Raw genomic sequence first — 120,202 nt, 5'->3', positions numbered from 1 at the left:
GTCCCCTATCTTGCCGCATCTGTATCTCTACACTGGAACACGAATTATCCCGGTAACTTCCTGGGTGGCCACCCCCTTCTGCTCTCATTATCCACATAGCAGCTGGATGGTTCTCTCCAAAAGTTAAACTGAACCATGTCCCTCTCCTGGTCTAATCCTTCCGATCTCACATAGAATTAAGCCGGGCCCCATGAGGGCTCCCCACCTCCACGGCCTCTTTCCTGCCTCCCCTGCTCCAAGCTCTGGCATCCCCGTCCCTGGAACACTCTTTCCTCAGATATTTACACGGCTTGCTCTCTCATTTCATTCAGAAAAAAATCCGCCTGCATTGATTGTTTAACCATCCATTGATGAAAACAACAATAAACACGCATTATGTCTCCCAGTTTCCGTCAGGAATTCTGCAGCAGTGTGCAGAACGGCTCCGGCCCCAGGTCCCGCACGAGGTGACACCCAAGACGTGGGCCACGCTCGAAGGCCGGGTGAGTCCGGAGGGCGCCTGGAGTGTCCGAAGGGGTTCACGCCCACAGCTGGCGAGTCGGTGCTGGCCACTGGCAGGGGGCCACTGGCAGGAGCGCCTGTCCACACGGGCCTCCCTCGGAGCAGGTGACCCCGGAAGGATGGCACCGGAGCACAGCTGTTCCTCGGACCTCCCCTTGAGAGCCACCCGTGTCCCTCTGCCACACCCCTCTCGGAAGCAGTCTGCCAGTCCCACCACATACAGAGAGAGAGACTGGGCACCCTCTGAAGGGGAGCACGTCGAAGACGTCGCAGGGGTGCGGAAACCACCCCACGGCCCCATCGAGCTCTGTCCTCCCCTCCTCTCTCCTTCTCCTCGGAGCATGGGACACTGCGGGAAACGGTCTGAGATCCTTATCTGCTTGCCGTGTGCTAGGTCAGGAATCTCACTTTCCCGCTGCTGGACTCCAGTAACGTAGAGCAGTGCCTGCCGGGCCACGGGAGCCCAGCAAATGTCTGTGGGTGAGTGAAATACGAAAGTCCCCCTACAGTGGGACCTGTGGGGACACTGTAATCTTGAGAAGATGCGTGCCTGCACGCTCAGTCGCTCAGTCGTGTCTGACTCTCCAATCCCATGGACAGTAGCCCACCAGGCTCCTCTGTCCATGGAATTTTCCAGCAAGAATGCTGGAGCGGGTTGCCATTTCCTCCTCCAGGGGATCTTCCCGACCCAGGGATCAAACCTGCATCTTTTGTGTCTCCTGCATTGGCAGGCAGATTCTTTACCGCTGTGCCACCTGGGACACCTGTTGGGAAGACGGGCTTGCCAGAAAGTTAGGGTTTGGAAAGTCAGTGAGGACAGGGACAGGAGGATCTTGTGGGGGCGGCGGGCAGAAGAACCATCTGGACATGGTGTGTGACGGAAATCAGCGTGAGGGCAAGCAAGATGGCACCGTGGGGGTCTGCAGCCGTGCTGGTGAGGGCCCTCGGGCTCCCCCAGGTCGAGGACGGAGTCCCAGGGGCCAGGCCTGCAGATGGCCAGCCCCAGCTCCCCAGGCCTGGTCTGGAGGCAGGCCCTTGACTGGCTGCAGGCCAGGAGTCTGGACACAGCACAAAAGCTCCACCTGCCTGTCAGCGTCCTCCTGACGGAAGCGTCCACAAGAGACTCAACTTTCAGAGATCGGTTCTCACCCCGGTGACTGATTTGGTCAAAATCCTCGGGGAAAACCCTGAGGGGGCGGTGGGGGGGGGGTCCTGCTTGAGTCACGTGACTCCCTCTCAGCCAATGGACCAAGGCCGAGGGGCTGTATGTGTGATTGACAGCCCTTGCTAGAGCCCCTGGGTTGGAGTCAGGGAGGAGGGGAAGCTGTTCCCTCCACATGGGGAACCAGGTTGGGCTCCGGTTGAGCCCCAGGCCTGGCGGTGCAGCTGGAGGCTCCCCCTCCTCCCCCTGGATGGACAGGACCTCTCTCCCACTGGAGGCCAGAGGCGGCACCCCAGCATTCCTCTGTCCTGACCACAGACTCTGATGCACTGGACTCAGGGGTCCAGTCCCGGCGGCATCTTTGTGTGTCTGTGTGTCTGTGTGAGTCACAGGTGCATTTAATCGTACCCTAGGGCAGCAGCAGTGCTGTGAGTCAACACCACGTCCCGCATTCCCACAACCGAGCCAGACTGACGTCCCACTTAAGTGAAGCTGGTTAGTGATGACCGTGAGCAGACGCAGGCCTGGAAGCTCTCAAGCCTTTATTTCACTTTTTTCCCTCTTTCTCTTTCTTCGGCTGCACTTGACCTTCGCGCAGCGCAGCGTACGGGCTGCTGCTGAGCTCAGGCTCCCGCGGGCTCTGTTGTGCGGTTCCCTCGGGCTTTTCTAGCTGTGGTTCCAGAGCTTTGCTCTGCAGCATGGGCTATGGAACAATCCTTCCCCTGTGTTGGAAGGCAGACTCTTAACCACTGGACCAGCAGGGAAGCCCCAGGCTTTCCTTCTTTTATCAGCACTCCTGATTTTATAAGCTGCTCTGCTGCTGAGTCACTCAGTCGTGTCCGACTTTCTGTGACCCCATGGACTGTAGCCCACCAGGTTCCTCTGTCCCTGGGATTTTCCAGGCAAGACTGCCAGAACAGATCGCCATTTCCTTCTCCAGTGGATCTTCCCGACCCAGGGATCGAACCACAGTCTCCCGCGTCTCCTGCACTGCAGGCTCATTCTTTGCCACGAGCGCAAGGAAGCCCATTAACCCCATTCCCGCCCAGATCTCCTGGTAAGCTTAGATATGGTGATCCAAATATTCTTAATAAGGCTTTGACGCATCCTGGCACAGGCAGGCATCTGCTCAGGCAGCCTCAGCCTGCGGCAGGATCTTTCATGGCAAGCAGCAGGGTCGAGCCCTTCTGCAGCTGCACCCCTCTTGCTGGGGGCGTGGAAGAAGCCCAGGAGGTGAAAGGGGGTGCAGAGCCCAGGAGAGACTCAGCATGGGGAAGACTGAGGCCTGCGGCATGCGAGGGCCTCTGGGCAGAAGCTTGAATGCCGGCAGCCTGGGGAGGCAGTGCTGGGTTGGTAAACAGGCCTCAAGGGTAAGAGGAGCGCTGGCGGCCGCAGGCAGTGCCCATGGGTGAGTGCTCCAGCCCTGGCCACGTTCAAGCTTCCAGCTGTGTGGCGACCAGCCCTGGGCCGGGGAACATGGAGAAATTCTCTTTCTAGGCCCCACAGGAGTCTCTCCAGCACCCCCTCCTGGAGGAGTGCGGTGGGTGGGAGGAGCCAGGCCCCCGGGTGGCTTTGGCCCCTGGTGAATTCCTTCCTCCCTGCACTGACCTGGAGCTGTCGGGGCCACACCAGAGCCAGCGTTGCTGGCGGCCTGTCCCCACGCACCCGTGCAGACTCCAAGCTCTGAGCCACCAGAGGCCACAGATCCTGTGAAGAAGGGACCAGCTCTGGGCCCCTGAGCACATCCCCCAGGCCCTCCTAAGACCACACGGCAGGCTGTGGACCTCAGCCCCAGAACAGAGGGATGTGTGGGTGCGGCTGTAGGCGGGCACAGTAGCCCCCAAGCAATGATTTCCTCACGTTGAGAGAGAAGGGGACAAGACAGAGAGCATGCCAAGCGCTGCAGCCCTCGCCTTACAGCCAGGGTTCCCACAGTGTCTGTGCTGAGCTGGGGCAGGCCGGTCAGAACAGGGATGAGGAAGGCAGAGGACGGGGCCAGGACCCTGCCGGGAGGGACTTGGCCCCTCCCCCTTCCCCCCCTTAGGACATCGCTTAGGTGTGGGGACCACCCTGCTTTGTCCCCACTGGGGGCTTCTGCGGTTGGGTCTGCAGAATCCTCAGTTGCTATTGGAAACGGTGATGTCACTGGCAGTGGGCGGAGCTTCAGTCATCCTTTGAGTTAGGAAGAAGGAAGCGCATGGTGGGGGTTGAGGGGGTTAGGACAAAGAACTGGAATCTTGAGGACTGGAAGGACAGGGTGGTTCTGTCAAGGGGCAGGAGGGGGTGCTGGGCGCCAGGAGGGCACCAGGAGAGGGGAGAGGTGTGGAGGCAGGGTGGGCACAGGGTCTGCATCAGCAAGGCCTCCTCACCTCCGGCCTCCTCCCACCTGCTGCAGACCTGAACCCCTCTGGCATGGCCTCTCCACAGCTGGTTGGGGTTCAGACCCTCAGACTCTCCTGGAAGATGCAGCTCAACATGGGGTGGTCTCTATCATCCCTCCATTCTTCTCAGTTCTCCAGGAGGGAGCCTGAGTCACGTGGCCAGGCAGCCAGGGCCTCGCCCCCATTTTTGAGCCTTCTGCCTCCCGCAGGGGCGCGGCTCAGGACCCCTTCGCAGGCCTTGCTTTCCAGCCGGCAGAGTCAGGCCCCGAAATATCACTGACTGCGGGTGAGGACTCGTGCACGCGCGCGCGCGCACACACACACACACACACACACACACACACACACACACACACACTGGCCCGAACACATTCGGTCCTGTTAAAGGACACAGGCGGCCGCCTGCGCTGACACGGACTCTCCTCACCTCCTCACGCTCGACTCCCTACAGGTGCGAGACAGCCCAGGTCTCACAGTCTCAGCGACCCGTCCACACGCGCGCACACACGCGCACACGCGCGCGCACAAGCGTCCCCCTCTGGCCCGCGCTCTGAAAATCGCTCTCACGAACGCAGGCGCACAATCTGGCGCGGGAGGCGCCCCCGCTCCCGCTCCGCGTCGGGAAGCGGGGGCGGCAGGAGGGGCAGGCGACGCTAGCCGCGCTCGCCGCTCCGCAGTCGCTGCAGCCGCCGCAGCGTCGGGACCGGGACCAGCGAAGCCCGCGGAGGAGCTGCCGCCGCCGTGTCCTCGCGGCGCGAGGCACCCGGAGCGGCAGCGAGTCCCGCTTCAGCACCGCGGACAGCGCCCGCCACCCGGGCCGCGCTCCAGGGACCCCACGCGCTCCGGGGGCTGCCCGGCTGGCCGAAGCCTCGCCGCACGCGTCCCTCTCGCGGGTGTCGCAGAACTAAGGCTCCCGGGGAAGACGCGGCGCCCTCCGTCCGCGGGATCGGGCGCGCGCAGGACGGCCGGGGCTTCCCGCTGGGGATGCGCGGACGGCCCCGTGTTCGCGCCGCCCAGAGCCAGGGCGCTGCCCGGAGCCCATGAGCACCATGCGCCTGCTGACTCTCGCCCTGCTTTTCTCCTGCTCCTTCGCCCGCGCCGCCTGCGACCCCAAGATCGTCAACATCGGCGCGGTGCTGAGCACGCGGAAGCACGAGCAGATGTTCCGCGAGGCTGTGAATCAGGCCAACAAGCGGCACGGCTCCTGGAAGATCCAGCTCAACGCCACCTCCGTCACCCACAAGCCCAACGCCATCCAGATGGCCCTGTCTGTGTGCGAAGACCTCATCTCCAGCCAGGTGCCCGCCCCCCACTCGCCGGGCTCCCGCGGTGCCGGCCCCTCCCCCTCCCCCACCCTTCCCCCCATCCTCCCTGCTTCAGCCTCCTTCCTTGCCGCTGTCCCCGTTTCATCCCATCCTTCCCTCGCCCTCTCGCTCCCCTTGAGAAAGGACCCAGAGGGCTGGTCTCGCCAGCAGCTGAACACCCGGCGTCAGCTCTGTGTCAGCCCCAGACCAATCGCCTGTAACCGGGGCTTGCCCTCACCAGGCATCTAGCTGGTGTGTGTGGGCGTGTGGCTGTCTGTTTGGTCACTGTGTATCTGGGTGGTGGCGGGCATCCCAGGCCGCCCACGAGGCGCTGGCCTGGCCGCACGCAGGACGCAGGGCTTTAAACCGGATGGGGCCCGGGGCCATCTTTATTCCTTCTTGGAGACCGCCATCCCTTCACCCTCCCCCGCCCCCATCCACAGGACTGCCTGACAGGGGAAGTGGCCCGCGTGTTGCAGCAGGGTGCTCTCTACGGTGGGGAATGGGGACAACCTGTGTGGGAGACACCAAGGCTCAGCGGCTGGCAGCACGCGCTCCGGGGGGAGGACACAGCTGGCGATTTTGCCTGCAGAGCTGTCCGCCCCCGGCTCCGCGCCTGCTGCACCCCAATGAGACAGCCCGATCACTGCAATGCAGCCCTTTATGTAAGAGGCGGACCGACCCTGGGCCAAGTGCTGCTCACACACACTCACCCACGGACACTCATGCTCACATGTGCGCACATATTTATCCACGTTTGTGCACAGAGACAAACGCCTAGACTTAAACTAGCACTCACTCATGCATGTTGGCATGGGGTAATCCACCGCACACTCATTAACACAGACGCCCGGCCCCGCGCATCTCCATGGGCACATGCATTCCTGTGCCAGATAAGTGAACACACGCTCAAGCGTGCACACACATGCACACACACAAGCAGACACGCCGGGGCATGCTGTACACACACACACCCAGCACACACTCGTGAGCACGGCATAGCCACACACGCACACACATGCTCGGGCACACACTGAACAGCCATCTCTGAGTGCAGATGGGGTCAGGGAGGGAGAAGGGGCAGGACCCTTTATGGGGAATCCCTCCTCCCACTTACAGTTTTGCTGCCTGTGGGCACCGTTCTCCCAGGGAGTGCCGGGAGCCGCGGCCACAGCAGTAGCTCTCACTCACTGCCGGACGCTGTGGGCCAGGCGTGGGCATGGCAGCCGTCACCCCCACCGTGTGGGGCCAGCACACTCCCACCCATCTGCAGAAGCAGGGGGCCCTGTGGCTCAGACAGGGGAAGGCACAAATGGGACAGACAGGGCCTTCCAATCTGAGGGCAGCTCAGAACTACCGGGCCTTCTGCCCCATCTCCCTGCCTTGGAGGCTGAGCCACTGGTCCAGGCGGGAAGTCGAAGCCTCCTTGAGGATGTGGCCAGTGCCCAAGTCAGCACTGTGTCTGGTTCAAACCAAGCGGGGCTCAGCCTGCTGCTGGAAGACATCAGCAAGAGGCCTGGGCCTCTGGGTGGCTCCTTGTCCAGCTTCTCCCACTAGTTCCTAATTCTCGGTCTGTAATTGTCCCTGCAGGCCTTCTGGAGACACCCTCCATCTCTGGAGCATTAGCCTCTGTCCACCTCTGACACAGGATGGGGGTCAGTGGGGGCTCTGGGGCAGGGCCTCCCCTCCCCCCTCGAGCTGACTGTGTCCCCTGTGCCCGCAGGTCTACGCCATCCTAGTTAGCCACCCACCTACCCCCAACGACCACTTCACACCCACCCCCGTCTCCTACACAGCCGGCTTCTACCGCATCCCCGTCCTGGGGCTGACCACGCGCATGTCCATCTACTCAGACAAGGTGAGCCTGACCGCGATGCCCCCGTTGGCAGACCCAGGGCCGCCAGCAGCTTCCTGCGGAGGGGGTGCGGGGCACAGGCAGAGGGGCTCAGATCACGGGCTTTGGGCCCCAGATGATATATTCAGGCACACTCACAACTCACACCACAATACAGTCTCACAGAGACACACAGACTCACCCACATACACGCACACCGGTACACACTCATAGCACTCACACTCACACAAACTCACAGATGCGAACGTATCTGTACACTCACGCCTGTATACGCACACACTGATGTTCACACGTGCTCACACCATCACCCACTGCACTCTCACATGGAACCACCGTGTTCACTCCCCCACACTCAGGCCCATCACACACTGTGCCAGGCACACACACACACACACAGTGACACACGCCCGCACACACTCAGGCACACAGCCCACTGACAGGTGACAGGTGCCAAAAGCAAGCCCCGGGGAGCAGCAGAGGCCCTGTGGGTCACAGGAGGGACAGACGGGACAGCTTCCCGGACAGCAGAGCAGGGGCCCTTGGAAAAGGGGGTTCTCCAGGAGGAGGAGACGCCTAGAGGGGCGGCGCCACCAGGGACCAGTGAGGGTGTAGTTTCCAGCCCCCCCTAGAGGACGCAGCTGGAACAGGATTGAACTCGGTGCCGGGTGAGCCGGGTGAGCCGAGGAGGCAGCTGGGGGGCTGGTCTGGGGGTTGCGGTCCTCAGGGCTGCCTTGTGGCCCTCGGGCTGGGGGTCTGACCGGAGCCGTCTAATCGTGGAGCAGCAGCTGGGGAAGCAGAGAGGTCCCCGAGTCAGGCTGGCAGGAAGCGCGCCCCCAGAGCAGTGAGGAAGGCGCGCTGGCCCGTACACAGCTCTCCCGCAGCGCCTGCCCCAGCTCTGGGAGGACCAGTCAGCTGGGAGCAAACGCCACCAAGAGGCCGGGAGGGTGGTCGGCCCGCTCCACTTTACCCTTCAGACCTGGGGGGCTTCCTGCGTGCTCAGCCGCTCCGTCGTGTCTGACTCTGCAACCCCGTGGACTGAAGTCTGCCCAGCTCCTCTGTCCATGGGATCCTCCAGGCGAGAACACTGGGGTGGGCCACCTGCAGACAGACTGCGGACTCTGGCTCGGTGTCAGCAGAGAGGCAGAGGGCTGGGCTCTTGGAGCTGGGCTCCAGCTCTCCCCATCTTCTCCAGATTCATCCTGTCCGGAGCCCTGAGCTCTAGCTAACCCGCCTGAATCACAGAGGTCATCTCAGCCAGGCCTGGGGTGTCCAGGGAGGTCAGGGACGACGGCAAAGAGAGAGCAGAGTGAGGGGTCCTCTGGGACGACTGCTGTGGGAGGAGGCTCGCGGAGGCCGGGCACCCTCCTCCTGAGGCTCTGAGAACCACAGCCACAGCAGAGCCTCCCGAGCTGCTCAGAGGCACTTACCCCTCAGCGGTGAGTGGAGGGCTCCCTCCTGCGCCTTCCAGCCTCTGCCTTCCGCACCTCTCTGGGCGCCAGGCCCGAAAAGTGCCTCCTAGGAGGACAGCAGCCGGGCGCCCAGGGAGGCCGGGGAGGGGAGCTCTCTCCCAGGCATGATGCGGACTGTCACAGACTCCCACTCCAGATCCAGACCATGGCCTAGCACGAGGGCACACCTAGCAGCTGGGCCTTAGAGCTCCACCCTGATCCTTCCAAAGCAAACCCCTGACCGTATGTGCCCAGAAGGCAGGCCAGGACAGCCCGGGCCAGAGCCAGCCCGACACCCCAGCCACAATGCCCTGCAGCCGTGCCACCTGCCGGAGGACAGACAGAGGCAAAGGGGCATTCTTGAGCCCAGATGCCAAGGCACGGAGAGGGAGCAGACGAACCCCTGGTTCGGGGTGGTCCCCAGGAGCCCTGCTCCCTGCACAGACCCGGAGACTCCGCGCTGAGGGGGGCGGAGCCTGCTCAGCCCCTCACCCACAGGCGGCACCCTCAGAGCAGGCGGGGCCAGGGTGAGGGTTAGGGCAACACCCCCCAACGAGCCCAAGAGACTGGAGCGTAGCCCCAAGAGGGAGGTTTCCTCAGAAAGACAGTTATACGAATTCCGGACGGACCCGTGGGGGTCTCTGAGATGCTGGGCGTCAGCAAGAACTTTCTGAGCCTGAGTAGCTGAGCTGGGGTGTCTGTGGGGAGGTGGGGGAGTCACCCCAGGAAAAGTTCCACAGACCCCCCGCCCCGTCTCAGTCAGGCGGCTGGTGGGCAAGCCGAGCCTGTTTCTCAGATGAGGTGATGTGGGGTGCGGGAAGGAGTCGGGGAAGCGAGGCCCCCGGGTCTGGGGTCTGTACGTAGCGATTAGGAGCAGAGACCTGGCGGGGTCTCCGGCCGCGCCCTCAGCCCTGCTGTGCCTCGCAGAGCATCCACCTGAGCTTCCTGCGCACCGTGCCGCCCTACTCCCACCAGTCCAGCGTCTGGTTCGAGATGATGCGCGTCTACAGCTGGAACCACGTCATCCTCCTGGTCAGCGACGACCACGAAGGGCGGGCGGCCCAGAAACGCCTGGAGACGCTGCTGGAGGAGCGCGAGTCCAAGGTGAGGCGCGGGCCGGGGCGCGCGCGCAGGAGCAGGAGCGGCGAGCCGCCGCCGTGTCTGTGGCCCGTGTGAACACCCTTCTCTTTCCATCGTGCGTGGTCAGCACCACTCCGTCTGGCGAGCGCCCGCCCCAGCCTGTCCTCGGCTCATTTCACTCGCTTTTGCCATTAGTCGAAATCTCCTTCGTGTCAGTCCCTGCGGGGCGAGGGCAGGACCACCTGGAGCTCCGCAAACACCCCGCCCCCCCCCCCCCCCCCCCGCCCCGCCCCCAGCCCGCTCAGGCCGCGGGCTCGGAACTCATGGGGCGCCACCTCGCCCCAACGCCGCCCCTAGGGTGTCCCTCAGTGCGGTGGCCCCACGCGCCGCGTCCCTTGCGCAAAGGCTCAGTCCCCTCTGCTGTGACCCCTCCCGTGTCCTCTTGCTGGCCTCACTGCGCAGCTGCCGTCTGCCTAGCCGCTGCCCACCCAACCTCACAGAAGCCCTATCCAGGGGTGCCTGCCAGCCCCGCTCCCAGTCTTGGCCCTGCCCCTCTTCGGCCCCTTCTCTCCTTCCCGCCCAGGCTCTGGACCCCTCCTGGGGACCAATTAGGTGCCTGGTTCTAATTGACTGTTCTTGCCCAGCTGACCCCCATCCCTGGGGCGGTGGCAAGACCAGAGTGGTGTTTCTGGGGGTCCAGGTGACCCCCCCATCCCTCCTTGTCCACCCCCACTGCCAGAGGAAGCCCAGGGTCCCGCCTCCACCCAGCCCACAGCCACGGGTGCTCCGCACCCGGGCTGTGCCCCTCCCGGGTTGGGTGGTGGCCAAACCAGGCAGAGAGGCCCAGGCAGGGGAAGGCCCTGGGAGGCAAGACCCAGGGATGGCAGGCGTGTGCGCTGTGTGCAGAGGCGGAGTTGGCTTCAATAAGCTGAGTGCCAACCCAGGTGCCCCAAGGCGCCATAGGGCCTGAAGGGAAGAGCGGGCATCAGCTGGGGGGAAGCAGAGGGCAGACCCAGAGGGCCCTGGGGGTCCTGCTTTAGGGGACGGGCTGAACCTAGGAGGGAGGGCTGGCTCCCAGGGCTGCACCAGGCGAGTGTGTCCCCTCCCTTGGTGGCTGCACATGTGCCCAGTGCATGCTCACACACACGCTCCCTCTCGCAGGCACGTGCGGTTGCTCCCAAGACCATCCACTCACACTCCCGCTGTCCCAGACTCAGGCCCCAGGGGCCCTCCACCCCCCCCCAAGAGGTCCAGCAGGCTCACAAGTGGCGTGTGCCCATGAGCAGGCTCACCCCGAATTCACACTCAGCTGCCTGCACGCACATATGTGCTCAGATGCGCTGACCCTCACCCCGCCCCTGCCGCAGGCTCACTAGGCCAACAAGCGCACGTGGATGCCCGCAGATGCGCCTGTGTCAGGAACGCCCGCCACAGCCGCTCAGTGCCCGCGGGCGGCGGGGCATGCGCCACGCGCCAGCGAGGGCAGAACCCTGGGCCTCCCAGAGGGCAGAAGGGGTGCTGGGGGAGGGACCTGCCCCATGCAGGACTCCCGTGGCCGGGGGGTGCGGCGGGGACCCCATGGCAGGTGCATGGCAGGGTTGGGGGCAGGAGGGGTCCCCAGGGGGTGGGTTTCGCTTGGACGCAGACAGGCCCTCCCTCTCTCCTGAGCTTGACTGTTTCCATGAGCGCAAGTCCACGCAGGCAGGGAGCCTCAGTGGCCCCTGCGCCCCGCACCCCTGCCCCGGCCCCGCCCCGGCCCCAGCCCCGCCCCGGCCTAGGTGTTTGCGAGCTCCAGGTACGTGCCCGTCTGCAGACGTGCCGAGGAGGTGGTGTGATTGCTTTAGCGCCGTCATTTTCAACCGTTTATAATCTTCTTCTGTGTCTGCATATTCTCTCTGTGCACATTATTCATCAGAGTAAAAAAAGGAACTATGACAGCCTCGACCAACTGTCCTATGACCACAAGCGCGGACCCAAGGTATATATGCATGGACGTGCACGCCACCCACGACTAGGGAGCCCCGGCCGGGCGCCTCGGCCACCAGGGCTGCCGTGGGCCCAGCCGCGCCATGCCGCGGCCGAGCAGAGAGGAAGCAGAGCCAGGTCCAGAGCAGGCAGCCTAGGCAGGAGAGGCCGGTGCCGGCCGCCGGGCCCCCGCCCGCAGGCGGCCCGCAGGAGGAGCCGCTCTCTGGGGAGTGCATGTGAATCTCCGGGCCCCCGGGTTTCCTCGCGGAACCCAGGAGGGAGCCCGCCCGCCCGCCTGCAGTCCAGCCCGGGCCGCTCCCGTAGGGCCGGCGGACAGGCCCCGGAGGACCTCCCGAGGTTTTGGAAAAGGCGGCCGTCTCCGCCGTTTCGGATTGCGTTCCAAAACTCTTTCCTGTTTCCTGCCCGCTGCACGCCTCTTTCTGAGTCTCGGTCCACTTCAACTTGCATGCTCAGTGCAAAAGTGAGGCCAGGAATGAGAGGAGGAGAGCGCGGAGTGCAGAGAGCGAGCAGGAGGAGGACGCAGGAAGGCCGGCGCAGCAGGGCAGGCAGCTGGCAGCGCAGGCGGCAGGCGGGCCGCGGCGGCCCTAGGGCGCAGCCTCGGGGATCCTAGAGGCTGCAGCTCGACTCTCGCCCCTGAGGCGCTGTGTCCCCGCCCTGGCCGCCTGCTAACACTCCCGCTCACACTGCAGGCGGAGAAGGTGCTGCAGTTCGACCCGGGGACCAAGAACGTGACGGCCCTGCTGATGGAGGCGCGGGAGCTGGAGGCCCGGGTCATCATCCTCTCCGCCAGGTGAGGCCAGGCTGGGCCGGCCACCCGGCCACCTCGGGGCCAGGCCCAGGGTGCGCCCTGCTGATGCTGGGCTTTGCCTCCCAAACGCCCCCTTCACCGCCCCCACGCACACACAGGGCCTTGGGGATGGCAGAGGGATAAGCCCCTGCCCTTAAGAAGGCAGAGGTGGCCTGGGCGGTAGCAGCTGACCGGGGTTCTGGGAGCTGGTTGGGGAGGGGTCCCGGGGAGGGATGAGGGGCCTGCAGAGAAGGTCCACGGCAGGGAGAGGCCGGGGCCCTGGGGTGGAAGGGTTGGAGCGGCCAGACTAGGCAGCCACGAGAAGGGGACCGGTGAGGGACCTGACCACCTGGCTGCCGCCGCTGGAGGGGCCCGGCCCCACCGTGACCTTGGAGCTGAGCCCCAGCAAAAGCCTCCCTGTGTGCAAATGGCTCGTCCTGCGAAGGGAAGGCCAGGCCACCAGAAATAGGTGACGGAAGCGCCCTGCCCCATGGCACATGGGGGCCTGGGGAGACCTGCCGCACTGTCCGCCTGTCCCAGAAGCTTTGCAGGCTCCAGCAGGGGTGGGGTGCCCCGCCTTCCGTCTGCCCCGGATAGAGCCTGCTCCTTGGGCTGGAAGGCAGTTAGCAAGCACTGATCCCCCACACAGCACACACAGCACACGCACTCACACAAATCCACTGAACGCACATCACACACATGCTATCTGCACGTGTACTGTACACACACATGTGCATGCGACCTGCTTCTCTGTTCTCGTGTACACGTCTGTGCCATATACACGGGACACTCATACACACACAGGCACACAGGCACACACACACACACACTCAGGGACACTCATACACACACAGGCACACAGGCACACACACACACACACACTCAGGGACACTCATACACACACACAGGCACACACCACACACACACAGGGACACTCATACACACACAGGCACACACCACACACACACAGGGACACTCATACACACACAGGCACACAGGCACACAGCCACACACACACACACTCAGGGACACTCATACACACACACAGGCACACACCACACACACACAGGGACACTCATACACACACAGGCACACAGGCACACAGCCACACACTCAGGGACACTCATACACACACAGGCACACTGCCACACACCACACACACACACACACTCAGGGACACTCATACGCACACAGGCACACAGGCACACACACACACACTCAGGGACACTCATACGCACACAGGCACACAGGCACACCACCACACACACACAGGGACACTCATACACATACAGGCACACAGGCACACACACACACACACACACACTCAGGGACACTGATACACACACAGGCACACCACCACACACACACACACACAGGGACACTCATACACACACAGGCACACAGGCACACACACACACACACACTCAGGGACACTCATACACACACAGGCACACAGGCACACACACACACACACACACACACTCAGGGACACTCATACACACACAGGCACACAGGCACACACACACACACACTCAGGGACACTCATACGCACACAGGCACACAGGCACACACACACACACTCAGGGACACTCATACACACACACAGGCACACACACACACACACACACACACACACTCAGGGACACTGATACACACACAGGCACACAGGCACACAGGCACACACACACTCAGGGACACTCATACACACACAGGCACACAGCCACACACACACACACTCAGGGACACTCATACACACACAGGCACACACCACACACACACAGGGACACTCATACACACACAGGCACACAGGCACACACACACACACACTCAGGGACACTCATACGCACACAGGCACACAGGCACACCACCACACACACACTCAGGGACACTGATACACACACACACAGGCACACAGGCACACCGCCACACACACACACACACCACACACACACACACTCAGGGACACTCATACACACACAGGCACACCACCACACACCATACACACACACACTCAGGGACACTCATACGCACACACAGGCACACAGACACACACGCACTCACAGGACACTCATATACACACAGTCACACTGCCACACACCACACACACACACACGCACTCACAGGACACTCATACACACACAGGCACACCACCACACACCACACACACACACACTCAGGGACACTCATACACACACAGGCACACCACCACACACCACACACACAGACACTCAGGGACACTCATACACACACAGGCACACCACCACACACCACACACACACACACTCGCCAGACACTCATGCACACACACAGGCACACAGCCACATACACACACACACTCAGGGACACTCATATACACACAGGCACAACGCCACACACCACACACACACACACTCAGGGACACTCATACACACACACAGGCACACAGACACACACACACAGACACACACGCACTCACAGGACACTCATATACACACAGTCACACCGCCACACACCACACAGACACACACTCAAAGACACTCATACACACACAGGCACACCACCACACACACACACACACGCACTTAACACATGCTCACCTAGACACAAGAGCAGACACACCACACCGGCACACGCCCCACACCAGCACACACGTGCTCACAAACATAGACTTGTGTGCCACACACTACCCAGGGCACAGGCCTCACACACGCACATACACGGCCCGTGGAGGCACAGCGTTCACCGACCACACGCCCACCTCTTGAATCCACTCGTGGCCTCTGGATTCAAGCGGGAAGGAACCCCTGCCCTCACACACAGGCCCCCAGAGCAGAGAGGCCAGAGTCCCACTGCAGGGGACCAGCTGGCCCGGCACAGTCCGCCCCTGGAGCCCAGGGATGCCAGCAGACCCCTGGGCAGGGCCGCTGCCACCCTAGCTCACCCTGTCCCCCACCCGACCCCCCGGCTCCTCCTCACGAAGCCTGTTGAGAGCATTTTGCAGAGCGACTTCATTAATCCAGTCTTAACTTTTGAGCAGTTTTCTCTTGAGCATGTCAGAATCTCTAATTTGTTTCCAAAATGTTTTTTTAAAGTAATCCTCCTGAAGTTGTCTTTACGGGATCAGTTATTTCCATAAAACAGTTTGATGTCGATCAGGCTTTTGTCTGCAACTGCTTTACTGCAGGTATCGATTTACACAGACACAAGCATAGGTGTGTGCTCACCACCAGTCCAACCTCACAGACCTGGATGGTGTCAAGCAGACAGGCCCCTCCACCAGGCTTTGGGGGAGCCGCGCCCCGACACGCACGCACTGGTGCCACCAGCCGTCTTGGCTGGGTGCAGCCTGAAGCACCTCCCTTTGGGGTTGCGTTCTTGTTTAAAGCAAACACTGAACGTTTGCATTTTCCCCTGAGAAAATTGGGGGCTGACTCCTAGGGTCCCTAGGGCTGCCTGGGTTTCCCACATCAGCCGTTGTGAAAATGCTCTCCCAGACCATCTCCCGAACTGCATTGTCTCCCGCTGCCCATGCATCAGAGAAGCAAAGTGTCCATCATGTCTGGAGTCAAGTTCCACCCTGCAGGGAGAGGAGGTGGGAGTGCCATCAGGCCCAGGGTGCTTGTCCTGACCAGGGTGATCCCAGCCCTAGGGGGCGGGGTGCACAGAGGCTCAGCTGTGAGGAAACACAGGAGCTCAGGGCAACGTGTGCCTGCAAGGTGAGGCCTAGGCTCTGTCCTGCCAGGGGCTCTGCCCTGGGTGGTAGGGAGAGCACCCAGGGCTGGGCACCCAGAGATGCTTGTTCAGACTCCAAAAGGGAGAGCAGGTGCCCTCAGCGCCCCAGTGGCTTCTGTTGCAATGCTCAGGGCAGCGCCCTGGCATTTGGTCCCAGCAGCATCCAGAAAGATCCCAGCCTCTCAGTTCACATGCTCAGGCATGGAACCAGAGGGGTGTGGCTTGCCCAGGAAGCTGCAGGAGCACAGGCTCAGGGGTGGATTATCAGACACAGACCCGACCCTCCACTTCCCACCGTGCGCCTTGGCTCCTCAGTCCCTGTCCTGCCAGGGATCCTGTTCTGCCTGCCTCACAGGGAGGTTGTGAGAATTAAATAGAAAGGTGCATGGAAAGCATTCAGAATAGTGTCTGGTGCGGGTGAGCAAGTTACCCGTCAATAATGGGCCGTCACTGTGTCATGCTAACCCTGTCCACAAGAGCAGGGGGCCAGCAAGAGGCCTCCGGCAAGCTCTGGGGGTCTGGGCCCCAACCCCATCACTTCGGGGCTAGTCCTCGGGCCCACGTGCAGTGCTGGCTGGGGGAGGGGCCGGGGTGGGGGCTGCCCCCCATCTCTGCAGTGCCTCCAGGGCTCCCTGCAGACCAGGGGCGGGGGAAGAGGCAGGGGGAGGCCACACTGTGGAGGGGGACCTGGGAGTCGAGCAGCCGCCGCCGGCCGCGGGTGGGGAGAGCTGGAGTCCTGGCCGTCACCCTGCTCTGCCCCACAGCGAGGACGACGCTGCCACCGTGTACCGCGCAGCCGCGATGCTGAACATGACGGGCTCGGGGTACGTGTGGCTGGTGGGGGAGCGCGAGATCTCGGGGAACGCCCTGCGCTACGCCCCGGACGGTGAGTGCTGGGCTCCGGGGTCCCGGTGGGCAGGCGTCCCCCGCGGGCTCTAAGCCAGCCCTTGCCCCAGGCATCATCGGGCTGCAGCTCATCAACGGCAAGAACGAGTCGGCGCACATCAGCGACGCCGTGGGCGTGGTGGCCCAGGCCGTGCACGAGCTGCTCGAGAAAGAGAACATCACCGACCCGCCGCGGGGCTGCGTGGGCAACACCAACATCTGGAAGACCGGGCCGCTCTTCAAGAGGTGGGCGGGCCAGTGGGCGGGGCCGCCCCTCAGGGTGGGCGGGGACGTTCTCTGAGGTGGGCGGGACCGCTCCGTCTGAGGGGGTGGGACGGCTGTTCCAGAATGGGCAGGGCCGTTCTCTGTGGGCGGGGCTGTTCTTCAAGAGGTGGGCGGGGCCACTTTCCGGGGTGGGCGTGTCTGATCCGTCCGAGGCGGGAGGGGCCACTCTTCCAGGTGGGCGGGGTCGCCCTGGGGTGGGCGGGGCCGCTCCGTCTGAGGGCCACCTTTCCGGAACCCGAAAGAGTCGCTCCAGCCCAGCGTGCTGCGCCTACAGACACAGTCTCCTTCCCCACTCCTCTCTGCCCCCACCTGACTCCATCCTCACCTCCATCCGCGCTGTGATAACCATCTGGTCCATTTCCAACACTGACACCATCGCCTCGAATGTCACAGAAGCACGGCTGCCTCCATTGCCCCTGTCCCCACCTTTAAACACTGAAGCCACCGTGAGACCCCACCCCAATCCCCAGGATGACTAACAGCCCTGGGGAGGAGGATCCTGCCTCGGGCGGGCACTGGGAGCTTCCTCAGGCCCAGGAGGTCAGACAAAGATTTTGGGGGTGGCACCCAACCCTGCTTCCCTGGTGACTCAGGTGGTAAAGAATCCGTCGGCAATGCGGGAGACCTGGGTTCGATCCCTGGGTTGGGAAGATCCCCTGCAGGAGGGCATGGCAACCCACTCCAGTATTCTTGCCTGGAGAATCCCCATGGACAGAGGAGTCCGGAGGGCCACAGTCCCTGGGGTCATAAAGAGTTGGACAGGACTGAGTGACTAAGCACATCCGAGTCTGCCGAGAGCCAAGGTTGGCAAGAGACACAGTGGGTGGCCGCAGCAGGACAGGAGTTAACACAGAGAACCCTGGACACCGCGCCACTAGTGTGGGGAGGCCCAGTCGGTCACCAGCACCCACCCCCAATTAGCAGGCGCAGAGTCCTGGCCGCGGTGCCCACAGCAGGAGCACACACAGCTGCAGACACGCAGCATATGTGCACACAGGCACACACGTGTGCATGTAGATTCAGAGAGGCTCACGGGACATCACACCTGTGCCACAGCTACACGCACAGGGCTGCACCCCATACAAAGACCTGGTGTGTGACACATATATGGCCCAGTGGACACGCCACACACACAGGCGTGTGCACACGCAGGAAGATGAGACCTCAACCCAGCCTCCCCCACTCACTGGTGAGCGGGCCACCGCGTCCTCCCTGGGCTTCTGCCACCTCACCTGTAAAGCTGTCAGAATCAAACGTCCCAGCCCACAGGAAGCCCTCACAACAGGGTCCAGAGCCGAGGAGCTGCTTGGCTGGCGTGGCTGTGCCGTCTGTCTGGGCTCGCCCTCCAGGCGGCTCTCAGTGAGAGCAGGGAGTGCATCCCTGATGGCCCAACCACACTGCCCTCTCCAGGGTGCTGATGTCTTCCAAGTACGCAGACGGGGTGACCGGCCGCGTGGAGTTCAATGAGGACGGGGACCGGAAGTTTGCCAACTACAGCATCATGAACCTGCAGAACCGCAAGCTGGTGCAAGTGGGCATCTACAACGGCACGCACGTAGGTGGGGGTCATGAGGGGGTGGGGGCTGGGGCCTTAGGGCCCTGGGGCCGAGACCCCTGCGTGGCCACCTCCATCTCGTACCCCCACCCCCAGGTCATCCCCAACGACAGGAAGATCATCTGGCCGGGCGGGGAGACCGAGAAGCCGCGCGGCTACCAGATGTCCACCAGGCTGAAGGTGGGGCCCCGCCTCCCTGCCCCGGTCTCCGTGCACTGTGGCCTCCATCCTGTGCCGAGGGTGCAGAGGGGACAGTGAGGGCCCTGAAGTGACTAAAGGTCCTGGGACCAGCCCAGCACCCACTGCACACACCTGGCGTGGCGGAGGCGCAGGGAGACGGAGTGGGTGCAGGAGAGGAAGCCCAGCCGCCCGGCCCCTCCTGACCCCATCCCGCTTAAGCCTGGGGCAGCCATGTGGACCAGGGCTCCCCTGGGGACGAGGGGCAGACCGGTGGTCTTTCTGTGGACTTCAGTACTCTGAGTGCTGAGCCCCAGTCCTGGAGATGATGCCCCCACACTCTTCGGCACTCCTCCAGGTGGCCTCAGCCCACCGCCCACCCTTGGCCTTCCTGGCCTCCTGCTGGGACTGGCTCAGACTGTCCTTCTGAGCCGGGTCTCCCTGCGCTGGCCAGCCCCTCTGTGACTCACTGGGCCTCTGGGGGCCCTCCCCTGGGACCTCATCTCTCACAGCTTCTCTTCCACGTCCCAACTCTGCTACGGTCCTTCAGGCTCATCCCAGGATGCCTCCCAAGAGTCCCTCCCAGACTGACCCACACCAGCACCAGGCTGGTGCCCGAGCTCACTAAAGGCAAGGAGCCTCACACCGCACTTCTTGTGGTGCCCCCGGGTCCTCTCTTGACCTCCTCTGCTTTCTGAGCTACCCCACCCCGTGGTCTCTCACTGGGCCTCTTTGTCTGCACCTGCCGGCAGGGCACCAACCCTCTCTACGGGCAGAAGGGATTTCCCCAAGCCAGCGCTCAGGAGAGAGGCCTTGTGTTGAAGAGTCTGAGTGTAAAACAGACAGGACAAATGGCCAGGATGGTCCCCTACGGGCTGCGAGAGCCAGAAGGCCTCTTGGAGCCTTTCGTGTGTCGCTTGTTTTTTTGACACTGAACTGATTATTTTCAACTTAGTTCTCATTGGAGGATAATTGATTTAGTGTTTGTTTCTTCTGTACAGCAAAGTGACTCAAGTATACACACACATAGATCCACTCCTTCTAGGTTCGATCCCCATACGGGTTACTGAGCACAGTTCGCTGTGCTGTGCTCTCTATTTCTCATGTAGTAGTGCATGTCTATGGCAATTCCAATCTCCCGGTTTATCCCTCCTCTGTCTCACTGATTTTTTTTAAAAGCATGAGCATATTACTTGTATAATAGAAATGGTGATGAAAGTTTTAAAGGCAAATAAGCCCCTTCAGGGGCTCCCAGTCCCCTGCCCTTGGGGGAGCTGGTCACCCTGCAGGAGAAGGGGCCTCTCTCACCAACCCCATTCACCTCATAGACTCAACCCCAGCACCATGTCCCCCGGGACCCCTGATCCTGTGCAGTGACTGGCTCAGCTCCTCTGCCTGCGTCTATCCTGCCTACTCTCAGCCTTTAGGGCTCTGAAGGACAGAGAGGAGAGAGTGCCCAGCGTGAGCCCCAAGGAGCCCCTGGATTGAAGAGGCCACGGCAGAGAGGGCAGTGATCGGACAATGACCCCCTGCGGGTGGAGGCTGAGGCCAGGAGAAGCTGGAAGAGCCAACAAGGGCAGTCCCTGCGTGTCCCTAGTCCTGGGCAGGCTCTGAGTGGACATGCCCCTGTCTTCATGGCAGGGGTGGGGGCAGGGGGTAGGCTCTGGGCTGGGACAGGGAGGTCCTCAGCCTCAAGAAGTCAGAGAAGGGGCTCAGGGCAGACTGGACATCTGGCAGGCTCCACTGACCAAGGGACTGTTCTGTAGGCCAGGACCTGAAGGAAAAATGGCCAAGAGAAGGCACGGTGTTCCAGGAGGCCAGTTGCCCTCTGTGCACTGGGCGAAGCCTTGGGGTCTGGCGCCCCTCCTCGGGGCAGCAGGCTGATTGCTGCCTGAAGCAGCATGGTGGGGGGGGGTGGGAAATGTCAGGGATCTGGGGAGGGGGGCTCCAGGGAATTCTGGGTGCTGAGAAGAGGGCAGCGCCCAGGACAGCCCAGGGCTGGTGGTCCAGGCCTTATGTCCCCTCGTTCCCAGATCGTGACGATCCACCAGGAGCCCTTTGTGTATGTCAAGCCTACGCTGAGCGACGGCACGTGCAAGGAGGAGTTCACCGTTAACGGCGACCCGGTCAAGAAGGTGATCTGCACCGGGCCCAATGACACGTCGCCGGGCAGCCGTGAGTGCGGGGCGGGGGCCAGGGGCACTGGCCTCGGGCGGGCAGGGACCACGTGCCGGCGAGCCCCTCGCTGACCGCACCGCGCCCCCGTTCGCCAGCGCGCCACACTGTGCCTCAGTGCTGCTACGGCTTCTGCATCGATCTGCTCATCAAGCTGGCGCGGACCATGAACTTCACTTATGAGGTTCACCTGGTGGCCGACGGCAAGTTCGGCACGCAGGAGCGGGTAGGAGTGGTCCCTAGGAGCCGGCGCAGAACCGGGGCCTGCTCCCTGGAGGGTCTTCGGCGGGCGGGGCCTGAGCCTGGGAGGAGTCTGGAGTGGGTGACCCATGAGATGGGTCGGGGTGGGAGCCTGTCTGGGGAGTGGGGTCCGCGGTGTCCGCGTCCCCACCGGCGGGTCGCCCCACAGGTGAACAACAGCAATAAAAAGGAATGGAACGGGATGATGGGCGAGCTGCTCAGCGGGCAGGCGGACATGATCGTGGCCCCGCTGACCATCAACAACGAGCGCGCGCAGTACATCGAGTTCTCAAAGCCCTTCAAGTACCAGGGCCTGACCATTCTGGTCAAGAAGGTGAGCGAAGGCCAGGCGGGGCGGGGCGGCGTCCCGGGGGGGCGGGGCGGCGTCCCGGGGGGGCGGGGCGGCGTCCCGGGCGGGCGGGGCGGCGTCCCGGGGGGCGGGGCGGCGTCCCGGGGGGGGGGGGGGGGCGTCCCGGGGGGGGGGGGGCGGCGTCCCGGGGGGGCGGGGCGGCGTCCCGGGGGGGCGGGGCGGCGTCCCGGGGGGGCGGGGCGGCGTCCCGGGGGGGCGGGGCGGCGTCCCGGGAGGGCGGGGCGGCGTCCCGGGAGGGCGGGGCGGCGTCCCGGGAGGGCGGGGCGGCGTCCCGGGAGGGCGGGGCGGCGTCCCGGGAGGGCGGGGCGGCGTCCCGGGAGGGCGGGGCGGCGTCCCGGGGGGGCGGGGCGGCGTCCCGGGAGGGCGGGGCGGCCCTGACGGCCTGTGGCCCCGCAGGAGATCCCCCGGAGCACGCTGGACTCGTTCATGCAGCCCTTCCAGAGCACGCTGTGGCTGCTGGTGGGGCTGTCTGTGCACGTGGTGGCCGTGATGCTGTACCTGCTGGACCGCTTCAGGTGAGCGCGGCCCGGGGACCGGACTCCTTTACCCGCGGGCGGGCGGAGTGGGCGAGGGCCGGGGCAGGCTGCCCCTCCCGTCCTCTCCCGCCCGCCCTTTGCGCCCCCGCAGCCCCTTCGGCCGGTTCAAAGTGAACAGCGAGGAGGAGGAGGAGGATGCGCTGACCCTGTCTTCGGCTATGTGGTTCTCCTGGGGCGTCCTGCTCAACTCAGGCATCGGGGAAGGTGAGGCGACGCCAGGCCAGGGCCCCATCCCGCCCCGCCGCCCGCCCCGAGCTGACCGTCCTCTGCCCGCAGGCGCCCCCAGAAGCTTCTCGGCGCGCATCCTGGGCATGGTGTGGGCGGGGTTCGCCATGATCATTGTGGCATCCTACACCGCCAACCTGGCAGCCTTCCTGGTGCTGGACCGGCCGGAAGAGCGCATCACCGGCATCAACGACCCGCGAGTGAGGCCGGGCCCGGCTGGGGGCTGGGGAGGGAGGCGCTCAGGCCCTCCGCTGCGTGGGGCGGGGCGCGGCCGGGGAGCAGCCACGAGCCTGGCTCTCTGACCCCGCAGCTGCGGAATCCCTCGGACAAGTTCATCTACGCGACGGTGAAGCAGAGCTCGGTGGACATCTACTTCCGGCGGCAGGTGGAGCTGAGCACCATGTACCGCCATATGGAGAAGCACAACTACGAGAGCGCCGCGGAGGCCATCCAGGCCGTGCGCGACAAGTGAGGGCGGGGCGGGGCCAGCGAGGGGCGGGGCGGGCGAGGGCGGGGCCATCCAGGCCGTGCGCGACAAGTGAGGGGGCGGGACGGGGCCAGCGAGGGGCGGGGCGGGCGAGGGCGGGGCCATCCAGGCCGTGCGCGACAGGTGAGGGGCGGGGCGGGCGAGGGCGGGGCCATCCAGGCCGTGCGCGACAAGTGAGGGGGCGGGGCGGGGCCAGCGAGGGGCGGGGCGGGAGAGGGCGGGGCCATCCAGGCCGTGCGCGACAAGTGAGGGCGGGGCGGGGCCAGCGAGGGGCGGGGCAGGGCGGGGCCATCCAGGCCGTGCGCGACAGGTGAGGGGCGGGGCGGGGCCAGCGAGGGGCGGGGCGGGAGAGGGCGGGGCCATCCAGGCCGTGCGCGACAAGTGAGGGGCGGGGCCACCCAGGCCGTGCGCGACAAGTGAGGGATGGGGCCAGTGGGGGCGGGGCTGGACCTGTGAGGGGGCGGGGCGGAGCCACCCAGGCCGCGCTCGACGAGTGAGGGCGGGGCGGGCGGGGCGCGAGTGAAGGGAGGGCTGGACCGGCTGGGGGCGTCCACATCCACACTCAGTGTCCCGGCCGTGTGGGAGCCACGGGGAGGGGACAGACGGTGGGTCCCCAGCTGGCAGGAGGAAGGCTCGCGGGGAGCCAGGGCCACGTGGAAGCGTGGCCCCCGTGACCCCGCCCCTGCCCGCAGCAAGCTGCACGCCTTCATCTGGGACTCGGCGGTGCTGGAGTTCGAGGCCTCGCAGAAGTGCGACCTGGTGACCACGGGCGAGCTCTTCTTCCGCTCGGGCTTTGGCATCGGCATGCGCAAGGACAGCCCCTGGAAGCAGAACGTCTCCCTGTCCATCCTCAAGTGAGCTGGCCTCACCCGCCCCCTCCCCGCCCCGCCCCGCCCTGTGAGCCCCTCCCGGGCCCACCCCGCCCTGCCCCGCCCGGGCTCACGCGCCCCGTCCATCCAGGTCCCACGAGAACGGCTTCATGGAAGACCTGGACAAGACGTGGGTTCGGTACCAGGAGTGCGATTCGCGCAGCAACGCCCCTGCTACCCTCACCTTCGAGAATATGGCAGGTGGGCCTCCTCCCCCCCCCCCCCCCCCCGCCCGGTCAAGGCCCCTGCTGAGCCTGGATGGACGCCCCAGGGGGCCGCAGCGGGAGCAGCCACAGCTGAGGCACTGGGTGTCCCCCCCAGGGGTCTTCATGTTGGTGGCTGGGGGCATCGTGGCAGGGATCTTCCTGATCTTCATCGAGATCGCCTATAAACGGCACAAGGACGCCCGGCGGAAGCAGATGCAGCTGGCGTTTGCGGCAGTGAACGTGTGGAGAAAGAACCTGCAGGTAGGGCAGGCCGCCCTCCGAGGCCTGGTGCCCACGGCCCGGCCCGGCCCGGCCCGGCCCTCCTCCATCCCCGCAGGCGGAAGCGCTGGCTCTGGCTCCCAGGAGCCCAAGTGGCGAGGACTGGAGCTGGGAGCCACAGCCGAGGCCGCAGTGCTGGGGGCCGCCTGTGGGTGGCCGCCTCTGCGAAGCTGGGCTCCGAGCGTCCACCTGGCCCCTCTGTCTCCAGAGTCGCCCACCGAGGCCCATTCGGTAGGAAGGCAGACTGAGGCAGGGTAAGACAGGGACCCAGCTGGGTGTAGTGTGTGAGTCCAAGGTGCAGTCCGCCATCCCTCGCCGCCCCACGCCCCTCCAAGGACCCGGTTCCCTGCCACCCTGCTGTGCTCCATGTAACTGCAGTCTGAGCTGGTCCGCCGGTCCTGCTGGGCACCCCAGGCTGCACCCGTGGGGCTTTGCTGGCAGCAGGGGACGGGCTGCCCACAGCCCACCTGGGCCGGGCTGGTGCCCCACGGGCAGCCCCAGGCTGCCCCAGCTCTTCTCTTCCTCTGGGTGCCTCCCCAGAGCCTGTGTCCTGGGAGGAAGCCGGTGTTGCCGAGAGGGAGGGCCGGGGGCCGGGGTCACCGGTGTCCCCACACCTCTCGTCTGCCCACCCTTGCTCTTGGGACCTGGCCGCTGCTCCCAGTGGCAGGCGCAAGGCCCACCTGGCCATCAGACCTGAGGCCAGGGTCCCAGGAGCCGCCTCTGTCTCTCTGTCACTCCAATCCATCTCGCCACCTGCTTTTAGTCCCCTCAGCCCCTTCCTAAATCTCGGTGCGCTTCCTCTGAGGTCAGAGTGGCTGGTGGGGCCTGTGGGGGTGACTCACCCGGTGTTCAGGGGGTTCCTCCTCCTTGGGGCACCGTACACCAGGGGCACCTTGGAGCCAGGGAACCAGGCAGGCCTTCCTGGAAGACAGCCAGCTGAGGACCCCACCCCGCCTCCCTGAACCCAGTCCCAGCACAAGGAAGGTCAGGCCGGAGACCTCCGGCAGCAGCAGAGGCCCCCTGCGAGCGTGGGGCCGGTGGCTGGTCCAACCAGGACAGGGAGGCAGGCAGGAGCGAGGGCCCGCGCAGCCAGCCAGGCGGGGCATCAGCCCCCAGGAGCAGGCGAGGGCAGGTGTGGCCGCCGCCCTCGGCCGTCTAATCACTTGTGCGTGTTCGTTTTAGGATAGAAAGAGTGGTAGAGCAGAGCCCGACCCTAAAAAGAAAGCCACACTTAGGGCTATCACCTCCACCCTGGCCTCCAGCTTCAAGAGACGTAGGTCCTCCAAAGACACGGTAAGGGGAAGAGCGCCCAGTCCCACGTGTCCGACTCTCCCCTCGCCCCCGTGTCTGTGTCCCGTGCGTCAGGCCCGCCCTCGCCATCCCACCGCCCGCCTCGCCCGCGCGGCCCTCCTGCGCTCACCGCTGCCCGCCCGGCACACTAGGGCCTCTCTCGGACTCTGGGCCGCTCTCTCGGCCCTCGCCCGCGGGCCCGCCCGCCGGGTTGTCTTCCCCGTGTGTCTCTGCGTTAGTCTGCCCCCCGTGCCATGACGCCACGCGCCATCTTAAAGCCGTGTCATGTCGTTGGTCAGCCAGCCAGCCTCCCCACTCAGGGCTGTGCCCGCAGCCCCGGGCGCGCAGGGCCACCCCGTCCCGGGCTCCTCAGCCGGCAGGAGGCCACACCACCTCCCTGTCGCGCCCGTCCCTCCGGCTTCTCCCAGGGAGAGGCCCACTGCCCTCGCTCCCTCCCTGCGACGTCCGTGGAGGGGAGCCTGTGACGTCCCACCGTCCATCTGTCTGGCTGCCAGCCCTGCCACCCAGACGCCTGTCTCTCGTGCCTCACCAGAGCCATGCCTGTCGCATCCCCTCCGTGTGGTCTCTGTGTGGGCCGGGGCTGGGGGGCCGGGCCCGGCTCCATCTGGGTGGACGGCTGGGGCCTGGAGTTGGCACAGGCCCCTGGCCACAGGGGCCGTCAGATGGGGAACGGGTGGGACCAGAGGCGGCGGCTCCCACCCCAGGCCGAGCAGGGGCCCTGCGGGAGGCGTGCTGGCAGCACCTGGGGGTCTGAGAACGGGGCGGGGGGGTGGCCCCGAAAGCTGTGGCTGGCAAGCCTTGGGCACCGAGGCTCAGGGCGGGGAGACCCCCATGGAGGGGAGCAGTGCTTCAGCGCTGACCCCCAGCCCCTTCAGAGCCTGAGCCAAGGGTTCCCTGCCTTCCCGCTTGGGCAGCCTGTCTCTGTCCCGGGTGTGTGTGCTTGAACCCCAGGCCTCCAAGACTGGCCTAGCCCTGCTGGGAGCGTCCCCAGGCGAGGAGGGCCCGCCCAGGGCCAGCACAGCCCTCAGCCCATCAGCTTCCCCGCGGTTCAGGGGCAGCTTGTCCTCCTGTCCACAAGGAGCCCCCAGTTCACAGGCAGCATCACCCCAGTCTTACGACCCAGATGGAAGCAGGATTTGTGGCCCCGCCCACAGCGCAAGGGAAGAGGGGCAGGCGCAGCGCAGACAGGGCACAGCGCAGACAGGGCGCAGCGCAGACAGGGCGCAGCGCAGAGCCATCCAAGTCTGGGGTGAGGCCACCACCTGCCCCAAAGGGGCCCGTGAGGCCTGGCTACTCCACTGCTAGGGCTCAGCACAGGCAGAGTGGCTGGACAGGGGCGGCCCGAGGGGCTGAGCACAGGCCTGGAGCCCTGCAGCTCGGGAACTGGGTAGGGCCTTGAGCCAGGGGCCCCGCCGGGGGCTGGGAGGGCCAGCAAGGACCAGTGGTGGGGCAGCCGGGGAGGGGGCGCCCAGCAGACAGAGCTCTGGGGCCAGGCAGGCAAAAGGAGGGGCAGGAGAGTTACGTAGGCAGTGGGCCACTTTCTGAGGGCAACAGAATCCCACCCCCATCCCGGCCCAGAGCCCACTCACAAGCCCCTTAGCTGGCCTGGGCGCAGCTCAGAGACCCTCAGGGTGCCTGTCCCGGGACACGCTCCCAGCAGACTCCTTGCCCGAGCCTCCCCGGGGACCACCCTCCAGGCCAGCTCTGGTGCCACGTGGCATCTGGGGCTGGCCGGCCCTGCAGGGATGACTGGGGACACTGCCAGTTGGGGGCTGGGCAGGGGAGGGCAGCCCAGCCCCCCCACCGTTTCCGGCTGGGCACCTGCTCGGAGGGAGGCCTGGGTGGGGGGCTCTGTCGGGAGGGGTGGGGTCAGTGCGGCCGCTGAGATGCGCTGCCCCGTCCCGTGGCTGGTCTGGGCCAGGGCGGCACTGGGCGCTCAGGGCTGGGTCCCTGGCGGCCGGCGGGGCCAGCGGGTATTGATTGTTGGTTCTTATTTATAGAGCACCGGGGGTGGACGCGGCGCTTTGCAAAACCAAAAAGACACAGTGCTGCCGCGACGCGCTGTTGAGAGGGAGGAGGGCCAGCTGCAGATGTGTGCCCGGCATAGGGACAGCTGAGACGCCCTGCCCGCCCTCCTCTGCCCCCTCCCCCGCAGACAGACAGACAGACGGACGGGACAGCGGCCCGGCCCACGCAGAGTCCCGGAGCACGACGGGGGCGGGGGAGGAGCGCCCCCCAGCCTCCCCCAGGCCGCGCCCGCCTGCCCGCCGGTCGGCCGGCCGGCCGGCCCACCCGTCCCGGCCCCGCGCGTGCCCCTGACGGCCGGGCTAACGGGCGCCTTGTCTGTATTTCTATTTTGCAGCAGTACCATCCCACTGATATCACGGGCCCGCTCAACCTCTCAGATCCCTCGGTCAGCACCGTGGTGTGAGGCGCCCGGAGGCGCCCACCCGCCCCGTTAGCCCGGCCAAGGACACTGAGGGGTCGTGCTGCTCGGGAAGGCCTGAGGGAAGCCCGCCTGCCAGAGACTGCCCACCCCGGGCCTCCCGTCCGTCCGTCCGCCCTGCTGCCGGTGGGCAGCCCCTGCTGGACTGAGGCTCGGACGAGAGCCGCTGAGGACGGGCCAGAGCTGAGCTGGCTGGGCAGGGCCTCAGGGCGCTCCGGCAGAGGCAGGGCCCTGGGGTCTCTGAGCGGCAGGGAGAGCAGTTGACTCGGCCCGGCAGAGGGGCTTGGCGAAGAGACTGGAGCCCCATCCTTCCCGGCCACTCCCAGAGCTACGGTGGGCCTTGGCCCGGGCTGGCTGGGCCACCCCTCCCGCGCCCTCGCACCGCACAGCCTCCACCCCACCCCCCCCCTTCCTGCCTGTACCCCTTCTCCGCTTCACCCCATCCTCTGAGCTGGCCCTGCCCTTCCTGGACTGCAGACCCTGAACTCCACCAGCTGGCAGCGCCTCCCTGGGGCGTGCTCGGGCTCCCCACTGCCTCCCACCTTCTCCGGACCCTGCGAGGGCTGAGCCTTCTCTTTGCCTCCTCCGCCCGCCGCCCAGGGTGGGCTTCGCAGACGCGGGCTCGGGACTAGCCTCAGCCCCGCCGCGTGCAGGCCCGGCCCTTCCGCGTCCGGGCGCGCCTCCCCCGTGCGGCCCAGGCCCTCCAGCCCAGGGCCCCGGGCGCGCGCCGACCCCCCGCCCCGCCCGGTGTGTGCAGTGGTGATGCCAAAAGGAATGTCGCGAAAATTTCGAGCTGAGTCGCTTGTTGACGCCGTCAGGAATGCGGGAGGGGCAAGCGGGTGGGGAGAGGTTCGAGGGCGGCCGCGGCCCCTCAAGCTTGGGCGGCGGTGGCCGCAGGCGAGGCTGTGCCGGGGCCAGGATCCGGCTGCCGCCTCTGCTGGCGGCGGGCGGCGGCGCGGCGGCGGCGGCGGCGGTGGCGAGCGCCGCAGGCAGTGAACGCGGAGCCCAGGGCCAGACAGGCGGCCAGGCTAGCGAGGAAGGAGACGGGCCCGAGAGCATAGACCACGGCCAGATCCTGCGCGGCAAGGGGCCGCGCGCAGTGGCTGAAGGCGGCGTCCGGGAAGGCGGTCAAGGGGCTGAGCGTCAGGCGCCCCGGCGATACGCAAAGCAGCGTCTCGGCCTCTGCGGGACACGGGCGCGGCGTCAGACGGTCGCGGGGGTAGCGGCCCGCCCGGCCCGCCCGCGCCCCCGAGGGCTCACCTGGCGCGTGCCGCGGGTGTCCGCGAAGCCAGGCGCAGAGTGGGCGCAGCGCGCAGCCACAGGTCCAGGGGTTGCCGCGCAGGCGCAGCGTATTGAGAGCTGGCAGGCCAGCCAGGAGCCCGGACGGGAGCGCAGGCAGGTCGTTGTCCTGCAGGCTGAGCGCGCGCAGCAGCGGGAGCGCGCCCAGCGCTGCGGGCTCTAGGCGCGCCAGCCGGTTCTCAGCCAGCGAGAGGGCGCGCAGAGCGCGCAGTGGCGCGAAAGTGCCGGGCAGCAGCCCCTCTAGCTGGTTGGCGCTGAGGTCTAGCTGCTCCAGCGCGCCCAGGCCCCAGAAGGCCCGCGCGTGCACCCAGCGCAGTCCATTCTCGCGCAGGTCCAGGCGGAGCAGCGCGCCGGCATCCACGAAGGCGCCGGGAGGCAGCGCGTGCACGCGGTTGTGGTTCAGCAGCAGCACGCGGACGCGCCGGTTCAAGCCCCCTGGCACGGCGGGCAGCGCGCGCCCCGAGCAGTTGGCCTGGCCCCCCGGCGCGCACACGCAAGCCTCGGGGCAGCCTAGGGCGCCCGGGGTTCCCCAGGAGGCGGCTGCGGCGGGCGCCTGGGTCCAGACTGGCCACGGCAACAGCAGCAGTAGCAGCTGCAGCGGCGGCGGCGGCGGCGGCCCCCACGAGGGAAAGGAGGGACTCCGCATGGGGACAGTCGTGGAGGTCCGCTGTCCGCGTGTTGCCAGAGCCTGTCCGACCCTGCGGCGGCCGCACAAATATCAACTCTCCGGCCTGAGCACAGACAGTTCCTGTCCCACGGCTGGTCCTGCGCCTAGGGTGGAGGCTGGGCACACAGCCAAAGGCAGGGCACTGCCAGCCACCTGTCCCAAAGCTCTGAGCTCCACTTGGCTCCGGGCCAGCAGCGCTGTAAAGACCGCACCCCCTCCTCACCTGTGTGGAGTGCCATCCCGTGACCCCAGGAGGCCTGAGCAACTGGACCACGCCATCCCCCACAATCTCTCCCCTGCCCAACTCAGCAGCAACACAACTTAGGAGCCAGTGCGCCCTGCTGCGCAGACCCCTCTGTCTCCACTCAGCAAGTGATCCCAGGGCGCACACAGCAGTCCCCACCTAGCACCGCCCCATCCCCATGGTGGATGGCTGAGGGGCCCCTGAGCCCGCCGTCCAGATGTGGTGGGGGGCGGGGGGAGGGCAGCACTCCTGAGGAAGGGGAGGCAGTCATCTGCACTCCCACCCCCACCCCCGACAAGGGCTCTCCCGGAACCTCAAGGAAACTCATGGGTGGGGCAGGGCACGCGGCCCAAGTCCTCCCGTCACATGCTGCTTCTCTGGACTTGGGCGAGTCACAGGTCCTGTCTTAGTGTTTTCCCGGGGTGGGGCAGGGGCCGGGGCCTGCAGGCTTCGCAGGACAAAGCAGCAGACAGAGGCAGGGAGGAGCCGGGCTGAGGCATGCAGGAAGGGCAGACACCCAGAGGTGTGGACCCCTGCCCGGAGGGTGGACAGCGTGAGCCTAGAGCGGGCACCCCAGTGAAGAGAAAGGGGGCGACCAGATGCGTGCAGGGCCCCCCCCACCGCGGACACCCCTCGAGGGGCCCAGGGAGGACAGCACAGAGTAACTAAATACCGTTTAATTCCCCTCCCCCTAGCGCCCAGAGCCCTACTCAGGTGGGGGGGGCGGCTCCTCCAGAGTCGAGTCCATGGTGATGGTCATGAGGCCATGCTCTTCCAGGGGCTGTATCATGGGGACCGCCGTGTCGGGGTCCATGAGGTGAGACTCCACGTGCACCGTGCGCAGGTCCATATGGTCTTCCTGCAGCCCGAAGTGCCCCACCATCCTGCGCAACGCGGCCCGGGTCAGGCCGGCTGCAGGCCACCCCGACCGCCTCGGCCTGCACCTCCCAGGCAGCGGCCACCTCCCAGGGCACAGCTCACCCTTGGGGCCCTCCCCTGGGAGGAGGAGGTCTCACTCACCTGCTGTCCATGTGTGCAGGGCACGTTTCACTGGGGTGGGGGGACAAAGGTGAGGCGTGAGTCTGTGAACAGCTCAGCTGGCCTCCAGGCACCCAGAGGTGCCTCCCTCCACCTCTCCCCAACCCCGTCTGGGAGACATCCTTCCCAAGCCCTCCTGCTGACCTCACCCGGTGAGACCGGGAGCCTGGGGGAACAGCCTGACCCACAGTCCCCACCCCGCCACCAGTCGGCCCTGGGATTCACACACCCCTTGGCTCGAATGACACCAACGGCCACGATGACCAGGGCGCAGAAGCAGCTAGCGCTGATGCCTGCCAGCACCACCAGCAGGGCGATGAGGGCCTCGCGGCTGAGGCCAAGGCTGCACTCGCAGTAGCCTCCAGCTGCAGAGACACGGCCCGGGCGGCCAAGGGCCCGCGTCACCCGCCAGTGGCTGACCCCTGAACCCCGCCCCCATGGCCCCCGGGCCTGGCTGGGGGAGGCCGCACCTGCAGCAGGGATGAGCAAAAGGGACAGACATACGAGGCCGAGGGGGTCGCCGAGCAGGCAGGAGTCGGGCTGGGGACAGGCGGCCATGTCCAGCCCCCGGCCCGCCGCACGCCTCTGGCTGGAGCTCGGCGGAAGGCGCTGACCTCACAATGGAGCTGTGAGGCAGGGAGGGCGGGGGCAGGGCCTGTCCTGGAGCTTCGCTGCCCTGGGTGCTGGGGGCCTCGGGGAGCCCCGGGCAGGAGGCTCCGGGATGGACAGGGCTGGTAGGGCGGCCTGGAGTGCCCCGGCCAGATCTGAGGCAGGGCGGCGGCAGGGCTGCCCTGGCCTTGGGGGAGGACCACTTCACCTGAAGCAGTACCACCTGTGCTTCTGCCCCTGGGGGCAGGGAGGTGGGGGCCTGGAAAGCCAGAGGTCCACAGTGGGCAAGCCCCAGCCTCCGTTTGTCAGGATGAGGGCTGCAGCAGCTTGGTGGTGAGAGGCTGGCCTGGGGTGCAGCTGCCTAGTGTCCCCACACTCCCCCCAAGACTGAGATAGGCAGGAGGCCTGGGCCTGGACCCGGCAGCGTTTGCAGAACACCCTCGAGGAGCAGTCGGCTCTGAAAGCACTACGACAGCGTCGGGAGCTCTGGGTTAGTTGTGTTGTTAGTTAGAACTCATGGCCAGCTCTGCGGTCTGTTCCCCGTGTGACCTTCCCGCACACCAGGCAAGTGCAGCTTGCGGGAGCTCAAGGTTAACCTCAGCCCTTCCCCTCTTCCCCTAAGGACCTGCCAAGCAAACTCAGGCAGCAGGAGGAAATACCTGTCCCACACCTGACCCTTCAGGGCACTGGGGGCTGCAGCCAACCCCTGGTCACTGGGGACCTCCCTGACCCTCGCATGGTGCCTCTGGGGGCGGCTCCTGGCACACCTCTGCACCCGATGAGTGAGGCAGCGGCTTGAGGCACTGGGTCTCACCACACTCGCCCACACACTGAGGCCAGAGGGACTTGGGGCAGGTGTGTCCACACCCAGGGGCTGGCAATGCCACCCTGCCAGGCAGGTCCAGCCGGTTTCACCCAGGCTAGGAGAACGAGGACAGGCCCGGCCCAGTGCCAGGCAGGAAGTTCTCTTCCCGTGACGACAGCACAGACCCCCGGCAGGCCGAGTCCAAGGGGTACACCCGCCGGCCTCTCAGCATCCGCAGACCACTCAGGCTCTGTGAGGCCCTCCACATCTTCCTTCCAACTCCACAGCAAACCCCACCCTAGGGCATAAGGAGTTCTAGAGCGAGCTCCTGGTGGCCCAGCAGTCAGGACTCCAGGTGCCCCTGCCATGGCTGGGGTTCGGTCCCTGATTGGGGAACCGAGACCCCAGATGACCCTTGGTGTGGCCAAAAAAGAGAAGAGTCCCGGAAGCAGAGCCAGCACTGGGGCCCTTGAGCAGAGCAGGGCAGGCGGGGGCGCTGGGGTGCAGATCGAGGGAGCCAGGGGGCCGGGAGGCCCTGCGGAGGGGGGTGGGCAGAGCAGACACTTGTCTTGAAGGGGGCCTTTGTCACCTGGGCGGGGGCAGTGCCACCAGGCTTCAGCGGGTCCAGCCAGACAAGCTGGATGAATGAAGGTTGGGCTGCGGTGCCCATGGTGCTTAGCATAGCTTGAAGACCTCAGGCCTGGCACCAACACCCACCCCACCGCCTCCTAGGAGCTGGGGCGAGGCCAGTGCTGGGCCCCCAGTGCTGGGCCCCCAGAGTGGCTGGACAGGGCCTGTGCACAGCCCTGGGGGCAGCTGGCTCCCTGGGCCCGGCCTCTCCCTCGGAGGAACTGCCAGGCTCCCGGGCGCCCCCAACCGCACCTCGGGCGTGGGAGGGATGGGTTTTTCAGGAAGCATGCCTCACTGTCAGCCCCCAGCACTGACTGCTGGACCACAGCAGGGATGCAGGCAGCCACTCGTGCTGCAGACGTGACGGGTCGCCTGTCTGCTCACCCGCCTCACACGTTCTAACAACACACTGGGCCCGCAAAGGAGCCATGGGGCTCTCAGCCCAGCACTGGGGGGCTGGACCCTCAGGCAGAGTAGAGGGAGGGGAACCAGAGTTCTCCCAAGGGCCAGAGGGGTGAGGCCAAGGCTGGGGGCCCTTGGGTGGAGATCCAAGAGGTCTGTTTCCCAGGTGGCTGGCCCCTCGTTAGCTGGAGCCACGAGCCTGACGTGGGTTTTCGCTAGCCACGGTGACTGGACGCTCACGTGCCGGGACTCCTGCCGGCCTGGAGCCCACACAGGGGTGCAGCCCCACCTGCTGGGGGGCCCCACGGTGCCTGGATGCGGGGAGGCCAGTGTGCAGAACTGGCGCACACGCCCACCCTGGGGCCACAGAGCCGACACGACACGGAGAATGAAGAACCATCTCTTTACTCGCATTCTGGCGGGGGGCGGGCAAGGCCCGGTGGCGGCTCAGCCACAACTCTTGGGCAGGCGGTAGACGCCGGCGGAGTAGACGAGCTGCTGGTCGCGCACCTTCCTCTGCAGGAAGCCCTGGAGCTCCTGCAGGTCGATCTCGGCCAGCGCGGGGCCGGAGACCACGAACATGCGCAGCATGCTGAAGATGCGCTCCAGCGACAGGCTCTCCAGGTTGGTCAGCATAGCCTGGATGTACGTCCAGAAGAGCTGCGGGAACCGCCGCGGTCAGGTCGGCCGCCCCGCCCCCCGGCGCCCGCCCCGCCCCCCGGCGCCCGCCCCGCCCCCCGGCGCCCGCCCCGCCCCCCGGCGCCCGCCCCGCCCCCCGGCGCCCGCCCCGCCCCCCGGCGCCCGCCCCGCCCCCCGGCGCCCGCCCCGCCCCCGCGGCGGGCAGGGCGCACCAGCAGCTCCTCCTCCTTCTGGTCGGCTTGCGAGGCCAGGCCCGAGTCGCTCTCGTCGTCGCTGTCGACCAGCACCATGTTGTCCCGGTCCTGCGGCCGCTCTTCCTCCACTACCGAGAAGGTGCCGGCCGGCTCCTCGCGCAGCACGCCCTGCTGCAGCCACACGGACAGGCGGCGCCGCAGCAGCGCGGCCGGCATCTTCACCGCCTCGCTCAGCTCCTCCAGGCCCCAGCTGGCTGCGGGCAGGCGGCGGGGCGTGGGCGGGCGAGCTCCGCCGTGCCCCTCACGGGCCCAGCTCAGCGGGACGGGCAGGACCTGGGGGAGGGGCCGGGGGCGGGGAGCCGCCCGGGCCCGCCCGCCCTCCTCGGGAGACAGGCCGTGTTCTCCTGGGGGTGTGGCCGAAGCGGGGTGGGGCGCAGCTGGGGAGCTCACCTTGGTCCTGGAAATACAGCAAGACCACAGCCTGCACCGGGGTCACCGCCACGGACAGGGTGCGGTCAGCCAGCTCCACGTCCATTGTCACCAAGCCCAGGGTGTGCTTCCAGCTGAGCGTCCGCATGGCCTGGGGAAGACAGGGTCAGCGCGGGCCGTTCGGCGGGTCCCGCTGAACCAGGCTTTACAGCCTGGGAGCAGGCGGGAAACGGCTCCCATCCCGACCCGGCGGGTAACAGCTGCAGTGGCAGCCACACCAGCGCCCGGTGGGCTCCCAGCTCCCGCCCTCAGCAAGCAGAACCCAGCAGCAAGGCCACGTGTCCCTCCGAGACACGCCCACTTCTTGATCCCAGGATCTCAGACCGTGACCTGACCTGTGGATATCGGTAGGGAAGACAAGGTCTGGGAGCGACGCGGACCCTAGCCTAGTAGACCAGTGTACCTGTCAGAGGGTGGGTGGTACGCAGACACGGGCCCGCAGCCCCGCCCAGCCCTCCACCACAGACCCGGCCTGCAGGGCCAGGAGCAGGTTGTACCACTCTGCCACCTGGCGAGCAGGCTTTGTCACGGCCACCGCAGAGCGGCGGTGGACTTCAGTGCGGGTGGAGCATGATGCTGGAGCAAGCACCTTTCCCAGAAACGTGCCTATGGCTGCGGCGCTGGGGGAGGGGAGGACTTGGAACCTTCTGAGCTGCGTGCTCGTGAAAGCTGGGGTTGCCCTGGGGAGACGACCGGGGGAAACCTGACCCCAAGGCCCCTTCCGGTGAGGCCTGTCGCAGCGCTGCTGGACACGACTGCAAGGCGACCGCTGAAGGAGCGGCAGAGATGAGCTCCACTGGGGCGAGCAGGGCTGGAGGGAGGTGCGGGGCGCTGGGCTGAGATTTCACGTGAAGCGTAGGAGGAGCAGCCTGCAGCTTCCTCACTGCTCGTGTGAAACGAGGGGGAAACCGAGGACGGGTGAGCCCAAAGGAACGCACCACTCCACGCACTCTGTGGCAGAGCCCGCGGGGCCTGAGAGGTGAGCTGTGTCAAAGCCACATCAGCCAGCCAGTCCCGGGACCGGCATGGGGGGCCCAGGAGAGGCGTGGGCGCCCTGGTCCGGGCACTGGACGCTGAGACCTGCGTGGATGCCCACACAGGCTTAGGCCTCAGCAGCAGGGCAGGGGTGCTGGCCTGGGTCCCTAAAGGCAGCTTGTCAAGGTGCGGTCACGCGGAGCGGGGCCTGGGGTCCTCGGAGGAAGAGGGGACTCTGCACACAGACCCTGGGAGAGGCCGGGTAACACGAGCCAGGGCCAGAGTGGGGCACCACAGCCAGGAGCCACCGTGAGGCCGACGCCCCTCCCGGAGCCTGTGGGGGGGCACGCCCTGCCGACACCCCTCCCAGAGCCTGTGGGGGGGCACGCCCTGCCGACACCCCTCCCGGAGCCTGTGGGGGGGCACGCCCTGCCGACACCCCTCCCGGAGCCTGTGGGGGGCACACCCTGCCGACACCCTGACCTGAGTTTCTGTTGGCATCACAGATGCTCGACAGCTGCTGCAACTGAGAAAATGGCTGTCATGTTCAAGGCACTTGTCTGTCATCTTTGTTACGGCCGCCACCGGGGACACCGGTAGGGTGTCTCTGGGCCAAGCGCTGCTCCCGAGTAATGCAGCCCCCACGGCTCTGAAGGGGGCGTGACGCTGAAGCTCTCCACGGTCGGCAGCTGGCCAGGTCCTAACCAGGCGCTGCGGCTCGGAACCGTGACCTTTTCAACCCCAACTTGGGTCTGCAGCAGAGGCCATGGCCACCCCAGTGTGTGCGGCGCTGGCCTCGGGCAGGAGACCCACTGCAGGGAGCAGAAGCCCCCCAGGTGCCCCAGCACCCAGCTGGAGGACGCACCAACCTGAGAAGGGGGCCGTGTCTGAGTCCACCTTCAGACCCAGGGGGACGCCCCAGAGGAAGCTGGCAGGGCCTCTCCTGATAGGCGCGCTGGGGCATAGAGGGAGGCTGGGGAGGGCCCCTCAGATGTCTTTAGCCAGGAAGGGGTGTGTGGGGCTGAGTCGGGGAGCACAGGCGGGCTCCAGGACCCCGCCCCCCGCCGCCCTCCCCTGGCTCTGGAAGGAAGACCCTAGGATCAGGTCTCCGGCGCTGAGCCTCTCCCCACTCAGGACCTCACGTCCTCAGCCTTAACCCAGCCCGCCCCAGCACCGGCTCACAGCAAACCCAGAGGAGCCGCCGAACACCCCAAGAGAAGCCAGGAGACCCCCTGGAGACGCCCATGGAGGGGACACAGCGGGTGTCCTGGGCCGAACACCGCTGCCCGTGCAGGGTTCTGAGAACAGGCGGGCGGGCGCTGCAGAGGCAGCTCAGGGTCAAGGCTCACGCCAGCACCGTCAGGCCCCTGGAGCGTGGAGCGCGCGCACACGCCCAGACGGCACGTGCACACAGGCGGACTCCCGGGAGAGCACAGAGGGCGTGGAGCCCGGAGCCCAGAGCAGGCCCCGCCGCGGCGCCCGCGGCCCCAGCAGCGCAGCCCCACCTTCAGCTTCTCGTACTTCCGGCAGTAGGCCTCCAGGGCCTCCCTGATGTCCTCAGGCACCTCCAGCTTCTCGTCCTTGAAGGGCGGCCAGAACTCGCTGGACAGGATGACGGCATAGACTCCGAAGGGTGGCTGCTCCTCAGCGGGCCGCTTCTCGTCCTCCTCCCGGATGTTGGCGTTGATGCGGCGTGAGTCCGCCATGTCCTGGGGAAACGGGCCTCCTGAGGGTCTGGGCAGGGGCAGGGACCAGGTGGCTGCGTGGGGCCCGGGCGCCCACCTTGAGCATGACCTCACAGAAGTGCATCGGGGCCTCGCCAAAGCGCAGCTTCAGCAGCTCCACGTTGCGGATCTCCCTGCAAGGATGCGTTTCTGAGGGGTTCAACGCCCCCGCCCCAGGCAGCCCCTGCAGGGCAACGCCCACTGCCCTGTGCCCCCGTCCCCAGAGCAGGGACGTCCCTAGCCCGGGAGGCCAGGCGGCAGCCCTGGGAGCAGCCACCCCCAGATGTCTTTAGCCAGAAAGGGGTGTGCGGGGCTGAGGCGGGGAGCACAGGCGGGCTCCAGGGCCCTGCCCCCCACTGCCCTCCCCTGGCTCTGGAAGGAAGCCCCTAGGATCAGCTCTCCGGCGCTGAGCCTCTCCCCACTCAGGACCTCAGGTCCTCAGCCTTAACCCTGTGCTCCGGTTCTCCGGCGGTCCCCAGGCACCCGGGGCAGTGGTCAAGCACGGGCCGGCCCCTGCCGGGCCGGGGACCGCGCTCGTCTCCGCTGTGCACTGGGGCTGACAAAGGACTGCTGTCCCGAGTCAGGGCCACGCCTCCCCTGGACGCAGGGCATCCCCCGCAGGCCTCACCGCTCGGGGCTGAAGCTGAACTGGTGCAGCAGGCGGTCGGCCAGCAGCGAGCGGTACTCGTTGATGAAGAGGTCCTTGCTGCCGTAGATGCTGACCAGCAGGCTGATGATGTCCGAGGAGCGCCGCTTGGAGCTGGACTTCCCTGGCGGCCAGGCACACGGGCGCCTCAGACATGGAAGTGGCGCCGTCTGTGCCGAGCAGCCTGCCCACTGCACCCCTGCGTGAGGCCTGGCTCTGGGTCCCTGGTGCGGACGTGCAGAAACCTGCCCCTCCTCCAGCGGAAGCAGCAGGGCCAGGGGGTGGGGGGTGGGGCAGGCAGGGCACCCCTTAGGGCTCTGATGGGGGCCACCACCCACATGGGCCCAGCCGGCCAGGGGGAGCACCCTGGGGCACCAGGCCAGGTCGGGCACGGACCGAGGACCTCCTCAAGCTCGAGCACGCGCAGCGGCAACCAGAGCTCCGGCCCGACCGGGCCCCCGCGACCCCCGGCCTCGCCCCCCGCGGCCCCCGGCCTCGCCCCCGCGGCCCCAGGCCTCGCCCCCCGTGACCCCAGGCCTCACAGAGCTGCCCAACGCTGACCTGGATCTGCGTCCACGGGGTCGGGGACCCAGTCCTCCGGCTCGCCAGAGTCGTCCTCACTGTCCTGCCCGGTCTCCAAGCTTGCAGGGTCCGTCTTGGACAGCTCAACAGCCAAGTCCCCCGTCCCATCTGAGTCCCCGGTCAGCCCTGCCACAATCTGCCGCACTGTGTCCTCCCGCGTCCTGGTGGACACGAGCCCTCGCTGCCTGCTCCAGCTGACCCCGTGACCCCACCGACCCCCACAGGCAGCACCCACCAGTCACATGCTAAAGGCAGGGCCATCAGACTCCACTGCCACCCCCCAAAATTAAAAAGCCACCGTTTTCTGCATCAGGGGCTGAGACGACAAGACAGATCCGGACCAGGCCATGCAGGGCCAGGGGTCAGCAGGCTCAAGTCTCTACTGCCCCAGGGGCTCCTGGTCGGCTGCGCTCCCTGGCCAACAGTCAAGAGGCTCTGTTCCTTGGGGTGGAAAGGCCAACACAAGACCCACCCTTCCCATCAGCCCTGGGCCAGCTTGCAACGAGGCAAAGCTGAGTCTGTGCATCTGTCTGTGCTGACCTGGCCTTGGGCCTGCATACGGGTGCGGTGGCCCTGGGCTGCAGGCCGACAGCCAGCACTGGCAAAAGGAAGGTGCCCAGCTTGGGCTGCCCGACCTGGGAGGACACCTGGTGCCCAGGGGACCACGTCCTTTCACTCCACCAAGGCCTGCAGGGGGCTCAGCAGCACAAGTGGGGCTGGGGGCCCTGAGGGTTCCCTCAGCTGCCCCGCGCTCACCGCAGGTACCGGCGAATGGGCTCACAGGCCACCTCCAGGACAACCATGGACGGGTCCAGCACGCGCAGCGCCTTGATGGCGGAGATGTACAGGGTGATGATGTCACAGGTGTTCACGCCTGCGGTGGGGACAGGAGACCCCGAGCAACACGGTGACACGGAGACAGACGCCCCAGCCAGGCGGCCTGCAGGCCCCACTGCGACGGCACCCCGAGACCCCCGTGATCTGAGGCACTGCCCCCTCAACCCGTACTGAAGAGTGGCGCTCTCCTCACAGGGCGGGCAGAACCCCGCCCCCCAAGGGCGGCAGAAAAGCTTCCTGACCCCTCCCAGGCTCTACCTGGGTGGAGCAGCCTCGTCTCCAGGGCAGCCTTGAGGGACACGAGCAGCTGCGGCCTCTGGTCTGTCCTCTCCAGGCAGTACTTGAGGTCTTCCACAGCGGGCCTCGAGTCCGGGAAGTCTGTGGGGAGAGGCTGATCCTGGCACGTGCACACGTGGTGTGCCCACAGACAGCTGGAGGGAGGCCTGGAGGGTGGGTGGCCACACCTCCACAGGCTGCAGGGAGAGACCCTGCCCGGGGTCTGCTGTGGCCCCTGTGCGCTCAGGGGCCCGCACCCTTGAGCACAGCCCCCTGGAGGGGCAGATGGGCAGAGCAGAGCCCAAGGGCTAGGGCAGAGCTGGGGGCAGATTCAGCACCTCTCCTGCCCAATGCGGATGCGGGGTGGGGCCCGGCTGTGCTCCAGACGCGGGGGTCCTGGGCTGCAGGCAGGGGCGAGGGCAGGGGCCCCCAGCGAGCAGGCTGACCTCGGATGATGCTGAAGAGCTCCTCGATGCGCAGACCGGCATAGATGCGGTAAAAGAACCTCTGCACGTGGCACCGCCAGCGCCGCAGCGTGGCGCCCGGCTCCGGGGACGCGGGCCTGCTGGGGCCGTCCTGCAGGAACACCTTGCCCAGCCAGCCAACCACTCTCTCGATCCACTGTCAGGAGAGCACAGCTGTGGGGCTCCAGGGCCCAAGCCCAGGGCAGAGGTGCAGCTACCTGCCGAGGGCTGGCCCTTGGGAACCCCAGGGACCTGTCCCAGACCAAGGGCACAGTGAAATCAGCAGATGGGGGCCTGAAGGGGCCTCCCAGGGCCTACCCCATGCACACCAGCACCAGGCTCATCTCTGACCACAGCAGCTCTCACAGGGCGCTGCGTCTGAGTGGACGGACACACCCTGGGGACCGCCCACCCAGCCACCGGCAAGACGGCCCGGACGGTCTGCTGCCTGGGGACAGCACAGCTATCCCCGGGCCTCCTGGCGTGCTACAGCCCACTTCGGGGACCCTTGCACTGAACACCACCCCCGCCCTCAGCATTGCAGCGCACAAGCGTCCTCAGGAGGCAGGCAGCAGGATGCAGCGGAGTGGGGAGGGTGGGAAGTGAGGCAGGCTCAGAGCCCCACGGTTGGGCCCGGCTCTCCCACAACGCTGTGCAGCCCAGGGCAGCCCCCAGGCCACGCCCCAACAGCACGGACGCCCCAAGGCCCCGCGCTGGGACAGCCCAGACCTTGGGGCTGCCTCTGGCCATGTGGCCCTGCACAGATCTCAGGAAGCATGTCAGGCTCTTCCTCGCTGGCGCCAGGGTGGGCCCAGGATGACCAGCCTCCACCCAGCACCAAGACAGCTTCAGTCACCAGCAGCGTCCTGATTCACCCAGGTCACCACACTCTGCCCACTTCTAAAGCCAAGGCACCTAGTCACTTTTGCCAGCAGCCTCTTCTCATCCGCGGGAGGGGCCTCACCTTGTGGAACTCACGCAGGAAGGAGCGTTCGTACTCGCCCCGACAACGGTCCTCCATCCGCTCCCGGGTCACCTGGTGCAGGGTGCTGGTCACAGCCTCCGCGCTGACCCGCTCCAGCAGACTGAGCTTGTGCCTGGAGGAGAGCCCCGCCCACGTCGCACGCAGCGCACGCACCCGCCGCGCACCCTCAGCACAGCCTCCTGCAGCCCTCCCGCTGGGGCAAAACCGCCCCGAGGAACTCAAGACAAAGCGGCTGAGATGGCAGCACCGGTAAGGCACCTCCCACTCTCCCCAAGGGGTCAGCACCTCTGGCTACTGGGGCCAAGGCCTCGTCCACCTCCTAACAATGGCCCTCAAACAATAGCTAGAGAAGTCACTACTCCGGCCACGTGAACACAGACGTAGCAGTCTCTGCTTCTCAGTGCTGATCCCGACCCATGATGGCAGAAAAGCCCAAGAGAACCAAGCTTCTGGGGAGCACGCCACACCGTCAGCCCAGTGAGAAGACTCTGACGGCTGCGCAGCTGCCACTCCATTCACACTGACAAAATCATCACAAGGGGCCACGGGACGTCCCGAGCGGTCCAGGGGTTAGTAATCCTCCCAAAGCAGAGGACACAGGTTCAATTCCTGGTCAGGGAACTAAGATCCCACGTGTCGCGGGGCAGCTAAGTGCACACGCCACAGTGAGAGAGAAGCCCGTGCAGGCCAGCGAAGGCCCCATGCGCCGCAGTCCAGACCCGACGCAGCGACAGCGAACAGGGACTTTACACAAGCAAGCACCCAGAGAGCCGGGGACCCGCACGACAGGGCCTGGGTCTGACAACAGAATCCTTCCCCCCTCACAAGGCTAGAAAGGCCATCAGTTTGCCCAGCATGCTGGTCTAATCTCTGACTTGCTCTACAGAGAAGAAACAGCAAGCGTATTTTTCTCAATTCCAAGACAAATGTCATTCCACTTCCGAGAGCCTACAACAGGCACAGCAGAATTCTGCACAGCCCGGGACACGTAGAATCAAGCAGTCTTAGCGTAAGCAGAGTACAAAGGTGAATTCACCTGAGCCAGGGTGAATAACAGACACACCTAGGCAAGGACAAGAGGCATAAACTCATAGAAAACACACATCCTGAGAACCCTTGGGAACCAGGGCGAGCGGCAGAGACCACCCCCAGCTAGCTCACCAGCTCTCTGCAGGGGCCGGCGGGACCCAGAGTGACAAGCAGGAGCCAGGAGGGACAGGGACACAGGACACGCAGGCCAAGTACTCACAGGACCTGGCTGAGCTGGTGGAACTGCTCCAACGCTTGGCGGCACCAGCACTGCTGTTTGTCACTGCCGCACCCCGCGCACAGCGGGCTCTGCAGAAGGCGGTAGTACCGGCGGCGGGCATACCTGCTGTCCAATTCCCCCTCCAGTTCCGGGTCTGTGCCTCCTTCCCCTTTTCTCTTACTCTGCATGTAAACTCTCAAGAAGCGCCCGTAGAGGCGCTGGATCATCTCCTGAAAAGCTCTGGGAGTGGAAAAGAACAGGACGCCCCGCAACGTGGTGTGGACCTTCTCCCGAAGCCCCTGAGCACCGGTGCCCAACAGCAAGCCCAGGCGAGTCCATTTCTCCAGGAGCTCTAGACTACGCAGGTAGGGATCCAGGCGGCTCTCCAGCAGACCGAAAGCATCGAGGAGCAACAGAAGGCACTGGGGCTCGTCCGCACAGTTCTCGCGCTGAGAGATGGCATTCCAGAACTCGAGGGAGATGTTGGCCTGCAGGTCGGTCTGCAGCACCTCTACGAACCACTCCTCCAGGACCGAGTGCAGACCGTGGCCCCTGAGCACCTCCACCGCCGCCCGGAGCTCCTCCTCTTTTGGAGGGACGGCACCGCTGGTTCGAGAGGACGCCTGCAGTACAGAAAACCATGAGAAGGGGACGCACCGCGGAGGCGGAGAGGGTGGAGACAGGTGAGAAAAAGTGGGAAAGGGACAGCGCGGATGGAAGGCCACGGGAACCCCGCCGCCCTTCCTCGCAGGGACGCAGGCCCACGCGAGGGAAGGGCTGCGGAACACGCAGGGAAGCCAGGACGGGCGCCGGCGGGCTCGGGGCCCCGGGCACCCCGCGCCGGCCCGTCGCCCTCATCTCGGGCCTCACCAGTCCCAGCGCGGCCGGAGGCACCAGCCCGGTGCTCACGGTGTTCCAGGCCGCCAGCAGCTCCTGCGCAGGCCCCGCGTCACGGCCCGCCTCCGTCGCCGCCGCCATCTGCGCCCACCAGCTCTCAGAGCCGCTCGGCGAGGCGCGCCGCGATGACGCCAAATTGGGCGCGCGCGCGCGACGATGACGCACACGGTGCGCGGCGAGAGGCGCAGGGGCGGTGACGCGACCGGGGGCGGGGCGAGCGGAGATCGTGCGCAGGCGCTGAGGGGGGCTGCAGCGGCGGTTGGGGCGGCGGGGCCCGGCGGCGACCATGACCCAGCAGGGCGCGGCGCTGCAGAATTACAACAACGAGCTGGTCAAGTGTGAGTGGCCGCGCGGCGAGGCCGGCGGGCAGGCTGGGAGGGCGGCGGGGTCGCCGGCCTGCGGGCCCGGGCCGGCGCTGGCCCGCCGCGCGCGGCTGTTCCGGCCGGAGCGGCCCGGACGCCGGGCGGAGCCGCGGAGTGGCCGCCCCGAGAGCCGGCGTCTATGGCGCGAGCAGGGTGCGGGGGCCTGGGCGCGCTCAGCCCCACAGACAGCACGGGGGCTCGCGCGGGGCCTCCTGAGACGGCAGACGCTCTGGGACGCCGGCCGCCGGCCTGGTCTGGACGCCCGGGCCTTCGCTGGCCGCTCGCCTCGCGCGCTGGGGCCGGCGCTCCCGTGCCCACCGCGGCCCCCGGCGCCCACCGCGCCCGCTCCCCGCTCGCCCCAGGCATCGAGGAGCTGTGCCAGAAGCGGGAGGAGCTGTGCCGGCAGATACAGCAGGAGGAGGAGGAAAAGCAGAGGCTGCAGAACGAGGTGAGGCAGCTGACGGAGAAGCTGGCCCGAGTCAACGAGAACCTGGCGCGCAAGATCGCCTCTCGGAACGAGTTCGATCGGACCATCGCGGAGACAGAAGCCGCCTACCTCAAGGTGGGGCTCGGGGTCCGGGTGCTGGCCCCGGGGCGCCTAGACAGGTCGTCGGCCCCCGTGGAGTGACAGCGAGGCCTGGGTCCTACTGTTGGCGTCTTGTCGCCGTGTCGCTGGCTCCAGACTGAGCAGCAGCGGGAGCGGGAGCCAACCGGGGCCTGGATTCCCGGGGTGTGAGCAGTGGGCTTTGGGCTATACTCAGAGGGGAGCCGGGCCCAGCGCAGGATGGGGCGCCGGGCTGTGGCAACTTTCCGACGGGGCGGGGGGTGGGGGGGGGGGGGGGGGGGGGAAGAGTGTTAACTGGCTGGCGTCTCTGTCCGCAGATCCTGGAGAGCTCGCAGACTCTGCTTAGTGTCCTGAAGCGAGAAGCGGGGAACCTGACGAAGGCTACAGCCTCAGAGCAGAAGAGCAGTGGAGGCAAAGAGAGTTGATGAGGCCGCGGGTGGGGGTCCTGCCTGCGGCTCAGCGCCCCCCGCAAGCCTGTCTTTAAAGCACCTTTGTTCTTCAGGGAAGCAGCTTTCTCGGTTTGTTGTCTTTGGTGCCGAGAGAGGCAACTGCCAAGCTTCAGTGGCTCTGGGTGACGGGATGGCCCTGGGTGTAGCCTGCCCAGTGAGGGGTCCTAGTCCTGCACTCACGCAGGCTCTGGGGAGCATAGCTCTGCAGGGCCCCCACACCACCTGGGCTGCAGGGAAGGCCTGCTTCTAAACTTCGCAGGGCGGGAGTCCCCAGACTTCCTCCCTCAGCCGGTAGGTGCCCAGGCAAGTGGAGGAGGAGCTGGGGCCCTTCTTCACCTCAGAGCTTGCCCTGGAGGCCTGTGACTGTCAATAAAGTTTGTCTTTGTAAAGACCCATGCCACCCTGCTACCTGTGTAGTGTGGGGCTGCCAGATGCAAACCGCACCCCCCTGCCCAAGTCAGAACACAAAACTCTGGCCCGGCTGTCACATGGTTCCTTGTGAAGGAGAGAAGAGGGCCTGCAGTGACTTTCCCTGTGTCCAGCCTTGTTGGGATAGAGGTAAGGGTGCCCCTGAACGCCTCCTGTGGCCTCTGCCACACCCGCTTCCTCTGAGCCTAGTGCACAGCCCACACTGCACTGAAGGTGCCGCTGCTCCTGGCCTCTAGCAGAAGGTCGGGTCTAGGGGACCTTCTTGGGCCTTAGAACGCCGGGAAGAGCTGCACTCCAGCCCAGTGACTCCGAACGCTGCGGGGCAGCACAGCACCCATGCTTCCCACTCTCTGGTCACGAGTGGTGTCTGTGCAGCCTGGGGCCCAGCCATCCCTCCTGAGTCCTCTGGGCCCATCTCCTTGGCCTGTCAGCCCCCCTGGGGTCCTCACAACTGCTGTCTCTTGAGGTTGGGCAGGTTGGGAAGCATGTGTCAGTTGAAAAGGTCTACAGAAGTCTGGGCCCACCCCTTCCAGGAAAACACCTTCCTCCTTCCCAAGCCTGGCCAGGTGGCATTTCTCCTGGGCCTGACATTCCAAGAGGAAAAGACAAGCCTTCAAGAGCTGGATTGTGAATGGCCTGGCTCCACACAGGCAGCCAGTCCAGCCGGGAGCCGCTCCTGTTCTTGTCACCTCTTGGCAGTTTTCTCTGCTAGTGGGACCCCAAGTGAGTGGTCAGCTTGCCATGGCCTTTCTGCAGGCCCTAGTAGGTTCGGGAACTTGCCAGTCTAATCAAGCAGTGAGGCTCCCTGCCCTGCGCTTCTGTCCACCCCCAGCCCTTGGCCCTTCAGGAAAGCCTTCAGACCCGACAGCTATAGTGCCCCCGCTCCCAGACCTGTAGGATTCCAGCCCCTAGAAAGCTTGCCTGGTGTCCCGCCTCCCACCACAGCTCTCGCTGACCTGCTTCTGGGGGGCAGGGGGAGCCCCAGAGACCAGGGGTACGCACAGGGCAGACCCTCGCCCAGCCAAAGCATGGCTGGGAGGGGAAACGGCAATGAGGGCCACGGGGGGGGAGGAGCCTGGGCCACGCCACGCGGTGTGGGGCGTTATTCAGGGCCACCTCCCTGGGCACACACGCCCACGACGGTCCTCCACCCGACCCCAGGTGGGCGGCCTCCGCCATGCTGCCTCAATGTAGCCTCACGGACCGCACCTCAACACGCCCTCTCCCCAGCCCAGGACCGCGCAGGAAAGTAGAGGCAGCTCAGTCGGCGTCATTTATTGAGTCTGTCATCAGAGGCAGGGAGGCGTGCCGATCATCAGAAACAGTGGCTGATGTGGGGGTGCGGGTGGGGAGATCCAAGTCCCACCGGCCTCCACCCGGACACCCCTCCCCACAGGCTGTGCCTGCAGACCAGGGTCGGGAGTCCCGGGTGCCCCAGGCTTGGGCCCTGAGCACCAGCCTGCTCGTGAGGCCCCAGGCAGGGCGAGCAGGACATGGGTGGGCAGAGCCTGGCAGGCCGGAGGGCACGCAACCCCTGGGCACCGGGGGCTCAGCGTTGGCCGTGCTGGTCGGGGGGTGGGAGGTCAGAAGTAAAGGGCTGGCTCGCTTCGGAAGTCCGAGAGGTCGTTCTGACTGGCGGGGGTGAGCTGAGAGAGGGGTGTGGAGGCAGTCAAAGGCACGTCCAGGTGTTAGAGCCCCCATCTTGCCCACCTTCCCTGGGCGCCCATCCACCACCTGTCCCTGCTCACCATGACCTCCTTGGACGGGGCCTCCTCCGCACTCGGAGCCCGCTCCAGCACCTGCTCCGGCCACTTGCTGAAAGCCACGGAGTGCTTCGGCGTGTAGCTGGACAAGCCTGCAGGCCGAATGGGTGGACGTGTGGCTGCAGTCCCACGGCCTGGGCCGCCCCATCCCATCCTGCCTGCCCACCCTGACGGGCACTCACCGGAGCTGCCGTCTGGCAGCCGTGGGCTCTCAGGCCCCACGCTGCTCACGAACGTGGCCCGGGGCAGGAACAGCATGAGGGGCTTCTCCGCGGCACCATCAGGGCCGTAAGCCTCCGCGTCCTCCGCTGCGTCCTCCTCCTCCTCCTCCTCTGCCGCCTCCGCCTCCTGCAGGGAGCTTTCAGGGGGGTACTCAAACGTGGTCTGCAGGCTCTCATCGTTGAAGGAGATCTTCATCTGGGGGCAGGTGGCGCGTCAGCGAAGGCCCTGCTGCGGGCCTTGGGGGTCCTCTAGCTGGACGGAGCTGGGTGCAGGGGGCCCCCAGGGTGCAGTGGGGATATCAGACCAGAGCAGGAGCCCAGCACTCCATCGGCCTCACGGTGGGGGCCGCCCCTCATCAGAGAAGACCCTGCACCTGGACCCTCAGGCCGCGGTGTCTGCCTGTAGCCTGGGCCCCGCCCTTCCCTTCCTGCCCCCTCCCACCCCAGGGTCCCCTCACTCCTAGTGACCATCGGTCCTAAGGCCCAGACCCCAGCCAGCACCAGGAGCCCTAAGGAGCCCTAAGGCAGGGGGTCTCCAGATCCCTCCAAGGCGGTCCCCAGGGTCGCAGGTCTGCCTCCCGAGGGAGCCAGGGCACCAGCTACATCTCTCAGCCTGACACTCGCCAGCAGGAACAGGTCCAGCTGAGGCCACACCCGGGAGCCCACCTCTGTGCTTCCAGCAAGCTCCTCCTGTCAGCTGGGGCCTTCCTCCAGGCCTGCGTTCACAGCCCAGCTTGCCAGGCACCGGGATGATCCTACCCGCCCTGCTCAGCACAGACCACCACGGCTGGGCCAGGGCCTGGCACGCCCACAACCAGGCCCCCAAGGGCCCACATGAGCTCAGGCAGCCGCTCTGCGCCAGGCCCAGGAAGGGGCACCGGGTGCTGTCACCATTCTGCAGAGCGAGGCGGCCGGAAGCTGTGCTGGGTGGGGCCAGTGGCCCTCTTCTCTCACTCGGCCTGCCCACACGGTCTTCACCTGCCCTGTCCGCTCGACAGGCCCCAGGAGTCTATGCTGGGGAAAGTCCTCTGCTTTCGGCCCACAGGCCTCAGAGCCCAGACCGTGCTGCGGGTGGGGAGGGCCCGTAGGGTCTGGACCCTCCCTCTCCGGGGCCCAGGGCCAGGCCCCCACCGCCTGCTCACGGGCTCGGCCGGCCAGGCAGGGTGGTAATGAATACGGGAGCCGCCTGCCCGCAGCAGATGTGAGCAGCCCTACAGGAGCTCGAAATATTAAACTCCAGGGCACAGGACACCACAGCCAGCTCAAGTTCCTCCTCCTCCCCTGGAAGGAGCCGAAGAGGCAGCCAGGCCCCCGGGCGAAGAACCTTGGGCCTGGGGACAGCGGAGGGTGGGGGAGAGTCTCAGAAGAGCTGGGCTCGCGGTCCCGGGCAGCAGAGGGCCCGGCCTTGGGGGACATGCCCAGGGCTGCCCAGGAGCAGCCGGCACTGCCCTGCTGAGCCAGGGTCCTGCCACCTCCCATGGGCACACACAGCTGTGGGCAGCCTTGCCTGCCTCTGCCCGGCCCGCAGGCACAGACAAGCGGTCAGGGAGATGGGCATACCATCACCAGGGCCAGGCAAAAGCGGGATCGAGGTGCTCGTCCCGAGACAGAACTCCATCCCTGGGGATGGAGTCAACTGGCCACCCCTCATCCACCGCCCCGGGAACTGGCCCTCTGAGACCTGGGGCCAAAGACCCCAGGAGGAGCCCAAGGCAGGAAGGGGCTTCCGGCACAGGGATCGCCCAGCCCAGGCCCGCAGGGAGCGTGCCCCTGGATACACAGCGCTGTCCCTAGGACCCCAGGCCCTCTGCGCCCATCCCCCGCCGCTGGGGACAGGGACGGGCTCGCTGCCAGGGCCCGGCGGATTAGCACACTCTCATTAGTCCGCGTGACCAGCTGCAAGCAGGACACCAAGGGGGCTGGGCGCAAACAGGCCCTGAGCCTGGCACGGCCTGGCCAGGCAGCGGCCGGACGGGAGGGGTGGGCCCACAGGCCTGCCTCAGCCAGCTGGGGCACGCAGCAGGTCACGTCCCACCTCCCTTCAGTCCCCAGGCTCCATGTGAGCTCAGGTCTGTGGGTCACAGGACGCCCTGTGACTTATGAGCTGGTGGGACCTGTCTCCAGACCTGAGGAGAACAGAAGGAGCAGGGGCTGCAGCCAGAGGCACCTGCACGAGCCTGGTCAGCTGACCGGTGGGGACTTTGCCCTGGGTCGCCAGCGGGTGGGTCCTGGCTCCGCCCAGTTCACCCTCACCGCAGCCCGTCCGCCATGCCCAGCTGGTTACTGGAGAGTGTCCACCCTGCACTCTGGGCTGGGAGCTGGGCTCCAGCAGTCCCAGCCGGGGGTGAGCACCCACCCCACTCCGTACCCCTGCACCCACCGTCTCCCACTCAGCCCAAGCTCCAGGGGGCCACAGGACCACCCCACAAGGCCCCAGAGGAGTTCCCACGACGGCTCAGGTGGGATGCCCCGAGTCAAGGGCAGCCCCACCCCTACCTACCCCTCTCCCTGCCATCAGTGGGGAAGCTGAGAGGAGGGACCGGACCTGCTCTAGCGGTCCCGGGCTCTAGAAAGACCCGAGGACCAGAGGGGTGGGTGGTCGGGGGCTTGGGCATGGAGGCTCAAGCCCTGTGGGCATCGTGCTGGGCTGGGTGGGTGATGGGCAGGTGAGGAGGGCAGAGGGGAGGGGAGGAGCCGCCAGACGGGCACCTCCCAGGGGAGAGGCCCACAGTGCGAACCCAGAGAGCCTAGGGCTGGGGCAGGGCGAGAGGGGCGTGGCCGCCCCCTCCCCTAGCAGCCAGGGAGAGGAAGGGTATCTGTGCTTCTGCCCAGAAATAACTAACTGGGGGCCGTGTGCGCCCCCCGGGCACGGCTCCAGGGTGCACGGCTGGCTGGGCGCCCACGCCCACGTGAGGAGCTGCGCCTCCCTGTCCCTCGGAAGAGGCGGCGGTCTAGCCCCCACCCCGCCCAGGAGGCCCCCGATGTCCTGCTGGCCTCCAGACCCCCACATCCCTGGACCGTGGGGTGGGAGGGGACCGGGAGGGTGATGAAGCCCCAGGCTGGCTGGAGTGGGCACAGGGGCCGCGGGACCACAGCGGGCGGCCACGGCCGGAGTGGCCCGGGTCACTGTGAAGGGCTGGGCGGCCCCACGCCTCCGTCCCACCCAACGGGCGTTCTGCTCTTCCTGGAAAGGGCAGCTGGTGCTCACCCAGGCATAAACCACTCCCAGCAGCTCGTGCTGCTATGGCAGGGCCCTAGCCAGGCTGCTCACCATCCATCTGGACCCCCTACCCCTGAGGCTGGCACCAGGACAGGGACCAGGCTGGTCCAAGGGCCAGGCCAGGCCAGGGCCTTCTTCCTCTCGAAACTTCCTCGCGTCCTTCTCACCCCCACTCAGCCACTGGCGACCCCCACAGCCCTGCCCCGGCTTTGGGCTGCAGCCCTTCAGGCCCAGGAGACAGCAGAAGGCTCCCAGCGTGACGGCCGTGGGGCCATGGGGCTGGGATGGGGGCTCAGCAGAGAGCTCCGCGGCCTCCAGTGCCCTCAGGCCCACCCTCCGCATGGCAGGGTGGGAGCTACCGCCTCCACCACCTGAGGCCAGCAGGGGAAAGGAGCCTCCAGCAGCAGTTGGGGCCAAGGGTCAGGACGCAGGAGCAGATGAGGGAGAGAAGGACGCGAATGAGGTGAGGCGAGGCCAGGCGGGCAGGACGGGGCAGGGGCGGGGGCGCCGGAAGCGCGGCGGGGGAGAGGCGCGGCCTGACCGGGCAGATGGAGCGGCAGGAGACGGTGACGCAGGGAGTGAGGCAGTGCCAAGGCCGACCCCGAGGCAGGAAGGCCAAAGGAAGCAGACGGGCAAGGTGCCACGTCTAATCAGACAACGCCAGCAGCACAGCGGGCGAGGGGGCTCCATGACGCCAGCATGCCACCGCCCCCACGGCCCCAACCTCGGAGGCGAAGGGCAGAGGCAGCCTCAGGACGGGCAGAGGAGGAGAGTGCATCTCTCCACAGCACCTGCTGATCACAGCCCTGCGGGGCTGGCCTTGGAATCCGCCCCGGGGTAACACCCTGCTGCCGAGATGACCAGGAAGAATCTGAGGAACGCCTTCTTGTGCCCAGAGGGTGTCAGGCCTCCCCAGAGAGGGCAGCCTTTTCCTCACTCCCCAGCAGCTCAGCCCAGGCTCAGACCAGCCTGTCAACCCTCACTCAAAGCCAAGTCCTGCTAAGCGTGAAGCCGGTATGCTCTCTGGGGAGCTGAGCAGGACTCCCACCCCATCCAAATCAAAGGGCTTCCTGCCCCTTCCCACTTCCACCCTGGCCCCTGCTAGGCCACTCCTCAAACCTAGGGCCCACCTGGGACAGGACTGCCCAGCCAACTCCAGAGAGCGCCACGAGAGTCAACAAGAAGACACGGCCCTGGCTGGACCCACAGTCCCCACCAGCCTCTCAATGTACAGAGCCCCTGGGTCCCCAGCATCCCACTGGAACCCGTGCCAGGGACTCCCCCAGCCCAGACTCTCCTGGAGCGTGCACAGCCACCGGCCCCCTCTGGTCCACGTAGACGCCATCCCGCACCCAGCCCAGGTGTCCTAAGAACAGGCCACATGCTACACCCACAGATCTGTGACCTGCCACCTCTCCCCCTCCCTGCTGGGGACCCTGCTCCCCGCCACTCACCTTCTTTCTTGAGGAGCCAGCCTTGGTGAGACAGGACTTCTGCAGGGCCAGATAGCCACCGATCACCTCGATCTCGTGCACGGTGGGGTAGCGCTTCTTCGGCGAGGTCCCCACGGCAGCAGGGGGCTCTGAAACTCTGCCTGGCTCCTCTTCCTCGGCCTCCCTTGGCCTGGCCACGCCATTGGCCTGCACAGCCCCTGGCTTCCTCTTAGGCACCACTGTGAAGGTGTTGCCACCCCGACGCTGGAGCTCTGACAAGTGCCCAGGCCTGGTCGGATGTGGGTGGTACTGGGGAGGCGCGCCAGCCCCGGAGCAGGGCAGTTTGGCTTCTTGGGGAACCTCGTCCTCCGAGTCCACCTCATCAATGAAAGTGATGGGCAGCCCTGGCCGCCCAGGCTCCCTGCCACTGTTGGCCAAGCCAGGAGTCTGGAAGCCCTGGGCAGGCTCAGCTTCAGTGGCGGCCTGTGGAGACGGCGGTGGTGAGGGCGGCCTCTGCCACCTGATGGCAGGGTCCACAAGGGCAGTGGCGGGTGCGGGGCTGCCCCCCTCCTCGATCCTGGAGGGGCTCCTCCCCGCTGAAAACACATCATCCACTCCAGGCACCTGCTGGGCTTCAGGCTCTGGGTGCTGGGAGGCCCAGCCAACTTCTTCCTCTGGAGGCGCCATGGACCGCCTCCCTTCCCCAGGAGGAGCCCCAGAGGTCTTGCGCTTGGGGATGACTACGAAAGAGTTTCGAGAGTTCACTCGAAGGCTGGCCAGAGCCCGGGCCTGGAAATCCCCAGCAGGGATCCTGCCCATGTCTGGCTTGGGGGCTGGCCGGATCTCGAAGGAGTCATTGGCGCTGGCGGCCGCGGAGACCCGCTGGCGCTGGCTGGGAGTGGCACTGGAAGGGCTGAGCGTGGGCAGGGCCGGAGCCGCGGCTGGAGTGGCACTGGGGGTCCCCTGGCTGGGGGACTGGTGGGCGGGGGCCTCCCCCGACTCCACCTTTGGCTTCCACTCGCCTGGCCCAGGCGCGGAGCCCTCAAAGCCCTTGGCAGAGCCGGCCCGGGACTCCGGGGCCGCGGGCCCGTTGGGGAGTGGGCGAGCGCCCGCGCTATGGCGCAGGCCCCGCGGGTGGACAGTGAACGAGTTGCTGCTGGTCTTGTGCAGGAAGTCGCTGCGCCGGGGCCTGGGGCCAAGGCCTGAGCCGCAGCGCTCCGGGTCGGACTGGAAGCAGGCGGCGCGCTCGCCCACGCGCGGAACGGCCGGGCCCGGAGAGGGCGGTGGCGTGGGGCGGACGCGCTCCGGGCTCCCGCGGCGGCGCGGCGCGGCCGGCGGGTCGAACTTCTGGAGCAGGCGGCTGACGCGGCCGGGCGGCGGCGATGCCTCGTACACAAGCACCTCCGCGGCTCGGATGTGGGCGGTCCCGCCAGGACCGAGGCCCGGGCTGGGCGCGGGCGCGGACGGAAAGCCGGGCGCCGACTCGATGATGAGGATGTTGTCGGCTCGGATGGTGCGCACTCCGGGCACGCAGCAGTACAGCTCCAGCAGCTGCTCCGCGGGCCGCGCTCCGGGCCCCGCCACGCCCGCGCCCCCGCCGCGCCGCGCCCCGTGCCGCCGCTCCGACTCGAGCCGCATGAACGGGTTTTCGCGCAGCGGGCCCAGGCTCTCGGCCAGCACCAGCGGCTCGGTAGCCGGCCCCGCGGTCTCCGTCGCGCCCGCCCCAGCGACCAGCGCCGCGCCCCCGCCCAAAGCCGCCAGCTTAGCCCGCTTTCGCTCGAGGATCTCTCGCTTCCAGGCAGGCATCGCGGCGCGGGGCGCTGGGCCCGGCCGCCCCAAGCCGGCCATGCTGCAGAGTGGCCGCCGGAGCCAGCGCGCGCCGGGGACTGCGGCCGCCGCCCGCCGCCGGCCTTCGCGCAGCGGCCCCACCCCCGGGCCGCCGCCCATTGGGGGAGAGGCCCGTTCAGGCCCGCCCCAGCCCCGCGGCCCCACCTATGGCAGGGAGGGTGGCCGACCACGCTGATTGGAGCGCGTTCTCCCCGACCCCGCCCTCCCGCCGACCTCAGTGGACAGCGCCCAGCACCGGAGTGGGTCCCTATTGGGGAGGCCCCCTGGGACACGCCCACGACGCCTCACGCCCCTCAAGGGAGGCCCACACTTCCGCCTTTGCTCCCTAGGCCGGCCGCGCTCGGAAGGCGGAGCCAGGAGGGGGCGGGTTCTGCCCCTCAGGCAGGCCGGACCCCCGGACCCGCGTCGCGGGTGACCCTGGCTGCGCTTGGTCTGTCCGCCTGTTATCCCGCGGAAAGCGGGGTGGAAGAAGGGCCAACCCAGGACTGGAAGGCTGTCTCGCTCCCGTGAGCGGTGCGCCGGTTGTACGCCAGCCTCCTTCTTCCTGGCCCAGGTGCCTATGGGTCCAAGGACTGCCCACCTGCGGTCCTGGCCTCCTGCGGGACTTAGTGGAGACAGCAACGGCTGGAGCCCCACCCAGTGCTGAGTAACCGGTTTCTCAGGAATCTCTGATTTTTGCTGGCCCCTAGAATCCACTATTGTTGCCCAGACAAGTAGTGGAAACTATCCACCCTTGGTCGTCCACAGCCCACCAAACACGGATGGGAGTGTGGAAGCCCATAACGCACACAAGCAGGCCCACAGCAGTCCATAGCACACAGGGCAATAATAGCCGGGGCACATTCCATTCACCTGATAAACCGCCCAGTCCCAACACTGACTTTGAGGGCACACCTGCTCCGTGTACTTGCTATGAGGAAGTTCACTGCCCCGGGAGGGCTGCACAAAGTTCACTACATTCTTTCAGGCCTGCTGGAGCCAAGGAGAGAAGGACAAATTGGGGGCAAGGGCAAGGACAACTGTCACCTGCCTTTCCAGCACCTGCCTACAGTCAGCAGATGTTCACAAATGACACTCCTGCCTCCCACTACACTCACTTTTCAGAGACAAGGCTCCAAGAGCACCTGGGCCTCTGCAAAGACCGGCGCAGGTTTCAGCCCCAGGGCCTTTCTCCACTTCTGTGTCCCGTGGCAGTCTGCAGCCATCACTGCAATAACTGTACTTGTAACAGCCCAGTCTATCCAGCTGGAGAAAAGAAACTGGATTTCAGCCTTCCAGAGCTCAAGTGTTCCTTCAGGACTCTCCTCAAATCACCTTCCTGAAAGGAAGCTGAACATTCTTGCACTCATCCCTTGTAGGCCGACAGGATCACCTGATCCCGAACTACCAGAATCCAACAGGCCAGCGACAGAACACACGGACTAAAAGCAACATTAAAAGGAAACCATCCCCAATGGTCAGCTTGCATCTGGTTTTGACACAGGTTATGCCGATGCTGGGTAGGAGATGTTTCTGTAGCTGTGGCACAAACTAGACCAGCCTCCGACTCAAGCATCTCAGCGGCTCAGGCCGTGCAGCAGCCATCCTAGGAAAAGGGTCCTGAAGCTGTTTCACTAGAACAAGAGTCCAGAAAACATGTTCTGTAAAGGGCGAGACAGGGAATAATTTAGTCCAGTGGTTCTTACTAGGAACAGCTTTGTCCCCCAGGAGATGTGGCAATGTCTGGAGACACTGGGCTGTCACAAGTGAGGGGTGCTCCTGGCATCTGGTAAGTGGGGGTCAGGGGTGCCACTGAACACTCTATGATGCCCAGGACAGCCTCTCCCTGCACGCACACAAACAAAAGTGATCTGACCCAAAGGCCAACCGTGCCCAGATCACAAGCCCCGTACACTGCAGGCCACACTCACTCTCTGCCATGGTGTCTTCACAACCCTTTGAAAATGTAAGTTATTTTTAGCTGAGGGGCAGTACAAACACAGGCCCCGTGTCATAGCCTGCTGACTCCTGCTCTGCAGTTCAGTGAGGCCTACAAGGCCTCTGATGGCACACGCCTGTTAGCCCCCAAAGTGGGCCCACCCCCAGGGTGTCTTCACCCTGGCTCCCAGGCAGGGAGCAGGGATGCTCCGAGGGAACTACGCTGCCATCCAACCAGAAGGCTCGAGCCAACTTCCAGCCCTCTCTCACCACCTCAGCTCTGTGACCACACACACACCACACAGCAGGGAGTGGCTCAGCATTGACCCTCAAAAGGTCAGGCAACCACTGTGTGTTTCAGCAAAACACTCTCTTACTTTATTTTCATCTCAGCAAATGTTCTCATTTGGCACCTAACTGGCATCAAACCAAAGCCCTCAGGGTGACAAGCGTGGGCTGAGACCAACTGCAAACTTCCCATGTGTAGGTCTCAATGCCCATTCGCATCAGAACACCTGTTCCTCTCTGGTCCCTCAGAGTGGCCTAAACGTCTCAGATGCACTAACACTGCCGGCCACAAGGTGGTGGAAAAGCTGGGATAGGAAGCCAAGCAGTGCCTTGAAAGCAAGTTCTTTTCTCAGGCGACAGATCTCCGGATAGGGTCCGGGTCACGCTTATTTAACATCCTCCTGTCTGCCTGGGTTGGAATGAAGAAAAAGCTATCCTCCGCAGTGCCACTGGGGAGAAGACACAAGCCGGTTTACACTTTTTAGAGCTCAAGCATCTAAGAAAGTCTTGTCCGGGGAGATGGGGACAGCAAGCGCTCAGGTCAGCACTGCTCGCCAGGGCATATCCCGAGTCCAGCTTTGCAGCCTTTGCACACGGCGTACTTTGCCAGGATCCATGAAAATACTCAAGAGCCCATGAGGATATTTTACTTATATGCAGTTTCTGTCAGGAGTTCAGGATTGTCTGGCCTTCTCAGGATCCTTCTTGGGATCTCAGTTCAAGATTAGCTATTCAAAGTATGAAGTAAGAGAAAATACACTTTAAGAATCAAGGCTTCTCTTTTTAACCCAACTGAGGGAACAATTTCAGACACGACCGATCGAAAACCAGGCACGCAGCAGGGCACAAGCTGGCCCTCAGACTCAAGATTTCTCTGGTGCGGCAGACACGGGGCCTCCGTGTGGGCCCCAGCACTCCAGCCTATCTTCTGCGAGGCTAGTTGACTCGGCAGGCGCGGATCATGAGCAGCTGCAGGAGAATGAAGGCCGGAGACGTGATCAGGCCGAACCAAAGCTCTCTCGTTTGCTCCACCAACTTCTGGCACAACAACATCTCGAAAACGAACTTCAGGCTGAGAACTGTGAGGACCCAGAAAAGGCGGAGCACGGCCAGCCGCTTCTCTCCATCCTGGAAGAGTCGCACGGAGACGATGGTGGTGAAGTAGGTGCTGAGCCCATCAGCAGCGAAGAAGGGCACAAAGACGTTCCACCAGGAGAGGCCAGGAGCCAGGCCGTCCACACGCAGGGCTAGCAGCACAGAGAACACCAACAGGGCCAGCAAGTGCACGAAGATCTCGAAGGTGGCGAAGCCCAGCCACTGCACCAGCTCCCGGAGCGAGAAGAGCATCGCGCCGGTTGGGCGCGGGCCGGGGCCCGGCCGAGCGTCCCAGCTGCCGAGCTACGCGGCCGCGCCCTCCTAGCCTCGCTGGCGCCTGCCGCTGCCGCCGCCGCGGCCAACGAGAGGCAGCAAGCGGCCCCACCTGCCCCGGCCCTCGGCCCCGTCGCGCGGCCGACCCCCCGGCCCCGACCCGGGACCCCTCACAGACCACCCGCCGACGCCCGCCACGCTCGGACGCCATGCCCCGCCGGGCGCGGCCCTAGGGCGTCACTTCCGGCCGACGCCAGAAGCCGGAAGTTGGAGCCGGTCGCGGGGGCCCGGGCTGGCGGCGAGTGCTGCGGGTCACGTCCGGGTTGCGGGGTTCCCCGGGGTCAGCCCATGCCGAGCGCACGACTCCTGGTGCTCTTCGGCAGCCAAACGGGCACAGCCCAGGATGTGTCGGAGAGGCTGGGCCGCGAGGCCAGGCGTCGGCAGCTCAGCTGCCGGGTGGAAGCCCTGGACTCCTACCCCGTGGTGAGGGCTCCTCGGACCTCGGCGGGGGTACCCGGCGGGCTTGGGGCCCCGGCCCCCGAAGCGCTCGGCCCCAGGGGGCTGCGTTTCGTCTGAGAGCGGGCCCTTCCATTACGGCAGATTTAGGGGCCGGGAACGCTTGGGAGCAGCGGCCAGTTTAACGCATGGAGACAGGGGAGCGGTAGCCGAGGAGCCTGAAAGAGAAGGCAGGCAGGCCGGCCGCTCGCGAGCGCTGAGTCCCTTTGCCCCATTCCTCTGAGAGGAGGAGGGGAGCCAGGCTGCTGGGAGGATGCCTGGCCATTACAGCCCGAGGCCTTACATGTGTGTCTTTTTGTTGAGGTGAATCTGATTAATGAGCCCGTGGTGATATTTGTTTGTGCAACTGCAGGCCAAGGAGACCCCCCGGACAACATGAAGGTAAGGCTGACCTGAGGTGCGCTCAGGAGCTCAGCTCCCTGCCCTTGCCCCGCACCCTGGTTTCGTTGCCTGGAAAGACTTGAGCAGCACAGTGGATAATTTTCTCCTGTGGATTTGGGAGGAGATCTCTGGGTGGAGCGGGGAGCTCTGGGTGTCCTTCCTAATAAACTCTGAACCCCTTTAACTTTTCATATTTTTTCCAGGGCTGTATATAAATCTGGTATGGGTCTTGTGTGTATTTCAAAGCTCAGCTTCAGGGAACATTCTTCCATTCTTTGACCATCTTTTGAGCACACATTGTATTCCAAGCATAATCTCATGCTGTGAATCCAGCTATGAACCCAGTAGTCACATTTCTGCCCTCGTGAAACTCAAAACAGCAAAAGCAAATGTTTAACGGGCAGTTACAATGTCAAAAAAATGCACGCTGCAAGAGAAAGTGCTTGATGTTAATGGGAGCATTAATAAGGGCTGCCCCCTCAATCTGGAGGTTCAGAGAGAGCTTTCTAGAAGAAAAGAGGCTAGGCTAAGTCTTGAAGGATAAGTGGGGGCTAGCCAGGCACCAGGCAAGAGGGAGCAGCCTCTGCAGAGGAGAAAAAGAGCCCAGCCACGGAAGAGTGGAAAGCGGTTCAGGACGGTCGAACCAAGGAATGAATCAGGCTTGGAGGGAAACAAAGCGGGCAGCCAGGCTGGATCCCAAAGAGGTCAACAGCCACGGGGAGGCAGAAGGATTTGAAACGAAGGGCCGTGGAACCCATGGGGTGATGCAGTCACGTGTGTATTCCAGCAAAACCAGCCCTTGTCTGCAGGGGGAGCAGGCTGCAGGAGAGCCGGAACGGGGGTGCTGGTGGTGGGAGGTGGGCACAGTGCAGCCAAGAGCCTGAGGCTTGGGGCAGGATGGTGGCAGAGCAGAGAGGGGCAAACGCCCTCCAGAGGTGCTAAGAAGTTAGAGTTGATTGAACGTGCAATCGTGGAATCGATTTCAAAGATGAGAAAGAAGGTAGAGTTAAGACAGGGATTTGAGCCTAGCTACTAGGATGGATGATGGTTCCACGCACAGAAGCAAGAGAATCGGGAGGGTGAGGTGCCCAGATGTTGTCCAGGTGGAGATGCGCAGTCGGCCTGGAGCTCCAATGAGGATCCTTAGTGGAGGCACGTTTTGCAGTGGCCAAAATATGGAGGTGAGAGGAAGGAGGTGCCTCCCTCCCCCAGGACGGGCTACCCTTAAACACAAAGCCAGGGAGGAGCAGGAAAGAGGCCCTGCCAGCGAGAAGGGGGAGTGGACCATCTCCAGGGCCGAGGGCAGAAGGGTGACTGTCTCCAGAGGGTGGTCTCTGGTGCTCAAAGCTGCAAGGAGATGAAGTGAGGTCAGCAAAGAGACGGCTGGCAACCTCGGGCATGGAAGCGTTTAAGGACGTCTGCACGTGAGACAACTCAAAAACGCTTATGCTGTGAGGGGTTAAGGGATTAAACGGAATAGCTGTGAGAGAGAAACCCAGGTCTGTATAAATGCTGGTAGGTGCAAAAGGCAGAAAATTGAGAATAGGCTTGGAGTGGGCACACCATTACAGGAGGCGGCGCAGGAGAGGAGGCAGGTCTGGGGAGATCAGGGCAGGAGGCGTGTGGTGGGTGCCAGAGACCAGGGTGTGGAAGGGGTGGGGGATAGAGACCCCCGTGGGGCCAGCTGGGCAGAGGTCCTGACTTTACCGGAGAAATAATAGCATGAGCGTGGAGATGGTCACACCAGGATGAGGGTGGTTACCGGAGGGCCAGATGCCAGGACGGACACCACGGAGGCAGTTAGGATGGGGGCCTCCCGACCCAGCATGGCACAGGAGCAGGGGACCCCAGCCTCCTGGTCGCCATCGGACACTGGCCGGACAGGCCCCTCTTGGCCAAGAAACCCACTGGTGACAGGCCTGAGCTTGAGGTTTTCTGTCATCTTCTGAAGCACAGATAGACCACAAAAAACGGCCACGTGCTCGAGGAAAGACCCCTGTGAAGGACGGGGACCAGGAGAAGCACACGCGGAACCAGAGGAACAGGCAGAGCAGAGCTCCCATCTGTGAGGGGTGGGCGAGCCGGCGCCCTGGGGCCAGAAACGCAAGCCTGGGCAGAGCAGGAGCTGAGGAGACCACCTTAAAATGATCCCAGATCAGAAGATAACGCTGAGAAATTCTCCCAGAAACCATAGCAAAGTTAGGGAACAAGAAAGATGACATCAGGAGCCCGAGATTTTCCCAGCAGCCCCGCAGCAGGAAGGAGACCGGTGAGAGAATCACCGCGGAAAGTGTCAACAGGGCTGAAGGCTGGATCTCGGGCCAACAAGCCCACCATGTGCCCAGGAAGGGCCGGCAGGGCGTGAACCGGGCCCCCACTGACACCTGACTCGTGTGGGTTTCAGCTGTTGGGCATGCAGAGTGCCCAGGCATCTGGGATCAGAGCAGGCCACAGAGGGGCACTGGCTTCCCAGCCGTGACCACCCAGCTGGACCATCTCAGAGCAAACTTTCAGGGGCCTGGGGAAGACAGCTTCAGCCTGAAGTGAGCCCCACTGTCTGCCGGCGGTGCAAGGGGAAGCCTGGCATTTTCACACCGAAGCTGTGAGAATCGCATCTTCCCTGGACCCTTTCTCAGGAAGTACCTGAGGCTTTCCATAGCCTTCAGGAGACAAGGTCTAAGCAGGAGATCTCAGAAGCGCCTCTGGGCCTGCGGGAAGGCCAGGCCAAGACCTGGAATGGGAAGCTGCCCGGTGGTGACCCTGTGGTCAGGGAAGGAGAGGGACTCGGGCTCCGACCTGGGGGCCACCTGAGATGAGTGGCCGCATGGAGGCGAGGGTGCCCCAGGGGAGGGGAACAGCATGGGACCTGGGCTGGCTCCATGGGGGCAGGGAACGGACACGGAGCAGCCTGATGGCCGATAGCTCCAGGCCCAGGAGGGAAGATTCCACTGAGTGGGGAAACCAGACCAGAGAGGGGCCTCAGGGTCTGCCGTGCTGGCCTAGAGCCTCTTTGTGGCTATGAGGCCCGAGGCGGGGCTGACAGCTGCCAGGGCCGTGCTGCCCGCATGCTGGGGGGGTGGGGGAGGCGGGCCAGCAGCTGCCCTGCTGGTGACAGCCCCACCTGGCGCCCCCGGCCCTCTGCAGGGAGCACTGGAGCCCAGCTCCAGCACTGCTGCCAGGGCGGCTTTCTTCCGCTTTACCATTTGCTGCCTTTGCCCAACTCGTTCACTGCTACGGTAGAACGAGAAGCGGTCTTGTAACAAAAGTGTTGCTTAGGAGAGCAGAGCCCTGGGGAGGCCTGGCCCGGTGGCCGGGAGAGGCCCTGAGCACCCCTCTCCCACTGCAGAGTTTCTGGAGGTTCATCTTCCGGAGGAGCCTGCCGTCTACCGCCCTCCGTCAGATGGACTTTGCTGTGCTGGGTCTCGGGGACTCGTCTTACGCCAAGTGAGTGAGGGAGGATGGGCCTGTCCCCCGCGTCCACACAGTGGCCTGGCGGAGGGGTGCATGACCTAGCCCCCAGGGCACCCCCTTGAGGCTGTGGCCCTAGCCACGCTTCCTGGCCCCACAGACACTCCTTGGTGACACCTCCTCTGTGGCCAGAAGCCCTGGGCGTGAAGGATAGGCTGGTTCATGCAGGAAGTGAGCAGGACAGCCGGGGCGGGGAGGGGGCTGGCTGGGGCCACACCTGAGACATGGTCCAGGCAGGAACTGGTGTCCAGAGCCAGACCCCAGGGCCTGAGCCAGCGTCCTCTGTCAACATGTGACGTAGGGCAACAAGGGAGCCTGGCTTACCCCGCCTTCATAAGCAGCCTTCGGGGAGGGGTTTGAGCTTACGACGAGCACGGAGAGCAGCGAGGTGAGAGCAGGCAGGATGCAAAGAGCCCGGCCCCAGGAGCCGTCCGTGGCCACCGCTGCCTGCCTCCGCTTTGCCTTCTCTCACCATTTTCACGGCACATCTGTGTCCTGAGCAGAGTGCTGTTGCTTTGTACTATTTCCCAGGGAAGTACTGAGGGCTTTGTTCAGGGGTACACACGGCGTGGGGCTCCTGCAACATTACAGCTCCTAACTCTCCAGCTCGGAGCTGAGGGAGGGGTCGCTGGGTACAGACGCCTCCAGAGCCAAATGCAGCCCGGGGCCCGGAGCTGTCCGGGTGAAAAGGATGGAAAGTGGGTGGCCTGTGACCCTCGCCTGGGAAGGGTCTGGGGGCTTTGTTTACTGCAAAACGTAGACGTCTGTTCCCACTGCCGGGCACACCCACGGGGCAGGTGAGAGACCCTTCTGTCCTTCAGGGAGCCAGCAAAGGAGCCTGCGGGGCCTTGGGAGCCCCCACCCTGTGCAGCCCACTGGGCGTGTGCCTCCCGCCTGTGCGGGGCCGGGGCCAGCACCAGCTCTGTCTTCTCTGTAGGTTCAACTTCGTGGCCAAGAAGCTGCACCGCCGGCTGCTGCAGCTCGGGGGCAGCGCCCTCCTGCCCGTGTGCCTGGGCGATGACCAGCATGAGCTGGGGTGAGTGGGTTGCGGGGTGGGGGTGCCCTCCTGCGGGCCCAGCTGGGAGCAGGGTCGCCAGAGGGGTGTGTACCTGCTCTCTGCAGGCCCGACGCCGCCATCGACCCCTGGCTGCAGGATCTGTGGGAGAAGGTGCTGGGGCCGCACCCTGTGCCTCTGAACCTTGGCCTGAACCCTCCTGGAGTCCCGTAAGTGTGGCCTTGGGGTGGCCTCCCCCCCCCCCACAGCAGACCTGGCCAGCGGTCTGAGAGTGTCTGCCCTTTCACAGTTGGCCCTCCAAGTTCACCCTGCAGTTCCTCAAGGACACCCCCACCTCGGGCCCTGAGGAGCTGTGTGTGGCCGGAACAGACCCTCAGGGGCCCCCTTCAGAGCTCCAGCCGTTCCTGGCGCCCATGGTCAGCAATCAGAGGGTCACGGGGCCCTCGCACTTTCAGGACGTGCGGCTGATTGAGTTCGACATCTCGGGCTCTGGGATGAGGTGCGGGTCGGCGCCGGGGGCCCGTGGAGGGGCTGCGCGGGAGCCCCAGTCCAGGGTTGAGCTGCTCTTCTCCTGAAGTGGGTGCACGTCAGGGCCGAGAGCAGGGACGACAGCTGGGGAGGCAGAACCCCTCTGTCCAGGGGCCCCTAGCCTCCCTGGCTGCTTGCCTCCTTCCTCTGGAGCTTCCCGGAGCCCCCAGTGTCCTCACCCCGCAGGCGGGCCCCTCCCCAGGCCCTGGCTGTCCCTCCCCCACAGCTTTGCAGCCGGCGACGTGGTGCTGATCCAGCCGGAGAACACGGCCAGCCACGTCCAGCAGTTCTGCCAGGCGCTGGGCCTGGACCCCGAGCAGCACTTCACACTGCAGCCCCGGGAGCCGGGTGAGCCCCCGAGGCCGCGGCACTCGCACTGTGTCTCCCCCACGCCCCCCGGTGCCCGGTCCCCCGTGCCCGCCCCCCACAGTGTCCCATCCCCTGCAGGCGTCACCTGCCCCGCGCAGCTGCCCCAGCCCTGCTCCATGCGGCGCCTCGTGTCCCAGTACCTGGACATTGCCAGTGTCCCCCGCCGCTCCTTCTTTGAACTCCTGGCCTGTCTCTCCCCCCACGAGCTGGAGCGGGAGAAGCTGCGGGAGTTCAGCTCTGCACAGGGCCAGGAGGAGCTTTGCGAGTACTGCACCCGGCCCCGCAGGACGGCCCTGGAGGTGGGCAGGGGCCGGGGAGGGGCCTGGAGGTGGGCAGGGGCCAGGGGAGGGCAGGGGCCAGGGAAGGGCCTGGCCCCACTGGACAGGCCTGGAGGTGGGCAGGGGCCAGGGGAGGGCAGGGGCCGGGGGAGGGCCTGGCCCCGCAGGATGGCCCTGGGGGTGGGCAGGGGCTGGCGAGCGGGCCTGGGCGCCTTGCTGCAGTGTGTGTGGCCCTGCCAGCCGCGGCTGCCCTGCCGCTGCCCCCCCAGGTGCTGTGTGACTTCCCCCACACGGCTGCTGCCATCCCCCCAGACTACCTGCTGGACCTGCTGCCCCTGATCCGGCCCCGGGCCTTCTCCATCGCCTCCTCTCTGCGGGTGAGAGAGGAGGGCCAGTCTCAGCGGTGGGGGCGGGTGGGGGGGGGGGTGGCAGGGAGCCAGGCAGGGGGCCCACAGGGCAGGCTGCCTACTGTCCCGTCCCCCAGGCCCACCCCTCGCGGCTGCAGATCCTGGTGGCCGTGGTGCAGTACCGGACCCGCCTCCGGGAGCCCCGCCGTGGCCTCTGCTCCAGCTGGCTGGCGTCCCTGGACCCTGTGCAAGGTGACCCTGGCTCTTTGGGGTGGGGGGTTGGGCCCTGGGCCTGGGAGCCTCTTCAAGCCGCCTCCTTCACGCCATAGGACCTGTCCGGGTGCCCCTGTGGGTGCGGTCTGGGGGCCTGACGTTCCCAAAGACTCCAGGCGTACCTGTGATCATGGTGGGGCCCGGCACCGGCGTAGCCCCCTTCCGAGCAGCCATCCAGGAGCGAGTGGCCCAGGGCGAGACTGGTGAGCAGAGTCTGGGGTGGGGAGGTGGCCAGCTGAGCTCCGCGGGTGCAGGCCCAGGCTCAGGCCCTGCTCCCGCCCCCTCCCCCCAGGAAATGTGCTGTTCTTCGGCTGCCGCCGGCGGGACCAGGACTTCTACTGGGAGGCCGAGTGGGAGCAGCTGCAGGCGAGGGGCTGCCTGACTCTGGTCACGGCCTTCTCCCGGGAGCAGGTGTGTGTGCAGGGGCGGGGAGGGGCACGGGCCGGGGCGCCCAGGGTGCAGGCTCAGAGCGCCCCCGCCCCGCCCCGCAGGAGCAGCAGGCGTACGTGCAGCACCGGCTCCGGGCACTCGGGCCGCTGGTGTGGGAGCTGCTGGACGGCCGGGGCGCCCGCTTCTACCTGGCGGGGTGAGCCTGGGCGCGCGTGGCTGGAGGGACGGGCCCGTGGCGACGCCGGCTGTGCTGAGCGCTGTCCCGCCTGCCCTTCCAGCAACGCCAGGCACATGCCGGCCGACGTGTGCGACACCTTGCTGTCCATCTTCCGGGAGGAGGGCGGGCTCTCTGCCCCCGATGCGACTGCCTACCTCGCCCAGCTGCAGCGGACACGGCGTTTCCAGACTGAGACGTGGGCCTGAAGGGCCATCCTGCTGTTGGCCGCAGCCACCCTGCCCGACGCTCTCTGGAGGCCGTTGTTGGCTCTCGCCCTGTCTCCCAGCTGGGAGGGTGGTCAACTCGCCTGCACAGGCCCCAGCAGAGGGAGGAGGCCCTGGGCAGCACACGCCTGCCCGCTCAGTTCCAGGAAAGCCTCAGCAATAAACACCGGGCTCTTGGTGGCCGCTTCCTACCTGCTCGTCCTTGTGTGGGAGTGGGCCTCGGGCGGTGGGTGGTCCGGAGCGGGTCTGGATGAAACAGCCCGCTGCACTGGGCACGGGCACCGTGGCTCAGCCCACACTCCGGTCTGATGATGAGGGTGCCGGCCATTTGCCCACCTTGTGTAGACTCTGCCCTTGCCCTGAGGGAGGGCCAAGCAGGAAAGGCACCTGGCCAGGCTGGTGTTGACCATCCCTTACCAGCTCAGGGTACAGCTGCCCAAGGCCCTCAGGAGGGAAGGAGGGGGCGTGGCCTGGGTTGGAGGGAAGGGGTGTGGCTCAGGCTGGTGGGGAGGGAGGTCTGACTGGCGTCCCCACCCCTGGGAGGGGAATTCCTGTTGGAGGAGTTGGACTGGCCTGCCCACAAGGCCACCGCCTGGAATCCAGCTGGCCGTCCCTGGCTGACACAGGGACTGCCTTGCCCACGGCTGGGCTTGGGCAGATCCTGTCAGAGACGGCACGCCGGGCCCAGGAGCCGGCAGGGGCACGGGGACCCAAGTGAAGTTTCCTCGAGTGGGGCCCGGAGCCAGAAGGAGGCGGCGGTTGCTGCAAGGTCAGTGCCAGAGCCTGCCCCGGCTGTGGAGGGCCACGCTGACCTTCAAGGCCCCAGCCACCCCTCTGCCACCCTGGGGTCCCCACCCACCCATCCCGGGCCCTGCCCTGGAGGCACTGCCCCTGAACTGTGCCCTGGGGTCCCTGCTGGTGGCCCTGCTGGCCGCAGCTCTGGGTTCGCCAGTCGGCCTCTGGGCCCCGAGCACATGGACCCACTGCACCAAGTGCTGGTAGAGGATGGGCCGGGCAGCGGGGCCCTTGGGGAGCCCGAGGGTGCCAGGACTCCGGACAGTGAGCCCCTGCTGGGGGCCGCAGCCCCGCCCTGGGCCAGCCGCACAGAGGACGAGGAGGCGCAGCAGGAGGCGGAGGAGTGCCCTGTCTGCACGGAGCCCTACGGGCCGGGGCAGCAGTGCCGGGCCCTGCTGAACTGCGGCCACGGCCTCTGCACTGGCTGTCTGCACCGGCTGCTGGGCGCTGCCCCCGGCGGCCTGGGCCACGCACGCTGCCCGCTGTGTCGCCAGAAAACCCCCGTGCTCGAGTGGGAGATCTGCCGGCTGCAGGAGGAGCTGCTGCGGGCGGACAGGGCCCCGCGCCCCGCGCCCCCCACCCCGCCCCTGCCCGCCCGCCGCGGCCGCGGGCCCTGGGCCGCCCTGGAGCACCGCTACCAGCTGCGCTTCCTGCCAGAGGCCCTGGGCGGCCGCGGCTGCCTGCCCTTCCTGCCCTGCCCGCCCTGCCTGGGTGCCTGGCTCTGGGCCCTGCGGGGACATGGGCCCTGCGCCCGCCGCCTGGCACTGCTGAGCCTGCTGGCACTCGAGCTGCTCGGCCTGCTGCTCGTCTTCGCCCCGCTCATGCTGCTGGGGCTGCTCTTCGTGCTGCTGGGCGGCTCCCGCCGCTGACGGACACGCGCCTGAGGCCGACACGGCCCGGGCCTGGGCCAGCCACGGCTGCCGACCGACAGGAGGCCTAGGTGCCGAGGCCCGATGACCAGGACTGAAGGACCCAGGGCTGACCAGGGCACTAGCCTTCATCCTGGGGCCTGGACAGGGCCGCCCTGGAACCTGCGTTCATCCTGACCTAGCCCGAGACACCTACTGCCCAGACACGAGCCGCCTGTGCCCAGCACAGCACTGGAGGAGGGCCATGGCCAGGGCTCTGAGAGCCCCTCGCTGGACAGGCCCCACCCCGCTGCTGGGCCTCCCACCCGGCCGTTCTGCAGGAGGGGCACCATGGACCCGAGTGTTCCCTGAAGGTCAGGCAGCCTGGGGGGCCCCTGCCGCACAGGCCCAGCCCACAAAGGGCCGCCTCAGGAGCCCAGCGGCCCCTAGCAGGCTGGGTGTCAGCACACACCCCTCCGCTTCAAGGGCCCAGGGCCCCACCAACCGGGCGCTGTCCTCCCGACCCCACCGCACTGCTCCTCCCTGAGCCTGCAGCCTGCGCCTGATGGACACTGTCACAGCCCTGCCTCGCGGGCTCGTCGGTACAAGGGGCAGCTCTCAATAAAAAGACACTGGTACTGAGGCTGTTGCTCCTGCACCCCCCCACACACACCCTTCCTTCACCAGCTGGGCGGCAGTCCCTTCTTCAGATGCAGTCGCTCAGTACCGGACAGGAGGCCCTCAGGCCCTGTACCCCACTGTGGTTGCAGCCAGCTTTTGTCCCAGCCCCAGCTCAGACGGGCCCCCGGGCTGTGCCCACAGCGCCTCAGGGAGTCAGGCGGGCTCCGCGGCCCAGGTGGGCTGCCTCGTGCCCCCGGCTGCACTCACACCCAGGGCCCAGCGCAGAGAAGGTGCCCTCCCGTGCCCTCCCTTTGTCCAGCCGGCCCTGCTCCGCCCAGTTGCTCCCACAGGCCTGCCCGGAGCACACAGGTGGCTCACACACGCACACGCAGGCCCCACCTGGGCCCCACTGAGCAGAGCAGGCTGACCCCCAGTATCTGGCCTCGCTCCGGTTGCTCAGCCTGGACCCCACCAGGGCTGCCGCTCTGGGTGTCCACTCCCCCCCCGGCCCGGGCCTGTGAGCAGGCCTCGGCTCCGGTGCAGGGCACGAGGTGCAGACTTTGGCAAACAGTTTTAATGGCAGAGTTGGCTGCAGCGACAATGCCACGCGGGTGGGGCCAGAAGCTGTGGTGGGCAAGGGGTTAGCGGGCAACAGGGCAGGGCCAGATCCCTGAAGCAGCAGCAAGCAGGGACCGGCGGGCGGTGGCGGGCGGGCGGGCGCTACATGATGGAGCAGGCAGACAGCGGGTTCCGCGCATGGCACGTGCACGCAGCCCCGCAGTACTGCCGGAAGGTCTGGTAGCAGCTGCCCTCAGGCTCGCCACCCCACTGGCCACCCGACGGGGCGGTCAGCGCCTCGGGCGGCAGGCGGCTCAGGATGGACGTGTTGACGGCCAGCGCGGCCAGGCCGTAGTCCGTGAAGAGCACAGTCTCACGGCGGCAGGTGGGACAGGAGATGAACTTGTACTTGGGGCAGGACTCATAGAGGATCTGCAGGCACTGCTCGCACACGGAGTGCAGGCAGGACAGCACGCGGGGCCGCCGCTGCGTGGCGTTGTACGTGTGCCCGCACGTTGGGCACTCCAGAGGCTCCCCCGGGGCCGCGGCCACCGCTGCCGCAGGGGCCCCCGGGGCCGCAGGGCCGGGCCGCATCACGTACTGGTTCACGATGACCTCGTCCGCCGGCGCCCCCCGGGGGAAGCCCAGCTCAGTGCTGCCCTTGGGGGGCCGCCGTGGCAGGGGCGGGGTGCAGGGCGCCCCTTCCAGGGCCGGCATGTCCCCCCCACAGGCCTGGTTGACGATGATCTCTGTGTCTGAGGGCCAGGCTCGCTTGGGCGCGAGGGCCGGGGCGGGCCGGGGCGCGGGCGGGAAGCAGGGGGTGGCCGCCTGCAGCTCAGGGAACTTCTCAGGGTGGACCATCTTCATGGCCTCCATCTTGAGGATGACATGCGGGCCCTTCAGGCAGGACATGAGGAAGCCCGGCCAGCCACCGCCCGCCTCAGGCCCCAGGTCAGCCGGCATCCGGCTGTCTCCAGTCAGACTGGGTGCTCGGGGGACGGGGGGAGTTGGGTGGGGCCGGGGGGGCAGCGAGGGGACAGCATCCTGGCTGCCCTGTGGACTCCTGGAGGAGGTGGGCAAAAGCTTGGGGGGAAGGGCCCCCCCCAGCGGCCACAGTGGCTTCTCAGGTCCGGTCCGCGGGGGAGGAGGAAGGGGTGGGGGAGGAGGAGAGGGGCAGGGGGGTGTGGGCGGTTGCCCTGGGCCGGGGGTCGGGCCCAGGGGCTCACCCAGGGTCTCTGGCCTCTGAGGCTGGCCAGGGGGCGTTGCAGGAGGTCCCCCTGTAGCCGAGATCAGCCGTACCGGGGCCCGGACATCCGGGCAGGCAGGGGCTAGGTGGGCCCCATGGCTCCAGGACAGGGCGCCCAGGGAAGGCAGCTAGCCTGAGCGCTGGCCGCCAAAGGACCCGGGCGGCAAGCTCGGGGTTGGCGGCGGAAGCACAGGAGAGGCCGGGGCTGGGCCGGAGCTGCAGGTGAGAGACGGCGTGAGGTCAGCACCTGGGCCCACCCTCACCGCGCACAAAAGACAGGGCCCCCGACCTCTGACCCCGACCCTCGACAGACTCGGAACCCAGCCCCTTCCGTAGCCCCTCGCGCCCGAGGCCCGACCTCTGCCCAGGAGTGGAGGCAGGCGAGCGAAGACCCCGCGCTGTCCCGCCCCGCCCGCACTCACCTGCCCCAGCCTGGCGTTCCCGGGCCGGGCCGCGCGCCGCCGCCTCCGCAGAGGTTGTCTCAAAGGCAGGCCTGGATGCGGCGCCCGAGCCTTGGCTCGGCGGCTCCGAAGGCTCCGGCGGCGACCTCGGGCGATGGCCGGGCCGCGGCGGCTCCCGGGGGCGTGGGGCGCGGGCGCGGGGCTCGGCGCGGCGGCGGCGGCGGCGGCGGCAGGTGCGTGCGGAGCGTGGCGCGCTCTGCGGCGGAGGCGCGGGGACCGCAGTGCGCGCGGCGCCCGCAGCGCCACCCCCCGTCTGGGGACCCGCGCGGGGTCCGCGGGGCGGGGCCAGTCTCTCTGCCGCCCCTCGATCCGCCGCGGGCCTGGCGCCCGCTCTGGGGGTCGTCCTCCCCCTCCCCCCGCGGGCCCCGTGGGAGTCGGGATCCCCACGGCAGGCCTCCTCCCGTCTTCCCCACCTCCGGCCCCGCCTGCTGACCCTGGGTCCTGGTCAAGCCCCCTGCCCCGATTCTGGAAGGGAAGGAGTACTCTGAGATCCCACAATACCAGAGGGAGGAAGGGGAGAGGGAGCCCTAGGGTGCTCCCAGGAAAGCAGGCCCTGGGGCCCCACCGTCAGGCAGAGTCTCTGGAGGACTGCCTTCCCCTCGGCCCCTAGAGAATGCCTCCGGGCTGTTCCGGCTCACAGGTGCCCAGCTCAGGCCGGCTGAGGGCAGAAGAGGGTGAGCAGGGGTGGGCAAGTGTGCATCGAAGGAGTGGACGATGGAGGAACCCTGGCTGGGAGTGCTCCAAGGACAGGAACCCTGGCTGGGAGTGCTCCAAGGACAGGAACCCTGGCTGGGAGTGCTCCAAGGACAGGACGCTGGGACACGTGGGTGGTGCGAGGGGTGCGCAGCAGGTCAGACCGATGGCAGGACAGGCCCCACGGGGCAGCTCACGGAGGACACGCACTACCCGGATGGGCGGAGAGGCCTTTCCGGCACCCTAGCAGGTCAGCAGGTGCCAGGCCATCAGACAGCTGTGGGCTAACCCGACCCCACCCAGCAAGGCCCCATTCCTTTCAGCTGCTTCCTCGCCAGACTTCCCTGCCCCCCCAGGACACACCCTCTGCCTGTGAGGCGCTGTCAGGTGAGAGGGAGGGCAGGGAACTGGAGTGGCCTGGGCCTCCAGAGTGCCTTTCCTTAACCTACCGTAGCCACGACGTGGCTTGCCGGCGTTCCTTTGACCAGCACTGGGCCCTGCTTCTGACCCTGGACAGACCCAGCCCCTCTAGCCACAGCTGCTCTGCTCTGTTACAGGCCAGAGTGCCCCTGGCTATAGACTTAAGCCCAGCTCCTGCAGGGCAGCAGAGCCCAGCGCGGTCGGCATTCCTGATGAAGGGCCCCACATGGGCAGGAGGCTGGAAAGGCGTTCTGGGCCCACAGGCCCAACTTTGCTCTCTCTGAGGCCTCAGTCTAGCGCCTGCCCTTCAGTGTCACCCACCACTCGAGTGTGAGAGCTGTGCACGTGAGCAGGTGCCCAAGGGAGGGGCAGCGAGGGGCCCTGGCCCGAAGGCCGGGAAACTGAGGCAGCCTCCGCCGGGGGAGGGCTCGGGGTCCAGCCTGGGCAGCGGCTCTACTCAGGCCCCTCCTGCCCCATCTCGAGGCCCCGCCCCGTGCCCGAGCCCCCGCCCCGCCCGGGCCCGGAAGCTCAGCGCCGGGGCGGCCCAAGCCCGGGTCTGGCGGGAAGGGGCCCGCTGACCCCGAGCCTGGTCTTTGGGAAAACCCTCGAGCGCGGAGGCTTCTGGGGACTACAGTCCGCACCAGCCGCCCGCGTCCTTCCAGGCCAGGTTTGCGCACGCGCCGGCCCCCGCCCCTCCGCCGCGGCGGACGCTGTGGGGCGGCGGGCGGGCCCGCGGAGCCTGCGCGGTGGGCCCTGAGCTGCGCGGTGGGCCTGCGCCGTCGGCCCCCCGATTCCGGCTCTGGCCCCGTTCCCCCCGCATCCCTTGCCGCATGGGTAGACTTTGTGCCCAGACCGGTCTGACTGGCCCCACACCGGCCGCGCGGGTCAGCTGGCCTCTGGACCACGTCTGATTGGACCCCGCCCTTCCCGGAGGCGCCCCCTGCCCCCGAGCGCGAAGGACGAGGGGTGCGGGCCCGGCCGCCCCAGGCGGAGCTCGCCAGTGCCAGGCCCTGCGCCGAGAGCGCACGTCCGCTGTGACCCCGCACACAGCGACCCCAGGGCGTGGCAGGCGCCAGGCGCCACCTAGGACGTGGAGCTGGGGGAGGTGGGAGGGCCGAGGATGCGGCCCCTGAGAGACGGGGGGTTGTCCACAGGCCCCCCCTCCCCCACCAGAGCAAAACTAGTTTCAGAAATGAGCAGGAAACACCACTTGTGTATGAAACTCATGTTGCCAGTAGTGAGATAAGTTTTATCGGCAAAGGTATGCAAACCAAACATCTTTCATCAGTTAGAAACACAGTAAGCCTCCGAGCAGAGCAGCGTGCTCAGTAATGCCCTGGTCTCTGCCTGCGGGCAAGAGGCTCAGGTCACCGTGCAGCCCCCTCCCTCTGCTTCAAAGCAGTGGCTTTGAGGCTGTGGGTGACGGCCAGGCCCCAGATCATCTGCGGGCCTGACCCACGCTCCTGTCCTGCATTCCGTTGACCTGCCGGCTCCCGGAAGGCCTGGACATGCCCCAGATGGGTCAAGGCTGAATCAGCCAGGCTGGCAGGGTCCCCGGGAGCCCAGGCCTGGCCACCGCCCATCCAGGAAAGGAAAGGTGGGTGGCTGCTGTGCTGCAGGATTGGGGCCTCCTGGCATCTTGGGAACCCTGTCTTTGAGCCCCGCCCGAGGCCCCGCCCCTCCCCAGGAGGAAAAAGTCAGCTACTGGAGGCTCAGCTCACAGGAGCAAGGACCTGGGCAAGAGGACAGCTCGCCGCCACCGCAGCTCCAGGTGGGTCCTGGGCTGAGGGACTTCCCCACCCGTGGTCAGACCAGCCTAGCTGTGTCTCCCAGCCCCCGCCCCACTTCCAGCTCCATCACAGGGCCCTGCCACTCAGGGAGGGTGGCGGACACCTGGGGACAGCTGAGAGATGCTGGCCCTCATGGTCCCTATACTCTGCCATCTTGCGCACACACACACACACACACACACACACACAGGCCTTGCACACTCAGGCGCTTCCACAGCCTGGCTTACCTGGGGATGCAGCTGCTGCCCTCCCCGGAGCTGACTTTGTCTCCTTTGCTCACCTTTGCCAGCAGGGCCATGGACCCCCATGAGACACTCGTCAAGAACCCGTATGCCCACATAAGCATCCCGAGGGCTCACCTGCGGCCTGAGCTGGGGCAGCAGCTGAAGGCGGGCTCATCCTCCGCAGAGTCGCAGCCTCTGCCGGTGAGCTCCTGCACCCGGGAGCCTCTGGAGGAGGCCCCAGGGCCCCAGGGCGCCAAGGAGGCTGCCTCCGTCCGGGGCCAGCCAGCCTGTCAGCAGCCCTGCAAGCCCTGCGGCAGCGGGCAGCGCCCGGCAGGCCTGGCCTACGCCGGCCCGCCGCCCGTGGGGCGCGGCGACGACATCGCGCACCACTGCTGGTGCTGTCCCTGCTGTCCCTGCTGCCACTGCCCCCGCTTCTGCCGCTGCCACAGCTGCTGCTGCGTCGTCTGCTAGCCCGGCCCCCGCCGGCCCCGAGGCCTGGCGCCGCCAGCCGGCCTCCGCTCAGGCGGCCGTGGCCAGGGCCTGGACAGCTGGGACCGCCACTGTGGCGGCGTCACAGGCACTGGCCGCTCCCCTCCCTGGACAGCTGCACCCAACCCACCGGGAAGGCTGACATGTCGGGCCCAGGCCCCTGGAATGGAGCCCTGGGCACTGCCCGTGCTGGGGGCACCCTTGACCGCCTCTTCGAGGCCCAGGCCCAAGCAATAAAGCTGTGCGAGCTCCCTCCTGGACACTTCTTCCTTGCCACTGTCCCCTTGGGGAGGGTCCCGGGCTAAATGCGGCCAGAGACCGCCAGCCTCTGTGGGACAGTCACGGGCGGGGCAGCCTCAGGACAACCTGACCTGCGGCCTCAGCTTGGCCCGTGGGCTGGACAGGAAGGCCAGTTGGGGGCAAGTTAGACAGCAGGAGGATGCTGTGCGTGGAACAGGGTGCTGAGCCCGAGACAAGCCTCCCGGAGGAGGGCCCGGTTGGCAGCACTGTGGCGGGTGGGACCAGCGCAGGCAGGTTTCCGGGGGTGGGAGCCCGGGGCCCCGCACCTGGCCCGGCCCACCCGTGAGTCACTGCCCTGCCTGTGTGTCTTTCTGGTTTCCCACAGATCACCCTGGTCCCTGGCATCTGCCATGTGCTGTTCCCCACTGTCCTGCCTCTGGGGCCCGGGCTCTGTAGAGGTGGGCAGACAGTGCTGGGCCAGACCCGTCTCCCAGCTGTCTGGGCAGCACGGCACGCCTGCGTGGGAGGCCGGGGGTGCTGAGCCCCTCGGGCCTGGGGTGAGGCAGGAAAGCGCGTGTGCAGGGGGAGCATCTAGGCCAGCACTAGGTGCCTTGATGTTTCTGGGATGGGGCAGACAGCTGGAGAAGGCGAGCTGGCCTCGCAGGATGGACGGGTCCCGGTGACAGCCCTCCCCTGACCCCTGGTGACTGGCCGCGTGGCAGGACCGGTCTCTGGGTGTGGGCAGACATGTCATTGGCCTGACTACATGGGGACTCAGACATGCCAGGTTCCCGGCCCCTGCCCCTGGCTGGCCCCCACAGGAAGATGACCCCACCCGGGGCGGCCACAGAAACCCGTCCAACCAGCCCAGGAGGCAGAGGACTGCCAGGGTGGTGGGAGTGAGGAGGGGCCTTCTGGCCCTTGGCCTCCTCCAGCGGGGGAGGTTCTGGGGTCTGACCCCCTCCCAGCCCTCCCTGACACACCCCATCCTGCTATGCCACCGGGCTGGCCCTGGGGCCTTGGCCAGGTGTATGCCAGGGGGAGGTGGCCTCTGAAGGGGCGCCAGGGGCTTTCCACAGCACCCTGCGCCTGGGGGTTGCTGGGTGGTCTCTCCACTCCTGTGCTTGCGGGCCTCCTCGTGGGGCTAGCTTGTGATGGAAACGCCGAGGGGACAAAAGGGCACTGTGACAGTTCAGCACGGACACACACGCAGTGGCTGAGCCACGGAGTGGGGGGCCCCTCGGGGCTCTGAGCTTGTGGGGGTCCTGGCAGGTTTCCTGGAGGAACCGAGTGCTGAAGAGCCCGCAGCACCCAGGTGGGAGCCAGAAAGCTTTCCTGTGGTGAGTGGCGGTCGAGTGTGAGTGGGCGCAGGGCCGGGTCTCGAGGCAGGAAGCTGGGCAGTGCTACGCAGCGTCGGGGGGTGGAGCGGGGGCGTCTCCAGCCCAGTTGGTGGTGTTGGTGGATCCAGTTGCAAGCGCTTTGAGGCTGAAAGGGGAGCCCACGCAGCCTGCAGCCACCACCTGCCTCCTCGCTGACTGGTCCATGTTCAGCCAGTAACGTGAGCCCCAGGGAGGGAGCCCCAGGCGCCCCGGGTCCCCCCAGCCTGCCCCTGGCCACCCTCGTTCTGGACACAGCCACCTGGCAGAGCAGATGCAGGTAAGACAGACCTGGGGCTCGAGCAAGTGGCTGGGGGGTGGGTACGAGCCTGGGAGGGTGCCCAAGGGCCACCGAGGCTGGGCCGCAGGCCAGGGCGCTGCCCGACCAGCAGTCACGAGGACTGAGGCTGTGCCCAGGCCCCGGTGTCGGCCAGCCCCACGGGCCACTGCCCACCTCTCAGGCCTGCAGAGGCCTGGATTCCGGTCCTCTGGGGCCGGGGGAGCACTTCCCCTGCTGAGCCCAAACCCGGGGAATGCTTGCAGAGGCCATACCTTACCCGCTCCGTATCCCTCCCCAGGATGCTGCTGCCAGAGGGGCACTCAGCCTCTGAAGAGGCCGCGGCCACTGGGCCCCAGCGCGGTGACTGCGTCGTCTGCTACTCGGCCTATGACCTCGCCGGGCACCTGCCCCGCCGCCTCTACTGCGGCCACACTGTCTGCCAGGCGTGCGTGCGGCGGCTGGCTGCACCGGCCCCCGAGCAGCGCTGGGTCCCCTGCCCGCAGCGCCGCCAGAGCACGCCCGTGCCCCGCGGAGGGGTGGCCATGCTGGACCTCGACCTGGCTGCCTTCCTGGCCGTCAGGGCGGGCGGGGGCCGTCTCGCCTGGAGCCTCACCCTCCCGGGCCCCGCAAGGGCAGCCCCGCTGTTACTCAGCAACCGGCCAGGCTCCTCCCCGCGTCGGAGCCCCTGCCCCGCTTCCCCCAGCCCGGAGGCTGCTGCCCGGCCTGCCGCAGCCTCTGCTGGGGTCCCCCAGGCAGCCCCCAGCTCTGAGCGTTGCTCGGCGCTGCCCCTCGGAAGGGAGCCTTGGCCTGCAGCACGAGGCACAGGCTTCCCGAAACAGCCCCGTGTTCTTGCCCCGGGGCCACCCTCTAAGGTGGTGAGCTGTGCCCACAGCGCCGTGCACCCCTGCAGGAGCTGGAATCCAGGCCAGGCCCCAGGCCCCACGGGGGTCTGTGTGCCCTGCGGGGGCGCTGCTGTCAGAGTCCCACGAGCCCAGCGCAGGTCTGGACGCAGCTCAGAGGCAGCTCCTGCAACTGTCTGGGGGCCAGTGTCCGGGCCGGGGCTGCAGGCTGGGGGGCAGGCCCAGCAGAGGCCGCTCCTGGCCTGCTGGAGGAGGGCCCCTCCTTACAGAGCCCTGAGCCCAGCTGGAGGGTCTCTGCCTTCACCCTCTGTGAAGCCCACCCGCTCCCTGCCCCCAGCTCGCGGTGTGTCCGGTGGTTTGGGGACGACAAGCACGGTGGCTGCCGCTGCTGTAGGTGTGCAAGGAACTCCAGGCCGGGGGGTGACTGCGGGGGGCGCTCACGACAGCCGGCCCCGCCCCGGGCCTGTGGCATCCTGTGCCTCCCGGGGGTGGCCACACAGACCCTCAGAGGGACCAGAGACAGACCCCACCGGTCTGACTGCCGCACGCCCACCTCCCCGCCGCGGGAAGGGGCTGTTGCTCAGGACCCCTGGAAGGGCCGAGGGGCCCGCCCCAGCCGTGGGGGGCAGGATGGGAGGGACAGGCCAGAGAATGTGCTGAGAGGACAGTCGGAAAGTTCCTCCTTCATGGGGACAAAGTCCCCCAGCCCCGGTGGTTGGTGGACAGCAGGCAGGGGCTCGAGGCAGCAGCCGGCTGGGGCGGGGCTGCTCCCCCTCCCCACATACCCGGAGTGAGGAGGGGCCCGACTCCAGAAAGAGGCACCTGTGAATGAGGGGGCCGGACCAGCTGGGGAGAGAACCGGGTGGGCTCGGGTGCTGGGCTGAGCAGCAGTGTGGCCTGGAGTGGGAGAAGGCAGGGACGCCTGTGACTGTGACCGTTGCTGGCCCCCTCTGGGGCTGCGCCGCTGGGTGGGAGCTCTGCCAGGCCCAGCCCTGAACTGGGTGACCTCAGGGGTTGCTGCCCTCCCAGCCCACCTGGTGCAAAGAGCTTCCTTCTGGCCACGTGACCGCGGCAGGACAGGCACGAGAAGGCCTGCAGAGATGAGAGCAGCCTTCCCGGGGGGTCCCCAGGACGGCCGGCCAGAGTGCCAGCATCCTGCCCGCCACAGGCGGCCAGCATGCAGCATCCCGCCATGTCCCTCAGGCGTCCACGTGCGGGAGCCCAGCTCTGGGAGCCGGCTGCCCAGCCCTGCTCACCCCTGGGTGACGGTGGGGCCTGGAAGAGGCCGGCACCCAGGGCTGCGATGGTACCCCTGGGGGGCCCTTGGCTCCTGGGTAAACATTAATGGGCTCAGTACACGGCAGGTCATGTGCGCGCCCAGCCGATCTTTGACCTGCAGCTGCTCTCAGCCCGTGTCTCCTCCCCGAAGGTGCCCCTCACTGCCCACACAGGTAGGAGCTTCTAGAACCAGGCGGGGGCCCAGGACACTGGGGTCAGGGCCCAGGGCTTAGCGCCCACCTCACTCTCCAGCAGCTGAGGTTGAGAGACCAGTTTGGGGGCAGCCAGAGGGAGGGGTTACCGCAGGCTCCCCAGGACCCAGACCCTGGGGGTCCAGGCCCAGCAGGCTGAGGAGGGAGCCTTGAGGTGGGGTGGGGCATCAAGCCTCTTGTCCTGCTCCCCATCACTGGGAATGGGCCCTTATCAAGTGGAGACGTTGCCGTTTGGTACCAAATGCCAAAGTCTAAGCTGTGACCGTCTGCAGTGGCCTCTGTGACACCCAATCGGAGACGCCCCGGAGTCCCGGCCACTTCAGGCTACGCCATAGCACCCTGGGTCACCCACCAGCCCTTCCTCCAGCCAGAATCAGCAGCGAGCCAGGGCTTCCTCCACTCTGTGCCCCCAGACCGGACTGAGCTCACCTAACAGCCACCTGGGGTCACTGTAGCCATCCCCCTGCAGAAGGAGGAAGGGGGAGACCGCTGAGGCCAACAGCAGGTGGGAAGGGGGGACAGTGGGAAGCTCTCAGGCCAGGACACCCCAAGAGCTGGCGGGCAGGGGGCAGCGTTGAACTGCCCTTCTCCCCGGCAGATCTGGGTTTGGGCCTGGGTCTGTTCCTGCTTGAAATCCATGCCGCATCCCCTCACCGGTGGCCCGGCCCCTCCCGCCCCTCTGGACACAGTTGGCCTGGTGGACCAGAGGCTGGGAAACACAGGTACCAGAGACCCAGGGTCCCAACCTCAACCGGCGTCCCTGCCCACCCACCTGGCCCCTGACTCATCACACTGGGGAAGCTGGGAGAGGGGTACCAGCCGGTCCCCAGGAGAGCCCACGGCCAGACCCTTCCTTCCCGCTGCCATCCCTCACCCCAAGCCCCTGTGCTTCGGGGCTGAAGGTGTCCAGAAGGTCCCTGGCCCTAGCTGACCCCGACCCCTGCAGGGATCTCTGGTTCTGCCTCCATACTGGAAGACAGAGACATGGACCCCTGGGCCCTCCCTCAGCTGAAGGACCCCGGACAGGCCTGGAGAGGTAGGTTTGGAGGTAGCGGGTAGTCGGTCCAGCACGGCTCCACCTTGCCGGGTGTGAGTCTGGAGAGGGTTCTTAAGGAGAGAGCGAGGAGGGGCTTTGCTCCAACAGGCCCCACGGAAGCGCACCGCAGACCCCAACCAGGGCACCCGGCCCTTCAGCAGGACGGCTGCCCGCCGCGCTGGTCCTCCTCCTCCGTCCTGTGGGCAGTCAGGCTCCCAGGAGACCCCACAGGGCTGTCAGCCTAAGCATTCTGCCAAGGGACAGACAAGGGGGATTGAGGCCCTGCCCTGGGAATAGGGAGAAAAGGAAGGGGCCTGGGAGGGGTGCACGGGAGGGTGCACGGGAGGGGTGCACAGGAGGGCGGGACCCGCCAAGGACCGCCCTGCCCTGTGTCCTCAGAGCTCAGTGCAGCCGGCAGGGCGCTGCGGGTGCTCACCGGCTTCCTCAAGGCCTGCGGGCTGCTGGGCGGCCTCTACCTCTTCATCTGCTCCCTGGACATCCTCAGCTCCGCCTTCCAGCTGCTAGGCAGTGAGTGACCCGACAGGTGGCTGCGGGCTGGTGGCCAGCCCGGCCTCCCCAGCCTCAGGACACCTGTCTCCCGGGCGCAGGCAAAGTAACTGGAGACATCTTCAAGGATAACGTGGTGCTGTCCAACCCTGTAGCGGGACTGGTCATTGGCGTGCTGGTCACCGTCTTGGTGCAGAGCTCCAGCACATCCTCTTCCATCGTGGTCAGCATGGTGGCCTCCAAGCGTGAGTGCCCCTCCCCTCCCGGGATGGTGGGGGGGTGGCGGCGGCTAGCTGACGCCGCGCCCCCACAGTGCTGACCGTCCGGGCCTCTGTGCCCATCATCATGGGTGTCAACGTGGGCACATCCATCACCAGCACCCTGGTCTCGATGGCACAGTCGGGGGACCGGGACGAGTTTCGGAGGTGAGCGGGGTAAGGGGCAGGCAGGGCCTGGGGTGGCAATCCGGGTGGTGGCCAAGGCCGGCACCCAGCTGCCTCTGTGCGACCCCAGAGCCTTCGGCGGCTCGGCTGTGCACGGCATCTTCAACTGGCTCACGGCGCTGGTTCTGCTGCCGCTGGAGAGTGCTGCAGCCCCCCTGGAGAGGCTCAGTGCGCTGATGCTGGGTGCCGCCAACCTGCAGCCCGGGGGGCACGCGCCCGACATCCTCAAGGTGCTGACCCGGCCGCTCACACACCTCATCGTGCAGGTGAGGCGGCTCGCTCCTTTCTGGCAGGACCCACAAGCCAGGGCCCTGCTGGAAGGGCTTTGCTGGGGAGACCAGTCTGGGCCCAGGGTCGGGTGGGGCAAGCACGGTGGACCTGGCTGCAGTCCTCCGAGCCCCAGGCCAGTCCTGAGGAACTGACGCCAGTCCCGGATCCTCTGTTCCCAGCTGGACGCTGATGTCCTTATGGGCAGTGCTACGGGCAACGCCACCAACCGGAGCCTTATTAAGCGATGGTGCGGCACCAGGGAGCAGACGGTGAGGTGCCGCTGATCCCTGACCCCAGACCCACTGAATTACCCGGCCCCGCCTACTCTGACCCCGTCCTGAGCCCCACCACCTTGTCTTCCCAGGCCGCGGGGAACAGCAGCCACTGCGGAGCGGCGGCGGGGGTCCCCTGCCCTGGGAAGAACGGCTCTGCGTCTGAGGGGCCCGTGCCCTGTGAGGCCCGGCCCCGCGCGCCCCCGCCGCCCCGCGCGCCCCCGCCGCCCCGCGCGCCCCCGCCGCCCCGCGCGCCCCCGCCGCCCCGCGCGCCCCCGCCGTCCCCCGCCGCCCCCCGCCGCCCCGCGCGCCCCCGCCCGCCCCGCGCTGGCCGCGGCTCACCTGCCCCCGCCCTGCCCCAGGCCGCCACCTGTTCGCCGGCACGGCGCTCGCGGACCTGGCCGTGGGCCTCATCCTGCTGGCCGCCTCCCTGCTCGTGCTCTGCTCCTGCCTCGTCCTCATTGTCAAGCTGCTCAACTCCACTCTGCGGGGCCGCGTCGCCCAGGCCGTGAGGACGGTCATCAACGCTGGTGCGGCGGGAAGCGGGGCCGCCGCGGAGGTGGGGGCGGGGAAGCGGGGCTCGGGGTCAATGGGTCTCGCTTCGCAGACTTCCCCCGCCCATTTGGCTGGCTCAGCGGCTACCTGGCCATGCTCGTGGGCGCCGGCCTGACCTTCGTGCTCCAGAGCAGCAGCGTCTTCACTGCAGCCATCGTGCCGCTCATCGGTGAGCAGAGCCCGCAGCACCTGGGGGGTGGGCTCAGAGCCCGTGATGACCCCCGGCTCCCCCAGAGGTCGGGGTGACCAGCCTGGAGCGAGCGTACCCTCTCTTCCCGGGTGGGTGGTGGGTGGGTTCAGGGCCCGTGATGACCCCTGGCTCCCCCAGGGGTCGGGGTGATCAGCCTGGAGCGAGCGTACCCTCTCTTCCTGGGTTCCAACACTGGCACCACCACCACGGCCCTGCTGGCAGCTCTGGCCAGCCCCTCGGACATGCTGCTCAGCGCCGTCCAGGTACCGCCCTCCTGCACCCTCCCCGGCCTGCAGGCCCCTCCACTCCCAGTGTGGGCTGGGGCTTCCGCTCTGGGTCAGACCCCCTCCTGTCCGGTCCTGTAGGCTGGTGGTGGGACGTGTGTCCTGGGGCCTCAGGCCTCGGCTCTCCTGGACTCCACCTCTGGCTGCCCACTCAAGCCCACAGCCTCGCCTCCTGGGACCCCAAGGGCCCTGTGGGACTCCTCGGGGTCCCAGGCCTTCCCCTCTTCCCCTGCAACCTCATTATTTCCAGGACCCTGTAGCCCCAGGCCTTCTTCCCGGTTCCAGCTGGCGGCTTTCCTGAGGGGCCGCTGTGGCCTCAAGCCTCTCCATCTCACCACCTCTGGGATGCCCTCCACCCCCCAGCGGCCTAAGCGGCACAGGTCCCCACTTGGACAACTCCCCAGCTCCCTCCATGCACTCCTACTCAGTCCCAATTCTGCCTCCAGGACGCCTCCCGCCAGCCCCCCAGCTCTGAGCCCCACGCCCAGTCCCATCCAGTCCCCCTGATTCTCTACAGGTAGCCCCTTGGGCCCCACTGCCTCCATCCCAGTGCCCTCATAGGTGCGGCTCTAGAAGGCCTGGATCTCACTGGGCTGCTGCCCACAAGAAGAGATGAACCCCAGCGCTCCCCAACTCCCACCTGCTCTCTTGCCTCAGCTCCATCTCTGTCCATTTAGAACCTCCCAGTGCAGGGCCCTGATCCCCCTCCTCCAGGAAGCCCTCCGGAATGCACCCACCACAGCAACTCCTCGACTTCTCCAGCAACCCCTGGAGAGAGTTGTGTTCCTCCTCGCAACTCCTCCTCGCAGGAGCCAGGCCAGAACCTGGGGCTGAGTGGCTAAGCCCACTGAGGAATGAGCATGAGTAGGGTCGCCGTGGATGAAGCATGGGCAAGTGAAGCCGGCTCAGGGGAAGGTGGAATCCCCAGAGCTATCAGAGACACAGTTACCACATGGCAACGCCGCACTGGGCTCCCAACCTGCAAGGCACAGTGGGGTGTGGGGAGAGCATGCCCACCACAGTGGCCATCTCAGACAGACCTGGACACCTCCTTTCTGCCAGGACGGGGAGGAGCATGGCTCCCACGGAGCCCAGGCTCCTGAGTCCCACCCGCCCGTCCTTCCTCCCTCCAGGTCGCTCTCATCCACTTCTTCTTCAACCTGGCGGGCATCCTGCTGTGGTACATGGTGCCCATCCTCCGGCTGCCCATCCCGCTGGCCAAGCACTTTGGGAACCTGACCGCCAGCTACCGCTGGGTGGCCGTCGCCTACCTGCTGCTCTGCTTCCTGGTGCTGCCACTGGCCGCCTTTGGGCTCTCCCTGGCGGGGGGCGCAGTGCTGGCTGCGGTCGGGGCACCCCTGGTAGTGCTGCTGCTCCTCTTCGCCCTGGTCACTGTCCTGCAGCGGCACCGGCCCGCCTGGCTGCCCCGCCGCCTGCGCTCCTGGGCCTGGCTGCCCCTCTGGCTCCGCTCTCTGGAGCCCTGGGACCTCCTGGTGAGACGCTGCTGCCCCTGCAAGGCCTGCAGCCCCCCTCAGGCTGCGGCCAAGGAGGCCCACTGTTACGAGAACCCCCAGGTTCTGGCCTCCCAGCAGTTGTGAAGGGTGGATGTGCCTCACCCTCTCGCCCCACTGGCCTCTGGCGGCCCAGGGGGATCCCAGTAGCTCCGGACTTCTGAGTCACCTGGGTCGCCTTCTTTGCAAATAAAAAAAGCCTGGACCCAAGTGTGGGCCGTCTTCTCTCCCCAATCCGGGGCTGCATGGGGAGGGCCCCCCTCGACACCCAACTTCCCTCCACCCCACCTTCGACCCCAAACTTTCCCCACCCCACCCCCACCCCGCCCGGGAGAGAGCTGGGGGTGGGGCAGTGCCTTTGCCGCCCCCCAGCGGACACTCGGGGGCCAGCGCCGAGCCCGAGTAGGAGCTGGAAGTCCCCGGAGGTGCGGCCAAACAGCCGAAGCCCGAGCTGTGACTGACTCTCCACGGCCGCCGGCGGCAGAAGGCCCTGAGTGCGGCCGATCCGGAGCGGGGAGACCCCGCAGCAAGAAGCTCGGGGTCCAGGGAGGCTGGACGCGCCCGGGGCCTTCCCTGTGGTGCAGGGAGGGAGGGCGGACGCGCGGGCAGCTCCGGCGCCCTGCAGCCCCTGTCGGCGGTCGGCCTGGAGGGCGTCACGTGGCCGCTGCGGGGCCCCGAATTCCGCAGGTGCGCCGCGGAGTGGGGGGGGGGGCACGGGTGAGGACCGGGTGGCCCCGAGGTGCCCCGCTCCCCCGCGTCCCCGCTTTCCTCCCGCGGCGCGGCGCCCACCGCTGCGGGGCACGGGGATGCGGGTGCGGCGCGGGGCTGCGGGTCGGGGGTGCAGAGCCGGCGGGCCAGTGCGCGGTTACCCATGTCCGCCGGCCTGCACCGGGGCGGCCAGGGGCGCCACCCCGCCGTTCTGGGCAGAGCAGGTGCTCAGTGCCCCCACCCCAGGAAGTGGGTCCTGCCCGCTACGCCCGGCGCAGGTCGCCCCTGGAGGCAGCACCTAGGTAAAACGTCTCTGGGCCAGGTGCCCACCCGGGGCTGGCTCCCCTCCCCCTCCCCCAGCCCTCCCCCTGCCCGCGCCGCGGGTTTCCACATAGGAAGGCTTTTGTCTGGAGCCCGGCGCTGGTAACCTGACCCCGCTCCGGTTTAGGGCTGCCCCCAACACCAGCCGGACCCCGTGCCGCCACAGCCCTGAGAGGAGAGTGTTGGCAGATCCAGTCTCTCCCCCAGAACTCGGGCGCCTTGGTGTGCCCATGTGCAGACGGCTGGGCAGCTCGGACCCGCGTGGGGGCGGGGGTGGGGGGTGGGGATGGGTTGCCTGTTTCTCGGTTTGCAGCTGCGACCAGTGATCACCTTCTGATCCAGGGATGCTGCCCTGAAGATGGGGGCCACCTTCCTTCCCAGCCCCCCAGGTGTGCCTAGCCAAACCCGATAGGGGGACAGGTGTGAATGGTCAGGAAGATGAGACCGGGACCCCAGAACCAATTCCTGTCCACAGTGGCGTCCTCTCACTCGGGTTCTCACAGACCCCCCTTCCCGTGTCCCCCAGTCCCTCTCAGCTCCATGTCTCCTGTCCTCCCAACAGGCCTCTAGGTCTCCTGAGCCTGGGGCTCACCCTGGCCTCTGGAGGAGCGAGCCGCTTGGTCTGAGACCCACAAGGGGCCTCGTGGGAACAAGACCCCTGGGGCAGGTCCATGTACCTGTTTTTGGCTTCCTCCCACTTTTGTGACCTCAGGACACAGCTGCCCTTCTGATATCAGCCTGACTCTCATGGAAGTCCCTGAGGAGGGGCTGGGCCTGGCTGTTTCCCCAGGGACACGGTGGGGGAGGGGGCTCACCCTCCCCGTGGTGGGAAGGCAGTGAGAAGGGAAGCAAGTACCCAGCGCGTGCACCTCTCCTTCCGGGGCCGGGTGAGGCCGCCCACAAAGGCTGACTGCTGGGTCCTTTGAGGCCATGAACCAGGCGGTAATGCAGCCTCCCGCTGGGACCATGGCCACCGGTAAACAGAGCTGTCGTTGAGGACGCCTTCAACAGCTGCAAGCTCGGGCGGGAGGGCCAGGTGCCCCGCACTCCCACAGCCCCTGCCCACTCTGCCTTGCGTCCCGCTGGGCCACAGAGCCCCACTGGGCCCAGACCTCCCCCCAGCCTGGACCCGGTGGCTCACTGGAGCCCACCTCCACCCTGCGGCAGGCACGCCCTTGGTCAAGGGTGGGGACCTGCAGGGCCTCCCCCCCAACCTGCCCTGTGCAGCAGTGCCAACTGTGGTCCTTGGCCGAGGGCCACGGGTAGGCCTGCTGCCTTGTTTCCGGCCAGTGTTCACTTTGGGAGAGTGAGGTGGGCAACCTGGTGCCAAGAGGGGCCCTGGGGCTCATACCGGGGGGTGACACAACTGTTTTGTTACCTGTAAAGCAGGGGTGCCACGCTGAACTCCCGGCTTTGCGGGCACTGGTCACAGGAAGCAGAGACTTCTGCCAGTGGGGGTCTCAGCCCAGGGTGGGGGGCGAGGAGGGCAGGCTCTGACAAACATTTCAAAGTGCCCCAGCTCACTGGCTCGCTTGGAGCAAAGTCTGAGTTTTTCCCTTTCTCGCTGATCCGTGACGACTCGGTGCAGCCTCCCTGCTGCAGTGCAGGGCCTCGCAGGCCTGCTTGGGCAGCTAAGCTACTTTGCAGAGCTAGATGCCAGGCAGGGACCCTGCACACACGACAAGCCACTGCCTGTGGCCAGCACCAGCCGGGCCCACCTTCCTGGACTAGTGCAGGGGAAGGGGCTGGTCCCCTAAGCTCTTCAGGAACTATTACTTTGACATGCTGACTCACGCTTCAGGTCAGGCTCAGGACTGCAGCTGCAGACCACTCTCAGGGTATGGAAAGACTCATCCCTATGCCAGCGTGCTATCTACCAACCGTTTCACCCCCAGATTAAGTGTACCGTGAAGTGCCCTAATGCTGCAGCACGCCAGGAAACGGCGCTGTCATGAAGTACACGGTGAAGAGCAAGCACAATCTCTCTAGGTAGAAATGACCAGGGGTTGCCCACAACATCCATGGGCTGGAGAGCAAACGAGGGTAAGAACCTCACTGAGAAAACCAGAATCGAGAGAGGACCCGTGGCCACAGCGAGAGAGACTGTCCATGGCGAACATTACGAAAACATAACGCAAGCGTACTGTTTTTGAAATGATTGATTAAAAGTGTGACTACATGCAAGTTAACTGTTTTTTTTTTTAATAAGTTTTTTTTTTTTTTCCCCTCCAAACAAAATTCAAGGAAAAGTACAAGCATTTGTTCAGCCAGGTGTACCTATCTGTGGTTGCCCAGAGACCTGGGCGCGGCCCTCGTGTCTCCACGCGGGTCTGTGAGCTCCTGGGGCCAAGGCACCAAGGCAACAGGCGCCAGGCCAGCGCGGTCTCCACAACAAGCCGCAAGCCGCTGCCGGGCAGGGCCCCGTCCTGCTCCGCCCGCCCCGCGCCCACCTCTCTGCAGCCGGGCGCCGCGGCCCCACGCGCTCGCCCACCTGCCCACGACCCGTGCGGGCCTGAGGACCGAGGAAGGGGGCAGGCGGCCTCCAAAGCTCAGGGGGCGGGCCAGGCGCCGCCGCCCCTCGGCCCCCGATCCCCGAGGGAGTCCGTGTGAACGGCGCCGAGCCCCTCCTCCGCTCCAAGACTCCGCAAGATGAGCCTGGCCGCCCTCTAAAAGGCGCACAGCGAGGCCTGGGCCCGCGCGAGGGCCACGGGGCGCGCCCCGCCCGCCTGCCCGGGGCTCGGCCGGCCCCCGCAGCGCCCCGCCCGAGCCCGCGCCCGCGCCCGCGCCCGCGCCCCGCCCGCGCCGGTCCCCGCGGCACTGCGGCGGTTACCAGGACGCCGGCCCCGCCAGCCAATAGCGGAAGGCTGTCGGCGTGCTCTGAGGAGCCAGCCAATGGGAGCACAAATCAATCATTTGAAACAGCCAATGGTCAGAAGACCGCAGAGCGAGGGGGGGAACTTGGATAGGGAGTGCAGAGGCCGCGACGGACCAATAAAGAGCGAGCGGCGCCGCGAAGGCGGGCCTTGGGCAGCCCGATTGACGGGGTTACAGCCAATCAAACGAAGCCGCCTGCCAGCCTCGCTCTGGACGCCCAGTAAGAGGCTGGCGGGGGCGGGCGCGGCGGGTATATAAGCGCCGGCGCAGCGTCGGTTGTAGCACTCTGCGCGCCCGCATTTCGGCATTCGTTCGGCTCTTTCCTCCGCAGCCGCCCCCGCTGCAGCCGCCGCCGCCGCCATGAGGGAGATCGTGCACCTGCAGGCCGGCCAGTGCGGCAACCAGATCGGCGCCAAGGTGAGCGGGGACGTCTGGGCCGGCGCGGGTCCTCCGGGCGGGGCGGGCTGGCGGCGGGAAAGATGGCGGCATCCGGCGGGCGGCGCCCCCGCATTGCGGCCCCTCGCGGCGCCGCAACCGGGGTCAGGGCGGCGGGCAGCGGCTGGGGTCTGTGGGGACGGCCGGGCGGCGGGGGAAGGGAAGGCCGGGCCGCGCCGCGCCGCGCCGTCCGGGGCGGGGTCGGCTCCGGGCACCTCCGGCGTGACTCAGCCCTGGACCGGCCCGCCCGCGTCTCCCGTAGTTTTGGGAGGTGATCAGCGACGAGCATGGCATCGACCCCACCGGCACCTACCACGGGGACAGCGACCTGCAGCTGGAGCGAATCAACGTGTACTACAACGAGGCCACCGGTGAGGCCCCGCGCCCCTTCCCCACCCCCGTGCCGCCCCGCGGCCCTCCCCTCGCTGACGCCCTCCCGCCCCCCAGGTGGCAAGTATGTGCCCCGCGCTGTGCTCGTGGACCTGGAGCCGGGCACCATGGACTCTGTGCGCTCGGGGCCTTTCGGGCAGATCTTCAGGCCGGACAACTTTGTCTTCGGTGAGCCGCGGATCGGGGTGGGTGGCGGCCGATAGACAGGACGGCGCAAAGGTCAGGGGGTGCCCAGTGTCGCCATCTTCAGGACTCGCAGAGCCGAAGTTCTGATCCACTCTGTATCCTCAGTAGAAGCTGGGTTCCAGGACGCCCTCCTCCTCTCAAGAGTTAGTCAATCCCCTCACCTAAAGCGGCTTTGCCGAGAAGGCCCAGCTGTCTGCCTGCCGGGAAGGAGCAGGCAGATGTAATCTCCCTGCCGGGAAGGCTGAGCTGGAGGCAGTGGCAGCTCGTCTGCTCTTGGGAGTTGGCAGAGGCTGCCCGTGGGAGGGGCTGGTTTGTTGTTGAACCGTGTTAGCGGGTTTCCTCGGGTACGTCGCTACCGTATCCGTCTGGGGGCCTGTCTGCTACACCCGCGGGGTGGGGTTGTGCGTCATCCACACGGTGTGTCGTTTGGCCTTTTTGGCACGAGTGATCAGTGGTGAGCACACGCCTGGCTGAGTAGCAACCGGCTGCCCTCTCTTGCAGGTCAGAGCGGTGCCGGGAACAACTGGGCCAAGGGACACTACACGGAAGGGGCGGAGCTCGTCGACTCGGTGCTGGATGTCGTGAGGAAGGAGGCGGAGAGCTGTGACTGCCTGCAGGGCTTCCAGCTGACCCACTCCTTGGGTGGGGGGACTGGGTCTGGGATGGGCACCCTCCTCATCAGCAAGATTCGGGAGGAGTATCCAGATAGGATCATGAACACCTTCAGCGTGGTGCCCTCGCCCAAAGTGTCGGACACCGTCGTGGAGCCCTACAACGCCACCCTGTCCGTGCACCAGCTGGTGGAGAACACGGACGAGACCTACTGCATCGACAACGAGGCGCTGTACGACATCTGCTTCCGCACGCTGAAGCTGACCACCCCCACCTACGGGGACCTGAACCACCTGGTGTCGGCCACCATGAGCGGGGTCACCACCTGCCTGCGCTTCCCGGGCCAGCTCAACGCCGACCTGCGCAAGCTGGCCGTCAACATGGTGCCCTTCCCCCGCCTGCACTTCTTCATGCCCGGCTTTGCCCCGCTAACAAGCCGGGGCAGCCAGCAGTACCGGGCACTGACGGTGCCCGAGCTCACCCAGCAGATGTTCGACGCCAAGAACATGATGGCCGCCTGCGACCCGCGCCACGGCCGCTACCTGACCGTGGCCGCTGTCTTCCGGGGCCGCATGTCCATGAAGGAGGTGGACGAGCAGATGCTCAACGTGCAGAACAAGAACAGCAGCTACTTCGTGGAGTGGATCCCCAACAACGTGAAGACGGCCGTGTGCGACATCCCGCCGCGCGGCCTGAAGATGTCGGCCACCTTCATTGGCAACAGCACGGCCATCCAGGAGCTGTTCAAGCGCATCTCGGAGCAGTTCACGGCCATGTTCCGGCGCAAGGCCTTCCTGCACTGGTACACGGGCGAGGGCATGGACGAGATGGAGTTCACTGAGGCCGAGAGCAACATGAACGACCTGGTGTCTGAGTACCAGCAGTACCAGGACGCCACGGCTGAGGAGGAGGGCGAGTTCGAGGAGGAGGCGGAGGAGGAGGTGGCCTAGAGCGGCCGGAGCCAGAAGGCTGAGGCCGTGGGAACTCTTTATTCACTCACAGCCCGCTCTGATAGTCTGTCTCACTGTGTGTGTGTTCTTTCCTGTCTCGACATCGCGTGCTGTACAGCCACCACCATTAAAGCGTTTTCATAGTGTCTGGCCACGCCTCTCCAGTTCCTTCCGATAGGCCCTGCGGGTGCTGTTGGCGAAGGTCAGTGCGTAGTTGTCCTGCATGGCTGCGAGGGGGATGCTGCCGCTGAGCCCCTGGGCTCACTGCGCGCATGGGGAGCGCGCAGGGCTGCTGCGGGGGCCGGGGGCTGCCTCCCAGAGGTGGGCCCAGCCTGTGCACAGGAAACCCCCAGGAGGCCAGCGTGTGGTCTGCAGGCACTTGGCCTTTTGGCTTTTAGTCAGGGTTGTCAGTGAGCCCCTTCCGCACTGGGGAAGCGGAGGCACTGAGGGAATTTTGGGTTATCCTGTCCCAGGGGAACCTTGCCTGAGGTTAGGCCTGGCTAAGAGGGCCCAGCCCCTGGCCCCGCCCCTCAGTGGCCTGTCGCCACGACCTCTTCCAGGAGGGGCCCCCCCGCACTCACATGGTATGAAGCCCATGTAGAAAGGGATCAGGCCCTGGCTTCTGTAGACGCCGTTGCTGGGCCAGTGTGTGCTGGGCAGCCTCTCGCCCAGGGCACAGATGGGATTTCTGAGCAGAAACTAGGGAGACAGGCAGGTCAGCGCTGCCATGTCCTGCCTCCCCAGCTGGAAACCACGGAGCAGAATGTCCCGGGGGCGCGTGGCTGGCATTCTGGAAAGTGAGTGGCTCGGGTCTTCCCTTCCCACAACACTCCAGACCTGGGAGCCAAGACCTAGTCAGAAGGAGATGGCTTGGGAGGGGCGCGGAGCGGAGGGGATAGCCTCTCTGGGCAGAGCGTCCTCCAGGGAAGCCAGAGGGTGGACACGGCCTTGCTCACCCAGGGGTGGTGTCCACACACCTGGCTCTTGTCGAACTCATCCATAGCCTGTGTGACCCCATCGCGATAATTCATCCCCATCACCCAGGCAAACCGAGGGACAAAGCCTGCGTAACCTGGGGAAGGAGGAGATCAGGGTCCCCTGCAGGTCCCCACTTGCCCCGGGGGTCTCAAGGCAGTCTGTGTAGGCTTCTCCCTCTTCCTAAAGAGGAGTGGGCCCTCAGAGCGCCCACCCTTGGGAAAGGCCCACGGGCAGCCTCACTTGCTCTCCCCCAGGCCCTTGGGGCCTTGGTGGGGAGGGCACGCACCTGAGATGGCCTTGCGCTGGATCAGCTGGGGGTGGTCTAGCTGGGGCAGCCTGTGGAACCTGCCCACGTCGAGTGTCTCCTGCCAGTGGGCGAGGGGTGGGGACTCATCCCTCCTGCAGTGGTACAGCTGGAATGGGGAGGCATGGGTCACCGCCCAGCCCCCGCCCAGGTCTGGCTGGGGTGGGGCCTGGTGCCCGTGTGCCCGGGGTGCCCCTCAGTTACCTGGTACTGCCCGGGGGCCTCGCAGGCAGGGGCGGTGCTCTTCCAGACCTCTTCCCCTAATGCCAGCCGCAGCCCCGGGTGTCCAAGGTCCCTGGAGTCCCCCTTCCTGCCCGGGGGGCAGGGGGCATAGGGGGGATAGGGCATGAAGCCTGCAGGCAGTGGGACTTGCCTGGATACATTCTCACCCCCCAGGGACCCCTGGGCATCCGCCTCCTGGGGTGGGAACCGGCCCAGCATCTCAAAGTTCTTGTAGGGCTTCAGACCTGTGTGGGACAGGGCAGCCTTGAGCCACAGCAGGCAGGAGAGCATCCTGGGGCATGGCGGGGCCGGGGCTGGGGGCGTGGGCGGCTCACCAGTGTAGTGGGGTATGTAGGGCTCGGTCAGGTCACGGCAGGGCACAGACGGTGGCTTGGGCTCGCTGAAGTCCTCGACGAACCGGGGCTTGGCGATGGGGGCCAGCACGGAGCAGGGGCTCTTCTGCACGCTGGGGTCTGTGAGCAGCTGCGCCGTGGTGCGCCCGTAGGTGTCCCCCACCCGGTAGCGCAGCTGCGGGTAGAAGCCGGCATAGCTGCAGAGGCGAGAGGGCGAGGCCGGGCCCCGCCAGCATGTGTGGGTCTGGCCTGCTGGCCTCAGACGAGAGCCTCCACCTGCCTGCAGAGCGGGGTCACGGCAGCCCCGCCACTTGGGGCTCCTGGGGCTTGAGTGGGCCGCTCAGGCCAAGCACCAAGAATAGGCCTGGCCCGTGGGAGGGGAGCTGCGTCGTCCTCCCCACCGTCTGCGGGCCATCCGCCACCCATTTTCCAACAAGGGGCCGAAAGAGAGAATAGGGAGCTCTGCCCGCCAAAGCGTCGCAGGGAGGAGACGGGCTGGGCCTTGGGCTGAGGCACACGGGAGCCGGCAGGATCCCGGGAAGGTGTGGGAGGACGCTGCTCGTGGGGGAGGTTCAGGCCTGTGGGGAAGTGGCGTGGGCGCCATGGCTAAGCCCGGAGGAGTGGCCTGTGTGCCAGCAAGGGGTGTGTGTTTCTTTTTAAAACTTGCCTGGGGGCACAGTGCAGGGGCACGGGCTCAACCCCTGGTCTGGGAAGATTCCATGCACCACGGAGCAACCCACAGGCACGGAGCCTGCCTGCTGCAGCTCCTGAAGGCTGTGCGCCTGGAGCCCGTGCTCCGCCAGACAGCACTGCGCTGAGCAGCCGGGCACTGCCGCGGAGCGGGGCCTCTGCTCGCCACGGCCAGGGAGAGCCCGTGCCCAGAGACCCAGCGCGGCCACAGGTAGCAGATGCCAACATACATACATAGGCAATCTATCAAAACACCTGCTCAAGTGGATGCAGGTCAGTCAGCGAGCTGAGCGAGGCTGAGCCTGAAGGTCAGGGCCTCTTCAGTGTCCCCGGGGTTGCCTCTGTTCTTACTAGCCTTTTTCGGCGTGTGGTCTGAGTGTGTGTCAGTGTGCACACTGTGCGTCAGCGAGGAGGCCCATTTCTGCTTATCTTTGGTCATGCTGCGTGGCAGGCAGGATCCTAGTTCCCCAACCAGGGATCGAACCTGTGCCCCCTGCAGTGGAAGCTCAGTGTCTTAACCGCTGGACCCCAGAGAACTCCCCATTTTTGTTTTTGATGTGAGGACACTAGCAAGGCGGCCTGAAGGCCATGCCTGTCAGTTCACCCCAGGTGCTCATCTCCTCTTTATCTTTTTATTTTTTCATGTTTTGGGGGCACAGGGCATGCAAGGTCCTAGTTTCCAGGCCAGGGGTCGAATCCTTGCTCCCTGTGGTGGAAGCAGAGTCTAACCCCTGGGCGGCCAGGGCTGTCCCAGCTCAGCTCTCTAAAGCGGGACACACTCTGGAGGGAGAGGCCAGTGCGCCCAGCTGTCACGCCGTCCCCAGCCTCTGCTCTCCGCAGACGTGCGCCCACCGGGCAAGGCTGCACCGGTAGGGCGGGCTGGCCAGGCCCCTGCAAACCTGCCCCGGCTTTCCTGGCTGGCCTGCAGCCTCACCCCACTCCCCGGGCACCCCGGTTCCCAGCTCCTGCCCAAGGACCAACCCCCACCCCCACCCCTGCTCTGGCCTCAGCTTCCTGGAGACACAGCTCTGGGGTCCCCTGACGCCCCAGCCATGCTCCGCCGACCCCGGGGACCCCAGGCCCGCCCCAGGGCCGTGGTGCTTACCCAGGGATGTAGTGAGGTTCTGGCGAGAAGAGGTTGTGCTTCTGAGTGGCTGTCATTATGCCTCCGTTCTGTGGGGCTGCCCCCAGCCCTGCGCCTGCGCCTGCCACCTTCCAGAGAGGAGCCCTGTTGCCTGGCAACCATTGTGAGGAGGACTGACTGCTGAGTCGCCCTGCCTGCAGCACTGGTGAGCACTCCCACCTCAAGGCGGGGCCACAGGCTGGGGCTGTCACACTGGGGAGGCCCCTGGGTAGAGAGGGGCAGGCCCCTGCCAGGAAGCTCACAACCCGCAGGAGGCCGGGAGCCCGGTGAAAAGCAGCCCCTCGGGGTGAGGCTAAGTGAGCCCCCTCCTCATGCACGAGGCGCTGGCCACTCTGGAGGCACCGCCACGAGGTTCAGCAAGCGAGCCTCCTGAGGCAGGGGGCCACTGGGACCCTGTCCTCGGGGGTCTTTGCTCTGGAGCTGGCACTGCTCTTTAAGTCTCCAAGTCCGGTTCTTTGCGACCCCAGGAACTGTAGCCCACAGGCTCCCCTGTCCGTGGGACTTCCTCAGGCAAGAGGACTGGAAAGGGTTGTCATTTCCTTCTCCAGGGGGTCTTCCCGACCCAGGGGTCGAACCCATGTCTCCTGATCTATCACTATTTTCCATTTAAAACAAATCCTGATTTTTTTGGGGGGGGTGTGTAGGGAGGACTTTCTAAGCATAAAAATGAAGACAGGTAGCATAAAGGGGACGGTTAGCAGGTTCAAGCACATGTCAAACAACAGAATAATCAATACTGAGACAGGTGACAGGGCCGGGGAAGTGTCTGCAGCGAGTGCTGCGTGCAGATACGGTATCGGTAGAAACAAGCTCCCAAAGCAAACCCATGGGAAGTTAACACCCAACAGAAAAGCCCGTGAAGCGTGCCCACAGTGAGGACAGAGCCTCAGTTGAACGAGTGAGGGCGCTGGCGGCCTGACCTCACCAGCACAGAGACCACCTCTCACGTGGGGACGCCGGTGGCCGGGCTTTGACCCGCGGCTTCCACTCGGTCCCGAGGAGACGGCCCGCGGAGCACAGGTGTGCGCGTCATCCGCCGCGGCAGGGTTTGTCCCGGGGAACCCGAGCTGCTCCCCAGGGAGCGACCTTGGAGCAGGCGGGGAGCCCCTCGCCCTGATTAAAGGTGTGTTTCCTCAAGCGAGTCGCTACCGCTACCGACAGGAGCGCCAGGCAGGCCCGGCGGCGCCGGATGGGGGGGCCTTGGAGAGGGAGAGACGGGCGTGCATGGGGGACTGGGGGATGGGACATCCTTGGCTGCGCTGCCCCGGTGAGGCCAAGGCCGGGGCCGGGGGCGGGTCGGCTGGTCGGCTCCGAAAGGCACTGCGGGGGCCTGGCGCCCACCTGGACTCCCGCTCACCCGGCATCGTGCCTTCGCGTTTCAGCCTCAGCAGCCCTTGTGTCTGTGATGACGTCCAGGCTCTGTGCCCCCCAGAGGACAGTGTCCCCCAGCCTCACCTGAGCCGCCAGGCCTGCCTCCCCCTTCCCTGGGGAGTCCCCTCTGCCCTCCCCCATGTCTCCTTCGGCTGGCCCTGCAGGCTCAGCAGCCCACAGCCCCCGCCTCCCTCTCCACCCTCTGCCAGAGCCTCAGTCCTTCCTGAGCACTATTAGAGTGGGCCCTAGAGCCCCGGGAGACCCAGAAGTCCAGGAGATCAGACGGGTTGGAACAAGAAAGGGGAGGAGGGAGAGAGGGCAGCGGAGTTGAGAGTCACTGGGGCCTGCTGGCCGTGGCTGATCCCAGGCCAACCCACCGTGCGGGTCAGCGGAGGGGTCACTTCTGGGCTGGACAGTGCTTCGCAGGGAGTCCCTGGCAACGGGGGACCCATATCCAGTCAGTGAGGTCACAGAGCCCTGTGATGTCCCTAGGGGAGGGGAGCCAGAGGCCCTGATAATGAATTTTGACCAGAAGGCGGTGAAATTCCTGGCAAATTTTCACATCAATGGAGGCAGACACTGGACGCATGGCTCCCTGAAGCAGAAACCACCTGTGACTTCCCAGTAACTGCCCGCGCGGTGGGCTGGCTAGGGGGCAGTGGCCTGGGCGGCCCTCCGGCTGCGTGGACGGTGGCTGCTCGTGTCTCCCGCAGGCTCGATGCTGCTGTGCTGTTGTCAGGCCTGGAGCTAGGGCTGGGGGCCACCTGGAAGGAGATGTGGCCCCCAGCAGTGCAGGAGCTCCAGGTGGGGCTCAGGACGCAAACCAGCCCCCTCCCGGAGCCCCTCACTTGGAACCTGAGGGAGCTGTGTAAGTGAGGGCTCGGGCTCCCCAGCCCCGGGCCGGTCGGGGGAGCAGGCGGGGCGGGTGGGGGCCGCTGGGAGGACCCAGGCCCAGGGCTTGTTCCACCAGTGCTGGAGCAACGCCCGCCTATCCTGACCGACCTGCATGTTCCCGGCCCCACCAAGTATCAGGTGCCAGATGCATCGCTGCGAGAGTCCTCCCCACACCCCCACTTCAGCATTGGCCGCAGGCACCCCACCCATGGTGCGTGCCCCTCCCCCTGCCCCCCACCGCCCGCCCTCTCACCTGGAGAGGGACCCCTGGCCATAGGCACCCCTGTGACCCTGTCCCCACTGCAGAGGGCGGTGGCCGCAGGGCGTGGCAGACTGTGTGGTTCCAGAGTGAAAGCCCCTTCACCCAGAAAGCTGACTTCAACCGAGAGCAGAAGGTGGGGGCGGGCCTGGCAGGTCCTGGGCTGGGCGGACCCCCCGGGGGGGCAGGCCCGCCTCAGCCGCATCTCTCCACAGTGGCCGACGCCTGCCCACTATCAGCTGCCCAGCCCGCCGGCCTGCCCAGCCTTCAGCCTCAGGGGCCGCCCTGCCTCCAGGCCACCTGAGGCCCGAGCCCGCCGGGGGGTGCCGCAGGGCTGGGGCGCAGGGCCCCGGACCCAGCCCCTCCTGCAGGCCCCTCCGCCCACAGGGGAAGAGACGGGCCCTGGCCCCAGCACCTACAACATCCTTCCGGGCTGCCGTCTGAAGGGCCCGTGCCCACCCGCCTTCTCCATGGGCCGCTCGCCCCTGCTGGCCTCCTGGCTGGGCTCCTGTAAGGTGGGGGGGAGGTGGGGGGCGGGAGGGGTGGGCCTGGGTGGGAGGGGTGGGCGCAGTGACTGCACCCGCCCCCCCTCTGCAGCCTGCACCCCAGGCCCGGCCGCCTACGACGTGGAGGACTGCTACAGCTCACGGTTCCCCTCGGCACCTGGGGTGGTCATCCAAGGCGTGCGGAAGCCCAAGCGCCACGACACTGGCCCCTTCTGTGCGCTCTAGAGCCCGCGGGGTCCACCCAGCCTGCCGGGTCAGCACATGAAACCCTGCCCCCCGGGGCCTTGCTGGGCCTCCCTCTGGAACTCAGTGCCCCCACCCCCGGCCTGGCCTTCTGACTCTCTGGGCACTTCTGGTCCACTCTCCTGACCAGCCAACCCCTCTGAGCTGTGGACGAGGAGGGGCCATCCCCTTGCTATATACCAAGGTGCTGTTGGTTCGTCCGAGTTGTGTGTGTGTGGCGACCACTGGCCCTTCCCCTGAGCCGTCCTGCAGAGTGGCCTGCAGCGGACCTGCTGCGTCTGCTGTCCCCTGGCCAGGTCCCCTTCTTTTTTCCCTTCAGTGCTCTCTTCTCTAGAGTGGCTGGGGTTGCAGCCTGAGCCTGGTGGGAGGGGTCTCTGGGCCGTGTGGATGCCCCCACCTAGCTGTGCCAGCCAGTGGAGGGATCCAGCTGCTGGTCTTCCTAAGGGTCGGGCTGCTTGCTGAGCTGAGGAGTCAACTGTTCGGGTGGAGGTGGGAGTCGGCTGCCGTCCTGAGGTGGGGTCAGCCTGCTCCCCAGCCAGGTAAGGCCCAGAGGACCTGCTCATTAGGGCCTGGCTCCACTTCTCCCTGCAGCTGCCCCAAGACCCTGTGAGCTCAGCCAGGGTTGTGTAGACCAGGCTGCAGCCAACAGATGCCCTGGGCTTCACCGTGAGGCCCTGCCTCACCCACAGCAGTGGCCTGGCATGGGCTCGCATCGCCACCACCCTGCCCTCCTGCCCAGGGGTCGGCCCCAAGCCTGCCTCCCTGCAGGGGCCTCCTGCAGTTTGCGGTGTCTCCTGTCCCTGCACCAGCTCCTCCAGGGGCCTCCCCGTGTCCCCGAAGCCCTTGGCCAGACCCCTCCTCTGTCTCTTCTGTCCAAGCTCAACCCTTTCAACAGGCACCGCGAGAGCTACTCCCACGGTGCTGGCATCATCCCTCTCCACAGGGAAGCCAAGAACAAGGGAGCATGAGCGCCATGCACCTGGGACCTCCCCCAGCGCCAAACCAGCTGTGGGTCGAGCCTCAGCACCCTGGGAATCAGAACGGTGGGACTGCAGGCTGTGGCACTGGGCCCTGGGCTGACCAGCGGGCCAGAGGGCAACAGAGTCAGAGCAGTGGCGCCTGGCCCGAGGTCAGGCACGAGGAGCCCTGCTCACAGGTGCGCCGCCAGCAGCTCCTAGGACTCCAAGCCGGGAGAGGGACCAGCAGGGAGGACGGAGCAACGCCCCAGCTGGGCTGGGGAGGGCAGGCTTCTGGGGCAAGGATGAGCCAGAGTTTGCTGGGCGGCAGGAAGGGGATTTCTGGCAGAGCAAACCTTGGAAGCAAAGGCACATGGAAATGGAGCAGATGTTACATTTGGTGCGGCCAAGCTCGGGAGGGCGCAAGGCTGATGGGACAGGAGGGGGCTGGCGGGATCGAGAAGCTGCAGAGGGCTGTGTGGGAGTCCAGGGGCTTGCACACTCAGTAAGGGAGCCCGCGGGTTGCACGCTCAGTAAGGGAGCCCGCGGGTTGGACGCTCAGTAAGGGAGCCCGCGGAGGGTGCAGAACAGGCAGTGTCTCCCCCCTCTATGGGCTTCTTGTGTTGCAAGGGGGGCTGTTGAGTGGGGCTGGACCTTAGCCTGAGGGCCTGGCACTTTGGGTTAGTCAGGGGGTTAGATGCTCAAGGCAATGAGAGGACAGCCACCGTTGTCACAGTGTCACTGCGTGCCCAGGCCTCTGCTAGGCACGTCCTGCTTTGAGGCACGTCCCATTAGTTTGGTCTTCGTGACAGTTCTGTGGCGCGGGCTTCATCAGGTTGGACAGGGAAGAAACCAAATTCCAGGATGAGAGGGTCCTGTGGGCGCTAAGGTCAGCAAAAGGGTTTTTCATGAGTATTAAAACGCAGATCCTGCGAGCCGCAAAGACCCGGCACAACCAAATCAATATTAAAAAAAATAAAAGGCACTTGGCGGCACAGTGGTTAAGACTCCACACTTCTAACGCAGAGGGGTGCGAGTTTAACTCCCCGGCGCGCGGCCAAAGATTTCTTAAGTAAAACGCACCCGGCGAAAGCATCGGTCCTGAATCTCCTGGAGCAGGCCCACCCGCCGGTGGCACGGGCCCCGGCGCTCCAGCCCAGCGCTGGCGCCCGCTTCCCCGGGGCCGCTCCGGCGTCCTGCTCGGCGAGAGGAAGCCGGGCCCGGGAGGCGGGGCGGGGCCGCGCAGGAGGGCGGGGCGGGGCCGCGCAGGAGGGCGGGGCGGGGCCGCGCAGGAGGGGCGCGGCGGGCCCGGTGGGCGGCGCTTCGCCGGCGACCCGTGCGTCCCCCGGGCCCCGCCTTCGCGCTGTCTCTGCCGGGCGCGGGACGCGGCGCTCCTCCCGGGAACCCCTGCGCGACGTCGGCGGCGTTTCCGGGGAGCCCGTTGGCGGGCGGACCTGGCTGCGCGGAGCGGAAGTGGGCGGCTGCAGGGCGAGCGGAGCGGCGCTGCGGGCGGACCTGGCCGAGCTGGAGGGCGCGGGGGAGCGGAGCGCCGGCGGCCCCCGAGGCCCGGGCGAGAGGACCGCTGCAGGGCCCGTGGCGAGCGCGGCAGCGCCGGGGGAGCGCGGCGGGGATGGGGCGCCGGGCCGGGTGGGGACCGGGGCCTCGGCCCTGTTTGCGGGGCTGCAGGACCTGGGTGTGGCCAACGGCGAGGACCTAAAGGAGACGCTGACCAACTGCACGGAGCCGCTCAAGGCCATCGAGCAGTTCCAGGTGGGGCTGCGCGAGGGGCCGGGGGCAGGCGCGCGTGTGAAGCGGGCGTATCCGTCTGCTCCGCGGCCCAGAGGGGCCGGACACGCCGAGCTCGGGCCGCTTCGACGGCCGGCGGGCGGCTCCCAGCGTCTGCTGCTACAGCCGGCGCGGCGCGGACACCCTTCTGTCTGCCTCTTCGAGCGCTCGGGTCAGCCAGGGCGCCTGACCACGAGCGGCCGCGGCTGAGGTCTCTCTTGCCGCCCCGAGGAAGCAACGCCGACCTCTGCTTCCTTAGACAGAGAACGGCGTGCTGCTGCCCTCCCTGCAGTCGGCCTTGCCTTTCTTGGACCTGCACGGGACGCCGCGGCTGGAGTTCCACCAGTCGGTTTTTGATGAGCTTCGGGACAAGCTGCTGGAGCGTGTGTCAGCCATCGCTTCAGAGGGCAAGGCCGAGGAAAGGTCAGTGAGACAGGCAGCCCCCTCCCCAGCCAGGAACCCCCAGTTAGCAGCGCTCACCTCCCCATGGCTACACAGCCGTCCTGAAAAAGGGGACGCCGGTGGCACTGCCGGTCTGGGGACCCGCAGGTGACTGCTCCCTCAGCAATGTGAGTTTTCCCAGGTATAAGAAACTGGAGGACCTGCTGGAGAAGAGCTTCTCTCTGGTGAAGATGCCGTCTCTGCAGCCGGTGGTGATGTGCGTCATGAAGCACTTGCCCAAGGTAACAGCTGCCCGGCTGGCTCCCTCCGGGGAGGGCTCCTGAGCTGCCTGTCCCTGCAGAGACAGCTTCGGAGCGCGGTTCCCTGCGCTGGCTTGTCCCTGAGCCAAGCTGACCCTGAAGCTTGGCATGTGCTCCGGGGTGTGGAGCCCCTTCTGGGGAAAAGCTGTCTGTGGTTCCTGCCCACGCCATGGCCCGGGGGCCCTGTCCCAGGTGTCCCCATCAGTTGGGCTGGGATGGATGTGGTCTCTGCCGTGGGGGGTGCTGAGGCCTGCTGGTTGTCTGGAGGGAGACTGCCAGGGCAGGGTGCTGCTGACGGTGGCCTGTCGATTCTGTAGGTTCCTGAGAAGAAGCTGAAGCTGGTGATGGCCGACAAGGAGCTGTACCGGGCCTGCGCGGTGGAGGTCAAGCGGCAGATCTGGCAGGACAACCAGGCGCTCTTCGGCGACGAAGTCTCCCCGCTGCTGAAGCAGTACATCGTGGAGAAGGAGAGCGCGCTCTTCAGCACGGAGCTCTCTGTCCTGCACAACTTTTTCAGCCCTTCCCCCAAGACCAGGCGCCAGGGTGAGGTGAGGCGGGGCAGGGCTGTGTGCGGGCCTCCCTGGCCAGCCCCCTCCCGCCCCCAGAATGCTCGCCTGTCTGCTCTTGGAGGCCTGGGCTCATCTGTGGGGCTGGCAAGGGGCATCGCAGCAGCCTCCCTGCACGTGGGTTTTTCTGTCTTTTCTGCGTACTTTGCGCTGGGCGGCTTGGCTGACCTTTTCGGCCAGCTGTCTGTCTGCTCTCAGCCCTGAGTTCTCCCTGTGTCTGTTTCTGATTCGTTTGCTGCTGCACGAATGTGTTTTGGGCACTGACTCGTTGCCACGGGTGCCTGGACCCTTCAGTGACCCCAGCGATCAGGGCACCTCCTGGGCTCCTCAGGCTCCCGAGGGGTGGAGCCCACACATTAGATGTCACACGTTGGTCACAGAAGGCGGGAGCAGGGCGGCCGCAGCAGGCCCGACCCGACGTGGAGTCTGGGGCCCGGGCTGACACTCTCTCAGAGGAGCCTCGGGGCTGACGGTTCACCGTCCTCCAAACCAGAGTCGCTGCGCCCAGCGTGAGCGGCGTCCTGCGGGCCGGGGGCGAGGGGCGGGGGGCGGGCGGGGCGTGAGGCCTGGCGTCCCGGCAGGTGGTGCAGAGGCTGACGCGGATGGTGGGGCGCAGCGTGAAGCTGTACGACATGGTCCTGCAGTTCCTGCGCACGCTCTTCCTGCGCACCCGCAACGTGCACTACTGCACGCTGCGCGCCGAGCTGCTGATGGCGCTGCACGAGCTGGACGTCGGCGACATCTGCTCCGTGGACCCCTGCCACAAGGTGGGCGCCCCGGGCCCCTCCCCCCCCGGGACGCCGCGGGCCCGGCCCCCAGCGGGGGGACGCAGTGGCGGGGCCCCCCTCCCCCGGGACGCCGTGGGCCCGGCCCCCAGCGGGGGGACGCAGTGGCGGGGCCCCCTCCCCCGGGACGCCGTGGGCCCGGCCCCCAGCGGGGGGACGCAGTGGCGGGGCCCTCCACCCCGGGCCCACTGCCCTGCAGCGCCACCCCCCCCCCCCACCGGCTGCAGGGCCTGTCTGTCCGCAGCCTCCGGGCCAGCCGCACCGCCCTGCTCCTCCTGGGGTCTGCCTCCCCCCTGCTCCAGAGCCCTCGTGGTGAGCTCTGTGTTCTGGAACAGGGCTTTTCGCACTGCCCTGTCCTGACGTGGACGCGGTGTGACCCCCCACGACGTCCCTAGGGGCTTCGTGGTGTGATACACTCTGACCTGGCACTGCCCACCGTGCAGTGGGGACCCCGGGAAGGCCCGTTTCAGAACACACACACCTGGCCTCTTTCTTGCACTGCCTGGCCTCTGGAGACGTGGGTCCTTGGGCCTGTTTGCTTTGTGCAGTCCTGTTCCTCACGCCGAGCGGGTCCTTGGCGACATGAGATGGGGGTCCCTGGCTCAGCCCAAGCTTGAGCGCTCAGGCAGTGGGGAGAGCTGCCTGCAGGCGCCATCTCTGGCCAAGCCCTGACCCTGCCTTCTCCCCGCAGTTCACCTGGTGCCTGGACGCTTGCATCCGAGAGCGGTTTGTGGACAGCAAGAGGGCCCGCGAGCTGCAGGGCTTCCTTGACGGCGTGAAGAAGGGGCAGGAGCAAGTCCTGGGGTGAGGGTCCACTTGGTGTGGGTGCCTGTCCGCGGGCGTCCACCCGAGCCCGCCGTGGCCGCCATCGGGAGCGGTGTTTTTTCCCGTGCGTTTTAGGAGGACCATCTGGTGTCCGAGCCCGTGACTGAGAGGCCTGGCTGCTGGGGTGAGGCTGTGGTGCCTCAGCCGGGCCGGGCACCTGAGCTGGCCTGCCTGTGAGCAGACAGGCCTGCTGCGTCCAGAGGTGGCAGTCTGGCTAGCAGCAAGGTGCTGTCTGGGTGGCCCCTGTCCCCGGTCTGGGATCGGGCTTGAGAGAACCTGACTGAATTTGTGGAGCCTGGATCAGAACCTTGACCAAAATGAGACCTTAATTTTTTAAAAAAAAACTCTTGTCTTTCAGCTTATTGAGCACGTTGAGGGAAAGCTGTGAGCCGTGAGCTTTTAGAAAGGGGCCCGGCGTGGGGTGACGTGGTCCGCAGGGAGGGCTGGCTCCCGGGCCAGTGGCTGTGCGGGCCGCGAGCCGCCCTGGCTGACGCTGTGGGCGTGTCCTCACAGGGACCTGTCCATGATCCTATGTGACCCCTTCGCCATCAACACCCTGTCCCTGAGTACCGTCAAGCACCTGCAGGAGCTGGTGGGCCAGGAGGTGCTGCCCAGGGTGAGTGCGCCCGGCCAGCCGCACGCTGCCTCGGGGCGTGTGTGGGGGTGACCCTGGGGTGAGCCCACACCCCCTCCAGGCAGACGGCGCGTGGGCCTGAGCCCTGGGGGCGTGCGGTCAGGGCAGGACGCTGGGCGAGCTGCCGAGGCCTGCGTTTCCCTGCAGGACAGCCCGGACCTCCTCTTGCTGCTCCGGCTGCTGGCGCTGGGCCAGGGCGCGTGGGACATGATCGACAGCCAGGTCTTCAAGGAGCCCAAGATGGTAACAGGGGCGGGTGGGCTCCGTGCGGGGCCTGGGGTGGGGCTTGGGGCGCCGGGCCTGCGGCTGGGGGGTGGCCGGAGGCTGGGGTCCGGGGCGGGCGTGCCGTGCGACAGCTCCAGGGCCTGCGCCCCAGGAGGTGGAGCTGGTCACCAGGTTCCTGCCCATGCTCATGTCCTTCGTGGTGGACGACCACACGTTCAACGTGGATCAGAAGCTCCCGGCCGAGGAGAAGGCCCCGGTCACGTACCCAAACACGCTGCCGGAGAGCTTCACCAAGTACGGCTGCGGGCGTGGCGGGGAGGGCCCTGGCCCGCGGGGCCGCTCGGGGGCTGACGGCTCTGGGGTGCAGGTTCCTGCAGGAGCAGCGCATGGCCTGCGAGGTGGGGCTGTACTACGTGCTGCACATCACCAAGCAGAGGAACAAGAACGCGCTGCTGCGCCTGCTCCCGGGGCTCGGTGAGTGTGCGGGCGTGGGACGCCGCCGTCCTCCCCAGACACCCTCGGCCCCCACCACAGCCTGCGTTCCCCAAGAGCCGGTGCCATCTTTCCCAATGGGCGAGGGGCCCGGAGCCTCCCAAGCCCTTAGACCAGCGTGAGAGCTCCCCACTGAGGTGGCGGAGAGGCTCCTGGGAACCTTGCTGTGCACACTGGAGGGGCCCTGCAAGCCAGGAAGGCTGGGGGCATCCGGGGGCCCTTCAGGAGCCAGCTGCAGGCTGAGCCAGGGTGCGGGCGCCAGTCGGGGGCACCCAGCCTGCCCAGCACACAACAGATGCAGGGCCTCTGCTGGCTCAGTCCTGTCGGGGTGTTGCGGCTTCTGGAGAGGGCGTGATGCTGCGCGCTCAGCGTGCACGTGGCCACTGGCGGGTCTAATGCTGCGAGTTGCTTCCAGGCTTTTCTTTATGGAGGAGACTGCCTGGCGTGGGTGTTAGTTTCTATACAGCCACCACCCAACTGATGAACAGGAACTTAATTAACTCTTACGCTTCTGGGAGCCGGCTGTCTACACTGGGTCTCTCAGGGCTAAAGCAGGTGTGGGTGGGGCTTGCTCCTCTTGGAGGCCCCGGAGAAGACCCTTCTTGTCCCCTCCAGCTCCCAGAAACCCCGTCCTTGGCCCTGGCCCCTTTGCAGCTCATCCGCCCAGCTTCTCCCGTTCCTGTATCTTTGGCTCTGACCTGGCCCTCTCACTGTCCACCTCTCTCTCTTAAGGGACCTGCCTGGAGCATGGCGGACCAACTTTCCCTGCGGGGCCCATACCCCAGGGGGGCAAGTGTGCCGGCTCCAGGATCAGCATGGGGAGTTCTCCGGGGCGGGGGGGTTCTCGGCTGGGAGCCTTCCAGGAGCACAGTTCTAGGAACTTGGGCTGACCAAGTTCTTCCTGCTCATTTGGGAACTGTGGTGTCTGTCTGGTTGAATCGCGTGTGTGTGGATGTGGGATATCCTGGAGGGGGAGTCTCAGCATCGCCCGCCCGATGGGCCAGGTGCAGGTCTGATCCCACCCACTGGGCGGGTGCAGGTCTCCAGTTCTGGAGAGGAAGCTGCTGCTTCGTTGTTACTGCGAGGTTCTAGTAAAAATGGGTGTCGGTTTTTAAAAATTCTCTTTGCTTTTAAACGTTTTTTGGTGGGAGTCTTTTATGAACTCAAGCGCAGGCTAGTGAAGCCCAAGGCCCATTGCCCACCTGCAGGGGGCTCTGTGTGTGGCTTCCGTCCCCTCAGTGACGGGCGGGACAGAGCCTGGACCCCAGCAGACCAGATCGGAATAGCCCAGCAGGTGTCCTGATGGGACGTGGACCCTCAAAGCCGTGACTGTGGCGCGGTTAGTCGGGGTCCAGGCCCTGATGGTTTCCCCCGTTGTCGCGTGATGTTTTCGTGCAGATGGTCTGTTCGGATCAGGAGTCAGACAGGGGCCTTCCTTCAGCTCACTTCCGCTGCCCCTCAGGTCTTGGGGTCTGCAGGGCTTCATGGGGCGTGTTGGGGGATCCAGGGCACCTGTTCCCCGGCGGTGGCTTTGCTGGCCACATCTCTCAGCACACTAACGACGTGCCCACCTCAGTGTCTTGTGAGCCAGGCGAGGCTGTGGAGACCTGCGTCAGCTGTGGCGGGTGGGGTGGGGGGTCCGCCTCGGCACTGTGTGTCTGCTGGAGCCCACTTCACCCCAGTCGCCTTGGCCGCTGGGCGGAACCCCAGCGACAGGATCTTGTCCCCTCCCCGCCTCACCCTGGGACCTTCCCTGTTAGGCCCAGGCCCGCCGGACGCCCCCAGCACTTGCCTGCCTGCCTGGGTCGGTTCAGGCTCAGGCCCGGCCGGGGAGGTGGGGGCGGCTGGGGGACGCCTGCTGTGCTTGCAGTGGAGACCTTTGGCGACCTGGCGTTCGGGGACATTTTCCTGCACCTGCTCACGGGCAGCCTGGCCCTGCTGGCTGACGAGTTCGCTCTGGAGGACTTCTGCAGCAGCCTCTTCGACGGCTTCCTCCTCACCGCCTCCCCGAGGTGCGTTCTCTCGGTCCGTCCTTGGCCGCTGGAAGGGGGTGGGGTGGGGTGGGGTGGGCGGGGCCTCTGGGCCGGGGGCGGGGCCCGTGGGCAGCCTGCAGCCGCCTGCCCCTCCCCCAGGAAGGAGAGCGTGCAGCGGCACGTCCTGCGGCTCTTGCTGCACCTGCACCACCGAGTGGCCCCGTCCAAGCTGGAGGCGCTGCAGAAGGCGCTGGAGCCCACGGGCCAGGTGCGCCCCCACACCCGCCTGCACCCTCGGGTTGCGCTGCCTGTGCTGGCCCGAGCCTGCGCGTGCGCGTGTCCCCGTGCCGGCCTGCCCGTGGGGGTGGGGGGGTGTGTGCGCACGCACCCACACACACACGTGCCCTGGGCCTCCCCCGCAGAGTGGAGAGGCAGTGAAGGAGCTGTATTCCCAGCTTGGAGAGAAGCTCGAGCAGCTGGACCACCGGAAGCCTAGCCCAGCCCAGGCCCCAGAGACGCCAGCCCTGGAGCTGCCCCTGCCCGCTGTGCCTGCCCCCGCTGTGCTCTGAGGCTCTGCTTGGGGCCGCTCAGGGCGGGCAGGGCCCCTGATGGGGGTGTGGCCCCGGTCGTTCTGGAGAGGAGGCTCCGCATTCCTGCCCGAGCAGACCCTCTGCTGGAGGCGCGTTGGCCGTTCCTGAGATGGGGTGCGGGCTGAGCGAGACCCTGGGGCCTCCTGTGGGCAGGGCATCCCTGCTCTGCACCTCAGCCTTGCCCTGAACTGGGTTCTGGGTGGACCTCCTATGTGGAGCCCCACGTTCCCGCTGCTCTCCGGTCCCCAGCCCTGCTCCAGGCCTCCCCGGCCCTCCCGCTCCCATGCCGCAGAGAGTTGCCTCCTCGAGTCGGAGGCTTCCGCTGCTGTTGGGCAGACAGACGGGCCAGGCCATAGCTGGGACTGGGAAAAAGTGACCTGTTTTCCCAGGGGTGGGGTGGGGCCTGAGCCCCACGGGGAAGAGGGCAGGCCAGGATGGTTGGCACCACGGATTGGCAGAATCACACAATTTGCTGGCAGGGGCGTCTGCAGACAAAGCCTAGCTCTCTCTAAGGAGCTCCTGCCCCTGCCCCCAGCCCCGGGGAGCAGGCATTAGGGAGGAAGACCCAGCGCCGCCCCCGCCCCGCAGCCTCCGTTTGCCCTTGGAGCACACGGCCAGGCGAGGGTCAGCTGCGGCTCACAGTGCAAGCTCACTCCTGTAAATAAAAGGTGTTTTGGTAAATCCAGCAGCTGAGCGGTTCCCGTGCACACAGATGTGGCGGCAGCGCGGGCCAGTGAGAGCTTTCCTGGCGTGTTTGTCTCCCTGGGGACGGCCGTGATGCCTGGCCCCCGGGGGACAGCAGCTGTGGATGGTGGGGCCAGGGCCTGGCGGCACTGGGGGCCACAGGACTCGAGAGGGTTGGCCCTGGAGGCCGGTTGCTGAGCGTCAGGCCGTGTGGAGGCCACTGATGTTGACAGGTGTGCTCTGCAGGCCGGGGAGGCAAGGCCTGGGGGTCAGGAGGAGCCCGAGTGTCTAATGAGTGAATAGGGAAGGGGTGTGGGAGGGCCAGGCTGGGGTGTCACCGAGGGGGAGTGGGGGGCCGTGCCAGGCGCCCCTCACAGGTGCAGGGTTCTCAGGGAGGAGGAAGGTCTGGGCTTTGGGCACCGGATCCATTCCGGCTGTGGCTTTTCCCGCAGGAAGCAGGGAGCCAGGTCCTGGGCAGGAAGTCAGGACAGGTCACCGAGGAGGGAAGGGAAGGAACTAGGCCCGGGGAGGGGCGAGCGCCCAGGCGGGGCCCACGTGACCCACCTGAGGCTCATGGTCAGTGTGGACAGACAGGCCAGCGGGGCCAGGCTCCTGCCCCAACGGACCAGGGGCCGGACAAGAGAGTGGGCGGTCTGCTGGCTGGGGGCTTGGTGGGTAGAGGGCACGAGCTGCAAGGACTGGGTGGGGGCTGCAGGAAGGAAGAGGCCCAAGTGGGCGGGTGGGAGGGCGCAGCTGAGCTCAGGGACCCTCAGGGCTTCGAGGCTCCTGAGGCTGGACTGGGCAGGGTGGCGGGAGGCCGGGGGCTGGGAGGTCTGGTCTGAGGAAGGGAGTGTCCATGCAGAAACTCGGGGAGGGGAGGAGAGGAGCACGTGAGAGGTGGGGGCTCTGCCCACTTCCAGGCCAGCTGTTTGGGAATCTTAGCGCCACACTGGACTGGCAGAGGGGTCGGGGTGGGCAGCAAGGTGAGGAGGGGTCTGCAGAGACCAGGTTAGAGACGAGGACCTGAATTCTGGGCTGGGTGGGGCGTGGGCTGGAGGAGGGGTGGGAGTACCTCCTAGGGAGGGTGCAGTGGTGTGGGGTGGAGGGTGAAGGGGAGACGTCCCCATGGAGGCGGGGGAGAGTGCAGGGGGGAGAGGGGAGAGGCCTTAAGGGCTCAGGTTCACCCTTGACCCGGCCGCGGTGGGCCCTCCGAGGCCTGGCTTGACTTCTGCCAGACCCCATACCCCCTCCTTACGCCTGTGGCGGGGTTCTGGACCCCAGAAGTTTTGGCAGACCTGGCCGCACTCCTCCCTACCCCCCCCCCAAATCTTTTTCTGCATCTGCCCTTCAAGCCTCCTGCCCTCCCCTCAGGCAGAAGTGTGGGGACTACAGGAAGCCTGAAGATCCCCAAGGGGCCCACGCCCAGCAGAGGCCTGAATGGATCACAAACACCCTTCCGTCCTGTCCCCCTGGGTGGGGGCCACGGGGGACGCCCAAGGGGTGCCCGGGCCCCTGGCTCAGCGCGGAGGCAGCAGGCTGGGGACGGGCAGGTCCGAGGCTGGGGGCAGGGTGTGGAGCAGCCCTGGCTTCTCAGTGAGGATGCCTGAGGGCGCAGACACGCAGACATGCAGGGCCCCGTCTTCTGGGCACGGCGGAACCCCCAGCCCACGACCGACACTTCCCTGAATGCGGGTTGTGCAAGGAGGTGGAGGGAAGCTAGGGAGAGGGGAGGGGTGGTGCGCTGGGCAGAGGGACCCGTGAGGAGGAGCAAAGAGGGAGGATGAGGGGCGGTGGGCAGGACAGGATGGGGGGCTCAGGTCTGCCCCGTGGTACACAGCTGGGTTAGGGTTAGGGGGCACTACTGGTTAGCAGACCCGCCCCGAGTGGCCTGCAGACACAAGCTCCTGAGCAGAGGGCGCCCCAGGCTGGCCAGCCTGCTCTGGTGGGGCCGCGTGAAGCTGGTGGCTGGGGAAGGACCGTCTCCACCTGCCAACTCTTGGCCCAGGCTCTTGCTGAATCTGCTCTCCCGCTGGGGCCGGAGCCAGTGCGGGGCTTTCTCCCCAGTCCTAGGGCTTCCGTCCCAGTCTGTGCTGCCCTGTCTTGGGGTGGGGGGGGGGGGCGGGACTCTAGGCTGGGGTACAGGGGACGAAGGCAGAGATGAGTGGGGACAAGGGAGCTCGGGTCCTGGCAGAAGAGGGGGAAGAAAGGGAGTGTTTTGCGGGGCCCCTGGACTGGGCTTGGGGGAGCAGAAGAGGAGAGGACCCCCCCCCCCCGCCTTCTCCACTCCTGCGAACAGGCGGCCTGGACACACCCATCCCCCTCACCATGGGCCCTGGGGTGTCAGATGCAGGAGGTGTCCCTGGGGAGCTTGGGGTCCATGGCCCCAGGGGAGGGGAGGTGCATCCTGGGGGTGCCCTGGGCTGGGCAGAGTGAGGTGGTCTGGGAGGGCTGCAGGGCTGAGGAGGGCAGGTGACCCACCGGCGGGGGACCTGGGCAAGCCTGCCAGGCCTCCCCTCTGGCGCCGCCGTCCAGCCTAAGTCCCGCCCGCGCCGCACCCCTGACTCACTTCCTTTGCAAAGAAGCGGAAACCTCCCCAGGGCTTTCTCCAGTCCGGACGCTCCCAGGGTGCCCGCAGGTGTCGCTGACCGGGTGAGGCCCCTCACCCAGCCCTGACCTGCGCAGGGAAGCCCGCGCAGTCGGCTTCCTGAGTGGCAGGCCCCAGCCTCGGGCGTGGGCAGGCGTGCGGGTCTGGGGGCCAGTGAGAGCCTGATCTGACGCAGCTGCAGGTACTGGGGTGGGCCAGGGCATCAACCGCCCTTCTCCAGCTGTCTCCTCCCGGACCATCTCTCCTCCGAGTTTTGTCTTTCTGTCCATCTTTTCACCACCCCCTGACCACCACGCTTTAGGAGCTCCCCCCACCCCACCCCCGCCCCCGCCCCCTCCATTCGTGTGTCCACCGGAGGGATGTTGGGAGGATCCTCGTTTGGGGCTGGGAGGCCTGGGCTCAGCTCGGGAACGGAGCTCGAGAGCAATCTGGAGAGAAATCCCCCCCACACCCCCGGAGCCCAGGGTTCTTGTGTGGGACACCTACGAGCTCCGGGGTCTCGGACCTCTGCTCGCCTTGGCCCCTTCTAGGCGCCTGGCAGGCGAGCGGCGGCAGGGGCGGGGCCGGCCTTGACCCTGCTTTACCCCTAGTTGGCGCCTGGCCGGCACGAACTCCTCCTCCAGGAAGCCCTGGCGGCCTGCCGGCCGATAAACTGTGCCCCCCACCCCCACCCCGCGCAGGCACTTCCTCAAGGCCCGAGGCTGTTTATGCGAGGACCCGAGAGATTTGCATTGGGGCCCCGCGGGGAGGCGTTTCCTGGGCTGAGGCTGGTCCCGGTCTCCAGGCAGCGGGCCGCCCTCCGGGGGCCTCGCGGCGGGGGTGAGATCCCGAGGGAGAGTCCCAGTCGGCCAGGCGGAAGTCTGCAGACCATCCCGCCTTCCTGTTGCAGGGAGGGCGACCTGCATGCCAAGCGCCGCCCCTGCACGATGGACCGCGGCCAGTCCAGCCCGGAGCCCCCGGCCCCGGTCGCCCCCAGCCCGAGCGTGATCGCCCCGGTGCGCGCCGTCGTCCGCCTGCGCCACCAAGTGCGCCTCCTGCGCAAGCGGCGGCCGCCCCCGCCGGCCGTGGCGCCGGACCCCGGGGCTGCGGCGCCGCGCGTCCACCAGGAGCAGCCGCAGTTCTTCACCTTCGACGGGCCGGTCGAGCGGGCGTCGAGACCCGCGCGGAAGCGGCGCCGGCGCAGTCGCCTGGTGCTCTACCCCGAGACGTCGCGCAAGTTCGGGCCGCGCGCCGAGCGCCAGAGCCGCGCCCAGCGCTGCCTGCTGTTGCTCGTGGCCATCGTGGGCTTCCAGGTGCTCAACGCCATTGAGAACCTGGACGACAACGCGCTGCGCTATGACCTCGACGGGCTGGAGAAGACGCTGCAGCGCGCCGTGTTCGGGCAGCCGGCGGCCGTGGGCCGCCTCGTGGCTCTGCTGCGGGACTACCTGGCCACGCACGTGCACAGCCGCCCGCTGCTCCTGGCGCTGCACGGGCCCAGCGGCGTGGGCAAGAGCCACGTGGGCCGTCTGCTGGCGCGCCACTTCCGCGCGGTGCTGGAGGACGGCGCGCTCGTGCTGCAGTACCACGCGCGCCACCACTGCCCCGAGCCGCGCGCCGCCGCCGGCTGCCGCGAGGAGCTGGCGCGGCGCGTGGCCGACGTGCTGGCGCGGGCCGAGGCGGAGGAGAAGACCCCGCTCCTGGTGCTGGACGACGCGGAGCTGCTGCCGCCGGCGCTGCTGGACGAGCTGCACGGCCTCCTGCAGCCGCAGCGGCCGCCGCGCTTCCACAACGCCGTCTACGTGCTGCTCAGCGGCGCGGGCGGCGCTGAGGTCACGCGCTTCGTGCTGCAGAACGCGTCCCGCGCGGGGCGCGCCGACGGGGCGGATGAGCTGCGCGCGGCCGAGGAGGAGCTGCGCTCCAGCCTGCACACACTCCTGGTCCGCCAGCACTCGCTGTGGGAGGCCGCGGCCATCGTGCCCTTCCTGCTGCTGGACAAGCGGGACGTGGTCAACTGCTTCCGGGACGAGATGGCCGGGGAGGGCTTCTTCCCCGAGCAGGCCCGCGCCGAGCTGCTGGCCGCGCAGCTCAGCTACTACCGCGTGGCCGGCCGCGAGTTCGCCGTCACCGGCTGCAAGCAGGTGGTGGCCGCGGTCAACCTCTTGTAGCGCAGGCGCGCCTGGACACGGTGGCTCACGGCGGGCACCACAGGACATCGCTGTGGCCGTGGTCGTTGGAGGGGGGGGACTGCGGGTTTGCTGTGGCCTGTGAGGCCCGAATAAATCTGTCCGCAGCAGCCTGCCACCGGCTCACGCTGGGACCTGGAGTGGGGGGGCCGGGCCGGGTCAGTTCTGACCTCTTCTGCCAGTGCCGAGCCCCTCAGCCCCCATCTGCCACCTGCTGGTCCGTAACTCAGCCTGCATCTCCAGCGCCAGTGTGTCCCCTAGGCCCACACCCCAGGAGTGGGCCGTCTGTCCCTGTGGTCTAGTGGATGGATGGCCACAGAGAGCGAGCAGCCCCCCGGGGGTCTCACAGTGGTCCCCGCAGAGCTGGATATGAGCACGACTCCAGAGCACCTGCAGCGGCCGCACCGCACTCGCGCGCGTGGACCCGCCCCACCCCGCCTTCCTGGCCACTTCCCAGGCAGGACCACCTGGGCCGGCCTGGACTTACGGCCTCCTGGGCCCAGGGGCTCCCCGAGAGGAGAAGGGCTGGGTGGACGCTCCACCCAATGAGCTGATCCAGGGGAGCCCCCTGAATGCTCCAGAAGGGGGGTGACCCAAGTAGGCGGGGGGCCCACGTGGGGGGTCCTGCCCGCCCCGCTGCCCCACCGGCTCCAGGGTGCGGGACTCCTGGGAGGCCTCTAACAGGGCCCCCTCCCTGGGCCCCAGTGTGCCCCAGGCCTGGGGCCGGGCCTCGTGCCTGCCGTCCTGGCTGCTACCAGCCTGGCGCCTCCCCAGCCTCAGGCCCTCCAGGCTCCGGCCTCGGAGCAGGGGCAAGACTGCAGGAGCCTCGGTGGCTCCTAGGGGAGGGGGGCGGTGAGCGCTGAACTTTGGGCCACCTCCTATGCTGGGTTCCCAAGGGGGCCGGCGTGGTGGTTTCAGCACTGCTCCTTGATGGGCACAGGGTCAGCCTGGAGCAGCCCACTGGGAGGAAGGTGCAACCCGGGAGGCAGGGGGCCTGGAATGCAACTGGGGAGCAGCAACGACCCAAGAAGGGGGCCGGGGAGGGGGCGGGGGTGCTGCCAGCATGAAGGGGGCTGTGCCAGGGGCTCCAGACCCCACCTCCGCACTCAGCCTGGCCCCTGCCCTCATGAGACCTCAAGGCCCACAGGGGCTGATACCTCTAGAGCCCCTGACAGGCCCCTCGCTGAGGGTCCCCCAGGGTCAGAGCCCCTTCCTTCACCCGCCCTCTTTGTGGTGGTCAGCTGCAGACGGTGAGCCGTCTGTCCAGGAGGGGATAGGGACCCTCCAGGCAGAGGGAAGTGGCCGGCCTGTCCAGCCAGCACGCAGACCCTGGGCCCTAGCAGGAAGGGATGGGGAGGGAGCACGTCCTGCCCCGAAAGGCCCCTCCTCCCAGCTCTGGGGCTCCCGGGGATGCCCAGACTGCAAGCTGGTTCTAAACCGGAGCCAAACCTGCAGGCATCCAGTCGGACACACCCGGAAGAGCGGACTGCCGGGTGACGGTGCTGTGGCCGCTGTGCTTGCTCTTTGATTTTCTCTCTGGGTCCCTACTTCCCCAGAGGCTTTCAACCGTTTCAGGAAGAGGAGTTTGCCGTGGCAGACACCTGCTTGCTCAGCAGGTAGTGCTCACAGGCACGCGTCTATCCAAAACCACTGTGGCCGATGGGTTAGTGACCGTGGCTGAGCCGAGACTGCCTTGGAGTCGGCTAACTCTCCTCGCGTCCAGGAGGGATTCCTGATCATACGTTTGCTGGTGCTCACTCCTGTCCACGGGAGGAAGGGTCTCCCTACAGAGGGAAACCGAAAGGGAAGTCGCTCAGTCGTGTCCGACTCTGAGGCCCCGTGGACTGTAGCCTACCAGGCCCCTCCGTCCATGGGGTTTCCCAGGCAGGAGCACTGGAGGGGGGTGCCATTTCCTTCTCCAGGGGTTCTTCCCGACCCAGGGATCAAGCCTGGGTCTCCACATTGCAGGCGGATGCTTTACCGTCTGACAGGGAAAGGTGGACAGCAACGTGGATCAGTCACACACACACGTTCACTGGTGCTCACTTCCGTCCACGGGAGGGAGGCTCGTCCTACAGAGACAGAGGCAGAATCTCAGCTCCGTCCAGGCGCTCAGTCGTGTCCGACTCTTTGTGCCCCGTGAACTGCAGCACGCCAGGCGTCCCTGTCCATCGCCAACTCCCAGAGTTCACCCAAACCCATGTCTGTTGAGTCGGTGATGCCATCCAGCCATCTCATCCTCTGTCGTCCCCTTCTCCTCCTGCCCCCAATCCCTCCCAGCATCAGGGTCAGTTCCAATGAGTCAGCTCGTCGCATCTGGAGTTTCAGCTTCAGCATCAGTCCTTCCAATGAACACCCAGGACAGATCTTTAGGATGGACTGGTTGGATCTCCTTGCAGTCCTTGGGCCTCCTGCAAATTCCTGCTTAATGCAGTTACAGACATTTAACGGGATGGATCCACGTGAGGCTTCCGTTCAAGTTATGCAGGGTGAACAGAACGGTGGGCACAAAAGGGCACACCGTTCCGTTTCCCAGCCATCAAGACAGGAGGCTGCCCAGGCGTAATGGCTCTCCCCCAAACTGCCACAGGAGGGGGCGCACGCATGGAGTGTAGGTACACAGAACTTCGACAAGCGTGGTGGAACCTGATTCCCTTCACCAGTCAGAGGCACTGACGTCACTTCCCCGAGGCTCAGAGATGTGGTTACACACCAGAAAGTTCCTTAGATATGCCGGTGTGTCAGCAAATCTACAGGTGACTCACCTTGCATGGGCAGCTCCATAGAACTTTCCATGCAGGCATTCAGAAGATCTTATTTCCCCATCCCAGAGTCAGGTCACATTGAAGCAAGGAATATTTAGGTGGGCTCAACTCCCTAGCTCTATCAGGATACATTTAGGCGGGCTTGGCTTCCTAGCTGTATCACATGGGCCCAAGGAGCTGCTGGACGGACAGCAGCGTCTGGAGCTCCAGTGAAATGACCTAGACTGAACCAAAGAGTCCTTGCTTCGTTGGGTGGGCTGAGACTTCCGATAGCAAATCGGGCAATCAGCCAGGTGGCCCCCTTCTCCAGAAAGGAAAGTGTTAGTCACTCAGTCATGTCCAGCTCTTTGTGACCCCATGGACTGTAGCCCATCAGGCTCCTCTGTCCATGGGATTATCCAGGCAAGAATACTGGAGTGAGTAGCCATTCCTTTCTCTGGGGGGTCTTCCCAACCCAGGGATCGAACTCAAGTCTCCTGCATTGCAGACGGATTCTTTACCGTCTGAGCCGCCAGGGAAGCCCCCTTCCTCCAGGGATTGGGAAGTACGAACGAGGGGGTGGTCCTTCCGAGGAGGGAAGTGGTGGGGCTGTGCGCAGGCTGGGTCCAGACTTTGTGGGGCAGCTGGTGTCCCCTGCCTCGGGTCCTGACGGGCGTTCATCCTCAAGTCTGCAGACGGCGTGCAGGTCCAGCTGGGATTTGGAGACACGACCTGGAGCCTCCTCCCTGGAGTTGGGTGGCACAGCAGTTAGTGACCAGGCCCTGGCAGTGCCCTTCAGGCGAGGCCAGAGGGGGTCCTTTTAGGGGTACGTTTTCTAGGACCTCCAGCCTCTGGGGCATTGTGTGGGAGTCTTGATCTTCCGAGAGTGCACAGCAAAAGGGGTGCTCTGCCAGAGCCCAGTGATTTTCTCTTCTTTGAGTTTTAAAACAAGTTGATTGACATATGATTGATTTACAATGATCTGTTAGTTTCAGATGTACAGCGAAGTACGGCCCTCTGTGCTACCGAGGAGGTCCTTGCTGGCGATCTGTTTTCTGTGCGGTAGTGTGTATATGTTAATTCCAACTGGTTATCTTCTTACACTTTTAATTTTTTTGCCTCACCACACGGCATGTGGGATCTTAGTTCCCCAGCAAGCGGTCGAACCCAGGCCCTTGGCAGCGAGAATGGGGAGTTCTAAGCACTGGACTACCAGGCCATACCCCCGCTGGTTATTTTCAATAGAAGCAGTGCAGAACCGCTTCTCCCTTTCTCAGCTGTGGGTCAGAGAGGCAGGAGCCACGTGCACTGGGTATTCTGTTCCAGGGAGAACAGACCCCAGCAAACCTGTGCGAATATGTCCACTGTCATGAAGAACTAATATTCAGTGCCAGTTTCAGAACTCTAGAGGGGCCAGGCAGGGAGAAAAACGTAGATGCCAACCTCTGATGGAAAGATGCACTTTACCAAACCGTGGGGCGCAGACTGCTTAGGCCTCCCAGGCAGCACGAGTGGTAAAGAATCTGCCCGCCAAGTGCAGGGGACGCAGGGGACTCGGGTTCAGTCCCGGCGTCGGGAAGAGCCCCAGGAGCGGGGCTTGGCAATCCTCTCCAGTCTTCTTGCCTAGAGAGTCCCATGGACAGAGGGGCCGGGCGGGCTACAGTCCATGGGGTCGCAGAGAGCGGGACACGACTGCGCGGCTTGGCGCACAGGCACGTATGACAGTCTAAAGGGGAGGAGAAAAGGGACCCATTGCGTCTGGAGAACGAAACATAGAAGCCGTTGGTTTTCCGTGAGAGTTTTACAAACACTTAAGCAGTTCACTCATATGGATTCAGTTCAGCTCATTTCAGTTGCTCAGTCGTGTCCGACTCTTTGCGACCCCAGGGACTGCAACACACCAGGCCTCCCTGTCCATTACCCACTCCCGGAGTTTACTCAAACTCATGTCCATCGACTCGGTGATGCCATCCAACCATCTCATCCTCTGTCGTCCCCTTCTCCTCCTGCCTTCAATCTTTCCCAGCATCAGGTCTTTTCAAAGGTCAGCTCTTCAAACCAGGTAGCCAAAGTATTGGAGTTTCAGCTTCAGCATCAGTCCTTCCAATGAATATCCAGGACTTATTTCCTTCAGGATGGATAGGTTGGATCTCCTTGCAGTCCAAGGGACTCTCAAGAGTCTTCTCCAACACCACAATTCAAAAGCATCGATTCTTCAGTGCTCACCTTTCTTTATAGTCCAACTCTCACATTCATACATGACCACTGCAAAAACCATAGCCTTGACTAGACGGACCTTTGTTGGCAAAGTAATGTCTCTGCTTTTTAATATGCTGTCTAGGTTGGTCATAACTTTCCTTCCAAGAGGTAAGCATCTTTTAATTTCATGGCTGCAGTCACCATCTGCAGTGATTTTGGAGCCCCCAAAATGAAGTCTGCCACTGTTTCCACTGTTTTCCCATCTGTTTGCCGTGAAGTGATGGGACCGGATGCCATGATCTTCGTTCTCTGAATGTTGAGCTTTAAGCCAACTTTTTCACTCTCTTCACTTTCATCAAGAGGCTCTTTAGTTCTTTACTTTCTGCCATAAGGGTGGTGTCATCTGCATATCTGAGGTTATTGATATTTCTCCCGGCAATCTTGATTCCAGCTTGTGTTTCTTCCAGTCCAGTGTTTCTCATGATGTACTCTGCATCTAAGTTAAATAAGCAGGGTGACAATATACAGCTTTGATGTACTCCTTTTCCTATTTGGAACCAGTCTGTTGTTCCATGTCCAGTTCTAACTGTTGCTTCTTGACCTGCATACAGGTTTCTCAGGAGGCAGGGAAAGTGGTCTGGTATTCCCATCTCTTTAAGAATTGTCCACAGTTTGTTGTGATCCACACAGTCAAAGGCCTTGACCTAGTCAATAAGGCAAAAGTAGGTGTTTTTTCTGGAACTCACTTGCCTTTTCGATGATCCAGCGGATGTTGGCAATTTGATCCCTGGTTCCTCTGCCTTTTCTAAATCCAGTTAAATCTGAAAGTTCATGGTTCACATACTCTTGAAGCCTGGCTTGGAGAGTTTTGAACATTACTTTGCTAGTGTGTGAGATGAGTGCAATTGTGCAGTAATTCGAACATTCTTTGGCATTGCCTTTCTTTGGGATTGGAATGAAAACCGACCTTTTCCAGTCCTGTGGCCACTGCTGAGTTTTCCAAGTTTGCTGGCATATTGAGTGCAGCACTTTCACAGCATCATCTTTTAGGATTCGAAACAGCTCAACTGGAATTCCATCACCTCCACTAGCTTTGTTCATAGTGATGCTTCCTAAGGCCCACTTGACGTTGCATTCCAGGATGTCTGGCTCTAGGTGAGTGATCACACCATCGTGGTTATCTGGGTCGTGAAGATCTTTTTTGTGTGGTTCTTTTGTGTATTCTTGCCACCTCTGCTTAATCTCTTCTGCTTCTGTTAGGTCCATACCATTTCTGTCCTTTATCGAGCCCATCCTTGCATGAAATGTCCCTTGGTATCTCTAATCTTGAAGAGGTCTCTAGTCTTTCCCATTCTGTTGTTTTCCTCTATTTCTTTGCATTGATCGCTGAGGAAGGCTTTCTTTTTTTTCTTTTTCCTTTTGGTGAGAAGTGAATTTAATCAGACACCAAGAGAAGCACACGCCACAGGTAGCGCGGCCACCGCAGAGGGTGACCGGGGCGGCCCGGGAAGGCGTTCTCATCTCTCCGTCCATAGGTCATCGGGCACTCTCTCTACCAGATCTAGTCCCTGCAATCTATTTCTCACTTCCACTGTACAATCATAAGGGATTTGATTTAGGTCATATCCGAATGGTCTAGTGATTTTCCCTACTTTCTTCAATTTAAGTCTGAATTTAGCAATAAGGAGTTCACGATCTGAGCCACAGTCAGCTCCTGGTCTGGTTTCTGCTGACTGTACAGAGCTTCTCCATCTTTGGCTACAAAGAATGTAATCAATCTGATTTCAGTGTTGACCATCTGGTGAGGTCCATCAGGACGTTTGGAATCCATTTTAATGGCGCCCCTTAAGGTGGACTAACTTAAAACAAAATTCCCCTTTACAAACATCATTCATCACTTAGCAAGATTTCAACAAACAGTAACAGAAAGCGAGTTTTCTCCTAGGAGTTTTGGAGTATATTTGTGTATTAGAAGAAATCGAGGCATTTGCTATTTTAATGTTTCTTTCTGGTTATTTATTTGCTCCATAGTTAGGGGTTTAGCAGTAGGATCCTAAGAAGATTGATTTTAAAGGGGCAGGTTTCCACAGCGGAGGGGAGAGGACGAAACTAAGGGGGTGGGGGTCAGATACAAAGGGGCGGAGTCTGAGACAAAGGGGTGGAGTCTGAGACAAAGGGGTGGAGTCTGAGACAAAGAGGTGGAGTCTGAGACAAAGGGGCGGAGTCTGAGAAGAAGGAAATGAAGACGACACAAGAGGGCGCCAGAGACAAACCCGCTGGGGGAGGAGGGTCTCAAGGAGCCCGAGGCGTCGGAAACTTTTCTTCTTTCCAAGTGTTTCAGCTGCTCAGGCAATTTAGAAATGTTACCTTGCAAACAAGCAATTAAGACTTTTGCGCACGTTTGGAAATTTCCAGGTACCAATGAAAATAAATATCCCATTCCTTTTGTTTAATTTTAGAACCACAGCGCTCCAATTGAATCTTAAGAAAAATGAGTTTGGGAAGGTCAGAAGTTCCCTGGAATGGCCATCTTAACTCCAGATTACTTTTAGTTTGTTTGGCCCACTTTATAAAAAATGAACATGTTGCGGGGGGAGAGCCTGTCAGGGTCCAAGCTTTTAAACATGGACCTGCCAGAACCCCTGAGGGAAGGCTGCCCTCAGAGGGATTGGATGCCCAGGATCCTTTTCCCTAAGTTCTGGAAGCCCAAGAAAGTTGCTGGAGTCCTAGACCAGATTCCAAAAGGAGTAAGACAAATCACTGGATTCCAGTTAGCTCATCCCCCAAATAATGTCACTACTGCACTATCCAGAAGACAGCCCAGTCCTCACCAAGGATGGCGCCTTGACCCAGAAAGGATGAAGCCTCCCCATGAGAGGACAAAGCCGTTCCAGAGCCCGAACAAGTCAGAGAGCTCAAGACGCAGACAGAGTGGAGAGTGGAGTCCAGGACGAGACCCAGGGGAGTGATGAGCATGAGGAGCTCGCTCAGCTCCAAGGTCCATAGTCTCCTGGGGCTCACCTCCTTCAGATCCCACTTCTGACACCATGTAGATCAACCTTGATAAGTGATAGCCAGTCACTTTACCAGCAAAGGCAAGTCTATTTGAAAACAGCAGAGGAGTTGCAATTCAGGGTATAAGAAGTGTCAGACCAAAGGCAAACCCAGAGAACAGGACGGGGAGCTCGACTTCACGGGGAGCAGGGCGGGTTGGCAGGGGCCGTGACAACCGAGGGGCCGTCTGGAGGCATGGCAGAACAACTTCCCCGGCCAGGGACAGAGCCCGCGCCCTCGGCACTGCAGAGCCTGAGCAGAGCGCAGCGTGCAGGGCCTTAACCGCTGCGCCTCCAGGGAAGTTCTCAGATTCTTTGAAAAGCCTTTTAGGATTTGATCAGAATTGCATTGACTCTACAAATCAATTTGGGACATAACGATCCCTTTACACTATTTGGCACTTATTAAGGCCTGATTGAATGTCTTTCAGTAGAGTCTCTAATTTGCTGAAGACAGGCCTTGCTCATTTTTGCTTGACTTATTCTCAGAAATAATACATCTTTGATTGGTATTGTTGTGTAACATAACACACATCAAGA

General features: G+C 65.7%; 17 protein-coding genes and 1 long non-coding RNA gene across 42 annotated transcripts; 10 read left to right on the top strand and 8 right to left on the bottom strand.

Annotated features, from left to right (window-relative positions):
• Positions 1 to 4,719: 4,719 nt before the first annotated feature.
• Positions 4,720 to 29,050, top strand: GRIN1 (glutamate ionotropic receptor NMDA type subunit 1). Of its 16 annotated transcripts, none has more exons than XM_027966070.2 (21): positions 4,720 to 5,342; positions 7,072 to 7,206; positions 9,579 to 9,755; positions 11,647 to 11,709; positions 12,407 to 12,507; positions 16,980 to 17,101; positions 17,172 to 17,346; positions 18,796 to 18,940; positions 19,037 to 19,120; positions 21,151 to 21,292; positions 21,391 to 21,518; positions 21,702 to 21,866; positions 22,299 to 22,417; positions 22,530 to 22,642; positions 22,715 to 22,863; positions 22,974 to 23,131; positions 23,843 to 24,004; positions 24,111 to 24,220; positions 24,341 to 24,486; positions 25,687 to 25,797; positions 28,178 to 29,050. In XM_027966070.2, exons 1-21 carry the CDS (start codon positions 5,085 to 5,087, stop codon positions 28,244 to 28,246), a joined length of 2,832 nt encoding a protein of 943 aa, XP_027821871.1. In that variant the 5' UTR covers positions 4,720 to 5,084; the 3' UTR covers positions 28,247 to 29,050. The 16 variants fall into 16 exon arrangements, with proteins under 16 accessions (XP_027821871.1, XP_027821870.1, XP_027821873.1 ...); XM_027966069.2 differs by having other exon boundaries at positions 27,816 to 29,050; XM_027966072.2 differs by lacking the exon at positions 11,647 to 11,709.
• On the bottom strand, positions 5,709 to 9,583 carry LOC132659538 (uncharacterized). Its single transcript, XR_009600066.1, has 2 exons — positions 8,180 to 9,583; positions 5,709 to 7,988 (listed from the first exon to the last, which is right to left on the bottom strand). It is a non-coding gene; the product is annotated as an uncharacterized LOC132659538 (long non-coding RNA).
• On the bottom strand, positions 29,048 to 30,280 carry LRRC26 (leucine rich repeat containing 26). Its single transcript, XM_027968302.2, has 2 exons — positions 29,522 to 30,280; positions 29,048 to 29,443 (listed from the first exon to the last, which is right to left on the bottom strand). Exons 1-2 carry the CDS (start codon positions 30,204 to 30,206, stop codon positions 29,133 to 29,135), a joined length of 996 nt encoding a protein of 331 aa, XP_027824103.1. The 5' UTR covers positions 30,207 to 30,280; the 3' UTR covers positions 29,048 to 29,132.
• Positions 30,281 to 31,133: 853 nt separating this feature from the next.
• On the bottom strand, positions 31,134 to 34,257 carry TMEM210 (transmembrane protein 210). Its single transcript, XM_042245370.2, has 3 exons — positions 31,739 to 34,257; positions 31,492 to 31,521; positions 31,134 to 31,355 (listed from the first exon to the last, which is right to left on the bottom strand). The coding sequence occupies exons 1-3, from the start codon at positions 32,065 to 32,067 to the stop codon at positions 31,178 to 31,180; spliced, it is 537 nt and encodes a 178-aa protein (XP_042101304.1). The 5' UTR covers positions 32,068 to 34,257; the 3' UTR covers positions 31,134 to 31,177.
• Positions 34,258 to 34,344: 87 nt separating this feature from the next.
• On the bottom strand, positions 34,345 to 44,021 carry ANAPC2 (anaphase promoting complex subunit 2). The gene is made up of 13 exons (XM_027966067.3): positions 43,886 to 44,021; positions 43,016 to 43,638; positions 41,746 to 41,878; positions 40,764 to 40,938; positions 40,300 to 40,419; positions 39,961 to 40,078; positions 39,184 to 39,365; positions 38,605 to 38,746; positions 38,035 to 38,110; positions 37,758 to 37,961; positions 35,239 to 35,368; positions 34,807 to 35,042; positions 34,345 to 34,615 (listed from the first exon to the last, which is right to left on the bottom strand). Exons 1-13 carry the CDS (start codon positions 43,991 to 43,993, stop codon positions 34,403 to 34,405), a joined length of 2,460 nt encoding a protein of 819 aa, XP_027821868.1. The 5' UTR covers positions 43,994 to 44,021; the 3' UTR covers positions 34,345 to 34,402.
• A 110-nt stretch (positions 44,022 to 44,131) lies between these two features.
• SSNA1 (SS nuclear autoantigen 1) lies at positions 44,132 to 45,679 on the top strand. The gene is made up of 3 exons (XM_015094098.4): positions 44,132 to 44,250; positions 44,637 to 44,836; positions 45,157 to 45,679. The coding sequence occupies exons 1-3, from the start codon at positions 44,199 to 44,201 to the stop codon at positions 45,262 to 45,264; spliced, it is 360 nt and encodes a 119-aa protein (XP_014949584.2). The 5' UTR covers positions 44,132 to 44,198; the 3' UTR covers positions 45,265 to 45,679.
• Positions 45,680 to 46,977: 1,298 nt separating this feature from the next.
• TPRN (taperin) lies at positions 46,978 to 54,242 on the bottom strand. 2 transcript variants are annotated; one of them, XM_012160346.4, is made up of 4 exons: positions 52,376 to 54,242; positions 47,663 to 47,897; positions 47,466 to 47,572; positions 46,978 to 47,363 (listed from the first exon to the last, which is right to left on the bottom strand). In XM_012160346.4, the coding sequence occupies exons 1-4, from the start codon at positions 54,200 to 54,202 to the stop codon at positions 47,301 to 47,303; spliced, it is 2,232 nt and encodes a 743-aa protein (XP_012015736.4). In that variant the 5' UTR covers positions 54,203 to 54,242; the 3' UTR covers positions 46,978 to 47,300. The 2 variants fall into 2 exon arrangements, with proteins under 2 accessions (XP_012015736.4, XP_042101303.1); XM_042245369.2 differs by lacking the exons at positions 46,978 to 47,363; positions 47,466 to 47,572 and having other exon boundaries at positions 47,759 to 47,964.
• A 2,232-nt stretch (positions 54,243 to 56,474) lies between these two features.
• TMEM203 (transmembrane protein 203) lies at positions 56,475 to 58,000 on the bottom strand. Its single transcript, XM_004005564.5, has one exon. The coding sequence runs from the start codon at positions 57,752 to 57,754 to the stop codon at positions 57,344 to 57,346; it is 411 nt and encodes a 136-aa protein (XP_004005613.1). The 5' UTR covers positions 57,755 to 58,000; the 3' UTR covers positions 56,475 to 57,343.
• Positions 58,001 to 58,030: 30 nt separating this feature from the next.
• On the top strand, positions 58,031 to 65,972 carry NDOR1 (NADPH dependent diflavin oxidoreductase 1). 8 transcript variants are annotated; one of them, XM_027966065.2, is made up of 14 exons: positions 58,031 to 58,258; positions 58,644 to 58,672; positions 62,019 to 62,116; positions 63,078 to 63,176; positions 63,263 to 63,364; positions 63,445 to 63,654; positions 63,910 to 64,031; positions 64,131 to 64,351; positions 64,600 to 64,707; positions 64,815 to 64,929; positions 65,007 to 65,153; positions 65,243 to 65,361; positions 65,442 to 65,536; positions 65,619 to 65,972. In XM_027966065.2, exons 2-14 carry the CDS (start codon positions 58,667 to 58,669, stop codon positions 65,761 to 65,763), a joined length of 1,587 nt encoding a protein of 528 aa, XP_027821866.1. In that variant the 5' UTR covers positions 58,031 to 58,258; positions 58,644 to 58,666; the 3' UTR covers positions 65,764 to 65,972. The 8 variants fall into 8 exon arrangements, with proteins under 8 accessions (XP_027821866.1, XP_027821863.1, XP_027821862.1 ...); XM_027966062.2 differs by having other exon boundaries at positions 58,595 to 58,672; XM_027966061.2 differs by having other exon boundaries at positions 58,595 to 58,672; positions 63,886 to 64,031.
• Positions 65,973 to 66,360: 388 nt separating this feature from the next.
• On the top strand, positions 66,361 to 68,067 carry LOC114113841 (RING finger protein 225). The gene has a single exon (XM_027966066.2). It carries the CDS (start codon positions 66,756 to 66,758, stop codon positions 67,443 to 67,445), a length of 690 nt encoding a protein of 229 aa, XP_027821867.1. The 5' UTR covers positions 66,361 to 66,755; the 3' UTR covers positions 67,446 to 68,067.
• A 534-nt stretch (positions 68,068 to 68,601) lies between these two features.
• Positions 68,602 to 70,323, bottom strand: RNF208 (ring finger protein 208). The gene is made up of 2 exons (XM_015094069.3): positions 70,272 to 70,323; positions 68,602 to 70,065 (listed from the first exon to the last, which is right to left on the bottom strand). The coding sequence occupies exon 2, from the start codon at positions 69,564 to 69,566 to the stop codon at positions 68,766 to 68,768; it is 801 nt and encodes a 266-aa protein (XP_014949555.2). The 5' UTR covers positions 69,567 to 70,065; positions 70,272 to 70,323; the 3' UTR covers positions 68,602 to 68,765.
• Positions 70,324 to 71,953: 1,630 nt separating this feature from the next.
• On the top strand, positions 71,954 to 76,700 carry LOC101109086 (RING finger protein 224). The gene is given in 5 exon segments (XM_027966057.3): positions 71,954 to 73,194; positions 73,503 to 73,638; positions 75,439 to 75,506; positions 76,121 to 76,404; positions 76,407 to 76,700. Coding segments are annotated over 4 exon segments (666 nt in total). The 5' UTR covers positions 71,954 to 73,194; positions 73,503 to 73,509; the 3' UTR covers positions 76,592 to 76,700.
• Positions 76,701 to 78,563: 1,863 nt separating this feature from the next.
• On the top strand, positions 78,564 to 83,450 carry SLC34A3 (solute carrier family 34 member 3). Its single transcript, XM_027968301.3, has 13 exons — positions 78,564 to 78,677; positions 78,771 to 78,894; positions 79,119 to 79,208; positions 79,608 to 79,736; positions 79,817 to 79,960; positions 80,029 to 80,140; positions 80,229 to 80,424; positions 80,608 to 80,697; positions 80,793 to 80,880; positions 81,063 to 81,230; positions 81,308 to 81,424; positions 81,584 to 81,708; positions 82,863 to 83,450. The coding sequence occupies exons 2-13, from the start codon at positions 78,810 to 78,812 to the stop codon at positions 83,325 to 83,327; spliced, it is 1,809 nt and encodes a 602-aa protein (XP_027824102.1). The 5' UTR covers positions 78,564 to 78,677; positions 78,771 to 78,809; the 3' UTR covers positions 83,328 to 83,450.
• A 3,973-nt stretch (positions 83,451 to 87,423) lies between these two features.
• TUBB4B (tubulin beta 4B class IVb) lies at positions 87,424 to 89,862 on the top strand. The gene is made up of 4 exons (XM_027966055.2): positions 87,424 to 87,560; positions 87,841 to 87,949; positions 88,026 to 88,136; positions 88,656 to 89,862. The coding sequence occupies exons 1-4, from the start codon at positions 87,504 to 87,506 to the stop codon at positions 89,714 to 89,716; spliced, it is 1,338 nt and encodes a 445-aa protein (XP_027821856.1). The 5' UTR covers positions 87,424 to 87,503; the 3' UTR covers positions 89,717 to 89,862.
• Positions 89,651 to 93,438, bottom strand: CIMIP2A (ciliary microtubule inner protein 2A). 2 transcript variants are annotated; one of them, XM_027966056.2, is made up of 7 exons: positions 93,369 to 93,438; positions 91,556 to 91,770; positions 91,203 to 91,465; positions 90,981 to 91,107; positions 90,694 to 90,788; positions 90,298 to 90,415; positions 89,651 to 89,943 (listed from the first exon to the last, which is right to left on the bottom strand). In XM_027966056.2, exons 1-7 carry the CDS (start codon positions 93,422 to 93,424, stop codon positions 89,855 to 89,857), a joined length of 963 nt encoding a protein of 320 aa, XP_027821857.1. In that variant the 5' UTR covers positions 93,425 to 93,438; the 3' UTR covers positions 89,651 to 89,854. The 2 variants fall into 2 exon arrangements, with proteins under 2 accessions (XP_027821857.1, XP_042101293.1); XM_042245359.1 differs by lacking the exon at positions 90,694 to 90,788.
• An 895-nt stretch (positions 93,439 to 94,333) lies between these two features.
• Positions 94,334 to 98,809, top strand: STPG3 (sperm-tail PG-rich repeat containing 3). The gene is made up of 6 exons (XM_027968309.3): positions 94,334 to 95,402; positions 95,492 to 95,646; positions 95,749 to 95,883; positions 95,979 to 96,067; positions 96,147 to 96,441; positions 96,529 to 98,809. Exons 1-6 carry the CDS (start codon positions 95,296 to 95,298, stop codon positions 96,660 to 96,662), a joined length of 915 nt encoding a protein of 304 aa, XP_027824110.1. The 5' UTR covers positions 94,334 to 95,295; the 3' UTR covers positions 96,663 to 98,809.
• Positions 98,810 to 98,992: 183 nt separating this feature from the next.
• NELFB (negative elongation factor complex member B) lies at positions 98,993 to 106,897 on the top strand (the record flags this gene model as incomplete). The annotated part of the gene is made up of 13 exons (XM_027968300.2): positions 98,993 to 99,406; positions 99,681 to 99,844; positions 100,005 to 100,104; positions 100,440 to 100,670; positions 101,270 to 101,455; positions 102,165 to 102,277; positions 102,812 to 102,914; positions 103,080 to 103,175; positions 103,309 to 103,451; positions 103,525 to 103,631; positions 105,520 to 105,661; positions 105,782 to 105,890; positions 106,045 to 106,897. Coding segments are annotated over 13 exons (2,055 nt in total), but the record flags the coding sequence as incomplete, so codon positions are not given.
• Positions 106,898 to 109,479: 2,582 nt separating this feature from the next.
• TOR4A (torsin family 4 member A) lies at positions 109,480 to 111,776 on the top strand. The gene is made up of 2 exons (XM_027968308.2): positions 109,480 to 109,682; positions 110,391 to 111,776. Exon 2 carries the CDS (start codon positions 110,428 to 110,430, stop codon positions 111,646 to 111,648), a length of 1,221 nt encoding a protein of 406 aa, XP_027824109.1. The 5' UTR covers positions 109,480 to 109,682; positions 110,391 to 110,427; the 3' UTR covers positions 111,649 to 111,776.
• Positions 111,777 to 120,202: the final 8,426 nt, after the last annotated feature.

The sequence above is a fragment of the Ovis aries genome, chromosome 3 (assembly GCF_016772045.2).
Source record: "Ovis aries strain OAR_USU_Benz2616 breed Rambouillet chromosome 3, ARS-UI_Ramb_v3.0, whole genome shotgun sequence".
NCBI lineage: Eukaryota > Metazoa > Chordata > Mammalia > Artiodactyla > Bovidae > Ovis > Ovis aries.
Note: the sequence above shows the minus strand (reverse complement) of the source record. Positions and strands in the feature narration are given on the sequence as shown.

Excerpts from the sequence above, each read along its gene's own strand:
- GRIN1 (XM_042245360.2), top strand. The coding sequence starts at position 5,085 with ATGAGCACCATGCGCCTGCTGACTCTCGCCCTGCTTTTCTCCTGCTCC. Across the intron at positions 5,343-7,071 it reads AAGACCTCATCTCCAGCCAG|GTCTACGCCATCCTAGTTAG; the intron begins GTGCCCGCCCCC and ends CTGTGCCCGCAG. Across the intron at positions 19,121-21,150 it reads AGATGTCCACCAGGCTGAAG|ATCGTGACGATCCACCAGGA; the intron begins GTGGGGCCCCGC and ends CCTCGTTCCCAG.
- LRRC26 (XM_027968302.2), bottom strand. The coding sequence starts at position 30,206 with ATGCGGAGTCCCTCCTTTCCCTCGTGGGGGCCGCCGCCGCCGCCGCCG. Across the intron at positions 29,444-29,521 it reads ACACCCGCGGCACGCGCCAG|AGGCCGAGACGCTGCTTTGC; the intron begins GTGAGCCCTCGG and ends CGTGTCCCGCAG.
- TMEM210 (XM_042245370.2), bottom strand. The coding sequence starts at position 32,067 with ATGGCCGCCTGTCCCCAGCCCGACTCCTGCCTGCTCGGCGACCCCCTC. Across the intron at positions 31,522-31,738 it reads GGTGTCATTCGAGCCAAGGG|TGAAACGTGCCCTGCACACA; the intron begins GTGTGTGAATCC and ends CCCCCACCCCAG. Across the intron at positions 31,356-31,491 it reads CCTGCACACATGGACAGCAG|GATGGTGGGGCACTTCGGGC; the intron begins GTGAGTGAGACC and ends CGCGTTGCGCAG.
- ANAPC2 (XM_027966067.3), bottom strand. The coding sequence starts at position 43,993 with ATGGCGGCGGCGACGGAGGCGGGCCGTGACGCGGGGCCTGCGCAGGAG. Across the intron at positions 39,366-39,960 it reads CCCATTCGCCGGTACCTGCG|GACGCGGGAGGACACAGTGC; the intron begins GTGAGCGCGGGG and ends CGTGTCCACCAG. Across the intron at positions 34,616-34,806 it reads AGAAGGAGGAGGAGCTGCTG|CTCTTCTGGACGTACATCCA; the intron begins GTGCGCCCTGCC and ends CGGTTCCCGCAG.
- SSNA1 (XM_015094098.4), top strand. The coding sequence starts at position 44,199 with ATGACCCAGCAGGGCGCGGCGCTGCAGAATTACAACAACGAGCTGGTC. Across the intron at positions 44,251-44,636 it reads CAACAACGAGCTGGTCAAGT|GCATCGAGGAGCTGTGCCAG; the intron begins GTGAGTGGCCGC and ends CGCTCGCCCCAG. Across the intron at positions 44,837-45,156 it reads CAGAAGCCGCCTACCTCAAG|ATCCTGGAGAGCTCGCAGAC; the intron begins GTGGGGCTCGGG and ends CTCTGTCCGCAG.
- TPRN (XM_012160346.4), bottom strand. The coding sequence starts at position 54,202 with ATGGCCGGCTTGGGGCGGCCGGGCCCAGCGCCCCGCGCCGCGATGCCT. Across the intron at positions 47,573-47,662 it reads GCTGCCAGACGGCAGCTCCG|GCTTGTCCAGCTACACGCCG; the intron begins GTGAGTGCCCGT and ends TTCGGCCTGCAG. Across the intron at positions 47,364-47,465 it reads CCCCGTCCAAGGAGGTCATG|CTCACCCCCGCCAGTCAGAA; the intron begins GTGAGCAGGGAC and ends CCCCTCTCTCAG.
- TMEM203 (XM_004005564.5), bottom strand. The coding sequence starts at position 57,754 with ATGCTCTTCTCGCTCCGGGAGCTGGTGCAGTGGCTGGGCTTCGCCACC.
- NDOR1 (XM_060413701.1), top strand. The coding sequence starts at position 58,124 with ATGCCGAGCGCACGACTCCTGGTGCTCTTCGGCAGCCAAACGGGCACA. Across the intron at positions 64,708-64,814 it reads CCATCGCCTCCTCTCTGCGG|GCCCACCCCTCGCGGCTGCA; the intron begins GTGAGAGAGGAG and ends CCCGTCCCCCAG. Across the intron at positions 64,930-65,006 it reads GTCCCTGGACCCTGTGCAAG|GACCTGTCCGGGTGCCCCTG; the intron begins GTGACCCTGGCT and ends TTCACGCCATAG.
- LOC114113841 (XM_027966066.2), top strand. The coding sequence starts at position 66,756 with ATGGACCCACTGCACCAAGTGCTGGTAGAGGATGGGCCGGGCAGCGGG.
- RNF208 (XM_015094069.3), bottom strand. The coding sequence starts at position 69,566 with ATGCCGGCTGACCTGGGGCCTGAGGCGGGCGGTGGCTGGCCGGGCTTC.
- SLC34A3 (XM_027968301.3), top strand. The coding sequence starts at position 78,810 with ATGCCGCATCCCCTCACCGGTGGCCCGGCCCCTCCCGCCCCTCTGGAC. Across the intron at positions 78,895-79,118 it reads CCAGAGGCTGGGAAACACAG|GGATCTCTGGTTCTGCCTCC; the intron begins GTACCAGAGACC and ends CGACCCCTGCAG. Across the intron at positions 80,141-80,228 it reads GACCGGGACGAGTTTCGGAG|AGCCTTCGGCGGCTCGGCTG; the intron begins GTGAGCGGGGTA and ends GTGCGACCCCAG.
- TUBB4B (XM_027966055.2), top strand. The coding sequence starts at position 87,504 with ATGAGGGAGATCGTGCACCTGCAGGCCGGCCAGTGCGGCAACCAGATC. Across the intron at positions 87,950-88,025 it reads GTACTACAACGAGGCCACCG|GTGGCAAGTATGTGCCCCGC; the intron begins GTGAGGCCCCGC and ends CCCGCCCCCCAG. Across the intron at positions 88,137-88,655 it reads GCCGGACAACTTTGTCTTCG|GTCAGAGCGGTGCCGGGAAC; the intron begins GTGAGCCGCGGA and ends CCTCTCTTGCAG.
- CIMIP2A (XM_027966056.2), bottom strand. The coding sequence starts at position 93,424 with ATGACAGCCACTCAGAAGCACAACCTCTTCTCGCCAGAACCTCACTAC. Across the intron at positions 91,771-93,368 it reads GAACCTCACTACATCCCTGG|CTATGCCGGCTTCTACCCGC; the intron begins GTAAGCACCACG and ends TCGCCTCTGCAG. Across the intron at positions 89,944-90,297 it reads CTACATGGGCTTCATACCAT|CCATGCAGGACAACTACGCA; the intron begins GTGAGTGCGGGG and ends TCCCCCTCGCAG.
- STPG3 (XM_027968309.3), top strand. The coding sequence starts at position 95,296 with ATGAATTTTGACCAGAAGGCGGTGAAATTCCTGGCAAATTTTCACATC. Across the intron at positions 95,403-95,491 it reads AAACCACCTGTGACTTCCCA|GCTCGATGCTGCTGTGCTGT; the intron begins GTAACTGCCCGC and ends TGTCTCCCGCAG. Across the intron at positions 95,884-95,978 it reads CCGCAGGCACCCCACCCATG|AGGGCGGTGGCCGCAGGGCG; the intron begins GTGCGTGCCCCT and ends TCCCCACTGCAG.
- TOR4A (XM_027968308.2), top strand. The coding sequence starts at position 110,428 with ATGGACCGCGGCCAGTCCAGCCCGGAGCCCCCGGCCCCGGTCGCCCCC.